The sequence below is a fragment of the Rosa chinensis genome, chromosome 5 (assembly GCF_002994745.2).
Source record: "Rosa chinensis cultivar Old Blush chromosome 5, RchiOBHm-V2, whole genome shotgun sequence".
NCBI classification, from domain to species: Eukaryota; Viridiplantae; Streptophyta; class Magnoliopsida; order Rosales; family Rosaceae; genus Rosa; species Rosa chinensis.
This window is the reverse complement of record NC_037092.1, coordinates 88,839,997-88,981,321: the sequence shown is the minus strand read 5'-3', so window position 1 is coordinate 88,981,321 and position 141,325 is coordinate 88,839,997. Positions and strand designations below refer to the sequence as shown.

General features: G+C 37.9%; 14 protein-coding genes and 1 long non-coding RNA gene across 19 annotated transcripts in view; 4 read left to right on the top strand and 11 right to left on the bottom strand.

Annotated features, from left to right (window-relative positions):
* The window catches only part of LOC112164440 (mitochondrial dicarboxylate/tricarboxylate transporter DTC), a 3,038-nt gene extending 543 nt beyond the window's left edge, over positions 1 to 2,495 (bottom strand). Inside the window, exons 1-3 of one of the 2 annotated variants that reach the window (XM_040506890.1) lie at positions 879 to 2,495; positions 683 to 744; positions 306 to 553 (exon numbers count right to left, since the gene is read on the bottom strand). In XM_040506890.1, the coding sequence (XP_040362824.1) occupies positions 306 to 553; positions 683 to 744; positions 879 to 1,109 (541 nt within the window). In that variant the 5' untranslated portion in view covers positions 1,110 to 2,495. Of the gene's footprint in view, positions 1 to 227; positions 554 to 682; positions 745 to 878 lie in introns of both variants that reach the window. The other variant, XM_024300631.2, reaches the window with a different exon arrangement.
* Positions 2,496 to 7,337: 4,842 nt separating this feature from the next.
* On the bottom strand, positions 7,338 to 8,402 carry LOC112164439 (DNA topoisomerase 6 subunit A). The gene has a single exon (XM_024300630.1). The coding sequence runs from the start codon at positions 8,400 to 8,402 to the stop codon at positions 7,338 to 7,340; it is 1,065 nt and encodes a 354-aa protein (XP_024156398.1).
* A 14,834-nt stretch (positions 8,403 to 23,236) lies between these two features.
* LOC112166192 (mitochondrial dicarboxylate/tricarboxylate transporter DTC) lies at positions 23,237 to 26,569 on the bottom strand. The gene is made up of 6 exons (XM_024302965.2): positions 26,340 to 26,569; positions 26,039 to 26,122; positions 25,392 to 25,453; positions 24,838 to 25,199; positions 23,808 to 24,022; positions 23,237 to 23,661 (listed from the first exon to the last, which is right to left on the bottom strand). Exons 1-6 carry the CDS (start codon positions 26,454 to 26,456, stop codon positions 23,605 to 23,607), a joined length of 897 nt encoding a protein of 298 aa, XP_024158733.1. The 5' UTR covers positions 26,457 to 26,569; the 3' UTR covers positions 23,237 to 23,604.
* A 3,546-nt stretch (positions 26,570 to 30,115) lies between these two features.
* Positions 30,116 to 32,855, top strand: LOC112202421 (tubulin alpha-5 chain). Its single transcript, XM_024343435.2, has 5 exons — positions 30,116 to 30,385; positions 30,964 to 31,178; positions 31,266 to 31,465; positions 31,730 to 32,238; positions 32,339 to 32,855. The coding sequence occupies exons 1-5, from the start codon at positions 30,273 to 30,275 to the stop codon at positions 32,658 to 32,660; spliced, it is 1,359 nt and encodes a 452-aa protein (XP_024199203.1). The 5' UTR covers positions 30,116 to 30,272; the 3' UTR covers positions 32,661 to 32,855.
* A 132-nt stretch (positions 32,856 to 32,987) lies between these two features.
* Positions 32,988 to 34,565, bottom strand: LOC112202423 (ethylene-responsive transcription factor ERN1). Its single transcript, XM_024343437.2, has one exon. It carries the CDS (start codon positions 34,123 to 34,125, stop codon positions 33,277 to 33,279), a length of 849 nt encoding a protein of 282 aa, XP_024199205.1. The 5' UTR covers positions 34,126 to 34,565; the 3' UTR covers positions 32,988 to 33,276.
* Positions 34,566 to 35,200: 635 nt separating this feature from the next.
* Positions 35,201 to 42,600, bottom strand: LOC112202420 (importin-5). The gene is made up of 20 exons (XM_024343434.2): positions 41,210 to 42,600; positions 40,525 to 40,728; positions 40,003 to 40,107; positions 39,830 to 39,895; positions 39,587 to 39,751; positions 39,203 to 39,277; positions 38,958 to 39,112; positions 38,532 to 38,667; positions 38,389 to 38,458; positions 38,152 to 38,279; positions 37,973 to 38,029; positions 37,524 to 37,709; positions 37,293 to 37,385; positions 37,022 to 37,107; positions 36,877 to 36,943; positions 36,722 to 36,788; positions 36,503 to 36,639; positions 36,205 to 36,296; positions 36,023 to 36,089; positions 35,201 to 35,855 (listed from the first exon to the last, which is right to left on the bottom strand). Exons 1-20 carry the CDS (start codon positions 42,434 to 42,436, stop codon positions 35,691 to 35,693), a joined length of 3,348 nt encoding a protein of 1,115 aa, XP_024199202.1. The 5' UTR covers positions 42,437 to 42,600; the 3' UTR covers positions 35,201 to 35,690.
* Positions 42,601 to 44,147: 1,547 nt separating this feature from the next.
* Positions 44,148 to 47,352, top strand: LOC112202424 (peptidyl-tRNA hydrolase, mitochondrial). The gene is made up of 9 exons (XM_024343438.2): positions 44,148 to 44,330; positions 44,724 to 44,901; positions 44,998 to 45,082; positions 45,158 to 45,225; positions 45,544 to 45,594; positions 45,688 to 45,761; positions 46,177 to 46,235; positions 46,321 to 46,397; positions 46,730 to 47,352. The coding sequence occupies exons 2-9, from the start codon at positions 44,794 to 44,796 to the stop codon at positions 46,850 to 46,852; spliced, it is 645 nt and encodes a 214-aa protein (XP_024199206.1). The 5' UTR covers positions 44,148 to 44,330; positions 44,724 to 44,793; the 3' UTR covers positions 46,853 to 47,352.
* Positions 47,353 to 47,710: 358 nt separating this feature from the next.
* LOC112202425 lies at positions 47,711 to 55,775 on the bottom strand. Its single transcript, XR_002937351.2, has 3 exons — positions 55,521 to 55,775; positions 52,589 to 52,847; positions 47,711 to 49,320 (listed from the first exon to the last, which is right to left on the bottom strand). It is a non-coding gene; the product is annotated as an uncharacterized LOC112202425 (long non-coding RNA).
* A 3,257-nt stretch (positions 55,776 to 59,032) lies between these two features.
* Positions 59,033 to 62,907, top strand: LOC112166552 (phosphatidylinositol N-acetylglucosaminyltransferase subunit A). 2 transcript variants are annotated; one of them, XM_024303427.2, is made up of 9 exons: positions 59,033 to 59,212; positions 59,454 to 59,596; positions 59,961 to 60,533; positions 60,883 to 61,037; positions 61,577 to 61,667; positions 61,795 to 61,911; positions 61,997 to 62,100; positions 62,214 to 62,304; positions 62,397 to 62,907. In XM_024303427.2, the coding sequence occupies exons 2-9, from the start codon at positions 59,477 to 59,479 to the stop codon at positions 62,490 to 62,492; spliced, it is 1,347 nt and encodes a 448-aa protein (XP_024159195.1). In that variant the 5' UTR covers positions 59,033 to 59,212; positions 59,454 to 59,476; the 3' UTR covers positions 62,493 to 62,907. The 2 variants fall into 2 exon arrangements, with proteins under 2 accessions (XP_024159195.1, XP_024159196.1); XM_024303428.2 differs by having other exon boundaries at positions 59,033 to 59,216; positions 59,457 to 59,596.
* A 168-nt stretch (positions 62,908 to 63,075) lies between these two features.
* Positions 63,076 to 66,889, top strand: LOC112166553 (uncharacterized hydrolase YugF). The gene is made up of 8 exons (XM_024303429.2): positions 63,076 to 63,535; positions 64,058 to 64,150; positions 64,439 to 64,650; positions 64,822 to 64,966; positions 65,054 to 65,126; positions 65,791 to 65,937; positions 66,049 to 66,174; positions 66,529 to 66,889. The coding sequence occupies exons 1-8, from the start codon at positions 63,291 to 63,293 to the stop codon at positions 66,607 to 66,609; spliced, it is 1,122 nt and encodes a 373-aa protein (XP_024159197.1). The 5' UTR covers positions 63,076 to 63,290; the 3' UTR covers positions 66,610 to 66,889.
* A 3,216-nt stretch (positions 66,890 to 70,105) lies between these two features.
* On the bottom strand, positions 70,106 to 74,620 carry LOC112167245 (protochlorophyllide-dependent translocon component 52, chloroplastic). The gene is made up of 7 exons (XM_024304249.2): positions 73,842 to 74,620; positions 73,051 to 73,238; positions 72,648 to 72,733; positions 72,355 to 72,539; positions 72,025 to 72,219; positions 70,840 to 71,027; positions 70,106 to 70,492 (listed from the first exon to the last, which is right to left on the bottom strand). Exons 1-7 carry the CDS (start codon positions 74,364 to 74,366, stop codon positions 70,234 to 70,236), a joined length of 1,626 nt encoding a protein of 541 aa, XP_024160017.1. The 5' UTR covers positions 74,367 to 74,620; the 3' UTR covers positions 70,106 to 70,233.
* A 2,950-nt stretch (positions 74,621 to 77,570) lies between these two features.
* Positions 77,571 to 79,739, bottom strand: LOC112165911. The gene has a single exon (XM_024302613.2). It carries the CDS (start codon positions 79,499 to 79,501, stop codon positions 77,840 to 77,842), a length of 1,662 nt encoding a protein of 553 aa, XP_024158381.1. The 5' UTR covers positions 79,502 to 79,739; the 3' UTR covers positions 77,571 to 77,839.
* A 9,223-nt stretch (positions 79,740 to 88,962) lies between these two features.
* Positions 88,963 to 92,698, bottom strand: LOC112164971 (protochlorophyllide-dependent translocon component 52, chloroplastic). The gene is made up of 7 exons (XM_024301342.2): positions 92,016 to 92,698; positions 91,523 to 91,710; positions 91,103 to 91,188; positions 90,823 to 91,007; positions 90,487 to 90,684; positions 89,719 to 89,906; positions 88,963 to 89,396 (listed from the first exon to the last, which is right to left on the bottom strand). Exons 1-7 carry the CDS (start codon positions 92,532 to 92,534, stop codon positions 89,138 to 89,140), a joined length of 1,623 nt encoding a protein of 540 aa, XP_024157110.1. The 5' UTR covers positions 92,535 to 92,698; the 3' UTR covers positions 88,963 to 89,137.
* A 172-nt stretch (positions 92,699 to 92,870) lies between these two features.
* LOC112164970 (IQ domain-containing protein IQM2) lies at positions 92,871 to 96,660 on the bottom strand. The gene is made up of 8 exons (XM_024301341.2): positions 96,438 to 96,660; positions 95,161 to 95,715; positions 94,952 to 95,066; positions 94,798 to 94,863; positions 94,527 to 94,703; positions 94,201 to 94,440; positions 93,988 to 94,089; positions 92,871 to 93,878 (listed from the first exon to the last, which is right to left on the bottom strand). The coding sequence occupies exons 2-8, from the start codon at positions 95,670 to 95,672 to the stop codon at positions 93,063 to 93,065; spliced, it is 2,028 nt and encodes a 675-aa protein (XP_024157109.1). The 5' UTR covers positions 95,673 to 95,715; positions 96,438 to 96,660; the 3' UTR covers positions 92,871 to 93,062.
* A 28,655-nt stretch (positions 96,661 to 125,315) lies between these two features.
* On the bottom strand, positions 125,316 to 131,503 carry LOC112167766. 3 transcript variants are annotated; one of them, XM_024304842.2, is made up of 12 exons: positions 131,341 to 131,498; positions 130,976 to 131,040; positions 129,940 to 130,053; positions 129,595 to 129,860; positions 129,448 to 129,492; positions 129,202 to 129,273; positions 127,862 to 127,976; positions 127,516 to 127,781; positions 127,369 to 127,413; positions 127,123 to 127,194; positions 125,642 to 125,690; positions 125,316 to 125,500 (listed from the first exon to the last, which is right to left on the bottom strand). In XM_024304842.2, exons 3-11 carry the CDS (start codon positions 130,026 to 130,028, stop codon positions 125,656 to 125,658), a joined length of 1,005 nt encoding a protein of 334 aa, XP_024160610.1. In that variant the 5' UTR covers positions 130,029 to 130,053; positions 130,976 to 131,040; positions 131,341 to 131,498; the 3' UTR covers positions 125,316 to 125,500; positions 125,642 to 125,655. The 3 variants fall into 3 exon arrangements, with proteins under 3 accessions (XP_024160610.1, XP_040363368.1, XP_024160608.1); XM_040507434.1 differs by lacking the exons at positions 125,316 to 125,500; positions 125,642 to 125,690 and adding exons at positions 126,341 to 126,732; positions 126,975 to 127,019 and having other exon boundaries at positions 131,341 to 131,503; XM_024304840.2 differs by lacking the exons at positions 125,316 to 125,500; positions 125,642 to 125,690 and adding an exon at positions 126,341 to 126,732 and having other exon boundaries at positions 131,341 to 131,494.
* Between the last annotated feature and the right edge of the window lie 9,822 nt (positions 131,504 to 141,325).

Sequence of the window (141,325 nt, the reverse complement as noted above, 5' to 3'; positions counted from 1 at the left end):
AGCTAGATATTTGTAACTTTGTTTGTCCATGAACAATGACTTTTATGTCCTAGACTTATAGCCAGAATATTAATTTTAATAGGTGTAGAAGTGACAAAGAGAAATATTAATTAGGTGATTATATCCAGGAAATTTTGATTCTCAAGTAAGTGCTGTTTCAGATTAATTTTACTTGGCAATCAACTATTAATGCCTCGACACTCGAGTAATATGGAAAGAATTTCTACCAGATTTTGCATCCTCTTCACTAAAACCTCGAGATTCCACGAGATAATGGAGACTTGGCTTATAGGAAGCAACCATACCCATGCCTAACCCAACTCTTCTCTTCCATGAAACACTTCCATATCTGAAGATATGTGACAAATTGCTTCTTAGTCTCCACCGCCCTGCAGCATCCCCCATAGATTCAAACCGCTTCCGGTAAAGCCCTAGATACAATGGAAAGCTGACACATGTTCCAGCTGCTCCTGCAATCAACCCACAAGCAGCTTCCTGATAAAGCCTTGGCTGCATACCCTCATTTGCAGCAATTGCTCTTCGTCTCAGAATCCTATTAAAGCAAACCCAAATTTAAAAACAAGTCCTGTATACTATTGAACACAATTGATGGCCATCAATCAAGATGACACAACAACTATAGCTATGTACTTAATTATTTGGTTCTAGAACTAGTACTTACTCGTAAATTCCAAGTAGCTGACTATAAGCCAAAGCATCAATCAAAACCAGACCAGGGATTATCTGCTAACAACCAAGCTTAGTAACTTTGTGCAAAAGCTGGTTATGTTAATCTAGGCTATGTATAAATTAAATTTTCTTATAAATCAAAATTAAGAAATTGGCGAGCTAGAAACCAAAGGAAGCCTGAAATGTACCTTGACAAAGATCCAACGGGGCACATATGTGGGATGGTTTCGAAAGAGAGGGACGTTCTTCAGGATGTGGAATCCTGAGTACTCCATTGCCCCATTAATAGAGCCTGTGAGAAGCCCAGCGACTCCGCCATGCACAAAGGGCTTGAGCACTGAAGGAGGAGGAGGAAGACCCCAAAAAGGTTTCAAGCCCTCAAACTCTGTTCTGTCTTTCTTCTCTTCCATGATCTTCATTTTTTCTCACTAAAACCTCTGCACTCTCTCTGTGTTAATTGCAATGGAGAACTAGAGAGGACCTCACTTTTTACATTTAATAGTCTTGAAAGAAGGGTCTTGTCACTCTTGTGTAGTTGTTCTCTTATACTAAAAAAGAAAGTACTTTCAGAGGAACCAGAAAGAGGAGTGCTGCCACTCCATTTCAGAGTTGGAGTCTAATGTCCATCAGTCTTTGGTGAATGAAATCATGAATATGCACTATGTGACTTTTCTGTGTACCATTACAGATGCTTTCTCTTTCCATATTTACCTTGCATATATGATGCACAAACTAAAAATAACTGGACGTAGTAACTGTTAAAAGATCATGGTAAGTTGAAGGAAAATCGACTTAGTGTGTCTTATCAAACTAGGAGTAGTAATAGGAGAGAAGGTTCTAGAATTCCTAATCCTAGACGGATTAGTATTCCTTGTAACATTAGAATATATACTTTGTAATCCCTATATATAGGGCTCCTATTCTCAATAATAAGACACAATTCTCTCATCAATTCTCTCTCGAATTCCCTTTTACTTAAACACGTGATCAGCACGATTCTAGCCACAAAACAGAAAACCAAAACCTGAAACCAAGTCATTCATAGAGCAGTCCCTAGCCCGAGCTAGCCAAGCCTTCGCTGCAGCTCGCTGGCCCGTGCGTCTGCAACCTTGCACAGCAGCCCCTGCTGCTCGCCTGGGCGCCCGTGTGCCTGTGACCCTGCAAAGCTGCCTTGCTGCTGCCCCTGCAGCCTTGCAGCACTTCTCGACCAACCTGCTACTGCGCCTCTGCTGCCCCAAGTCTGCTGCCCCTGCAGCCCTGCCCCAAGTCTGTTGCTCCTGCAGCACTACTGCAAGCCTGCTGCCCCTGCAGCTCCACGTTCCAACCATCTGCCACGATTAGGATTGCAAACTGGTTACAATCCTAACTTAGGATCGAATTGCTACTGTAATCGTAACTTCGGATTGTAGCCCCATCAGCCAGCAACGCAACCTACCGGCCACACTCTCGGCCCCATCCCATTTGTGCACAAGCCTAGCACCGCCGAGCCATTAGCCACGACCAGGATTGTAAACAAGTTACAATCCCAGGTTAGGATCGAACATCCACTTCAATCCTAGCTTAGGATTGAATCAGCATATGCAATCCCGACCCAGGATCGATAGCACACCTGCAATCCTACACGCCTGCATCAATACGCGCGTGTATTGAGAATTTCAAATTCTGAAATTCATGAGTAAGTTTTCACTAGTAAGTTGTTCCCATTTTTGAAATTTAAATTTATTTTTATTTTTCCGGGGACTTACAAAATCCTTTCTTCTACATCCCACCTTTCTGTAACGTGGGTTCGATTTGCTAAAAGCGGAATCGTGGGGATTCACGCTATATACGAACTAAGAGCGTTCGTGATATTCGGACTAAGAGCATCCGTGAGCATAGATTTTTACGAACTAAGAGCGTTCGTAAGCATAAAAATTTGACCATATAAACGTCATTGGTTTCAATCCAAATCCAAAAAAATTTTTGGAAACTATCAACAAAGACAGTGGTTATAACTCTTTCTCACTAAGCGTACTCAAGAGTAATTGTGATGTCTAGGAAATGTTTGAACTGAGAGAACGGTTTAAAAATGAGCAACGCTCCACCAAAATCTCTCCTTACCTTACCTGGTCACAACCAAATTGGAATTACCAAACAGATTGAGTCACTACTACTTGTCTATGCTTGATTATCCTTTTTGGATTAAATTTAGAAACGTTGACGTAGTCATTGGCTTTCATTGAAATAAAGTGTCTATTTTGATTCGAACTTTATTCATTCAAGTATGTTTCCCGGAGAGCTAGAATGCCTCGTGGATAGTGCTACTACGCACACCATACTTCGAAATAGGCAGTTATTTCTTGAGATGACGCCTACTCAATCTTCAGTGACTACGATGGCAAGGTCATCTAAATTGATTCATGGTCGAGGACCAGCTCAATTCTTGTTGCCACATGGCACAATCATTAATGTCACTGAAGCTCTCTACGCTCTTAGGGCTGAAAGAACCCTTTTGAGCTTCAAAGATATAAGAGCCAATGGTTTTCATGTGGAAACACATTGTGAGAATGAACAAGAGTTCCTTTGCATCACCTCTAATGACTACGGACATAAACGAGTCTTAGAGAAACTTATGTGTCGCTCTAGTGGGTTGTATGCAACCACTATTCGAGTCATTGAATCCAACCATGTCATGAGAGATGATTTATGGGATTCCGACACATATAGGCTTTGGCAAAACCGTTTGGGACACCCAGGTCGTGATATGATGATCCGTATATTAAAAACTTCGCACGGACATCCATTTTTCAGAACGAAAAGAAGTAAAAATCAGTTTTTGGACACCGAAAGAGCCCTTGCGCCTCACGGCACCGTTCAACCCCAAAACCGGCCATCCTTGGCAGGCGCCGCCGTCCCCCTGCAGCCTCAGGGTGTCATTGACGCCACCAATGCTCTTTCTACTCCAAATTTTGCTTCTAAAGTCAATTGTGACTTCGTGGCTCAACCAAAATCCTCATTGGTTGTTTCTAAAGCCCATCATTCGTTCTGCAAAGCCTGCTCTTTAGCAAAATTAGGATCTAGACCATCCTATGCAAAGGACACTAAAGAAAATATACCATTCTTGCAACGAATCCAAGGTGATATTTGTGGACCTATTCAACCACCATGCGCTTTCACCCTACATGGGAAGTCTCTTCTAGCATACCACGGCAAGATCCTTATAGCTGGTTTGAATCCAGTGGAATAGGATAGTGATATGAAGTGACCCTTGTAACATCTATTTGCCTGATGGGGAATTCCTCCTCCCATTTAGTTATACAGAATCTTCTTAAAAACCTGGCATTTGCAAAGAAGCATAAAGAAATTTGTCACCAAAACAGAAATAAAAAATAAAGGACCTAATACTAGAGATAGAAAGTGCAAGACAAATTGAAATGCAAACACTTTTTATCTCATTGCTTTTCATATATACAAGAGTTGAACTATATAGAAACATGATCAAAACCCTTACAGCAAGGGATAATGCCCAGTGGCTCCAAAACATCAAAACTAAAGAAGGAAATTTACAAAGACAGAACTCTTAACACTCGGGCACTCTTTTCACAACCCTGCTACCTAAGTATCGGCAAAGAAACAAAAAAATAAAATAAAGGAGGTATTGATGTAGGACGAGAATGGACTCAGTTTAGCCGAAAAACCATAAAAGTAAAGAAGCGGTGTAGAATCAAGAAGAGTGATTGGAAAATAGGTAACTCACGCGTAATCAGGTTACTAGCCGCTGGAATATTCAAGAAGATTTGGTTTTGGACTTTTCGGGTTTCTCGTGCGAAAAGTCAGGTTTTGATTTTGAATCAGATTTGACTAACTTTTGGCCAGAATGTCCGTTTGAAACGCATGATACCTTTCCAGAATGGGAACGACGAGATCTTCAAGACTCACTTTAGTGAGATTTAGGCCAAAATGTATCGTCTTAATTATCCGATTCGTGATTTAATATTTTTAGGTTAGTTTTACATTCTTTTTATTTTAGGTTTTCTAGTTTATTTTGGATTTGTTTTGTTTTAATCCGTGGGCTTTAGGGTTTCATTGTTAGTCGCCCTAGGGTTTCTTTTTCCATATATAAGCAACCTTAAACGGCTGCAGAACTATCTTTTATCATATTATCAATCAAAATTGAGAGTTTTCTCTTTTATCTCTGATGGACTCCAGAATCTTTGTTTTAGGTTTATTGCTTGTAAACCTAGGGTTACTTCCGCCCGCGTCAGGTATGAGCAACTAAAACTCAGTGAGTAGCTAAACAAAAAAAATGAAAACGTAAAGACTAACAATCAGTACTCCAAATGAAAAGTAAACAACACCAAAATTTATCACCCAAGTCATGATCAACCCACTGGTATTAATCACAGAAAAATCTAAACTCCAACACAACCAGTTGCCACAGCAAACTCAGACATGAAAATAATCAGGCTTCCAAAGCCCCCGAGCTACCATAGCTCAATGACCGTGCCCAATAATCATGGTCACGTCGTATGTAATGTGCACATTGCCAACACCGGCCACTCTCTTGTTGACTAGAGGATTCGAAAACACAATTAATTTTAAGGTAATTCTCAAATCATGAACCATAACAATTGCAGCACAATAAAACCAACAAATTCACAATTCGAAACACATACTGAGTTGATGACTAACAGAACATATAATCAAGATCCAAAACCCAATACTCCAAAGTAAAAATAAATCAATAAGGAGATTAACAAAATAAAGAAAATAGATAGAGGATACCACAAAGTAGAAACATGAAACCCTCACCCTTGACTTAGTACCCGAGCTTCTTAATACCCAAACCAGAAACAAGCTTAGTTTGTACTCTCTTTCAAAACCAAGGTCTAAATTCTTCTCTTTCTTCTCTCTTCAATCCCCAGTCTCAAAGAAAAGAAATCTGGAACTATGTAGTACCCTCCCCAAATCAATTTCTCGATGGGAAACAAAAGCCAAAAAGAAAAGAAGACAAAGGCAAAACGGTGGAAGGGATAGAATTTAGGCTAGGTGGGCTTCTAGGTTTCTAACACGTCATCTCAACATCCACTGATGCTAAGCAAACAAACATAAAGTTAATTTAATTAACAATCTCTATCAATAACAATTAATAAAGAGAACAAGATAAAGGTTTCCCAACTGACAAGATAAAAGAACTCATTCTAAAAACAACCTTAGGTAAACAAAATAAATAAAAAAATCAGTTTCAGGATTTCACATTCTTCCCCCCTAAAAAAAAAGAGTTTAGTCCCCTAAACTCTGCTTACCAAAAAAAAACTCTGCTTACCTGTAAACACGTCAAGTGTTTTTCTCAACCTCTTTCGTAGCAAGTGCAAAAACTCTTCCAGCCATAGATCTTTGTTGTCCAGGTGTTGCTGTTGAGACTGGATTCTGTTGACTTGATCCACTTTGTTGATTTGCTTTAGATACAAATTTTTCAGGACATTCTCTTACGAAGTGATCAGTTTTCCCACATCGAAAACAGCTCCTAACAACATCAGAACATTGTCCAGTATCTCTCGGCCCACATTTGAACCAAGAATTCTGGTCAAACCTTCCATAATTTTTTTTATATTCTTCTCCTGATGAACTCTGAGTTTCTAGGGGTTTTCAGTTGTAGTGTTTGTTTTTCCTTCTGAAAAAAAAAAAAACTCTGAGACTTATTATATTCCTATCTCTTTTGACTTCCAACATACTGAGATTCACCAACCCTCAGTCTCTTGACTCTCTTCTTCAAGCGGGCACGATTAAAGTTACCTTCAATAATCAATGCTCGGTCTACCATCTCAGAATAAGTCGCCAATTTTAGGACTGAAAGACAATCACGGATGGGATCTTTCAAACTTCTTTGCCTTCCTCTCCTCAGTACGTAAGAGGTTGAGAGAAACGATACAGCTTTGTAAACAAGGCATCATGTTCAGTCACAGACTCACAGTCATAGTTTCTTGCTTTAACTGAGCGAATTCTATCTCCATGATATGCTCAAATTAGTCGAAAGTATATCGATCCAAGGTTAAAATTTTAATGTGTCTCATGTGCTCGATACCATTCCTCAAATCAAACCAGAAGTTGATTTTTCCATGAGGATCATGAAATAAAAAAATAATATAAAAAATCTTGGAAAGTAGTTGCATATCATGCATGACTTACATGGAGTTTAATGAAACTGACAGGTACAATATTTTGATTTGAGGATTTTTTTTTTTTTTTTGGAGTAATTGAATCGAGGATTTTAGCTAGCAATTGCCCATATGTGCACAGAATACAGATACATTTTGTTATTTGAACAGAAGCATTAGTTTAAACACTAATATGGCATTGCAAAGTTACAGTAAGGGGGACGAGGTCATTGTCGAGACAATTCTTAGCAAGTTGACATAACTTATCTAAAAAATAACAAAATTAAGAACACATGACGACCTGAAGTTAGCAGAATGGCTGCAAAGCCAGAAAAAACTCCCACAAAGCTTTATTAGTATTTCAAAATTATAATAAGCGGCACCAATGGTACTATTATTATAAATCATCAAATTCTACATTCTCCAAAAAAAATATAAATGCTACAAAAAACCTTGATTTAAAAAATAAAATATGAATTCCTACATAGCATGGTTAATCGATCTGTTGCTTTAGTCGGTGTCGGTTAAGAGATACTTCAACTTATATGGCAAATAGTACTCGCTCAAACAAGTGCGCCCAAACTTCTCCAAAGCTTCAAGGTTCGCCTTCTTCTTCTTCTTCTTCATAAGTTGCAGCTCCTCAAGCAATGTCGGATACTCTTTCACAAAATCTTTTTCCAAAAGAAGGTCTACTTTCTTAATCTCGTATCGAGTTAAATCCTGGCAGGGTATTTTAAGTGCATGTAGGTCACTCGGCCAAACACCCAACCACATCATATACGGGCAAGTCAAATTCACATTATCGTACGATTTATTGTACGACCCCGCAGCATAAACCGAAAAAATTTCGATGCCAGCTGGATCACAGTCGAAAAGGCCATACACTGGAATCTTAAACTTCTCCGACATTACGTTTAGAAAACTTCTGCTCCCCACCTCCGGCATTCCCATTCCGGTGATGATTATACATGGATAATCAACGTAAAACTTGTCTTGCATGAGAGTATTAAAAGCGGATTTCTTTTCCACCACCAATACGAACTTGGCTCCACGATTCTTCAAAATAATATCTGAATGCATAAAAGGCGGGATGGGTTCCCCATCATCCCTGCGTGTACACAAGGTTTTGTACTTTCCAATCTTGATCGAAAGCAGACCTCCAACAACGCCTCTTGCACTAGCATCTATGTTGAGGTTGGATCTGCTGCAGTTTATAGCGCAACAAATGTCATCAAGAGCTGAGTTCGATATTTTTTGTTGTTCGAACATAGGTCGTTTTCCTTGTTCGCAGGACTCAATAACAACATTAATTATATAACGGATGACTTCTCTTTTCTTTGCACTTGGTTTTGAGCATTTATTTATATCCTTCAGCGCATAACGTTTGACGCCATCACTACAAGCACAATAGGTCTGGTTAGACTTGTCTCGTGAAATCAAACTGAAGTTCTCATCATCTAATTTTTTCAAGAGAGCTTCACATCTCTCCACAACTTCAGAGACAGAGAGGTCTTTGACCTCATGATAATCGCCATCTTCAAGTATAGAGGAGGATGTTGGGGCGGTCTCATCCATCAGCCCGGTGTATATTGCGCTCTGTACGTTTATTAATTCGAGGACGTTTTCTCTATCCGGTACTTTCCAGCTTGGTTTGCTATGTAGACCAAAACAAGAAGCCATTATGTGTTGAACCTTGTGAGATTGTAGAGTCAAAAGTTGAGAGTTGAGGTGCTGGGGAGGCTCATTATATAGAGTCTAATCGGTTACGATTCGGGATAGTCTATTCCTACAACAAGTTGGGGACAACTCTTTCAAGCAGGTTTACTTAAAGGAATCTGCAGGAAGATTCAAAGATCACAGAATTAGGAAAGTGTGAGAACTTCCTCGATTTTAATATCTCTATGTGCCGCCTTTCATCATAATATTATATCCTATCTACACAACTTTCCTTTATTGATGAAGCCATTAAATATTATGTTACATGCAATTATTGCACTGCAATTTATCTTCGTGTTTTAACTTTTCCTTGTATCAGACGGACATACTCTTTCCTCGGTGTGTAAAGTTAGGATTCTCGGTGTTTTAATCATAATTGCACATATTACCTAATTGAGTTGCAAGCTCTACTTACCTAATTTTTAGTGAAAATTCATATCGAGTTTTTACAGTTACCAAAGTACTTGACCTAAGTGAACTCGATCAAAGTTTTCACAAAGATATTCTCAGAAAAAAAATATAAACTCAATGAAACTGTTCGCGTTGAACTAAGCTTATCTTGTAGCTTATACGTCTTTTGAAAGTTGTTTCAAGGATCCTGTTAAACAGCGACAAGCGTGTCCCGTGGCCCACCATTGTACCGATATTGTCCCAACTTAACCACCCAATAGGTGTTGGGTTTTAATCACAAAAGGCCTCGGTACAATTGGGTGAGATCCATCCACTTATAAGTTATATTTTATTTGTCACTTTTCCAATGTGGGATCTTTCCTCTCCAACACGCCCCCTCACGTGCAACCTAGCTCTAGGTCTGCACGTGAAATTCATTCATCAAATTCCCATATTGGAAATTGGGACACAAGTCTCATATTGGAGACTTGGTCAATACAATCCAAGGCCCACATTCATTGGACACTTGGTAATTTCAATGGCAATACAGGGAACCCCAATTTGGACTCATGATACGTGCCTACGTAGAGACGCAATTGTAGAGGGACCCGCTCTGATACCATGTTAAACAGCGACAAGCGTGTCCCGTGGCCCACCATTGTACCGATATTGTCCCAACTTAACCACCCAATAGGTGTTGGGTTTTAATCACAAAAGGCCTCGGTACAATTGGGTGAGATCCACCCACTTATAAGTTATATTTTATTTGTCACTTTTCCAATGTGGGATCTTTCCTCTCCAACAGATCCAACAAATAATAGCACTAGGCGGTAAAACATCACTCTATTGAAGCCCTAATTGTTGTAGACAAATCCGCTTGTAAAAAAGCCCAAAGTCTTGGAGCACCAAATTCGGCCCAAGTCGTGAGAATATAATAGTTAAAACTAAGCGAAACAAACCATGCAGATTAAGACAGAAGTTACAGAGAACCAGAGAGGCAATGGAGATTGCTAGTGATACGACGGCGTCTGGGGGTCTATGTCAGGAGGAAGGCGCCGGAGGCAAATTGAGGAGGCCAAGGTCACGAAATGGACCGATGACGCCGTACTTCTATCCTGCTGCAATAGAAAAGCGACTGTGGTTAAGGTGTGTGGTTTATTGGGCGTATCGATTTCTTCTCCTTCTTCCATGGAGTTGGTGATACGACGTTGTCTGGGGGTCTATACCGGGGGAAAGGAGCCGGAGGCAAACTGAGGAGGCCAAGGTCACAAAATAAGCCGATGACGCCGTACTCTTGTCCTGCTGCAAACGAAAAGCTATAGAGGTTAAGGTGTGTGGTTTATCGGGCGTATCGATTTCTTTCTACAGTCGCCACTCTACTCCTCCCTTCTTCAAATTATAGTAAGTCCTAATTCTCCTGCGTAACGGATTTTGAAGTCCAAAACTCCTTTTTTTAGGGAGAAAAAAATGCAAACAGTATCCGACATTTGGCCCATCAGTAACTTTAGTACCTGACAAAAAAAAATAATCACTTTGGTACTTGAAGTTAGGTCGGGGTATTAGCACCTAGAACACTATTAGCCGTTACGGCGTTAGCCAGGTGGCAAACTTTGAAGGGTGTTCTCGTCTCTTCACTCAATCTCTTCTTCTTCCTCTCGCTTTCTTCGTCTTCTTCTTCCTCCCAACTCTCCTTATTTCTCTCAATCTCTTCTTCTTCCTCGAAGCTCAGATTTCCAATCCATAGGTGGCAAACTCTCATCTACAACGAGTACATAGCTGGAATATTTCTCTGCTACTGTCCATGCAGACCATTTAGATATTTTATGGTGTTGGTTGATGCGTCGACACGCTGGTCACATGTCATGCTATTGTCCACAAGGAACGCTGCATTTGCTAAACTCCTAGCACAAATATTAAGTTAAGGGCTCACCACCCTGATCATCCTATTAAGTCTATAAGATTAGACAATGCTGGGGAGTTTACATCAAAAACTTTTGATGATTATTGCATGTCCATTGGGATAGAAGTTGAACATCCAGTTCCTCATGTTCACACCCAAAATGGTCTCGCAGAAGCCGTCATTAAACGACTACAAATGGTCACTAGGGCAATGGTAATGCGCACCAATCTCCCTATTTCTGCTTGGGGCTATGCAATATTGCATGCAGCTGTGCTTATTCGTCTGAGCCCCACTGCCACTCAACCCTTTTCTACATCCCAGATGGTGATTGGGTATGAGCCTAATGTCTCACATTTACGCATATTTGGGTGTGCAATTAATGTGCCTATTGCGCCGCCACAGCGCACTAAAATAGGTCCTCAACGACGATTAGGCATTTATGTTGGATATGATTCTCCAACGATTATCCGCTACATAGCACCCTTGATAGGCGATCTCTTTACCGCTAGATTTGCTGATTGTCACTTCGATGAGACAGTCTTCCCGTCGTTAGGGGGAGATAAGAACATCAATGTTCAACAGGAATGATAGGAATTGTCGTGGTCTGTCCCCACTCTGTCTCATCTTGATCCCCGAACCGCACAGTCCGAAATTGAAGTGCGGAGAATTCTCGATATTCAGAACGTAGTAGAATCGATGCCTGATGCGTTTTCTGATATCGCAAAAGTGACGAGATCACATATACCTGCTGCAAACGTGCCTGCAAGGATTGATGTCCCTAAAATTAGAGGACATGATGCCACCTCAAGAGTACATGAGTATGGCGCCAACGTCCCCTCTCACAGTGATGGTGACTGATAGGAGCATTTTAATGCGACGTTTTAACTGCATTTCCCTACATTTCTTACGTTATTTCCTTATTAAAACCCTGTTTAGGAAAGTTTCCATTCTTTGATTGGGAAAGTTCCTATTTGTAGAAAGTTTATATTTTTGTAGTTTCTATTTATCATTTTTAGTAAGTTTCCATTTTCAGTTTAGGAAAGTTGCCATTTTTCATTTTAGGAAAGTTTCTATTTTTCTTATTAGTTTCTATTTTTAGGACCTCCAAGCAAGTGGAAAATCTTGAGGAGGAAAATCAAAGTTGCAACCAAGTGGAAAATCTTGAGGAGGAAAATCAAAGTTGCAAGCAAGTGGAAAATCTTGAGGAGGAAAATCAATTCAAGTTGAACAAGTGATAAACAAGTGGGAAGATATTTTTTACAAATTTGTCTAACATATCTAGCCCTTCATTTATGTTCATCTCCACCCTCCATTCATCATTTTTTGGGCTATAAATACACTTCTCCTCTCACTCTCAAAATACCAATTCCTTCATCCATCTCATCTTCTTTGTCTCACCATTTCCTTTCCATTTTCCTAGACCAATTCCTTCATCCATCTCATCTTCTTTGTCTCACCATTTCCTTTCCATTTTCCTAGACCAATTCCTTCATCCATTTCATCTTCTTTGTCTCTCCATTTCCTTTCCATTTTCCTTCTCCATTCTCTAGTTGCAAAGTTCTGCGTTTTCAAGCAAGGAGAGGAAGAAGAAGAAGGAGCCGTGAAGATCATATCCTCCATCATCCACCTTGAAGGCTTGCTTCCAAGATTCAAGATTCAACCATCTAGCTCTCCATCTCCATCTCCACTCACGGTGTAATTCGTTCCTTTTCCTTGTAACCTTTTTGGTTTCCTTGTTTGATTTCGTATGAACTTGTTTCTAGTTAACAATAATGTTTAGGGCAAAGTTTAAGCCCAATTTCTATGTTTAAATAGAGAATTTCGATTCTTATGTTGTGATTCCAAAGTTGCTTATGTGAGTTTGTTCGATTAAATTTGCTTTACAGAAAACTTTTATATGTTTATCTTATTTGGATCGACACTTATAGGATTTGCATGTAATTGGTGCTAGGTTTAAGAACATGAAATCGACTTTTCGTTTTGTGTAACTTGAATCAAAAGTAGTAAAGGTTCTGGACAAGAATCGAATTTAATTGAAGAGGATTGCAATTAGGTGGACTTTTCCATAACTAAGTTGTACACTTGAGTTGATAGCTTTTCTCTATGTCTAATGCGTTGAACATGTCATGATTGACTAGCTTTCTAGGGCTTGATTACATGTTTGATAGGATTAATCTAGGTGCTTTCGCTTAGGTTAATTTGCATTGAAAAGTAAAATATGGGAAATCATTTGCTTTCGAATGTTTCACATGATCAACTCCTCTCTCATGACTTGGAAGAACAATTATAGGGTTTGAATCGAATTTGATTACATGGAATTGATTTTGATCTTTGTTCCTTGCGTTCCACCCTTGTATATATGTTTTTACATTTTCTTTATTTTATTTATTTTAATTTTAATTTTAAGAATCCTAAACCCCCCCTTATTTTTGTTCACTTGTATATATTCTATTCTTTATTTTATTTTTGTAAATAATACTTTATTATTTTAATTCTTTATTTGTTTATACAATTGTATATATTTTTATTCTTTATTTTATTTTTGTAAATAATAATTTTCTTTATTTGTTTCACAATTACATGTGTACCCTCAATCCCCGGAATAGAACGATCCCTATTTGCTTATACTACTAACGATATTTCAGGGTTAAATTGTGCGCTTGCTTTGAGCGCATCAATTTTTGGCGCCGTTGCCGGGGATTGAAAAATCACTTGCTAAATTGTGTCATTTATTGTATATATTTGTTGTATATAAATTGTTTAAAACTTAGTTTAAATTTTTATTTATATTATTGAACACGAATTTTAATTGTAGGTTGTAAATTAAGAGGAATAGGTGAAGTCTCTTTTGTTAATATTGGCCTAAACCCCTTATTGGTACCTAGCTTAGGTCCCTTAAGGTTGAGGGCGGCCTTTATTAACACTTGTTGAACTGTCTTCACACTTATGAACTTTTTCATCTTAGTAAGAAAGCCTATGTGAAATGGTGTCTAGGAAGGGGACAACGTTCATGACGGGTTTTTGAATCCAGAAGTGCTTGCAAATGGGCCTAAACCACTATGTGGGAGTAGCTCATGCCAAAATGGATTTTTCCTCTCATGTTCGTCCTCCCCCACCTGGCCATTTCAGTAAGGTTGCCCAAACGATTTGAAAGGGAGTTTGTGTCTAGGCGACTATACTTGGGCCGCACGTTCACTTGATTTACCGCTTGGAATTTGATTCGATATCAATAATGTTTATAATAAAAGAAATACTTGTGAATACTCTATACGTGTAAATTATTTTGTTGTTTCACACTTTAAACTTGTAAAAATACTTTTCACGTTTTATACTCACTTGTATACTTAACTTGTGTCTTATGTACAATATACTTGTTAATTATACTTGTAGTTTGTAATTAATAGTTATACTTGTTTTTATTTTGTATTTCTTTGTTAATTATAGTTACTAACTTTATTTAATGTAGGTACCGTCTGGCTGCAAGACGTAAAATACAAGCGCTACTTGGGAGGCAACCCAATTCAGAATATAATCAGATTTGCTTTCTCTTTCCCTATTTCTTTTTATTTTTCATTTTTTCTCTATTGTTTTTATTTTAGGATTTGTTTTCGTAAATGTCTTCTATCTATGCTTACTTATTTCATTGCATGCTTTTAATTGATTACATTGAAGATAATGCAATATTTAAGTGTGGGGGAAGAGATTTATATTTTTGTCTTTCATTTTGAGTCCTATATTTATATTTGTCTTTTATTTTTGAGTCCTTTATAAAAAATAAAAAATAAAGATTAAAAAAAAAAAAAAAAACTGCATTCATTCAGTCTTATTAAATTCAGCTATTTACAAACAAAAAAATTAAAAATAATAATAATAATAATAAATATAAAATAAAAAAAATTTATACACTATACTAAACCATGTCTGCATCTCCGTAGGAGTTGAGGCTGAGCTCAAGGGAAATGCGAGAGTCACCGCCATAGCCGCTACCTCCCTCGGAAGTAGTCTTCATGTTGCCAAAGATGTCCTCACCATGCATGGGGAATAGTGGAAGGGTTTCAATCTCCTGGTGATCTCCTCCTCGTTGTTCCATGAAAGATTGTCCTCCTGTTGTGCCAAAGGAGGTAGTACTGGTATTAGTGTTGAAGGGTGAGGAGGAATATGGGTCAACACCATAGCCGACACGTGACCCAAAGTTTAGATCAATGGATCTACCATCATCAGTAGAACTAGTGGATCCAAAATTGAGATCGAGAGATCCACCAACCGGAACGTTCCGAAATTCCTTCAACTTCTGCCTCTCACGAGCCTTGAGGTTCTGGAACCAAAAGAAGACGTTCTTGTCCTCGATCTGCCCATACTGTTTCAAATGAAGGCAGATCTCTTGAATCTGCTCTGGAGTTGGGTACTTAAAACCCTTATCATAGTAAAGGCCCTTGAGGATTCTTAGTTGAGGCGGTGTGGGAGCCCACCGGTTACTACTCCTGGCTGCTTGGATGCTTCCTCCCTCCTCGGTTGGTTACTGGGCTTGTAATTCCATTTGTTGCTGGGTTTGTAACTCCATTAGTTGCAGAGTTCGTGGTTCCATGTTGATGAAGAAAGGATTTGAGTTTCGAAAGAAAGGCTGAAGGGTTGAGAGAGAAAGGCTGGAACTCGGAAGAATTTTCTTTTGGAGTGAACAGTCGCTCAAAATGCACCTATTTATAGAACGAGTGAGCAGATCTCCACCGTTGGATCGACGATCTCTGAGATTAAATCTACGTGTTGGATTAAAGTCACCCGAAAACACAGAAAAGCTGTTGGCGCGTGGAGGAGACGTGGGGGAACCAAACGAATCTCGAGGAGCTGTGACAGACAAGCTACAGCCGAAAGCAGGTTTAATTGCCGTGAATCAAGGAAAAGAAAGGACGGGTGGGGGAATCAAACGAATCTCGAGGAGCTGTGACAGACAAGCTATAGCCGAAAGCATGCCATAAATCCAGGAAAAGAAAGGAATATTTACACGTGAGGGAGTTTCTTGGGCCGTGAACTGTCATAACTCTTCTCCTTCCCGGAGAAGCTTTGTTAAAACCGTGTGCTTGTTGAGATTTCTACCCTATTTTGTGCTTTACATATACATCCTTTTTTGTCTCCTCCAGATTTTACTAAGGTTTGTCTAAGCGTGCAGTTTCAAATTCCTTCTACTTCCTCATGGCTCGAACCAAGGTTACCCCTCGCAGGGGCGTAAATCAACGCCGTGTTCTCTCTTTAGAAGAAGAAGGTCGTCAAGCGGCCACTAGAGCTGGGCTTACTGATCCAGGGGACCATCGTCCTATCCGTGAGCGTACCCGCAGTCCCCCTCCTCTGCCTCGTCGCTCTCCCAGACTGCATCCTGGAGAGTCCTCTTCCTCACCAGCTGCTCGTGCTCCTCGACCTATGGCCACCCTGGAAAGCTTGTCGGATTCGATTGATGATTTGCGTTCCTCTCTCCGCGATGGTATTATGGTGACAGATTGGAGAGTCAATTGCATGATCGATTACATCTCTGAGATGAACTGCTCTTTGATCCGCTGTCACACTGCAATAAACAAGCTTGCTCAGGAAGTCAATAACTTGCAGAGTTATCCTCCTGGGTTTCCTCGCAAGGACGCTACTGCATCACAACATGAGGACCCGCCTCCGAAGGCTGAAACCAGCAAGAGGGCTGCCACTCGCCCGCATACCGCTCCTCCAAAGGAGTAAATGGAGGTACAAGTCTAGGCTGAAAGACTTTAAACATTAAGCGATGCATGGGAGGCAACCCATTTCAACTGTAGCTGTGGAGGAGACATCAAACGCAGATTTGCTTTCTTGAACTCTTCCTTCTATTTTATTTTCATGAATTTTAAGTTGTTTTAGGTTTCGTTGTGTTAACTTTCTCTTCTATGCTTGATTTATGCTTTGCATGATTTATATTTGTTTATACATTGAGGACAATGCATGAATTAAGTATGGGGGAAGGATTATTGCTTTATTGTGTTTTTAGTAGTTAGTATATAAAAAAAAAAATATGAAAAATAGTTGATGTTGGATTGTGTTTTTAATTGATGTTGTGATACACTAAGGTATATTGGATTAAACATAGTCTTGAAAAAGGGTAGCTGTTTCAGTCCCATTGCACATCGAGACTCCCTGTTCCCGTACCTAAGTGTTGAAATTAAATTAAATTGTTGAAAAAGAAAAAAAAGAAGAAAAAAAAACAAAAATTTGTTACTTTTGTTTTTGTTTTTGAGTCTTAGGATGCCCTTTCAACTGTCTAGGATGATTCTATATCTCTGAAATCATGATTAAAAGAGGATCACAAAATTGAGATGATTTTTAAAATGGTATTCTTTGGTTAATTGAGATATATGAAAAATGCATGCATGTGTAGTGGATATGGATTTCGTAACCTTGGTACAGAATATGAGCATGTTAGGATGAGTTTTGATTCATAAAAGCCCATGTGAGATATTTGAGCCATGTCCCTTTTTCTTGGAGTGATAAATGAAAAACATATTCTTCATTTCTTAGCGATGTTTTGATGATCTCATTATTCTTTCATCTTGATTGATTGCTTGCCATAGATTAAGTTTAATGGACTAGAGAATGCTAGAATTCACTCTTGTGCTTGTTGAAACGTTATATCAATACATGGCCCTGATTCTGGAAAGGATAGAGGCAACCTAGGAATTACCACCATTGCCAAATAAGCATGTGTCCCTATTTGTGCCCGTCGTGGGACTCCCTTAGATAAACCCCTTTGAGCTTACATTAAGCCTTTTCTTTCATCACCCTTAAATCCTTAACCCTGAACCTTAGTATAGCTACACTCCTACCCTTTGTTCTAAAAACTTAGCGGAGCTATATTTTGGGACTTTACTTGAGGATTTGGCATTGAGAAAGAAGATTGAGAAGAGGTGAAAGTTCAAGTGTGGGGGTAGACTTGTCCATAAAGAAAAAAATATGTGAAAGCCGTGAAAAATGAAAAGAAAAAATTGTGTACGGCTAGAAAAGAAAAGAAAGAAAAATGTTTATGGATTTTAGTCCCCCATACTTAGTGATTTTGGAGTTTACTTTGAACTGAAGGCCCACTACAGAAAAATTTGGCCTTTGTCCATTCCACTATAGTTCTAGGGAAGTTTACAATGAAGATTTGGGCCTAACATGAAGACATTTGGCCCTTTCATAAAACCTCTATGGGATGTGACGTTTTGATATATCTTGGTGGATTTCTAGAAGTCTCTACATCTACATGAGCTCTGCTAGGTTTTTAGGACACTTTGTGAAATTCGTTTCTTAAAACCTTGAGCCTTGGCCCCATTACAACCCTTAATAAGACCTTCTTGATCCTTAAGATGGGACAGCCTTTGATTTGTGGAGATGAGTTACAAGAGTTGAACCTATGGCTTGGGTCCATCCGTGCAAGTAGTTGATATCCTTCATGAAATCTTTTCAAAAAAAATTATATTCACAAAGTGCTTTTCGTTTCTTATATATGTGAGCTATTTGATTGCCTCAAAATATTTTCTCTCACATATAATTGAGTGATTATAAGCTTTTAAGCATTGTCTTGAATTCTGAGAGAAGAAAGAGTGGATATACCTTGTGAGGATATGAATCATACTTGTTCGAAGCATGCTTAACAGAAACCATCACCATTATTACAACCAAGTCCTACTTGTGTATGTGTGGATTATATGTTTTAATTAACTCTTGAATATCTACATATTGATTCTTGGTTGAGTGCTAATCTTGATGTTGTGAAAGTAGGAGATTTCTGAGACAAAAAGTTGAAGGGCAATAGAGTCATTGTTTTTGTAGAGTCTTTAATTTTCGTTGAGTCTTAGTGTGTGTCTTAGTGTGATTTTGCTAAGGGACTAGCAAAAGCTAAGTGTGGGGGAATTTGATAGGAGCATTTTAATGCGACATTTTAACTGCATTTCCCTACATTTCTTACGTTATTTCCTTATTAAAACCCTATGTAGGAAAGTTTCCATTCTTTGATTGGGAAAGTTCCTATTTGTAGAAAGTTTATATTTTTGTAGTTTCTATTTATCATTTTTAGTAAGTTTCCATTTTCAGTTTAGGAAAGTTGCCATTTTTCATTTTAGGAAAGTTTCTATTTTTCTTATTAGTTTCTATTTTTAGGACCTCCAAGCAAGTGGAAAATCTTGAGGAGGAAAATCAAAGTTGCAAGCAAGTGGAAAATCTTGAGGAGGAAAATCAATTCAAGTTGAACAAGTGATAAACAAGTGGGAAGATATTTTTTACAAATTTGTCTAACATATCTAGCCCTTCATTTATGTTCATCTCCACCCTCCATTCATCATTTTTTGGGCTATAAATACACTTCTCCTCTCACTCTCAAAATACCAATTCCTTCATCCATCTCATCTTCTTTGTCTCACCATTTCCTTTCCATTTTCCTAGACCAATTCCTTCATCCATCTCATCTTCTTTGTCTCACCATTTCCTTTCCATTTTCCTAGACCAATTCCTTCATCCATTTCATCTTCTTTGTCTCTCCATTTCCTTTCCATTTTCCTTCTCCATTCTCTAGTTGCAAAGTTCTGCGTTTTCAAGCAAGGAGAGGAAGAAGGAGAAGGAGCCGTGAAGATCATATCCTCCATCATCCACCTTGAAGGCTTGCTTCCAAGATTCAAGATTCAACCATCTAGCTCTCCATCTCCATCTCCACTCACGGTGTAATTCGTTCCTTTTCCTTGTAACCTTTTTGGTTTCCTTGTTTGATTTCGTATGAACTTGTTTCTAGTTAACAATAATGTTTAGGGCAAAGTTTAAGCCCAATTTCTATGTTTAAATAAAGAATTTTGATTCTTATGTTGTGATTCCAAAGTTGCTTATGTGAGTTTGTTCGATTAAATTTGCTTTACAGAAAACTTTTATATGTTTATCTTATTTGGGTCGACACTTATAGGATTTGCATGTAATTGGTGCTAGGTTTAAGAACATGAAATCGACTTTTCGTTTTGTGTAACTTGAATCAAAAGTAGTAAAGGTTCTGGACAAGAATCGAATTTAATTGAAGAGGATTGCAATTAGGTGGACTTTTCCATAACTAAGTTGTACACTTGAGTTGATAGCCTTTCTCTATGTCTAATGCGTTGAACATGTCATGATTGACTAGCTTTCTAGGGCTTGATTACATGTTTGATAGGATTAATCTAGGTGCTTTCGCTTAGGTTAATTTGCATTGAAAAGTAAAATATGGGAAATCATTTGCTTTCGAATGTTTCACATGATCAACTCCTCTCTCATGACTTGGAAGAACAATTATAGGGTTTGAATCGAATTTGATTACATGGAATTGATTTTGATCTTTGTTCCTTGCGTTCCACCCTTGTATATATGTTTTTACATTTTCTTTATTTTATTTATTTTAATTTTAATTTTAAGAATCCTAAACCCCCCTTATTTTTGTTCACTTGTATATATTCTATTCTTTATTTTATTTTTGTAAATAATACTTTATTATTTTAATTCTTTATTTGTTTATACAATTGTATATATCTTTATTCTTTATTTTATTTTTGTAAATAATAATTTTCTTTATTTGTTTCACAATTACATGTGTACCCTCAATCCCCGGAATAGAACGATCCCTATTTGCTTATACTACTAACGATATTTCAGGGTTAAATTGTGCGCTTGCTTTGAGCGCATCAGTGACGTTGTGGCTAGGCCCATGGCTCCTGCCAGGAAGCGCGGGAGGCCCATAAGTTCGATGGATTCTCGCCCAAGAAAGAAAGCGAGTTTGGCACAGAATAATCCATTAATCATCGATGTAAATAATCCACCTCATGAGAATATTCCGGATTATGGTTATGTCCAAGAGACATCATTGGGGGACGCTCCAATGTCAGAACCAACTCTAGAGAATAGAGAGATCTCCATGAATTACACTAGTGTACATGATGATGGATAGAAATTCTATGGCAATTAATGATGCATTTGCATATCATATTGCAAAAGGAATTATAGAATATGATGATATCGAACCTCGCTCTGTCGAAGAATGTCAACGAAAAGCGGATTGGCCTAAATGGAAAGATGCAATCCAGGCTGAATTGGATTCACTAGCAAAGAGACAGATATTTGGGCCTATAACGCAGACACTCCCAAATGTAAAACCTGTTGGCGATAAATGGGTGTTTGTTAGAAAGCGTAATGAGAAAAATGAGGTGGTTAGATATAAAGCCCACCTCGTGGCGCAAGGTTTCTCACAACGCCCTGGAATCGACTACGAGGAGACATATTCTCCCGTAATGGACATTATAACATTCCGCTACCTTGTCAGTTTGGTAGTTTCCGAAAAACTTGACATACAGCTTATGGATGTGGTTACAGCATATCTCTATGGGGATCTAGATTCAGAGATATATATGAAGGTTCCAGATGGACTTCAATTACCCAAATCAAGTGGTTCTAAACCACGGAGCGCGTTTTCAATAAGATTAAAACGCTCACTATATGGATTAAAACAATCCGGACGAATGTGGTATAACCGTCTAAGTGACTACTTGATTGGGAAGGGATATATTAATAATGAAATATGCCCATGCGTGTTCATTAAAAGAACAAGTTCCGGATTTGCAATTGTAGCAGTTTATGTCGATGACATGAACCTAATTGGAACTCTAGATGAGTTAAAGGAAACTGCTAAATACTTGAAATCCGAAATTTGAGATGAAAGATCTTGGGAAGACACGGTTTTGTCTCGGTTTATAACTCGAGCACCGTAGTGATGGAATTTTGATCCATCAGTCTGCATACACTCAAAAAATCCTAAGGCGCTTTAATGAAGATAAAGCAAAGCCTGTGAGTACTCCCATGATTGGTCGTAGTCTTGAGCCTGGAAAAGATCCGTTTCGTCCAAAGGATGAGGACAAAGAATCGTTAGAGGCCGAAGTGCCCTATTTAAGTGCAATAGGCGCATTATTGTACTTAGCTCAATGCACAAGACCGGATATCTCATTCGCAGTGAACTTGTTAGCTAGACATAGCTCTGCGCCAACACGCCGCCATTGGATTGGTGTAAAGACAATCTTTCGATACCTAAGAGGTACGATTGATATGGGCCTATTTTATCCCAACAGAGAAGATGAATGACGGAAGAATGGAATCGGACCCAATTAGGCATAGAGCCACCGTCCACCATGATAAAGTGGCTGGCCATATTGCCGCCAACGCCGCCACCACCACCAAGGGTGGCCGGCCTCACCCTATCCCCTTCCATCAAAACGACAATGATGTTTTGATGGGTTTTGCTGATGCAGGGTACCTCTTTGACCCTCACAAAGGTCGCTCCCAAACAGGTTATGTCTTTACCATGGGAAGCACAGCGATATCTTGGAGGTCTACAAAACAGACCCTTGTTGCTATTTCCTCAAATCATGCAGAGATTATTGCTCTACATGAAGCTGTGCATGAATGCATATGGCTAAGGTCTGTAATTAGACATATTCAAGGAAGTTGTGGTTTGAAGTCTACCACGGATGAACCTACATGCATTTATGAGGATAATGCAGCTTGTATTGAACAAATGAAGTTAGGTTTCATCATGGGCGACAACACCAAGCATATATCGCCTAAGTTCTTTTATAATCAGCAACAACAATCACTTCTAAAGATTGAAGTGAATCAAATCCGATCAGAGGATAATGTAGCGGACTTATTCACTAAGTCGTTACCTAAATCCACCTTCGAGAAACATGTGAAGAGCATCGGATTGAGAAAATTATCCGAACTCCCACGATTGTCGCAATCAGGGGGAGATATCAACATCAGGGGGAGTTATGATGTCTACATGTTCAATCTCGAAAAGTGAAGGACGTGTTGTGCTCTTTTTGTCCTTCGACCAGGGTTATTTTTGTCTCACAGGGTTTTTGTTACCTGGCAGGGTTTTTAGCGAGGCAACGGATGAAGCGTCACCACCAAGTTTGAGCGGCACAAGGGGGAGTGTTGAAGGAAAATCGACTTAGTGTGCCTTATCAAACTAGGAGTAGTAATAGGAGAGAAGGTTCTAGAATTTCTAATCCTAGACGGATTAGTATTCCTTGTAACACTAGAATATGTACTTTGTAATCCCTATATATAGGGCTCCTATTCTCAATAATAAAACACAATTCTCTCATCAATTCTCTCTCGAATTCCCTTTTACTTAAACATCATGGTAATAGCCGTAATAGTGAAATGATAATCAAATGTGCTGTAAAACATTCATAGATTTAACACCACAAAACCCACTTGTTTCAATTTATCTTCTGAAAGGGTTAAGAGTGTGTGTATTGATGGAATGGAGATCCTCAATTATAAAGAATTCAACAAGCTGTTTTCAAATCCACATTTCATAGTCAATTTGATGCCAAAAATAACACATCATGCAGAACTCTAACAATTGTAAGCGTTTGAAAACAAACTGCAAAACTTGTTTCTCAAAATGTCAAACCCCTGTTTATGGTTTGTACAAAACTTATTTCACTTCAACGTTCCTTGTGCACGTGCCTAATGAGAACATCTCTCAACTTCAGAATCAGCAGGGGTTGTAATATCCTATTCCAAACACGCCCCAAGAATTACTAGTACAAATATTTTAACTCCAGTAAATCCTACTCCAATCCCGCTATAAAAATTCCAATAATTGTTTGAGTTTGTGGGCGTGAAACAGCCAACAAGGGGACTACAACATAACTAAAGATTATTGTTTGCAATTTGAACTCAAACACCGGTTGAAATAGCATCCATCCAGCAAAACTACAACCCAGCTTTAGCTTCCAACTTCTGGATCTGGTTGAGGAAGATCCATGTCATCTGCATAATCAAGCATCAAACAATCAGAATAGCATCAAGCAAAACATGTAGGCAGTGAAAAATAAAACAAAACACCCATCGTTCCCCCAGCAAATCCAAACTGTGTGTGCATGTGAGTGAATGAGTGAAACAGAGAAAGAAAGTACCATGACATGGGGGGCAATTCTAACACAATATACCGGAAACCCAGTGTAAAATTTCAATGGTCCTCCTGCTTTCAGGGTTTTCACGGCACAATCAAAAGACCCAGTGTATGGATACTTCCCCTCAGCATCAGGTTGCATTTTCTGAATCTGGGTTTTCACATAATCAAAGGGCAAACTGCAGGCTGCAGCAAAAAAACCTGAAACAGTACTTGCACCTACACAGAGAAAAGGTAGTGTCAATTCAACCAAACAGACCTTAGTAGACACATGAGTATATGAAACAAAAAGGCATCCACAAGTATAATTTGGCATCCACAAGTGCAAGTGACCTGATATCTGAAATGCATTGACATTACTCAGAGCAGTGTAATTTGGTGTTCTAATGTTATACAAGATGTTTAAACAAAAAGGAATTATTCACCAACTAGATGAGAATTTCATCTCCAAAAACATTTCATTCATCTGTTGTCTGAAGTGAGTTGTCACTTTCAGAAGGATAGTGTAGGATGGAATACAATGCAACTTATTTCAATGGGGATCAGTACAGACGGAAAATATACTTTCAAATTACTGCAACATATGATGATGATGCAGAGAGAGAAGTATATATTTAAACATCATAATTGGAAAAGAAATCTACCGCTTAACTATAGAATTTCACAATTATACAAAAGAATAATCATGTGACATTATTCAAAAGAATGTTGGTCAATAATATATGTAGAATTATTATAAAAACATAAAGTGAAGTTTGACGATATAGAAGAACTTTTCATATTGAACATTTTGTAGCAAACTCCAAAACCTGCCATTGCATAGTAAGGAAATTACTCTTCATGCCGTGTTAACAATACTGTATACTTGCAATCCTCGCATGCACAATTAGAAATTTAAAAAAAAAAAAAAAAGGCTATATTTATTAAAGTTCTGAAATCAGTAATATCAACTAAATAGAACCTAATTGCCGGTAAAGCCCAAAATATCAAAGAGTCAAATCTGTCAGATATATACTACTAGGAAAAAACCTTACCCAATACTGTAGTAGCTTCACCACAACCAAGGGAATCCTTGAAAAACTCAACACTTTGATCATAAGAGGCAAGCATTCCCATGTTCAATGCCATTGCTCTTACCACAGTAGGGCCTGCACCTTTCCAAAGTGACAAAACCCCTTCATCTGCAACAATGCGACCAAGAGCATGGAAAGCATTTTTATAGTGGCGGCGCTGAGCAAGGGGTAAAGTGGCATCTGCCTGCATACGAATGAGAGCTAAATCTGCTGGACTTCCAACAGATGCTCCAATAGCACCAGCAGTTAGCCCACACAAGGCTTTCTGGTATAGAGGTAGGGGCTTCCCATCATTGGCCGCAATTGCTTTGTTTGTCAGAATCCTAAAAAAAGGTTTTAGAATAATAATGTTACAATGTAATTAACACGCTACATATAATACCACAGGATAAACTTACTTAACAAGATTCAGAAAATGGGACTGACCATGACAAAGCTTTAAATAAACAAATCTAAATTCTATAAAGTAGCAGGATGCAATCTGACTCGAGTACTAAATGCTGCAAAACACTTACCTGAATGATCCAAGACGAGCTGTGGTATATGTAGCTTGTCTTAGTAGTCCAGCAGAGAGACCCTGCACATAAAAACCCCAATCAGAGAATATAATCTGACAAGCTCTATGTAACTAAAGTTCAACCAAAAACATTCTTCCACATTTTGAGCCTCAAATCTGAGGTGCATTGGAAGGCAGCCATCATGGATGTGGCTAAACTTGGCAGATGATGAATTTTAAAAAACATGGTAAATAACACATTTTAATAAACATGTAATAAGCGATACTGTTGAAGCCTTTCTTCCCATACAAAAGTCCATCATGGTAAAACTAGTAATAAAAACCTTTAATTTTTCAAATATCATGTTCCAAATGCAATATATATTAATGTCTCAGCCTGTTATATATTAACCTGTACCAATCTAACAGTCCCCATTTTATTGGAAAGGAATACATCCCTGATTGGCATGAAGAATCTAAATCATTCCCAGTTCCTACAAGTAACTTCACAGCTACAAATTCAAAGCTAAATTAAGATCGTTACTTTAAGCACACCTAGATGCAAGACCTCAAACAGATAAAAATTCCTCATCAAACACATCCAGCACTAGATCAAGTAAATTATGAATCAAAAACTCAAACTCTATTCACACCGAATAAGCTTACCTTATACAATGAACCAAAACCCTCCTCCTTGATCATGGTCCTGGCAACTTGTCCAGCTGAGCCCTGACCCAATTGAATTCTCACCTACACCAAAACCAACACAACATAAACCCATTAAACCATCAATCCCATTCAACCACATTACACCACTAAACCAAATCAAAATCCAAAACAGACCCACAAATCACAGATCTGAAACCCATCAAAAGAAACCAACTTTAAGCTCAAAGACCCGAGTTGGAATCATGGGTCCAATCCAAATCTCACGAAAGTTACAAACTTGATGAGGTTCAACACTCACCTTGATCATATCGATGGGTTGGATGACGCAGGTAGCGAGCATACCAGAGGCTCCGCCATTGATGAAGGGCTTAACGGTTGGCCAGACGCCAGTCTTGAGCTTATCCTTGTCTCCCATATTTTGGATTTGAACTCAGAAAGGTGAGAGCTCAAAGAATGAAAGATGAGAGACTCAAAAGGAGGCTGCTTTAGAGTTGCAGAGAGAAGAGGAGGAGAACACAAAGGGCAGCACTAATATACCAACACTGCACTCCTTTGCTTTCCTCACAATATTATTTTTAATTTTAAAACAAATAAATAAAAATAAAAATGGCCTAGTTGTATGACCTCAGATTTCTATGGAATTACAGTGTTACACCTATTTGGCTATTTTAGCTGACTGATTGTGTGACTGAATTTGATATTTTAAGTCCCAGTATTTCCTTCTTCTTTTTTTATGGTAATAACCCTAATTTTATACTTTGGAAAATAGATTTTCATTCCAAAAAGAATAGCAACAACCTTCTTCTCCATAGCCTCCTTGTTCAATTCCATGATGGTTGGCAGCAGCACTTTCTCTACTTCAAAGCTTAAAATAATTATGTTACTTGGAAATTTTGATTCAATCAAATCACTATCATAATCTTGCAAGGTATGTTTTTGCTGACTAATCTATATATTTGATTAATAATTTTAAAGTCTTTCTTGTCAAAGCAAAAAATAATAAGATACATATTACATTTTTTTTTTTTACAAAATGTTTGGAGAAATGAAGGCTATCGTACAACACTTCTACGCTAGGGCAGACCTATAATGTCGACATAAATAACTGACATAGGACACATACCTGTCTCCACAGTTTCTAGATATGGATTTCTGCAGGAGATTTACAGATCGCGCGATCCTACCCAGGACTGCTAATAGTTTAGATTGAATTTAAATTGAGGGTTAACCACAAGCACGCTCATATCAATTGAACCAATCTAAGTTGGTATATTACATTTTCTAATATGAAACCAGACAATAATTGTAACACTACTGTGAATGATAATTTTAAATTAAAATGTGACTTTTAGAAATTTCACCTAAAATAAAAGAAATAGAAACTTGTGATCTTTTTTCTCAATTAAATTATGTAAAACCTTACTATTTGAGTCATGCAAGTAGGACACACATTTTACTTACAAATTCAAGTAAGTAAGGAGTCAAAAAACCAGAAAAGCTGCTAAATAAAGGGGGGAGGAATTGAATGGGTAGGTGCTGTGGTTTGTTGTAGCAACTTTGACTTTCTGTTAAAACTGTGACTGCTGACCAAAGAAATTCATTCAATGCTAAATGCTTGCCTTCTACTTGTGTACGAGATTCACTTTACAGCCTATAACTCTAAACTATATATTAAAAATTGTCCCCAAAAAAATAATAAAATCAAAAAGGGCAAGTCCGTAATTTAGTCAATGCAAATATTGGACCAACCTCTTTTCCTATTTGGGCGTGAAATATACCATATCACACTTGGACTGTGGGAATGACGCTAAGAATCTTTTGTGTACAAAAAGATCGATATTTCTCAAGGAATCCATGTCTTGTCGAAAAATAAATGAATGGAGCTGTGTGTTACTTGTTGGGTTGGGGTAGGAGGGCATTTTGGGGAATTCAATGACAAAGATTCATGTTGCCAACTTGCTCATTGCCCGCCTCACGAGGCTCTCAGCTTATCGGCTTATCCCAACCGGCGAGAGGGTCATGCATCCACACACCTTCAATTTACAACTTTGTCCCCCTCTGCACTTGACTCCAATATTTTATATAATCAAATTTATTTCTCTAATTTATTGTATTGGCTTTGTACAATATAAACAAACAATTAAAACGTGTTGGCATGTGCCATGCTAACTGCAGCTCCATTTGTATTAAGCAATGGTTTCCAAAATAGTTTTGTTTATTAAAATCAACAGTATAACCGTACATGCGTATAAAAATTGACTTGGTTGAAATATTAACAGAAGAAATTCAAAAGCTGAAACTAATCGTCTTGATCTAAACTCGGAAGACAAAGTTTGGTGAAAAAGAAAAAAAATCACATTCACAAATGGGGGAATATTATTATGATGATGGCATGGGATGGGCTGGTGGTTCATTTCAATTTATGGATCGGCCCAACCTCCGACTTGTGTGTGGTCCTTTATCCTTTTCAGATATTCTCGGCAGATAATTGGAAGAAGAAGCCCATTTAACGACCCAAAAGAATAAAGAACATGAAAGAAGCCCAACTTTGATGGATGTGGAGTATAACAATAGAATTAGGAGGTGAAACAAGCACGTTGATCCAATAGCCGGCAAACAAAGGATTAATATAAAACCAACAAGAAGAAAAAAAGTGGACTAATTTGGAGCTACTTAGGTCCACTAGTAGTTGCGATTTTTTGCATTTTTTCATTTTTCATTTTTATACACTAATTAATTAGCATGTCATACAATCATAGCCTGCTAGAATTATTGGCATGACCAAACAAAAAAGACACAACTATTAACATTTTCTGATTTTTCTTCAAATTGATATAGCATATCCATACTTCAATTATACAAGAATTTGGTGAACAGACAGCCTAGCCTTCAACATATCTCCATTATATAATGTCATAGAAATTACAATAATTAAGAAACTTCATATATAGAGTTCAACTTCAATTGCACCAAAATGTTCATTATTAATCACTAGTGATGATTGAAATGGGCGCACTCATATTTCACCAACATTTCTGGGGTTGGTGTTATATGCTGTGTATTGAGTATCAGCTACACCATTTGAAACTCATACATCTGAAAACAGAGGTGTTCATTTTTCTTTTTGTGAATTATATTGAAAGGGATGGAACCTTTAATTAACTCTAACTCAATTCTTGAATATTCCACCGTTAATTAACAAGACGAATAGAAAGCATTATTGATTATGTAAGATAAGTAATTACACAAAACTGAACAAGTGTCGGTTTTAAGAACCACTTAATTTGTAATAACAAATTTATTATTTTCGGGTTTGTTTTATAAACAAAAAATTTGAAAGATGAGTAATGTTATCAGTGAGCAACAGCTAATCCAACTCGAGTGACACTTGGCTTGCTTCACATGGCCAAGCTGGTCCGCCAAATTTTCATCTTTCCTATATTACCCTCACCAAATCAAACTTCTGTCTCCCTCCATTTCCAGGTCTTAATTTGTCTTATTATCCTCTTACAGAATTTTAGTATTACCAACTCCACTACTCTCTCATGCACAATTGAGTTTTCAAATAGTCGACTAAGGGCGGTTGGCAAGATTTGCAAGGTCTAGATTTAAGTGGAACTCGTACTTAAAGTTTAAATCTCAACAATTTCAAAAGTCTCAAGTAATCAGATTAAAATTTGTGCAGGTATAGTTGGAGAACACAGTGAGATTTATGGATCCACCAGTACGTTGACGAATATACCGATTCAAAAGCGGCTATCGGGCGATGTGGAAAACCTCGAGACCAAAGAGATATATATCCACACTCACAACTTACTTGCAGTCAGCTGCTGGATTTGGAAGTTGAACTCTTTACATCAACGGATATAGATGGTGGTTAAAAAAAAACAAAAGCAAGAACAAAGAGGTAGTCGACTAAGGGCAAAAGTGACAAAAGAGAATGGCCGCAGGGACCCAAGGCAAGGTAGCTAGGCTGGCGCCAAGTGGCAAGGAAGGGCAAGCTGTCACATTTTTCCCTTCTTTAGCAGCGGACTTGAAATATTTGTCCATTCCCATTTTATCGAAAAAGAGTTAATATCACACACACACAGCCCTATCATACGTTGATACACACACCCAAGGAAACAGTCAAGACCTGCTTTTATAGTCTCTCTGAATCCCAGTTTCTTCTTCTTCATCAAGTTTCGATTTTTATCAGACACAAAAAAAGGAAAGAGTGAGAGTGAGAAAGATGAGAGAGATCATAAGCATTCATATTGGGCAGGCAGGTATTCAGGTGGGAAATTCATGCTGGGAGCTCTATTGTCTTGAGCATGGAATTCAGCCTGATGGTCAGATGCCTAGGTTTGGTTTCTATATATACATATTTTTCTTCCATGTTTTTACGTACCCTTTTGTTGTTTGTATATAAATTATGGGTCTTTGTTGTTTATCTTTTGGTGGGTTTTTGTATGGTGACGGTTGATGAACATGGGTTTTTATGTGTGTTAGGTCTTGTTGTGTTTTTTTTTCATGGATGTTTGAGATCTTGATATTTGTGGACTGAGATTTCATGTTTTATGGTTGTCTAGGAATCTGTCTATGTGTAGTTGTTTATTGCATTTGGTTTTGGGGTTGTTTTTGAATTCACTTTCGTTGGACTTTTTAATGGATCTGATGAATGGATTTTATGGATATTCCTAATAAATGATAAAACTGAAACCACATTAAAAGAAGTTCGGATGGAGTTAGATTCAATACGGTTGAGGGTGTGTATTTGCTTCCTCTGTAAGGTACTGAGCTTGTTGTAATCGAAATCTCTTGATGTATTCTTTGTTTGTTTTCTGTAAATTTTTCGGATTCCATCCGAAGTTCTGTAAATCTATATCTGTGAGTAATGTGAGTGCTTAATGGAGTGTTCTGTTTTTTGTTTGTCTTCACAGTGACAACACTATAGGTGTTGGAAGGGATGCTTTCAATACCTTCTTCAGTGAGACTGGATCAGGCAAGCATGTCCCTAGGGCCATATTTGTTGATCTGGAACCAACTGTTATTGATGAAGTTAGGACAGGCTCTTACCGCCAACTATTCCACCCCGAGCAGCTCATTTCTGGTAAAGAAGATGCCGCTAATAACTTTGCAAGAGGACATTATACAGGTAAGATATGTTGCTTCTAAGTTGCATTGATGAGCTCTTTTATTATGCTAATCTTGTCGATTTAACCCTTCGGTTTTTCCTTTACAGTTGGAAAGGAAATTGTGGATCTCTGCCTTGATCGAGTGAGGAAATTGGCCGACAATTGCACTGGTTTACAAGGGTTTTTGGTGTTCAATGCTGTTGGTGGTGGTACCGGTTCTGGTCTGGGGTCCTTGTTGTTAGAACGTTTGTCTGTGGATTATGGGAAAAAGTCAAAGCTTGGATTCACCATCTATCCTTCTCCCCAGGTACTTGCAGCTACAAATATTATTAGTTTCTACTTTCCTGTAATAGCTTATGTAATTTACTGTACAAACTTAGTATATGAGACATCATCTGGAAATCATTATCCTTAAGAATTTATAAACTGTTCTGTCATAGATGGATGTTTCTATATTAACAAAATGACAAAAAAATATGTTACTCTTTAGAATAAAAGAAGAGGAAAATTATAAAACTCGGTAGTATATAACACTGAAACTCATATATGGCTTAATTCTTTTGCATTTCAGGTTTCAACAGCAGTTGTCGAGCCTTACAACAGCGTTCTTTCTACTCATGCCCTCCTTGAACACACAGATGTATCTGTGCTCTTGGACAATGAAGCTATCTACGACATTTGCAGGAGATCCCTAGACATTGAGAGACCAACTTATACCAATTTGAACAGATTGATTTCACAAGTCATTTCATCCTTGACAACATCATTGAGATTTGATGGAGCCATCAATGTAGATATCACAGAGTTCCAGACTAACCTTGTCCCGTATCCACGTATCCATTTCATGCTCTCCTCATATGCTCCTGTCATCTCAGCTGCAAAGGCATACCATGAGCAGATCTCTGTTCCTGAGATCACCAATGCAGTTTTTGAGCCCTCAAGCATGATGGCGAAGTGTGATCCCAGGCATGGCAAGTACATGGCGTGCTGCTTAATGTACAGGGGAGATGTTGTTCCCAAGGACGTTAACGCTGCTGTTGCAACTATCAAAACAAAAAGGACTGTACAATTTGTTGACTGGTAAGAAGACTGCCCAAGAAGGAAAAGCAAAGAATGGAAGTAAATAATTTGTTTTGTCTCTTTAGAAGTTATTCATCTAATGATTTTGTGGTTGGAACAGGTGCCCAACTGGCTTCAAGTGCGGTATTAACTATGAACCTCCAACAGTTGTACCTGGGGGTGATCTGGCCAAGGTGCAGCGAGCAGTTTGCATGATCAGCAACAACACAGCAGTGGCTGAGGTGTTCTCACGCATTGACCACAAGTTTGATCTCATGTACTCAAAGAGGGCTTTCGTCCACTGGTATGTTGGTGAAGGCATGGAAGAAGGAGAGTTCTCAGAAGCCCGTGAAGATCTGGCTGCACTTGAGAAAGATTACGAGGAAGTTGGTGCTGAAGGTGTGGATGATGAAGAGGGGGGAAGTGAGGATTACGAGAATTGATATGCAAGAGTGTTCATCCATCTCCCACTATCTCGGTTGTTCTGTTTGTTTTGTGTAGTGCAATGATGCAACATCTGCTGAGATATTTTTACAAGAACTATGTCATTATGTCCTCTAATTATGTGTTTATATTTTGTGGTATCCATGAACAAGAAGCAACATTTTAAGAAATGTGAATGGTTCGCTCAAGTTTCCGTAATTTGGTGCATTCTATCTCTCTATGACCTTTCACAATGGTTGCACGAAAATGGTTGATGTTCCTCACAAAAATGATTGATGTTTCTCACAGCGATGACATGTACTGAAGTCACATTTTGTTGAACTAAGGTTGAAGGTAAAAGTTGGGTTCAATTTACTAGATGCGTACAGAGAACCCAATCTCCTCCTTAAACCTTAGAGGACCTGCGTCATTTTGTTCCCCTTTCATGTTACCAATATCAAATGATTCAAATCAATCGTTAATCAAACCCAGAGAATAGCCGAGACAAACATTTCAGTGACTATTAATATGCATGGATTCTCCAAGAGTTCCGTACAAAATTACACTTTCACTAAATTCACTCATACAACACTATAGTAGTAGGCGAGAGAAGAAGACTAGCCAATTCAGGCATCATCAGCCAAGGCAGAACAACTGAGACAGACTAGGAAGATCCCACAGAGCATCACTTGCATCATCATATGCATTCTCCAAGTACTCGTTGACTTCGTTCATTGCATAAAATGAAGCAGAAGTTATCTGTCTTTCTACCTCTGCGTGTTCGAATTCTGTCAGCTGATTTGGCTCTGCTGCACTACGTGACACTCCAGTGGCAATGCCTTTTGTTAAATACAGCCCTTCATGGTTATGCGGAAGCTGATCAAACCCGCTTAAGAATTGCCATGGTTGATCGAAGTGGAACATAGCCGGTACTTGAAGATCCCCAATGCAGTTGCTGAGGTCTGGTCTGTATGCATCACCAGAGACCTCAATGCTCTGGGATTTGAAACTAGGCAGAGAGCTGCAATTAGCATTGTAGTAACTAGAACTATGAATATTGTTATCAGTAATAGTACTACTAATTCTAGTACTAGCTTTAGGGGTGGTTTTTATGGTGTTGGGGGTTGAAGGGCTTTGTTGTTTCAAGCTCTTTTTGTGGTTGAGGAGGTTCTTGATTTTCAAAGAGAGTGGAGAATTTGAAGGAACATGACTACTGGTAAAGTTGGTTCTGGTATTCGAACCACGAAGAAGGCACGCAGCTTCATCATAAGCTCGAGCAGCTTCCTCGGCAGTTTCAAATGTTCCAAGCCACATTCTAATCTTCTTTGTTGTGTCCTTGATCTCTGCCACCCATTTCCCTGACGGCCTCTGTCTCACCCCAACAAACTTGCTTTTGGTTTTGTTGTTGCTGCTGCTGCTCTGCTTGAACTTGCTTTCTTTCTCGGCCAAGACCCTCTTTTCGTGCTTCTGTGATTGAAGTCCCATACCAGAAGGTGAAAGAGAAGAGAGATTTCAATGGGAATGAAAGAGGAAAATGAGTTGCATTGTTATATATAAGGCTATAAGCCAAGAGTTGAGACAACAAGGACTTCAGGCTCTAGTTAGTGGTGGGCAGCTCGTTTTCTTCTTCCTGTCAGCACGTCAAACTTAACTTTGTTCCTTACCTAGGATGGACTGCATTCCCAATGTTAACCATGACCAAATCATACTTTTGTCTGTAACTATTTGTTTACTTGCATTTGGTCTCTTTTCTCATGACAATGTCTCTGTCTTTGGGAGACATGCAATCCATTCCTACATAACGTTTTGCCCCCCAAATGAAGTAACCCAAGCAGAAACCCACAATGTTAAAACCATAAAGAAGACTAGGATCAATAAACAAGGAAGAAATAAGTGACAAAAGTCAAAGAGTGTGGTTAGAAGTAGGAGGCCTGTAGTAGTAGTAGTCGTCACTACTCACTCCTCCACCGCAGCAAGGTCAACGGCGACAACCAGCAATATTCGTGAGAGCACGAACGCATGACACATGGAGTAATAAGCCCCTAATAATACAACAAAACAATACAAATTTGAACAATTTGAAAAGAAAACGACAGCTCGCTTTGGGATTGTATACAAAGAATTTTCTGGGGAATCTCATGCTGCACGCTGCGTTTGGTAGAATATTTCATTGCATCATAGAAGATGCCATTGCTTCCTAGAAGTTAAAGATGACAATCATACAGGATAAAGAGGAAAAACAAAGGGATAAACACACGGTAAACAGCCTTTTTTTTGCTCCGCCTTTGTAACGGTTAAACCAGACTAAACAACCCCAAGATACATTGCAGGTTGGAATATGATCTCATAGGGTCTTACTGATGAACATAATGAACCAAAGCTACAACGCAACAACTGACGGCACTTTGCTCATTCTAGACTATACCATTTTGAGCATGCTTTCCCGGGGCCGGACATAGGATCAAGATTTCTACTTACAAATTATTATCTGAGAATTAAGTTCTTAGAAGCAGCACAAAAAAAAATTTCTAATAATATCTCATTTGCATTCACAATGGTGTGCAAAACCAAAATACTATAAGCCATTTTATTTCCTTTTGGGATCAAAATTGCAAATACAAAGAATCACCATTAATAATTCAGTCGAGAAGCTGACAAATGTATGCGCAGAAAACGTCAAAACACAACGAGACCAAAACTGCTACAAGAATCCTCACCAACAAACCCTCCAAACTCAGGCACCAACCAAAGGAACTGAGAAAAGAAAAGGCTCACATATCACAATCACCTATCCTTCTTTTCTTTTAGACTCAAAATTGCACTATAAATTGACACTTGGGGGTATACACATTCCTACCAAAAAAGGTTTGATCAAATTGTAATGATGACCCCTTCCACACTTCATCAAATGCTGGGTCACTGTAACACTCCATGCAAAACTGACTGATGACGACCATCACATGGAAAAGAATTGGAGGCAAATACTAGTAACACACAAGACAGATACAGTGTATCTGAAAGAAGCAATATGGCCACTCCACGCCAAGATACTATGAGGAAAGGATAGACTGCAGTGCAAGCTGTTGCTGGGGTTGCAAGGAAGACCAAGTTGAGGCCAAGGTCTGGGGTGGCAAAGTCTGCTGAAGCTGTCTTAATAGATTTATCATCCGACTTGCTGTTTGTTCTGTTGCCAACTCCTTACCGGCACATAAAACCTGCAGGGAACAATTACACCCCTCAATAAAAATATTCAGGCAAGCGTGAAAATGCAACAAAGAAATCTGCAGTTAATGAATCAGCTTATTGCTCATTGTGCATGTTACAATTTTCAGCGCAACAAAAAAGCGATAGGGTCAATCTGATTAGTTTATATTTCACAAACCTCTGCAAACACTTGAACAATTTTGGAAAGATTCTGATTGTTGGGTCCTAGAAGATCACTGTCAGACCTACAGAAGAAATGCAAACGTGCACACCTCTATTAATGGTAATCCGACGCTAAAATATATCAAATGACAAAAAGTGGCAGGAGAGGGCACAAATTAAAACAAATTGAAGCTCTACCTCTCAACCATAGAGCAGAGCTGATCATGAACAACTTTGGCTTCAATCACGTCACCTTTTATCGGTAAACAGTTCAGCCATGCAGGGATGACCTGCAAAACACAAGAAGATTGACATTTCAGCGTGCATAGAAACAAAAATATTGGAACACAGCAAAGAAAGATAACAATAAATCTTGAAAAGAGAAGAGAACACCCCGTAGTGTTTTCATATCATTGTCATATGTTCCATACTTTCAAGTTTCATCAGAGCAACAATAATAAATCCATATGAACACAAAACAAACAAATGGAGGTACCTGAGGTGCATCTATACTATCACGATGATATTGGCAAATCTTTCCTAGAGCAGAAACCGCATTATCATATGCCATTATGTTGTCAGGTTGCAGGGCATTGGGATGCTGAATCACAACATTTAGCCTCGAAAGAGCCACTGGACAAAGCCACTTCAAAGTGTTAGTAGCATAAACACGTCAGGAAAATTACTAACAATTTAACACATGCACAAAAATTACCGCGAATAAGAGGTTTAATTACAGATCCACCAAACTCTGCACAGACACCAAGTCCATATACAGCTGCCTGAAAAGGAAAGGAAAATGACAAGAATCATAAAACATGAATGAGAATATATAACCTCGTACACAAAAACAGTTTGACAAGATCAGACCTGTCGAACATCAGGGCTCTCATCATTACAAGCCTCCAATAGAAAGGGAAGAAATGTGTCATAATATCTGATCCAACACATCAGAACAAAATGAGTTCACAAAATAAGAATTACTGCACCTCGACATTTAATAGAACAAACTTACTTTAGAGCTGCTTCACGACACTGCTCTGCAACATCATCAAAGATGCATATTGCAATCCTTCTCTCTTCAGGTGTTTTATCCTTACCCTGTGCCAAAACATAATTCAGAAAACAAAGAAATTACCCAAATAATAAAGGCCATAAACAAAATCAAAAGTTAAGTACTTATTTTTTGAGAATAATAACTCAAGTAACTATATACAAAAGTAAATTCCTAATCTTGGAACCTCAGAAAAAGCTGCTTCCTTCAGGCAACGAAAAAAGCTACTTACCCACATAGGTGTTAGATATGTTGATAGCTCATCAAAGAAAGGCAAGAAAGAGGCTTTGAATGTTTTAATCAGAGTTCCCAAAATTTCTCCGACCTGGAACCAGGAAAAAGAAGTGGTTCAGCAAAACAAACAGAAGAAGAAATATCCACATTATATAAATGCGACCCCACAAAACAAAAGGTCAGCAATATTAATGATGTGCTGCTAAGAGATTGTATTTGAATAACTTACTTGATCAAAAACTTCTTCCTCTTGTTCATTTTCCTCTTTAATCAGTTCCCTTTCCTCATCATCAAAATCTTCTGCTTGGGTCCTTTCTGCTCTCTCTCTTTTCCTACTTGAACTGGCAGTGATCACCTGCTTTATCTCCTCAACAATGGATCTGACCTGGCTTTCATCTAAAAGTGGTCCAGAGATCTGAAAGAAAATACAAGCATCCACTACAGTCATACAGAAGAAATAAAGTGGCATGTAGAGATGGAAACACCAAAACTTTTTGGTACTTTGCTCTGTTCATGATATAACTGAAATAACACTTCATTTCAAGGTGCAACGTGCCTCTTTTCTCCCAAACTAAATAGACAGATTCTGTGCCGAAGAAAAAGATATAGCAATGCCATACTTTTCTGGATAAAAGCTAGAAAATAAGTATATTAATTTGTTTTAATATATGACCACACCTGTATGCATTCATTTATCGCATCCAATATATTTGCGCAGATTTCTGTATCAGGTTCCTGCACACATATTGCATTCTTAGCAGTCCACCATAAAAATAATAATAAAGAATCAGGAGAGCATTTAGGTCATTGTTCAGGATCAGGGAGTCATAATTCATAATTAACAAACAATAAACAACCTTATGCAATGCTTCCACCAGAGCTGGAACAATGTAGTCAGACAATTGCTTTATATAGGTTTCATTACGACCTTGAGCTAACCCTTTCTCTATAGCTAACTTTGCAGAAAGCAGTAGCTCCGGCATTGCTAGAAACAAAGCAGAGATAATTCTTTATCAAGTTATGGATATAACGTCCAATGACATATAAAGAGGAAAGAGCAAATAAAGACATCTAGTATTAACAGTGAATAATACCTGAAACAGCTGCCTTCCTCACTTCTTCATGGAAATAAAATTTAAGTAGTGGAACTAAAGTTGGGGCAACCTGCAACAAAATGACCTTTTAAGTATCATATCACTTAAGCTCTGGAAAGAAAATAATTATGACACTGACAAACCTGATCAATCCAAGGAAAGAAACCTTCTTTCAGTTCATCTGCATAGCAACACAGCATATTGCAAGCTGTAGCTTTTTCTTCCAATACACTAGTCTTGATTCCAATCCTTTTATCTCCAAGAGTAATTGTTTCCATACTGCATTGCAAAGAAATATTTAGCATGACATACGCATAACACTATCCCCACATCTATATATTACATCTTACACATTTATATTCGTAATTTGGGCAGAGAACATCAAGGGTCTACAAACATAACTTGTTCTTTTAAGGATGATTTTTAATCTAGTTAGTTCATTGTCTGTGCAAGCATGTGTGTGTGTGTGTGTGTGTGTGTGTGTGTGTGTGTGTGTGAGAGAGAGAGAGAGAGAGAGCAATAAAAAAAAGATGCCCAAGTGAAAGGGAACAAAATAAACAAATTCAAACCTTTCATCATCAGATTCATCGATATCACTATTGTCATCTGCGGAGGTAATAGTTACATCTGGCTTAAGTTGAGCAGACTGAAGCAAAGGAGGCATTACAACGCTCATGTACGGGAGGAAATCTTGTCCTAAACACTTGCAGAGTCTAGCCCATGCCTACAACATTGTAAAAAAATTGTTATTGCAAAAAATAAAGTTGGTACTATTGCACTTTCTGAGAAGGGCACTATGAAGGTAAAAACATACTTGTAGCATGTAACTTGTAGTTGGGTCATCTGCCTCCATTTGAGACCCTTGCAATGACATCAGCACTTCCATGACCTTAAGGAAAACAATAAACATTAGCTGGTACATTTGTAGATTAACTTCCTAACCAACCCAAGAAATCAAAATGGCTACAGGTTTCTGACAGATTCTTGGATAAGTAAAGTGGTGGTGGTCAAGCTTATATTTATCAAAGAGAAAATCTATATGCAATCAAATCTACATAGGAACATATAAAATATGCATGCACAAGCAGAATAAAATATTTATCCGTCTTCTGTCCTACCAATAGCCATCATATATCTCAAGTAGAAATTCCGAAGGAGAAAAACACCAATGCAATGAGTGGTTTCATATATGTATTACCTGCTTAGCATCATCCCTGAATTTCTCTTTTCCAACAGCCATACCAACCAAGCTAATACATTCCATGGATTTAGCCCGAAGCATGCGATTAGATTTATCAGTTGCATTCACCAAGATAGTTTTCAGGTAAGGCATAACGGCATCATAGTATTTTTGGAAATGCTCCTACAGATCCCATCACAGTTAATTGATTCATCCTCAAGACAAACATTCACATAGAATAACAAACTATAAAGAAAATACCTGAGATGAATCAGCAACTGATGCCAACGCAGTCAATGCCCCCTCTTGCACCATTTGTTTCCCATTCTGCAGAAGATATAAATGTCGACATACTTGTAAAATAGTATTTCAAAAGAGTATAATCATGTCAGTTCTGCATCAGGAATGTGGTATAGTTTTATATAAAAGATTACCTGCAGAAGTACAAGCAATTTGCTCACTATTCCATCCAAATAAGGTGTCAAAATATCCGGTGTACAGTTCTCACTGAAGTTGAGCACTGCTGAAGCAGCATGTGCCTGCAGATATCAAGTTACAAGAAGTAGATTATTTAATAGGCATATATATTCTATAAAAATGTAAAAAATAAATAAATAAACAAGGGTTCCTTATTTAATAACATGATCTTGAGAATGAGCAGTCTAGTGAAACACAACTGACCAAAATAAAAAGCATGCTGGCATGTTTACTATCATCACCTTTATTCTTTTTTCTTTTCTTTTTTTTTTTTACAAATTTTCAAGTACATAAACTAATAGTGTCTAAACAAATTTTCAATTTTTTGCTACTCTACAGTGTACTTTAATGATTTTTCATATTGGAAATCCTTCTTCTCAATGAAACTAGCATGGTAACAAAGAAATCCTTGACCTGTCAAATATAGCCAGTTAATTCGATCAATGTCGTCGGAAATAAAACCACTAATATCAATGTACCTGCACACGAGGGTTCTGAAAATCATCCATGGCAGCAGCTAATGCCGGAAGCACCCGTTGATGATATTGAACTTGCAGGTCTGGGCCCAAATCAGTAGACAACTGCCCAATTGCATTAATAGCTGCCCACCTTACACGAGGATGAGGATCTTGAAACGAATTCAAGACCATTGCCACCACTTGCTCCAAATTTTTTATCATTACCTGGAGCAAAATTAAAAGGAATAAACTAAGAATAAGGTAACTTGAATCCATTTGACTATAAGAAGAGGTATATGCACAAAAATTTTGCTGGTGAACTTGTTGTTGATATAAAGTCATAATCTGTCAGTTTGTGTGCGCACATCATACATATAGAACAATCAACTCGAATTCAAATGAAAATGTTTCATATATGTCCAGCGTGTTAATACAAGTAGAGAAGATTACTGTTCCCATTATAATTCTACCTAGTTGTCATCATGTTGACAGAATAACATCCTATATGAAAAACAATGGGGCTCTTATCACCAAGCCATATTATACAGAAAACAAGCATTGCATTCAAAAAGTGAAATATGCAAACATCTAAAAGCTGATGAGCTAACAACGATTCCTAGCTTGATCCACTAAGTAGCTATGGGGAGTGACAATTAGTTTCCAGACAGTGCAGGATTCAATAACAAAATAAGGGCAAAAGTGATACCTTAGAACAACCCTCAGCAATCTGTGCAAGGGCAATCAATGCTGCATGGTGTTTCTGCCACTCGGGGGCAGCCAAATAAGCAGGCAACTGCTCAGACGCGACGGGAACAATGGTATTCCCACCCAAGGAAATGGCAAGCCTATCCAAACACTCCTGCCCAACACTGTAATTACCACTCTCACCAGCATCCTCATCTTCAGTCTCGGCAGTATGCCATGAGGGATCATCCTCGATATCCAAAACCATCTTCATCAAAATAGCAAACAACCTACTAATAAACTGCGGCAACTTCCTCATCATCCCCGGGGCTCGCTCCCTGGCCTCGGCTAGAGTGATTACAAACTCTATGGCCAAGTGCCTGGTCCCTTCTTCCAAGGACTCAGCTTCAGCAACCTGCAGCATAGACCCAACCACCTCCACAATCTGCCTCCTGAGGAACCTGGGCTCGGTCCCAGCCAATTCGATGAACAACTCGAGAGCCTCCTGCGCTGTGGCCTCGTTCCCGTTGTTCAAAGCCTCCATCAATGTCCTCATCATCGCCGGCAGGAGGTCCTGAAACCTATCCCTATCTCCAGAGCTGGTCAAACACTGAATGAAATTAATCACGGCATTCAAGGCGGCGATCTTAACGTCAGAGTTGGTGGAGGAGCTCAAGCAGTGCAAGAAAACGGCGTGCAATTCCTTGATGAACGGAACCAAGGAGTCGCCGATGTACTGAGAAAGCTGCGCAAATATCAAGAACGCCGATTCTTGCAGCTTGGGCGAATCGGAGGAGACGCATTGGAACATGAAGGGGAGGAGCTCCGGCCAGCCGTTGTCCGGCAAGATTCCGGAGGCGAGCTCGGAGATGGTGTCGCAGAGCTTCTTGGAAATCGATTTGACCTCCTCGCGTTGAATACAGGACAGGAGAATCGATTTGAGGCTGGACTGCGTCGTCGGGGAGAGCCTGGGCCAGAGATAGGAGTCGTCGCGGGTGAGCTGCTTGCGGAGGAGAATGGCGGACATGGCCCGGGCCTCCTGCGCCGGCGAGAATTGGAGGAGGTGAGCGAGTTTGAGTGAGAGCGAGTCAGGATCGGTCTGCTTGCAGAGATTGAAGAGGAGCTCGGCCTGGGATCGCTGCTCGTTGGCGGAGGCCATCAGGTGGGAGATTAGGGTTTCGAAAGGGGCCGGGTCGGGGCCGAGAATCGTCGCGAGTTGCGCCTGCTGCAGCTGAGTCGACTCGGCCATTGCGAGTTAACAGGCTTCGCGGTTTCGGCGGCGGCGGTGGTGAGTGTGAGAGAGAGGGGCTCAACAGTTTCGGGGGCGGTGAGAGGGTGGCCTTTGAGTTTTTGGGACTGCGCGAAGAGATGGGGGCGTGGGTGTTTAAAGTAGACGCGGGAGTAGAGGAGTGGGGCTTGTTTTTTTGCTAATTAGGGCAAACGCAGCGCAAAATATATGTGGATAATTAGCTGTATTGTCCATATGTGTGGGTCATCTCAATAATCATCATTATTTTCTTCAATTTTTAATGTATTAATTATGGAGGGAATTTACCTTTCATGCAAGGATTACAACATATTTTTGTGTATTTTATTGTGTTTTATAAAATATTTGTGTCCGCAACTTTTTCGCAAAGATGCTTTATTGGACGCTCCTAATAATTATTTCCTTCCTAATTGTTATGCATATTTATTGTGACCGTATTGATTTTCTTAATGCGTTCGTTTTAAAATACACAATACTGATATTAGTCAGAATATATCGATTTATATTGTTGTATGGTGATGGTTGAGTTGTCAAAAATTTTATCTTTTTGTGCTCTGAGACCTTAAATTGTCCATTTGAATCTCGTTTGTAATTTTCCTTTTAAAATCAAATAACGTTAATTATTTTTTTTAGTTAATTTTTCTGCTTATTTAAGACTATGGATGTTACCTGAATTGTATGTTTTTCTCCTTAATAATAATGTCCAAAGACCCACCATCAACATAATTCTCCTAGCAAGGAAGAGAACCCTATGACATGACCTAGGGTTTGCAATGATCATGTATCCGGCACACTTCCCTAATTTCGGTCAAAAATTATTTATATTTGTGTAAAATTATGAATCTGTTAATAGTTCAATTGTAATGGTCGAAAACTATCACTTTTTTTTTTCAATTAATTGTTTCCTGCTTAATTGTTCTGCTATTTATCATGACAGTGACTGTTTTCTTAATGCATTCATCTTGAAAATGCACACTGCTAACACTAGTCAGAATATATCGATATGCATTGTTGTATGGTAATGGTTGGGTAGTCAAAATTCTATCCTTTTGTGCTCTGAGGTCTTAAATCATCCATTTGAATCTCGTTTGTAATTTTCCAATCAAATAACGTTAACTATTCGTTTAGCTAATTTTTCTACTTATTTGGAACTATAGAAGATGTTTTGTTTTTCAACCAGAAAACACGGACTGCATGTTTTTCTCCTTATAATGTCCAAAGACCCACCATCAACATAATTCTCCAAACAAGGGAGAGAACCCTATGACATGACCTAGGGTTTGCAATCATCATACATGACCATCTAGCATATTTCCCTAATTTGGGTCGAAACTTATTTACTTTTTGTGTAAAACTACCCCCAACACTTACTAGTTTCTCAAAAAAAAAAAAAAAACAATGATTCAAATGTAAAGGTCCGTTGAATTTCATTCCATAAAACACATTCATCGGGAGCAAAATATGGTAGCTGATGGATTAACTAAAAGAAGTACTGATCGAGAGCTTGGATTTTGCAGGTGTCCTTCAGGTCCTTCCTTTATTTGTCAAGCCATGCTGTTAGTTTTTTTGTTTTTTTTTTCCTGTTCTGGGTCTTGGACCCCCATTGTACCAAAAAAATAAAAATAAGTCCATTTGGGTCTGTTTTCGGTTACGAATTTTTAAATGGGCCGCTAGTAGAATGGGCTTGTGGGCTTGCTTCGATCCTACAAATCCGAATATGAAAGAGTTGGCCTAAACCAGAAGACCCGCCTTTTTCAGTTCTCACCGGCGGGAAGACTTCCGTGTTCAAAATGTGTCGTTGTGACTTGTCTGATTCTCGGGGCATACCTGAGATTGGCTCAGTTTTAGTTTGAATCCGCGTTATAGAACAGAAATGGTGAGAGCTTTTCTTTATTCGACTTGTTTTTTCTGTGTTTCCGGATTTGTCTTGAAACCGAAGATTCAGCCAGTCTTGCGGGATTTTCGATAGATTGAGGAAGGAATGGGGCAGGAAATTTTGGTTGCTACTTTATCTACAACTTTTGTTTTCTTGTTTGTGCTTCTCTGATTCTCATTTTGCGAAGCGGAAGAAATGCCCACCATGTGTTTGAAGAAATGCCTGTGTTGCCTCTTCGATTGTTTCCCAGTCTTTATTGGTCCTCATTCGGACATGTCACTCGATCAATTTTGAAATCTCAGCTTACAGTTTTTTTTTTTCGTCGCAGACAGTTTGAAAGTATACACATTTCGGAAGGCATTCTAATTGTTGCTGAAATGGTTTGAATGGCAGGTGAGGTGGAGACTTGGGAGTTCATTCTGAAGCTTAGAGGAAGGCAGAGAGGACAAGAGAGGAGAAGAAGATGATTAGTAGGTTAAGTAGGCGTTACTTTTGCTCTGATGCTCCGCGGCCGTGGCTGTTTGTGGGTTTGGGAAATCCCGGCAATAAGTACAAGGCAACCAGACACAATGTACTATCCCAATTATGCATTGGAACTGTACTTTCAAGGTTTTTATTGAAATTTTCTTGTATAACAAGTTTTGAGTGTTCGTTTGGAATGGAACAGGTGGGGTTTGAGATGATTGATGTTTTCGCTCAATCGCAAGGGATAGCCATGAATAGAGTCCATTGCAAAGCTATATTCGGGCAAGGCATGTTAAATCTTGGAATAGTTTTCTTTGGTTTTTAATCTTGTCTCTGGTGTTCATGAAAGTTTGGTATGGCAGGTTTTGTAGATGAAGTCCCTGTTTTCCTAGCAAAGCCTCAAACGTACATGAACCTGAGTGGTGAATCGGTAAGTGATTGACATAGTTTCACTTAACATCTGATGGAATCATACTATTGCACTTTCTACTGCAACCGTATCTTATGTTGAATTAGGAGTCGCTGTTAATCTATAATTGCATATGAGCAAAAAAGTGATTATTACTCTGTATTCATTCCTCGATTACACTTATAGAAGTCATTGTAATTCTTTCATGGTGATTAACTTCTTCAGTATTGTAGGCCTATTGAAGCTACTGCTTATGTTAGAGAGTTTTCCTTTTAATAAAATTCTAACCAATAATATTAGTGCATAATATAACTTATACCTCTATTCATTCAACTACAGACAGGACCGCTTGCTGCTTATTATAAGCTACCTCTCAATCGTGTGCTAGTGGTACTTCTCTGCTTCCATTTTGATGTTTCGTTACTTGAGCGCATATCTCTTTTGTTTTATATCTTTCATCTGTTTATTTGTCCTTGTATGTAGTTCCATGATGACATGAACTTACCGTGTGGGGTACTCCGTCTTAACCCAAATGGAGGTCATGGAAGCCACAGTGGGTATGATAAAAGTATTCTACTTTTACTTTCTTAGCATATTTACTTCTGAATGACTAAGTAATGATTATAATCTTTTGGCAAAAAATGTTAGAACCTACCTCTAGTTTGACACAGTGGTGATTAATACAGCTATAACTTAATGAATTCTAATTCTGTTATCATTGGGATATAGGAGTTGCTTATTGATATTCTGTTATTGCTAGAAAATCACTAATTCATTGTGTTGATTCTTTTCTGAAGAAGAGAAGAGTGAGGCCAAAATATTGTTAATAGAGTTCTTCTGGTCGAGTTTATCTTTTGTTTTACTATCAACTGTGAAAGCGCATGTCTGACCACTGTCTAGTACTTTGTGATTGTCTTTTTCGAACGGACCAGATGTGAGATATCAGTAATTATCAATTTTCTTATTGTTCAGGCTGAAGAGTGTGTTCTATAATTTTCGAGGGAACAGAGAATTTCCTCGTCTAAGAATTGGTTGGTTCAAATTTCCAAATTTTGTGCTTTGGTCACTGTTAGTATATCCTTTGCACTGTTATAAATATATTGAATTTCTTTTCAGGTATTGGAAGGCCTCCTGGTCAAATGGATCCAAAAGCATATCTGCTCCAAAAATTTAATGCAACAGCTCAAGGACGAGTAAGTAAATGACTGTTTTGAACTGTCTAATACTTTTAATTTACTGATTCTTTTGTGGATAGGATGGTAAGGAGATGTATTAATAGATGGTTGAAATCGTATCTTTGTTGCATATGGATTGGATCAGATGTTTGATTGAAATTGTATGATGAATCCTGCATTGATCTCTTGAAGTCCAATCTCTCTTTCGTTTAATTCATAACTATCATAATGGAAGACTGGTAATTACTTTGAGCTTGTTCATAAGAGTAATCCGGTCAAGCTCCTTGTTGACCAAGTACAAGGGCGTTGCATTTTCCATCTGTTAGTAATGCTATTGCTCTTTGGTCTAGATCGACGCTGCTTTGCAAGAGGGAGTCGATGTACTGAAGTTCCTGCTGTCCAAAGGGCTGAACGAGAGTGCAATACGCTTCAACACAGAGCAAAAGTACAAGCACTTGACCACGGCAACATGAACATAACATTTCTGAAGGAGACCAAATATAAGTAAGCCCCTGTAAATTGCCTGAGAATGTGTACAAACAGAGGTAGGCATTGAATCATTTCTGAGTGGGAAGTAACACAGTTCTGCAGCCTGGACTGTATTAAACAAATGCTTTCTTATTAAAATGTAAACCCCTCAGCTGACCTAAGAAATAAATTTGACTCAGAATTCTCATATCCGATCGGATCTCTCATATATTTGTATATTATCCCAATTTATATCTGAATCATTTGAAAGCTTGAAGTAATGGAGGTGATGACTCTGGTGGGTTGGTCTCTCCTGTGCGAGTGGTGCATGGGAGCTATCATGAAACAGCAAAAATCCAAATCCTAAACCTAAAAAGAGAGTGGCGTAGTGCTCTGTGGATCCCATCCTCGCTGTCTCTTTACTGCTTCGCTTTTTCAAGACAGTGCTTACGCGCGGGCAACCAAAGTAGACTCTAACTCTCCCACACGCACACTCAAGGAATCTAGCATGCTACACAAATTTTGTAAATAAAATCAAAATGATCAGACAAGTGAGAAGTTACTTTTACCCATTAACCCAACTACTGTATTTAACCGGAGAGAAAATTTACTATTCTGATGATGGTGAACAAATCAATTCAAAATAAAATAAGAAATTTGGCATGAAGGAATAATGATGTTAAATGAATTTAGTAAAAATATTGTCACACAGTATCATTTGATTTACTGACATAAGTCTTTATTTTGTAAATGAGAGGTTATGAATTTGACTCGTGAAGTACTAATTGTAATTATGAGGAATTGTTGTGATAAAAAAATATAAAAATTTATCGAGTTCATCAGTTAAATTGAAAGAATTCTAATTGATTGATTTTGATATTGATATTAATATTTGATATTGATACTGTATATATAGTTAAATACATAATGAAAGCATCCTTAATTCCTTCCCATACAAGACAAGTGTGCTAATGGAAATTATCCACACAAATGGGGAGCATATCCACTATGAGAGTAAAGCAAAACGAAGACTAATAGTCTCATACTACTACCCAATAAAGCAGAAATTGACTGCTGCTCTGCGCGTGATATCACCGGGTCGACAGGCGCGTGAGGAAACCATATCCCCCGATCGCTATATCCTGTCCATCTAAGAAACAAACAAAAACATAGAAGCAAAACCAGAAACCCTGAATTATCAACACCCCCCATCTCCCCAATTCCGTCGCCAGAAACAACGAACAGAAACAAATCTTCATCTCATCCAGAATAGTCACAACGAAACCCAGCTCGATTCGATTCACTATCTTCATCAAAAAATGAGGAACCCATCTTCGACCTCATCTTCCTCCAAAGGAAAATCATCATCATCAGCAGCTGCACCCAAAACAGCAGCAGTATCGTCTTCCTCGAGCAAGACGCCGTGCTGCGTCAAGGTGGGTCTGAAGAGAGGTCCCTGGACTCCCGAGGAAGATGAGCTCTTAGCTAATTACATCAAGAAAGAAGGCGAGGGCCGGTGGAGAACCCTCCCGAAGCGCGCCGGCCTCCTCCGCTGCGGCAAGAGCTGCCGTCTCCGCTGGATGAACTACCTCCGACCTTCCGTCAAGCGGGGCCAGATCGCCGCAGATGAAGAAGATCTCATCCTCCGCCTCCACCGCCTCCTCGGCAATAGGTATGTCTATCTATTCCGGGTGTTAGGGTTTCTAATGTTTTCCAATTGAATGAGATGATCGATGAATATATCCAACCGTCGTAACTGTAGATGGTCTCTGATAGCTGGGAGGATTCCGGGGCGTACAGACAATGAGATAAAGAACTACTGGAACACTCACCTGAGCAAGAAGCTGATCAGTCAGGGCATAGATCCAAGAACCCACAAGCCACTCAATCCAGATACCTCTTCTGCTGACCATGCTGCTGTCAACAATAATGGAGCAGCTGCTTCTTCATCCAAGACCAATCAGCATCGGGGAGGCACGAGCTCAAACCCTAGCCCTAAAAGTCCAATTACTTCTTCATCACCTGAGGAAGCAGCTCCCAGTGCGAGGGAAAATGGGTACCATGTTACCAATGATGATGATCTGGGAGCTATAGTCCACGGAGCCAACGGCTACGGTAATGTTATGACCTCCAATGACTCTAATGGGTCTGCAGCAGGAATGGGAGGTCTGAGAAGCAACCTACTAATTGGAAATGAGGAGGATGAAGACATGAACTGTTGCACCGACGACGTCTTCTCTTCGTTTCTGAACTCTCTGATCAATGAGGATCCGTTTGCTGCTGCTGCAGCAGGCCAGCACCATTCGCAGCCATTACAAGGAATGCAACATCCTAATGGGATTGCACCACCTGCTGATTCTTCTGCTCAGGCTTTCGGTGGCTGGGAATCTGCGGTGCTCATGTCTTCCTCTTTCATCCAGAATGATTCTCACAGGGTTAATGTCGATCAAACACAATAGTGATCTACCAGTACCTGTTAGCACAAAGCTGCAAATTATCAAAAAGCAGTTGTTGCTTAATTAGTTGATTTATGGAAAGGCTAGGGTTGATTTGAATTCATATTATTGTTTGTGTATTTGTAATCTGAATTTGTTCATCTACCACTTGATCATTGTATATGATCATTTTATAATGTATGTTGTTCCGTTTGTTACTAGTATTGTAAACAAACATAAGATTTCGGGATGTTTGTATTGATATAGAGTGTGCTTATGTATGTGTGGATTTATCTTCGTTTTGTGTATACAACTATTTGCAGTTGATTTTGGAAGTGTTTGTAACTTAGATGCACTGAATTGTACATCAAGTATCTAAATTTTTTCATGGATATACATGTTTAATGAACAAGAAGGTGCAATCCAAAAGCTCTTACACACACAGGCATGATCAACGTTTTTAGTATTCATACTGCATGTTAGAATCTCAGATATTCAAGTTAATTTCATACCCTAATATTTCAATCGACCATATGCTGGTTGACATCTTGTTGAATTCTTATTATGGCCATTGATATAATGATGCATTTCCAAGATTAAACACACCAATTTTATAAATATCAATGAATAAATGAAGATATATCACAGCTAATCGATGGATGTGTGTTCAACATATATATAGAGGCATGTATGAAGGACCAAAATCCATGAATTTCAAACTATATATGATCACAATATATACATATCACGTCAAACAATTAGAAGTTACTATTAATTTGAGACAAAAACAGAAAACTTATTTGTCAGTACTGCCTCCTGTAAAAAAACTTGGAAAACCTATATTATTCATGTTTTAGCAATAAACATCTTTATGATTAGTGATCAATGCCTGGAAGTACTTAAAAATCTCTTTTGGCAAGTAGGTACTCAATCAAAACTAAATATGGGAAATGAGTATCCATAATTCTCAAGTTTCACCAACAATTCTCTATATTTCTCTTCTTTAGCTACAAGGAAGAGAGGAAAGGCTGGGAGAGAAGCAAATGAATGAGTCTTACGTAGTACCTATCGGTATCCATTGATTTGCCATCAATTCCTAATGGAATTTTGTACTTTGGAACTTATATGAGATTCTGTTGGGTGCTTGAAGCAATAGCCATGCATAAATTTCAAGTTAATGAACAGAAAATACAGCTACTTCGTGCATACTCTGGCCATTGTATGATCAGTACTTTTAGTCAGATATGCATTTTCTCTCTAGCTCTTTGCTTTTATGTAATTAATGATTCACTGCATGCATTATGTTTCTTAATTTTATTTAATATATACATTTCATAAGTTTCATGTAATTGGTGGTAACTAACTTTGTTATCTTCGATTTTGGAATAAGTTATCATGAGTATAATATTTACATTTCTTGTTATTCAAATAATAGTGCATGGATTCGTACGTCTAGCTAGTTTTATAGACATAAGCGCATAGGCTATATACTGGTAGCTCGATCAGAGTGTAAGAACTGCAATTAACACCACCCTATATATGTTTTAGCAAAACTCTAACTAAAAACACTAGAATAGCATTCTACATATAGATTCAGTTCTTGATGGTGATCCAGTTTAATTATATGCATATGCTTCTAGTTTAGGAGTGATGAGCTTTTCTATAAAGAACTAAAAGGTTACTAGAGGAGTTTTTATAATATTGTGGTGTCAAAGCAATACTCAAAATTGATAATTAATCACTAGGTGGCATGGCATAGCGAGTTACAGTCAGGTTGCTCTTTCTTATATAGGTCAAGTCTTTTCTAAGAATGGGATGGGGAACATGGTTGGAGCAAACTTATTTCTCCATCTGATAAATGGTAGCCAATGGATAGAAATTAAATTTGCAAGGGTGAGATACTTATAAAATATAAATTATGTAAAGCAATAAAAAGTAGGGTTGCAGTTTACTAGTCCAATACCAATATGCATAGAAGTAGTGCTAGCTGATGATCAACACTCAATACATCATCCTGTAAAAAACTTGGAAGAACTATATCACTCATGTTTTGGCAATAAACATCTTATGATTAGTGATAATGCATGCCTGGAAGTACTTCAAAATCTCCTTTGGCAGGTAGGTACTCGATCAAAACTAAAGATGGCAAATGATCATGAGTATCCATGATTCTTAACTGTTACCAACAATTCTCTATATATATTTCTCGATCTTCTTTAGCTACAAGGAAGAGAGGAAAGGCTGGGAGAGAAGCAAATGAATGAGTTGTACGTAGTACCTATCGGTATCCATTGATACCCATTTGCCATCGATTCCTAATGGAATTTTATACTTTGGAACTTATATGAGATGCTGTTGGGTGCTTATTGAAGCAATAGCCATGCATAAATTTCAAGTAAATGGACAGAAAATACAGTTACTTTGTGCATACTCTGGCCATTGTATGATCAGTACTCTTAGTCAGATATGCATTTTCTCTGTAGTTCTTTGCTTTTAGTGTAATTAATGAGTCACTCATGCATTATGTTTCTTGAATTTTATGTAATATATACATTATATAAGTTTCATGTAATTGGAGCTAACTAACTTTGTTATCTTCGATTTTGGAATAAGTACGTTAATTATCATGAATATAATATTTACAATTGTTCTTAATTATTCAAAAAATATAATGCATGTATTCGTACGTGTAGCTAGTTTTATAGACATAAGCGCATAGGTTGTATACTAATAGCTCAGTGTGTAAGAACTGCCACTAACACCCTATGTTTTAGCAAAACTCTAACTAAAAACACTAGAATATATAGCATTCTACATTTAGAATAAATTATTGATGAAGATGCAGTCATTTAACTATGTGCTTCTAGTTTAGGAGTGATGAGCTTTTTGATAAAGAACTAAAAGGTTACTGGAGGAGCTTTTTATATATTGTGGTGTCGAAGCATTACTCAAAATTGATAATTAATCACTATAGTTATTTAAGAATGGCATTTAGGTGGCATAGCGAGTCACAGTCAGGTTGCTCCTCCTTATATAGGTTAGGTCTTTTGTAAGAATTGGATGGGGAACATGGTTGGAGCAAACTTAATTTTCTATCTCATAAATGGTAACCAATGGATAGAAAAATTATAAGGCTGAGATGCTTATGTAAATAAAGCAATAAACGGTAGGGGTTGCAAATTACTAGTCCAATTACCAATTTGCATGCATGCATAGAACTAGCTAGCAGATGATCAACACTCAGTATTGCATATATATCACCATTGCATGCATGTTGAAGGTTTTAAGGTAAAGCTGGGAGCTAACCTGAACTTGTATATGCATGCATAATCTGAATTCCGAAGCAGGATCATTCACTTGTATGAAAGCCGCTTGTTAGAATGCAGCAACTTAGACCAATCTGCTGGATCGATCGAGTTGGTACATGTTGAAAGACAGGATCGATATAACGATCTGCGCTAAAAGCTAGGTTGTGTTGAGCATGAAATGATCATTTTTAATCATCAAAATATGCATGCCAGATCGATCTGAGAGTCGCCATGTACGTGTACTTTTCTGGAGATTCCTGCAGAACAACGAATTTGTAATGTATGGGTATATGGACTTCATAATTATTCTGATAAATAAATGCATGCAAATGCTAATGCTGTTCACAACATGAAATCGATGTATATATGAATCAAGCTAGGGTTACTAAATACATTACGCTTCTTTTTTTTTTTTTTTTTTTTTGAGAATGACATTACGCTTCAATCCTGCTTACGCAAAATTATTATATTTCTTCAAAAGTAGAACAATGGAGCCATAAGTTACAAGAGGTTCTCTTTCTCTTTCTTTTTTATTTTCTTTTTTGTTCTAAAATAAAAGGGCTGAAATTGTCGAGTTAGAAAGGTAGACACTCATGCATTTGATCAGGGAAGACTTTAAGAACATATTGGGAACATCAAAAAACTAAAATCCATAGGTAAATTAATTATGCTGAACACCATCCATGAGTCAAAAAACCTAAGTATCTCCAATAATGATAGCAATCCGTACCGGCTAGATAAGCAAAATATGAAATATGACGATTGTTTCTAAACTTGTGCTCTATTAGCCTATTGTAAGTGAAATAGGAAAAAGAATGAGTGTAAATTGTAAAATGGGGAGTGTGGATTTCACTCTCCTTTTGTAATAGTGAATACGAAATGTTGATACAGTATTGTTATACCTCTTTGAAGAATTATTTTCCATTTCATTCCTAGCTAAATAGATGAGGTTTGGTTTAAGTGAAATTTCACTTTGTTTTGCAACTGCTTCAAAAATCGAGTGTCGGTAGAATATGGGCCAAAGAATATGTGTATTGTTAATGTCTAATTAGGCCTCTGATCTTTGAGCACCCAGCCCAAGATAAGTAGTTGACATTTATCTGGCCCACTAAATGTTGGGCTCTACAGGCATTTTGTTTCTTTCATTGGTAAATCAAATTTTGTTCTTCCTGTTTTTGGCCAAACACTGTTTTGTGTTTTTTATTGGTGCCTGCTTAGAATGTTGTTGGCTCCTACTTTGTGATTTTGACCAAAATCCAAAGACCCACATCCAACCGTCCACTCAAACTACCAGTCTTCTCAATCCACCAAGGAGATTGGTAGATATGGTTGACCCGTTGACCAGTTGCAAACACAGATTCTCCAACTTTGCACTACAACTATTGTTTTGACTCTGTCTCCCACCCACATTTATGCACTTTTTAATTTTTCTCATAATCTATTTATAATTATTTTTCTTAGATTCCAATATTCTTTTTGCATTATTTCATACAAATCTAACACTCCAAATCATGTCTATCAGTCTTCTTCGAATATCTAATTACTTAGATACAAACACATGCAAAGCTATAAGTAAGAACTACCATACCAACCTATAACTATTTCTTGTTCATGTTCGTGCTAGGCTTTTGGCTCCTATTAATAGTCAAATGTCACAAAAATGAAATGATTCCTTTTTTTAAATACTATTGCTAATGGGTACTAATTCAACTATATGGTTATGCAGTTAGCAAATTGTTGTTTTTGTGGCTACTAAGAGAATAAAATATTTCTGGGTTTTATTTATATTTGCTGTAGTATTTCTTGGATAGGACCAAGAGTTCTTTGGATTCAGGTCAAAATCCATTTCCTGTAAATGAAAAAGTTTTGTCTTGTTTTTTTTTTTTTTTGATACAAAGTTTTGTCTTGTTTAAAAAAAAATGTAAAGGCTGGATTTGGGCCAAACAAGATTGGGAGTTTGTCTTCTAGTGGGTCGGATTTTGATACTTATAGTTCTCCGATTATGCGTTTCTTATGCCTTATAGCTATATCTCGTTGTGTTTCCGATTTCTTCGTCTAAGTACATGCATGTTGGCGGTACACAATCGGTGCACCGTTAAATTAGAAGAAGGGTTTAAAGGCTGAAAAGGAACATATTTATACAAAAAAAAAAAAAAAATTCTCAAATTTTATGTACATATCAAGAGATAAAAAAGAACAAGCTATAAAGTAAGAAATAATGCATGCTAATATGAGTGTATATGTTGAAAATGGACCTTTTAAAGTATGGCAAATGTTAAGTACCTAGCTACCTGACTAAATTAATCAAAATCTTGCTTCCACGTGTAATCAAAAACAGAAAAAGCTGATAGACAATATGATTTTCATGTAAGAATTCATTCATTTTGAGTTATTTGGTTCCTATATTTTGTACCTACCTCTAACTGGTAAGATGAGTTTAAATATTGGTGCATTTTCATATTCCAACCACGCTTAATCGAACAGATATCATGGTGTTAACTCAGTGGTTAGAGCACCCACTACCTATGTACGAAGTCATGGGTTCGAGTCTCCATGAGGCAGGAGTGAAACTTTTGGATCATCTTTAAAAAAGTAAGGAAAAAAAAAATAAAAAACTACTCTTAATCGAACAGATATCATACCTAATTAAACTTGTGCGTACTAACATGAAAAACAGAGAAGACATTTGGAGCGCGCCTCATTAAGAGCCAACAACAGCAATGAACATACACAACCATGTACTGCCATGAAGGAGCAAAGGAACTCATACACTACCATGAATGAGAAGCAAAAACTACCAATGCATATAAAATTCTGCTACAAAATCTCCAACTTCCACAAACTTGAAGAACCAGGTTTCACAGAACAGCAAGGAAGAAAAACTATGTAAATATATAAAGAAAGAATTCAAATGATGAGACGATACTCACCGAATGATGCATATATATCCTCGAGAAGCTGCTTTTCCTTTGTTGCAGAACTCCATTCGAGCCCTTTCACCAAGTGCATTGCTTTATGATCGCGTAATGATAAACCAAATGGGGTCATGGAAATCTCACTGCCTTAAAAAGCTTAAAAATAAGCTAGAAAGAAACTCGAAAAGTTGAAAACGGAGAAACTTGAGGCTGCAGAGAAAGCTAGCTCCCTAATATTTTTTTGGGTTTCTTCGTTCATTATCTCAGATGCTAGCTGCTATTATAAGCACCCAGTTAATTTTTTTCCCTAGGGATGCACACGTGTCAGCCGAGGGTTGGTAGTTCAGTGTTGTATGTCCCAATGATGGGGCTTATAGTTGGAGGGTTTGTTTGGATTTGACCGGTAGATTTTGTATTACCGGCCTGAGAACGTATAAAACCGAACCAAACGTTCTTACCCAAAAAGAGAAAGTCTGACTCTGAATCTGTTAGACAGACCAAACTTTCTAATCTCATTATTTTGGCTTCCAAACGCTGCCCCCTTCCAGTCCACAACCGCCTATCAAGCTCAGATTTTCACCTGCAATTTATAAACAACATGACCTAATTGGTTCCTTTGTATCGTGTACTAGGTTGGGAGATTCTGACTTGGGCTGTGTTTGCGGTCGGCATGGTACTACTACATTTGAGCTTCTGGACCAATAATTTAAGACACAGAAATTAAGAAGACCCCGCAAATTTCATCAAACTCTTAAGATACCCTTGAGGATCATTGATGTGATGTTAGTTAATTAAATGTTACTTTAGAGTTTGGATTGCTTATGTAACCTAACTTTCAAGGCACATTTGTTTCTTTCAAACATTTCAGTTCTAATCGGAACGACTTCAAAGTAAGCAATTAGCAGGGCCGTCCCGTGACAAAGTGAGGCCTAAGGCAAAAGTTAGAGAGGCTTTCCTTCAAAAAAAAAAAAAAAAAAAACTAAAAGGTAACAATGTCGACAAAGACAAGAAGAGAAATTTTCATTTGAAGATCACTCTTCTTACTTTTTGGGATGCAAAATGTTGATTAAGTTAGTGAATTTAAACTTTTTGAACAATTTTCTTTCAATAGATAATATGGCTAGTCCATTCAATCTTTTTTGTGACATGGTTGATCGTAAATATGATTTTATTAGTTTCAATTTTGAAATCTTCTTTTAGCAAAAGCAACTGTAACAGGAATAGTTAATAGTATTCCATAAGCAATTATGGTATTTGAGAAACAATCACATCTTTGAACAAAGTGTAGAACTTCAATTGGTGTTTCTACTTTTCGATCTAAATCTTTGTTTAGCATTTCAGTTAACAATCTTAATTCTAAATGCAGCTCTGAACCATCTATATCAGAAACATTATCATGAGTAAGAAACTCTTCAAGTTTGAGACACTTTACTTTCAAATCCGTATCAACTAATGACTTTAATTGTTTCACATCACATAAAAAATCAAAAACACTTTCATATAATTGAAATTGTTCAAATCTACTCTGAAGGGAAGATATGGCTTGATCTACTATATATAAAAAATAATCAGTCCTAAAAGTATCTTCAACAGAAAATGTTGGTTCATCATTTGCATTCTCATCAAACTGTTTTTTTTCTACAAGTCCTACGTTTTTCACGAAATATAGGTTCTATTTCCATTTCAAGTGCAATCTCTCTAGCTAAAATCATAGCATATGTAAATCCATATTCTCTATACTTTATAAAAAAAAGAAACCAAGCCTTCTAACAATTTAATAGCATCACCAATATCCATGTCTTTAGATTGTAGCTGTTTACTAACCAAGTCAACAACATATAGAATATCATACCAGATAATCATGCCTAATAAAAATTCAAAGTTTGCAAAAGCATAGTCCGCTAACATTTCAGCTTCACATTTTAGTGCACCATCTAAGTCATCTACATTTGCTAATTGTTGTAAAGCAGCTCTAATTTGTGGAGCTTGATATCTAATAGCCTTGACACTTTCTACCTGACTTTCCCACCGTGTTGTAGCCAATGCTTTGATAGTTAAATCACTTACATTATCGTCTAAAATTTTCCACCTCTTTGTTGAAGAAGAAAATAATACATATATTTTCTGTACAATTCCAAAAAAAGTTTTAGCTTTAGGACAAGAGTTAGCCATGTCAGAAAGCAGTCAATGCACAAGGTTTAAATTATGAGAGCCACATGGTGTGTAGAATGCTCTTGGATTAATTTCTAACAACCTTTTCTGGACAGCTTGATATTTTCTCTTCAAGTTAGAACCATTATCATACCCCTGCCCTCTAGCATCATTAATATCAAGTTCTAGTTTGGCTATAACACTTATAAGTTCATCAAAAAGTCCTTTTCCTGTGGTGTCATCTACTCTTAAAAACTCTAAGAACTATTCTTCTAATTTTGCTGGGGTTTTTGATATATTCACATATCTCAAAATCAAAGTCATTTATTCTCTTTTACTAATGTCAGGAGTACAATCAAGAATGATAGAAAAATACTTTGCCAATTAGCATCGAGAACAAAAATATTAACTCACAAGCGTATACACATTTTCTAACGATAAGCGATCGGATGCTACTCATGTGAATAAAGGTTTGAATGATCATATATATATCGTACTAACCAAGTAACCAGGTCATTTTTCTTTCGAAGAGACGAAGATCTTCTACCACTTTCATTTACAGTAGTCGAAAGCTCGTCCAGTAAGAGCTAGACTGTACCATGGAATCAATAGAGCATGAATAAGGGACGGGAAGTAACATTTGTGGAGCATGTATGTATCTAAGCTCCAAAATTTGGCTTTACCTATACAAAATGTTTAATGTAGTTCCACAAAATGTAAAACTCAAACAACAAGAGCATCAAGATGAATGAAACGTACGGATATCGTAAGACAAGGAAATTGGATGACAGAAGGGTGAGGCTAATGTATATCTTCAAGTTAACAACCCACAGTCAGATTGCTCTCTGAAGTAGTCAAGCAATAATACAGATGAAGGTAGAATTATTATAACCTACCATTCTACAACTTAACAACATACAATTCCCACTCAGATATCAGATATCAAAGTGGAGGGAATGTTCAACATTCTTGTGATTATACAGGCCTCATTCCATGTACCAACTATGACTATGCATGTGCTACAACGAATTACGAATACACAATTTCAAAAATAGCTAGTGTGGTTGTGTACTACTTCTTACATGTTGACCAATTCTATACGGAATGTAATACAAGTACACGATACATATTGCGGGTCAATCAGGTTTAATTAGTCGTGTTAAAACAATTATATGTAAAACAAAACATAAAATAACACGACACGAACACAATCTGCTATTGCGACTCTAAAACGTCACAAAACCTACACATTCTTCACATTTAATATAATTCACAACAGTGATGTACAGATTAAGAACGACCGACTTCAGCTAAGTATAGTACTTGCCTAGACTCCCTAACATGATTTTTCATGCTCTAATTTCTCATAACTAGCTTCATTTCAGAAATAAACCTTTTTCTCAAGTGAAAAATAGACTCTACATGAACTTCCACAACTGCCCCTGCCACTTCTGGCGCTTTTCTCTCTCTCCTCTTCTCACTCAGCCTCTCAAATTTGATATGCGATTTCTCAGATCACCCCAAGCCTCCGATCCGATCAAGTTGCTCTGCAATTTTGACGTAAATCTTCACTTCTCTTTTCTCAAGATTTCATTTTTGGTATCAAATTTTTAAGCTTCAATCACAGCTCAGATTGTTACATACTTAAAGTTTGATTCTTTTGCAGCGTAGTTTGTTATATATCTCATTTGGTTTCGACCCATTTCGATTTTTTGTTGATTCAGCCTCATTGTAGTTCATAATCGAAAAAGCTGGTGCCTTTGTCTCATAAAGATTGGATTTTTGTTGAACTAATTGCAGGCCCAATTGAAAATACAGGAATGGGGGAGCGGAAAAGGCATAGAATTCTCATGGTTTCTGATTTTTTCTACCCCAACTTTGGTGGTGTGGAGAATCACATCTACTATCTTTCACAATGCCTTCTCAAGCTTGGTCACAAGGTCAGACACCATAGTCTCTTAAGCCTTCTGGGTTCTTTGTGTGCATACTTGTATCTTTAATCGTTTAATTGCACTGAAAACGAAAGCTCAAACTAAATTGCGGGTTTATTTACTTGCTTACATAATGGTCTTCAACTAATCACATGAATGCTGAAGCTTTGTGTATATGTAATTGGGCATTAGATAGCATGGTATGGTTATCATTGTTTATGTATTGAATGGTGTTGCGACGCTTTGTTTTAATAACTTTGGAGCATCTCATCTTCCAAGTCATTTGAGCTACTCAGAATAACGTATCTTTAGTTGCGTATTTTCTTTGTTTCTTAGTTGTTGAGTAGATGAACCATCAGTTTTGATTGTTCAGGTGGTGGTAATGACTCATGCATACCAGAATCGTTCTGGAGTGAGATATATGACAGGCGGCCTGAAAGTGTATTATGTACCATGGCGGCCGTTTCTTATGCAGAATACTTTTCCAACATTTTACGGGACACTTCCAATTGTGAGGACTATCCTTATTCGAGAGAATATATCGTTGGTACATGGGCATCAAGCCTTCTCAACTCTTTGCCACGAGGCTTTGATGCACGCACGCACAATGGGTTATAAGGTTGTGTTTACAGATCATTCACTCTATGGTTTCGCTGATGCGGGAAGCATACACATGAACAAGGTCTTGCAGTTTACTTTAGCGGAAGTGAGTCAGGCCATTTGTGTTTCTCATACAAGCAAGGAGAACACTGTGCTACGGTCAGGTTTGCCACCAGAAAAGGTGTTTGTAATACCTAATGCTGTTGACACAGCTATGTTCAAGCCGGCACCAACGCGACTGAGTCGTCATGAAATTGTTATTGTTGTTATAAGTAGGTTGGTTTACCGAAAAGGTGCAGATCTGCTTGTTGAAGTTATTCCAGAAGTTTGCCGTTTATATCCCAATGTGAGTTATTTTAAGATTTTAATTAATGAAAATATTACATTTCTCATATATTGATTCTATGAAATGAAGTTTGGTATCAACAAGGACATTCAATGTGTATACTCAATATTTATCTGATGGTTTGAGACAATCATATACTAATCACTTATCAGCATTACATTTAAAATCTTTTATGCGCTTCAAGGCCTTACTATAGCCTAAGGGGGATATTATTTTCTCTCTCTCTCTCTCAAATTTTTTTCTTCCAATCAAGAAAATCTTGAGGGTGGTTGAATCATGACATAATTGGATGTAATTATAGGCATAGTTAATTAGCACTCAATCATCTCATTCAAAAATATGTGGTAAGGTTCGTTTCATTGTTGGAGGAGATGGACCTAAACGTGTGCGGTTGGAAGAGATGAGGGAAAAACATTCCCTACAAGATCGAGTCGAAATGTTAGGTGCCGTTCAACACTCTCAAGTACGATCTGTTCTTATTACTGGCCATATATTCTTAAACAGGTATCCATTAATTTCTTCTTTCATTGTAACTGTTAATTATTTGGAGAATTGGTTCTGTAAGTAATTCAGTAGCGACACCGAAAACTTGCATTTTTGGAATCTGGTAGTTTAGTTTAGCCAGTGGTCAGTTTGGCTTTATCTACCATTTATAGAGATATTGCAATAGTTAGAAATAAAGTGCCAGTTTTCTCTGAGTTGAACTGAACAGATCAACACTACTAAGAGAGTAGCTACTATTAATTGAATTTTGTATTAGCATTGTTTATGTATTAGGCCACTCAAGATTATTGTTTCAGTTGGCTCTACACGATTATGAGACTCTATGGATAGTTTATCTATTCCCTTGTTGGTATCAATTACATTTTTGCATTGTGAAACAATTGTGTAGAAGCATACACCTACAAGCATCACGCCTTCAGTTTTATATAGATGTGAATGAACTTGTATCAACATAAACTTATCCTATGGCGTTCAAACAGATTTGCCTTTTAAGTCCCTTTTTCCCTTCTCCCTAATGCAATTTTCTACCCTTCTGGCAGTTCATTAACAGAAGCTTTTTGCATAGCCATCTTAGAGGCTGCTAGTTGCGGGTTATTAACAGTCAGTACACGAGTAGGAGGTGTCCCAGAGGTATGAACTTTGAAATCTTTGACTGTATGTTTTCATCTCGTATAAGTTTTTCTCTTAGGGTAGAATTTATGGAATCATTGCATCCAATTTGGCTTAGCTAACAGCCTAACACCAATTCTTTATATAGGTTCTACCAGATGACATGGTTGTACTTGCAAAACCAGATCCTAGTGACATGGTTCAAGCAATAGAGAAGGCAATATCAATACTTCCCAACATTGACCCAGAACAAATGCACAATCGTGTGAGTGTACTCTTTTAAATACGGTGGTCAATTACTATTTGTACAGTGATTAAATGTGCTTGTTTTTCTTTTTATCTCTTTCTAGATGAAGGAACTTTACAATTGGCATGATGTTGCAAAACGGACAGAGATTGTTTATGACCGTGCTTTGAAATGCTCAAAGCAAAATCTCTTAAAACGACTCTCACGGTGTGCTTTCATCTTGATGTTTTGAGATTGCAGAAACATGTTAGGGAATATTCAAGATTTGCTAATCACTTGATTTTTGGTTCATTTTTTTTTTCTTCTTAATTTTATCATAGATACCTCTCATGTGGAGCTTGGGCAGGAAAGCTTTTTTGCTTGGTTATGATCATTGATTTTATATTTTGGCATCTGTTGCAACGGTGGCAGGTTTGTAAAGCTTTTCCACTTGTTCTTAAGAGTTCCATTCCATATTTATTTGTTTTCCATTTAGTAATCATCTTCCTTTCATTGTACATCAGCCTGCAGAGGATATTGAAGAGGTGCCTGATTTTGTTTTATCCCATGATCAAGATGATGGCATACCACGGGACAATAAGAACCAAAGCTTTGGATGACTGCAGTTAAAGTTCAAAGTGCCTTCATGATATGGATTGACCTTTTTATTTTATAGGAATGGAATGAACAGACCTAACTACAGATGGTGTTCTTTTCTCTATTACACCGATGCTAGTACCTAGGACCTAGACCCTCAATACCACTTTGCCACTTGAACTAAAGATCTTGGGCCGCTATATTCAATCTAGTATAAGTTGGAATACACTTCCTCCCATTTGTATTCCTCCTAGTCTGAGTTCTCTTCAAGCAACATACTGTATTGCCAATTTTGAACAAATTTTGGCCTGAGCTCGACTTTCTGTCAAGTTTTAGGATTAACAAAGTATTGACGAAATGTGACTCATCTCTTCGGTACTGGTTGTATTTTGTAATATGTTTATTCTTGGAATATATTGATCCTTCCCTGTTCATTCAGCACCCGAAGTAATGCATCCAATTTCATATATTTGGTTACGACTTATTTGCCTAATTGTAGTTCAAGTACTTTTTTTTTCTTTGCCTGATTGTCAAGTTCAAGTACATGCTGTCCCACTAAAGTTGCAGTGATTTTCTGTGGTGCATTGTTTATATCCAGAAGGTCAGAATGACGTCGTTTAGCTCTTTAACTAGAGGATGGGCCAATTGGCAAGTTGTGTACGTGGAGCTAGCCTAAACATGAAACAAAGCACACACCTCTAACGCTTGGTTGAACTGAACCTCTTCACAACTAAACACAAACCACTTGAGTTCATCATCCATGGCCGTATTGTGAGCATTCTATATCACACTCCATTAGCCTCTCTGATTGTATCAGAGCCATGGCAACTACTAGTGCTCCTGCTCTGTCTTTGTCAAAACTGGATTTTCCATTTGTGTCCTCTCAAAGAAGCATGAGGATAGCTCCACTTTCACTCACTTTCAGCAAAGGAAACCTCCATCAATTTCAGATGCCTGGTCGCATTTCTAAGTTTAGTGGGTCGAAATCAAGTGGGTTTGTCCTATTTTCTTCCTTAAATGGTCAAATTGAAGCCAACAATGCTCCTGAGGTCCAAGTTCAAAGCAGGTACCTTTCTTTCGGTTTATCTTGTTGTATAATCTTCTGAATTGGTTTAGAGTTGGCATTTGGATTTAGGGTCTATTTGGTTGTAGTGAATAGGAATAATAGAAGAAACTGGGAATAACAACTGAACCAAAATTAAAGACTAAGATGAGTGAGGATTAAAACTAAGAGGGAAAAAAAATTTGAACTGGAAAGAGTCGCAAGTTGAAAGTCTCACAAAATTAAAGCTACATCTTTCTGTGTTTCTGCAACACTCTGAAATCTCCACTTTAATTGCTCATGTGGTTTTATAGAGGTTTTAGGCTTTTGATATACTGATCAGCTTTGAAGATATTCAATGCACATGCTGGTTTTTAGCTTAAAAAGTTCTTTAGTTTTGGTTTCTATTGTTTATTACCTTGCATTTGTCCTTTGTTTTCTTTTTAATTGTAATTGATGGGTATTTACATTTTCCTTTTCTGATGGTGGAGTTTGATGATTCTCTTGCCTAATTCGTAATGTCATTTTTACTTTGTTTTGTTGTAGTTTTTGGAACTGGAAGGGTTATTCTATCCGCTATCAACATGCTGGCAACAGTGGCCCGGCTTTAGTATTAGTTCATGGGTTTGGAGCAAACAGGTCTACACATTACTTCTCATTAGCAGACAACTAATTGCTATAGGTATTTCATGCACAAATTACTAAATACATCCATGACTTCGCGCACACACATCCATTTTTTGTTTGTCTGTTTGTTTCCCCCACAATTTGGTAATCATCTATTTTAGGAGTTTCTTGCTTCAAATACTTGCAATCCTGAGTTATTGCTGAGTCTCAGTGTATGCTATACGTTTTAAGAGTTTTGTTTAATGATCTCTTTCATTTCGTGATTAATTTATCAGGGTCAGTACTTGTTATTCTTTGCAGTGACCACTGGAGAAAAAATATTCCAGTTCTAGCAAGAAGACATAGGGTGTACTCTATTGATCTCATTGGTTATGGGTACTCTGACAAACCAAATCCTCGTCAATTTGGTGAAAGTCCCTTTTACACATTTGATACATGGGCCACTCAGATAAATGAATTTTGTGTTGATGTTATCAAGGATGAAGCATTCTTCATATGCAACTCTATTGGAGGTATCAATGTTTCTCATGCTTTATGAGTCCTTATGCATATCTATTCTCTTTAATATTTACTGGATCCTGTGATCTTTAATAATATATATATATATATATATATATATTTTGTATTATTAATAACAATGATTAACCTATCTAGCCTTATAAATTTTTGTGGCCTTCACATAGGTCTTGTTGGTCTTCAGGCAGCATTTATGGAGCCACAGATATGCAAGGGTCTAATGCTTATAAATATTTCTCTTCGTATGCTTCATATTAAAAAGCAGCCTTGGTATGGGAAACCATTGATAAAATCATTTCAGAACTTACTGAGGTAAAGCTAGATTATATAGCTGTTGTTTCTTATGTTAAGTTCCTTTGTTCACACTTAAAGTTCATGGTAGTTATGCTGTTGTGGCAGAAATACTGATGTTGGCAAATACTTTTTCAAAACTGTTGCGACACCAGAGTCTGTGAAGAATATCCTTCGCCAGGTAATTTCTGATATCCTTTGCCATGTATTCTGATATATATGTACCTATATTATTTTTTGATAAGCTGCAAGTACATAAACCAAGGTGATCGGATTGGCCAACAAAGTTTCTTTACAATTTAATGACTTGTTTATCATCACAGTTGTTGAGAAGTGCTTAGCCCTGATGATGAAGAAGTCATTAAGTTGTGATGATGATAAGTGCTCCAACAAAATTAGTGCATACAGAAGTAGCAGCTCATTATTAGGTCACAGAATTGTAATGCATATAACTCTTTTGCGTCTTTACTGCAACAACAGAGTTTTCAGCTATGATAAGCTCTATTTAGTTTGGTATGAGTCAATGGCCTTGATGTGCTGATAAGGCCTGGCAACCTCATTGCAAACTGAATCACGTAGCTAAATATAGCTTCTTCACTCTGAGGCAACACGTAGCTAAGCAGATATGTCTCAACATGAAACAAGCCTATTACTACTTCATTCTTACCACAACAAGCATTTCTTGTTTCTTCCATCAACACACTTTCTGCTACATTAATTTTTGAGTTGTGCAGTGAATTCCTTCCATCATCTGTGCTATTAGCAACTAAAGAATCACGAAAACTTGCAGCCTTGCTTTTTTGCGTTTTGGTTCATGTTTACTGATACCAATGATTGCATTTCAGTGCTACCATGATACCTCCCAAGTGACAGATGAACTAGTTGAAAAAATCCTTCTTCCAGGACTTGAGCCTGGTGCCGTAGACGTGTTTTTGGAGTTCATTTGTTATTCAGATGGTCCTCTACCTGAGGAACTATTACCTAAAGTGAAGGTTAGTGTCCTAAACTGATTCTGGTATGATGACTAATTCCCAGCAGTCAAAGGTTACTAATACTAATATTTAAAAATGCTGCTTGTTGTTTTGCTCTTCTTCTCTTTACAGTGTCCTGTTTTGATAGCATGGGGTGACAAGGATCCATGGGAACCTATTGAACTTGGACGTGCCTATGGGAATTTTGAATCTGTAGAAGACTTTGTTGTTCTTCCTAATGTTGGCCACTGCCCTCAGGTCTCTCTCTCTCTCTCTCTCCAGTGCACGCACATGCAGGGGTTATAATTTGTTTCCATAAACGATATATGTTGAACTAGTGTAGATTCTTATAAGCTTCTTTTGAGTGGACTCTTCATAATATAGCTTAGTAGATTAGATTAAATTGTTGAGGAAAGGCATGACTATATATTAAATGTAGATTATGGTTTAGTATCATACTCTAAAATCTGGGTTATGAGAAACTGGTGCCTAGCTCCAAACCATAAGTAGATTTATTTAGTCACTGATAGCTGAGTTTAATTTGTACAAATGCTCATCATATTCTTGATGGCAACGAATATCGATTCTTACTTTGTTATAATGTACCTGAAGGATGAAGCACCTGATCTTGTAAATCCACTGGTCGAGTCATTTGTGGCACGCCATGCTGCACTCTCATCCAGTATTTCATAAACTAGCTGATCCATATTGCAGTTTCTTTGTTTTGTGCTGCAAAGTAAAGATGCTGATTTCTTGGGAGGCCATTACTAGTAGTCAAGGCTCAATCCTCTCACACCAGAATGGGTATTGCTGTATTGCAGATACATATCTACACTCTCAAATATTATACAAACTCCTTTTGTTTTGTCCATACCAAGTTGTAGGTTCTCTTCTTCCTACTGTCTTTAATTACACATTTACAATTTGTTTAGTGATATATATATCAGCTTCACACTGAGCAACGTTATATGCATACAATCACATGAGCAGACCTTAGCTGTTCGGCAGAAGGGGCTTCATGCTCTCCTGCACGAATACAATTGTATGATTTTCTATAGTATGATTCAACTTATACATCATTTGAGAATATAAGATTGTGCATCATCAAATAATTGATGGACTAGTATCACTTAATATTCCAATTAATAAGGAAAACAACAAACAGAAAAGGGATTAGGAAGGAGGAGCAGTGTAATTACAATTTCAATTTTCCTTTACTTGTCCAGAAAGAAAGCAGGCACTATACATGATTCTTTGATATTTTATATGCGTAAAACTACAACTGTCCAAGCATTTTTGCAATGCTAAGAATGGCTTTCGGGAACTGTACTATATTGAATGTAAAACTAGGTATTATTACATGTAAAAGTCGGAGATCATAAGAAGCAAGGAATTCATCTTCAGAAGATAGACCTTAACAGCAGGCTTGTTAGATGCTATACTAATGTAGCGGCAGCAAATCTTGGCATAGTCACTTCCTAGAGGCTGATCCGACGGTTAACTGTACCTCTGATAAAAGGTCGGATAGCAAAAGTCGTGACTGTAGTGTCCTAGGTGAGCTTCAGTTTGAGAAGTTGGATAAGCTGGTCCGGCCTGAACAGGAGCATACCCGAGTGTTGATACCCAATTTCCCATGTGTCCAACAATAGCTTGAGGATGAGAATTTGGATATGGTCCGGTCTGAGAAGGATACTGATACTGATCCACATACCGAACTGTCTTTGTCGGCGCTACCATTTGTCCAACAGTTGGTTGTTGTAAAAACTGAGAACCCTTGTTGCCGCCATGAATTCCAAATCCGAGCGTTGGTTCCCAGCTTCCCATGTGTCGAAAAACAGCCTGAGAATGAGAATTTGGATATGTTCCGGTCTGAAAAGGATACGGATACTGATACTGATGAGCATATCCAAGTGTACTCGTCGGTGCAACCATACGTCCAACGCTAGGTAGCTGTAAAATCTGAGAACCATCCATTCCTGTTTCGGTTATGTAATGATTGTATGTGGCAATGTTACTATTAAAAGCAGATGGAGAGAATGATTTTGCTGCTGGATTGAGATGAGATTTCTTGTGAGGAGCAGCAGCGGCTTTTGTGGGTGATGTAACAAATAATGTACCAACACCATCAGCTTTATGATTCTGTGGGAGCAATTCTGGCACTGGCTCAGGAGGAGGTACCACAAAGGCACCAAGCATAGCTGCGCGAATGCCTTGATAAGGTTCTTCCAGCCCATTATCGAATTCAATGAGCCGAGTAGCCAGGAAATTGAATTGGCCCATTGAATCGGATTGTGGTTCTTCCCATTTCTTGTTCTTGTTGTTCTTCTTCTTCTTGTCCGCCATTGCATATTCAAACATTACCACAACAATAGTTAACCTTTGTTCTGCCTGGTACCAATCATTATTGGCCAAAACAAGGCAGACTTGTCGACCACCTAGATGGACAAAACTATAGCTATGACAGCTATCCCGTGTTGGAGAAAATTAATCATGATTCGGCATCTAGTGAGATTCGATGTGCCTCAAATGTTCATACTCCTTTGACATCTGGTAGACGTGTTCATATTTTCTTGATTTTCACGCTCCATAATTCTCTCTTGGTATTTCACTGCAAAACACATAAATCCTCCAAAAATATCTCTTTGTGCGTCAAAAACCCTAAATCAATTGGGCTTTTATCCATTTTGCCAAAACCCACATTACTCTAGAAGGATCTTGGGCCTCCATGTGTCATCTTCAAGCTATGATGTCTCCTAGTGCCCCCAGGACTCTTCTCTCAACGTCATTTTCCTTCATTATTTCGATCATGCTTCCTGGTTGACTCAGGAGTCTTGCTTGACAAAGTTTCATCTTCTGAACAGGATTTCCTGGTTGGACCAGGAAAACTTCATTTCTTTGCTTCAACTCATTTATGCAGCCCTTTTGCCTTGTCTCAGCTCCCTTCAACGTTTTCTAGCTCCTCTTTCCTCTTTTGAGCTCATTTCAGCTTTATTTGCTCTCAGAACCTGGAAATAGAAACTATTACTAAAAATAGAAACTTTTATTGAAAATAGAAACTTTCTAAAAGTAGAAACTTTCCTAAACAAAAATGATTTATTTAAGGAAATAACTAAGTAAATATGAGGAAATAACAATTAAAACGTCGCATTAAAATGCCCCTATAAAAAAAAAAAAGAGGAAAAAAAAAAAAAACTAACCGCATAATCATTATTTCTTTTTTAAATGCCAATTGACTCACACTCACGCGTGTGGTTAGACTAGTAGAAATGTGATGGAAGTTTGAGCACATTTTGAATTATCCTAATGAAAATGATATAGTGATGGAATCGCCTACTGATGAAGCTATGGAGGGATATTGAATACAATGTACTAAAAATGATTAAGATCCAAATGACAGTTTTGCTCTACCTTTTCTCCAAAAGATGCATTTTAAGGAATAGTAACCTTGAATAACTAATTACTACAAAATGAAAAAAGAGATACTAAATTATGTGCATGCAGTGTAAAAAATTAAGGATGAAGTTCAATTTAGTTTAAATACAAAGAAAAAACATAGGACTGTAGAAGCATATTTTGTGAAATAACTAAAGACTGAGAAAATAGAAGTTGCTAGAAGTTCCTTAATGTGTATTCTGAATGTTTAAGCTAAAAATCTTTCCAGTTGATTCAAATATTCAATTACTAAAAGAATCTCAATTTGCTCTCTGACCTAATCGCTCTGCTAAGGTTACTCGCTGGCCTCCAGTCTTTGACATAACTCCCAAACTTTATGGTTGTCGCTATAGCTGTCCTTGGCCTGCTCTTCCTAGCTTACTGTCTGTGTCGCCCTCGGTGATGGCGGCAGTGTGATCTTGGTCTCGGATTAGGGGTTGGGGCAACGAGCCATTGCGGCTATGGTGGTGGAGGCCATCTGTTTTTTTCTACAGCCGGTGGACGCGGTGGTTTGTCTACTCTATTGCATCTGGATGGCGTTGTTGATAGAGCGGACTGACTGGAGTCAGACGTCCTCTAGCGGAGTGTGTTCGATGGTGTTGTTGACTTAGAGTGCCATGCTGGTGCCCTCTTGTATATTCACATTCATATTCTCATTGTGATGCAATATTATTTAGGGAAGGGATTAATTTGTTGTGTCACAACGTGTTCCTTTTTCTTTCAAATGGCAATAGAAGAAGGAATGTAAGAGGCCGAATTCCGCATTTACACAATAATTCTCTTGCGTACTGTTGCACAAACTTATTTTCTAACAATTTTTGGTTCCAAGCGTTCAGTATATCATACAGTAATTACATTACGTCGTATGCTAATAAACAGTCAATCTTACACAAGGGCATGGTTGTAGTCGTGAAAGTGAAAAGTTTTGTAGATAAAATGAGCCAACCATTTTGAAGCCGCCAAGCAGAGTAGAGCTGTTGCAACTAGCGCAGTTCTCGCAACCACTGATGATAGCACTCCTTGCTTGATTGCAGCGACAATTCCGAGTAAAGAAAATGAGACGACCTGCAATACAACTTCAAGCATGCACAGAGCTTTGTGGGCAGCATTGCAACTGCTGCAGTTCACCACATGAGACCAGTACCTAAAAAAGTTGTGCAAATTCTCCTGAGTGAATCAAAGACTGACAATACTCTGCAACCTTAGTTCTAAGGATCACAACACAACCAGCTGGTAAGACAAATGCTTGTATTTTAATGGCATTTGTATCGCCATAACAGAAGTATTCTATACACAAACTTCTACCAAACTTTAGCATGAAGTATTCTATACACAAATTTTCACCAAACTCTAGCATTTCCAAGACTCATGTGACGATCTACTTTGCTGTCTCGAAATTTTACAGATAACAGTAAAATGGCACCAATTTTCTGAACTAAGTAGTTAATTAAACTAGAGTTTATTGCATCTTTGGTGTTGCATGAAGGTTACCTGTCCAACAACTGTTCTTTAGGAGGAGTAGGGGGAAGAGCCCCTGTGAACTTGCCTCTCCAATCTACTTGACCCCCTGCATACTTGTTTAACCACTTTCGGAAACCAATGACAACGGCATCTGACTTTGTTGGCACAAAACAGGCATTCTGCCACTGGGTAAGACCAGCATCCATTATCCTACGTTCCTGTACAATAAGAACCCGAAAGCATGTCTAAAAATGTAACTTCATTTCATGATCGTGTGCTGCACACATAATTCAATATCTATTTCTCTTATAAAAAAGTTCAGGAGAAGCGTCCTGCAATTTCTAGGACTTGATTCCAACTATTTAACAGTAGCGGGTAGCCAGTGCCGCGAATACTAACTTACCAGTTAGGCAGTTACCATAAAGGAATGGGGAAAGAAAAAACAGTTCTTTCTCTCTGTGAAAGAAAGCTCAAACTTTTAAAACATTCATCAAGGGCTTGGACATTAAATAAGTGTTCAGAGTTCAGACTAGGTATTACAAAATGAAAATTTGTGACCACTACTACCATGGTTACGTCTAGAAATTCAAGCATCACTACACGAAATTAGAAGGAAAAAAAGAAGAAGATGAATTTATTGAAATAACTCCAAAAATGAATGCACTGAATCCTAATTTTTTTTTTTGGTTACAAGGTAGCCAAAAGGCCCAAAACAGAAAAGAAAGAAAACAGCTAACTAAGTATTAGGATCATTTCCAGTTCTCCTGACTCTGTGACAACTATTGATCTATCAGCAACTGAAAGTTTCCTCATAAGCATGCAGAGAAACATGGTGCCCACATTCAAGAATTTGTAAACAACTTTTGAGCCCAATTTTTGAAGTTATCCAAGAAAATGAAATTAACAGTCTGACAAGTTGAAAGAATAACACATTATTGAGTCATTCTCTTCCGCGTTGTTGTTTTTTCTGCAAATTTGCAGAACCAAAGTTTCCTATGGGTTTCCTTTTCCATTCCTCTGCTGCTGCATTCTAGTAACTTTATATATCACAATTATCATTAATTACTAGAATCTGGGAGCAAGTCTTATCCAATTATCATAACGTATGTGAACTTTATCATAATTATTTCGAGTGGAAAAGTAAATTGTTACATATTATATGAGTGAGATGCAAGTTAATGTTAAACTTAATATATACAAAGAGTAAGGAGTCACCTCAATATGAAGCAAATATAAATCTGAGTCCACAACCAGGTTTTGTCCAATGTGATATATCCATCGGGGAAGAATCTTAATCCAAACACCAAAGTTTTCTGGGAAGGTCGATATCAATCTGCTATTACCTGGACTTACTGGAACGCATATAAAAACTAAAAGAGCTCTCTTTTGGCTGTTTTGGGCTAATGAGACCTACAAAAAATAAAAATAAAAACATATAAGTAAATGAAAAAAATACAAAGATAAAGGATATGAGAAAATTATAACAGAAGATCTACCTGCCCGAATCAGCTTTATTTAAATAAATCAATCAACATAATGCAGTACCTTTTCAGTTCCAGGTGAGGATGCAGCCCCATTACTATTGTCAATTGGATCAAAGAGAGAAACATAAAACACACATGGTGGCACAAATTTACTCTGACCCGGATTCTGTTCTGCGATGAAACCATTTATGTCTAACTTAGGAACATACATGTCTAATGGTCTGCCCCCTTCTCTATCAGCCTTCTCTGTAAAGGAAAGATACAGTAAGTTATGTAGATGTCCTGCATAAGAGTCCTACATAAGTGGCTAACATAAAGACATCCAACAAAGATGATTCAGAAATAATTATCTACCTTTTGGTTGTTGAGTTTGCATTATTCCATAATGTGCATATGGAAGATGAGCAGGATCCATAAGATTTTCAATCAAGACCTCATACCTGGAAGATCAAGTAAAAAATGAAGCAAAGTTATATGATTTTTTCGGAAACAGGAAAACAAAAATTTTAGATTCCAAAGTTTTAGTTACACTTGTGCAAAAAGACACACTTTTCTTTTCTATGTGACTAGGAGCCACTTCTGCCGTTGAATGGAAATTAATACTTCATGTGGATAGAGCTACAAGTTCTTTGACATCACAGAAAATCAGACCCAGTATATCCATAAGGTTTCTTACATATAAAAGTGTTATTTCTCTCTGTAGAACACTAGAACATGATTTTAGACCAAATTAGTTGAAAACTATAATTTTACCTACCCGTAAGGGATCTCTCTATTTCCCATCAAGCAAGTATACGAGGGATCATCCAGTTCCGGTATGTAGGGAGGTGTTTTCTCTGTAAGAATATCTTTGTATTCAGGATCGGAACTTGGCCAGAACCACACTATTCCATTCTGCACAGTACTTGGATAAGGAGCTACACATGCTTTCTTGGATGTGTGAATCTGCAAAACATTGTTGGAGATTCATCCCCACTAATATTCATGCATTGCATAGATTATTATCATCAAATAAAACAACTTCTACAGTTCTACAAAAGGAAGAACGTTAAACGAAATTCACACTATAGCTTCATAATAATTCTGTAAGGCTTCTGCATACCATACCCTTCTCCTTAAGTTCATCAAAATGATACAGTAGTGTGGTCTAGCAACTTGAATGAAAGTTGTATGAAGGGTCATCCCCAGCTACTAACTTGCCAAAACCATAAATTCAAGGACTGCATAGATTATGTTCATACTTCATAGAACGTACTAATAGAAAAACTACAAGAACAATCGACGAATTTGCTTCTATATACTATTAACTATGGTATTGTGTGACATCTTCTAGTTACTCGCATGAAAATTAACGTGCATAAGCATATAACTAGCAATCTGCCATTACAGTTTTGTTTAAAACTTTTTTTTTTTTTTTTGGGCAATCAATGTGAAGTTTTGTCTAAAGTTGATTACTGGTATTGAACTTACTCTATTATATTTTTTCATACCGTACAAAGGTTAGCACAATTAGCAATCTCTCAAGGTTGTCATTGAAAAGTTAATTACCGGAGGGCCATCGGTAGGTGCCTGAGGGATGAACTTGCAGTCACCGGAGCCATTAAAACACCAGCCATGATAAACACACTGCAACCTTCCCCACCGATCAATCCTCCCTTCAGATAATGGAGCCAATCTGTGAGGACATGCATCATCAAACACCTTCCATGCACTCTCATTTCTATCCCACCACACCACCACATCAATACCCATAACTTTCTTTGCATGTGGTACCCTTTTGTCAAGGTCACAAACTGGCATCAATGGGTACCAGTGGGCATACCAGTCAAATTTATCATCTGGGGTCTGATTTTCAACTTGTGCTGCAGATGGGTTTTCAGTCTCAGTTGTAATATTAGAAGATGATATGTTGGTGAATGTCTTAAATGTGGGTCTGTGTCTTTGAACTAATGAGAGCGATGGAGCGGGTACTTGCTTAAACCCCAAGAAAGTGAGTTTTTTGGATTGGGTTTTGTCAAATATTTTGGCTGGAACTTGTGGTGATGGGATAGAGGAAGTTCTCAATATTTCCATGGCTGCCACTTACTTTCAGAACTCCACAACAGAAATGGGAAAATGAAAGTTAAGAACTTGACCTCGAAGTGTTAATCTTGGAGTTGCAACGCAGTCAAAGAAACCTGAGGCTCTAATAATCACAGTATGCATGTACTCAAGCATAGAATTTTAATGATTTAAATGATCATCAAAGAACAATAGAACCTGGCTACGTTTGTGTTTTTTTTTTTTTTCCCAACTTGAAACTTCTAATCTCAAGTTTAATCAACAATCCCTGCAAGTTTATGACAGGAAAAATGTTATATTGTATTTCCATCAACTACGTACGGTTAACACTCGACACAAGTAGCACAACTTCATAAACTAAATCAAAATGAGGAAAAAATACCCTCAAACTCTACTGCAAAAACCCAACAAGAATTGATGATTGACATGCAAGTTGAGTGTTTAAGCTGATCGAGTTCCTTCAGGCCTGATCAAGTGATCTGAGCTATTGAGCTTTTGATACAGCTCTATACATTGACAAGAGAAGAAAGTACGCCAAAGCATTAATTTTCAGTGCCTAGCTCCGCATGTACAGTTTCCCCCATTCAGAACAGCACTAATCCAAGATTCTGGATTAATGCATTAATATCGATCAGCACCAGTACGTATGCATTATTCAACAACCCCAGTGACCTCACTGATCACCAATTTCAGCATTCTCGGTTGCTGTTCAGTATCCCAATTATTCAAGCCAATGTGTCGAAGAAAAAGTCAAGTGAAGTCCCTCCATTTGAATTTTTCTAGCATGAATTTTTTTGCCTTGTTTTTTATTTTTTACTTTTTAAGAAAAAATTAGTGTGAACTCACCTTAATTCTCTGCTTGAATGAGACATTTTATCGAACACGCTATATATATATTCACAAGAGCGCTACTAATAACAAACACATTCCCTCCCATTCCATGTTTTCACCACATACCCATGAATCTCTTTCCCCAAATTCAAATCTTTCAACCCAGAGCAGGCAGGTAAAAGCCACCAAACCCTGCACCACGTCCAAGAAATCACATTCTTCACCAGCCCCGTCTTGCCCCATCAACATTCCTACATTTCCCATACATATTATTTCTTTCTTTCTTCTTTCTTTTTTGGGGTTGAAAATTATTTTATGCACCGACGGTGTAAATAACTCAACACTTATAAGATGATCTCAACCCTTGATATTTATAATTAATATTTTTATTAATAACTTAAGAGTGTATTTAATATAATCTAACCATCTATTTATGTCGGTGCACTGAATCATCCCCTTTTAGAGCCGGGTACATTTCCCATATATAAGAACCATGTCAGTAATCACCATCACACTAATGGTCTAATGTCAATAATGGCTTGATGACTTGAAACTTGAGCAGACCCAGCAATCGGTAATCACCATCACACAGTTCACACTAATGTCAATGATGGGTTGATTTGATGACTTGAAAGTTGAGCAATGGGACCAAGCCTTATCAAGTAAAATTGAATATTGTTTGGTATTTAAAGGGGGCATCAAACACTCGGTTGCATTTGATTTAGTGGTATCAGTGATTATTTCGTAAGTGAAAGGTCTCAATTCGACTCACACTAGTTGCAATATTATCAATTATTTATTAACCATTCCACTAAAAAAGGGAGACATTAAACCCATCAAATATTACAATTTTTTGTCGGCGACAGGTAAATTAGTAGCTTGGTTGAATGAAATCTGTCACTTATATATTAGTATATTACCAACCTAAAATCTAATAGGAAATGGAAAAACCAAGCTCTTAGGGAAGATAAGGATTCCTAATTCTACTCTACAAACTCTTAGACTGATATTCTTTTGATCTTTGGGGGAGGGAGGAATTGAGGTTGGTTTTTCATTTATTCTTTTTGTCTGTTTTTTTGTTTTTTTTGGGGGGGGGGGGGGAGGGATTGGAAATTGGATTAGGATAGATAGGGGTTTAATTTCCTCCCAATGTAACAAAAATAAAGATCAAAAGGAAAACAAATTGTTTCGTTGTTTGTTTTCACTGCAAACCACAACTTTGTGAAGTTTGAACAACAAAGCATTTTATAACAAAAACACTCTTAATGAAGAAATGTTTGTGTACGACAGACGAAGACTTGTCTAATTGAATCTAAAACCGACATTATGCTAATCTTTCAAGCGCCCTGTATTTCAAGTTGAACAGAAATCAAACAATATAACTTGCAAGGTTCAATTTTCGTACAATAATTTATGGATTCAATTATGTAGACCCTCAAAACTCAAACTGCAGCAGCTTGAACAACAAAGAATTCTAGATACATTAGCCCAAATACCTATTCCTTTCCTCCTATTTTCTCCTCTCACTTAAAAGCCCAAATACATTCACTGCAAAACAATTAGTTGTATGTACAAATAAAATTACAAAATCTGCTGAAAGCCCTCTTCCCTCTTTGATACTGCAGAAGTAAAGAATTTGTCTAGGGAGTCTCTAGTTTTCTTTCACAAGCACCAGCTCACATCACATCATGACATTTGATTGTAATAAACTACCTATTGCAACTGAGGCAAGGATTCCTCATATAATGCTACAAACTCTTTAAGTATATTTAGAATTAATTCAATGAAAAACAAACATGAACACATTGCTAGTAAAATTATTAAAAAAAAAAAAAAAAGCCATGAAAAGGGAGACGAACTAGTTGTTGGAAGATGTCATTTCTATATGCCTTTTCAAAAAAGAAAAGAAAAGATAGCTTTCAAATCTCCAAAAGGATTTCCAAGGCTGTCTCCATATAATTGGCAATAGGTATATAGACCTAAGCCCTTATAATTGGCAAGGACTAACAAAGTTTCTATAGTTAAATTTACCCAGAGGCTCAAAACAATACAAGGATTCTATCACTAGAGTTTATTCCTCTCCAGCAACAGGGGCATCATTATAAAGCCATCAACATAGACTGGTAAAATGCCCCTTTAGCATTCTGCAAACTAGAGTATGAGTACATATATAGGATGATGAGCCCTTTAAGCCTTTTGCAAAACTAGGACTAGTAGCAATAATGACTTAAGGAAGCAACACAGCATGTGTTGAAGAGAAACAGAGCATTATAAAGCTATCTTAGGCATCTCTCGTGCAAAATTTTCAAAAGTGTCATTCGCACAACTAATTTCGGTGGGTCCCAGGTAAATGTAAATGTAAATGCTCAAGGACCTCAACCTCACTTTCAAATCATATTCTGCTTATCTTGCTCACATGTGAAATAGATGTAAGCATTGCACAAACAGCTTATAAGTTGTAAGAAATAATATTGATGTGTAGGTGACTCAAAATGAGTTGAATCTATATATCGTACAGCATATAGGCTTACTGTGACCAACTGGAATAGCCAACCATCAATATAATGAAGCAAGAAGCAAAAACAACAATAAGCCTGACACAAGCTGAATAGCATCATTTCAAAAGTGAATCAAACAATGGAAAAAAAACCTGGTCAGCATGTAAAGACTCCATCCTTGCAATCCTTTGTCAAATTATAGAACGTTTCCACTCGCGTCTTTGCCCTGTAAAGAACCTCAGTATCCACTTCTACCCTCATGTACCCATCAAACTCAACCGGATTCCCATTGTTCAGAGTCGTAGTCTCATTGTACCACTCGCTTGTATTACTCCACAACTCCTTGTAATCATCAAGCAAATGAACCTTGTACTGAGACCTCAGTTTGTCAAAGTAATTATAAAAAGGTTCATTGGTGGCTATATACAGATTCCTCCAAGGCTGAACCATACCCTTAACCTTCTCAAGTAGCTGGTCGGGGGATGTATCATAATCCAGATGAGGCCAGAGCTGCGTATTCTTCGCCTTCTCCCCTCGCACCACATGAACAGCATCGAAATCCCAATCCATTCGCCCACTGATCTCTGAAACAATGTTCATCAATCTCTTTGACTTCCACAAAGCATGCCACGGCCTCTGAATGTTCTTGGCAGCTTGTCCTTCGCACACCCTGTACCAGTAATTCTCTGGCTCCGGCGCATCAAACTGCCTCCATAGAACCGTGTTCCTATCTTTCTTGAGTTGCATTGGCGTAATCTTGTGGCTCACAACCTTCTTAACAGGCAGCTTCCTCTTATGGCTTCGATCCCACTTCTTCCAATCCCTCAAAAACTCACCCTCCTCCACAATTGATGCAACCTCCTTCAAATGCTCGAAATCAAAATAATACCGAAAATCCTTCCCTTCCTCATCCTTATTACTCGGATTATAGCTCCCCGACAAGCACAAACTCAAATCCACCACAAATGTCCTGTTCAAATACATTGCCTCACCTAAACCACACAAGAAACTCCACATGTACTGATTCATTCCCTTGCAATAATCCCCTCCCCGCGAGTAGTACAAGTACTTCCCCCTCCTGAAATTCCTCTCCCCCAAGCTCGGTATGGTATCATTAATCTCCTCATCACGAGCCGGTGGGACAATCCTGCTACCATTTCCACCACCCCCCTTACCAACCCTACTCCTCTGTGAACGCCGTGCATTCACACCGGAATGCCACCCTCCGGCGTGCACCACCTTGTAGGTACAATTCACTCCAAACCCAAACTTAAACCTCCTAAAATCCCTATACCTCCTCCAAGACTTCTCCTTCCTGTTCCTAAACCTCCACAGCACATCACACTCATCAGCTTTCGACCCATTAACCGGACTCTGATACTCCAAAAACACAATCGTCTTAAACAGCCTCAAATTAAACCTCTCAACCGCAATGAGAACTCTAGGGTCTGAACAATTCACTGTCTCCAGATCCCCACAGCCCGAATCGGATTCGGGCTGTGGGGAACTGGTGAGGTTGGCCTCGGTGGTCTGAATGACGGCCTCGGTGATCCGGCTATCGGGAGGGGCAGCCGGGGCAATGAAATCCTCGCCGGTCTTAAGGATGGAATTGTCATTTTTGAAAGTAGCGTTCTGGGATTCAGTGAAGAGTTTTGTCAAGGCCGGAGCAGACTGGAGCCATGGATCTGGGGGTTGGTAGGTGATGGCAATCACGGTGATGATAAGGACTGAGAAGACGAACGCTGAGAAGCAGAGATTGCTTATCAGCTTTATGATGTTCTGCCCAATGGGCTCACTGCTGGGACTTGATTCTTTCATTTTGGGACGAAAAGTGAAAACCCAGATTGGGAAAAGCAATCAGATCTTGAAACAGAGATGGGCACTTACATGAAATGTGAGATTTGGATCTGCAAGACTTGAGCTTTACTCTCTCTCTGTTTTGTGGAAGGGTGGTTCGGGAGTTGGTGTCTCAAATGTTGTTGTTGTTGTGGTGGACAGGACCGTAGTTTGAGTTTTAGAAGCGACTGGTTTTGATTGGATTGTCTTTTGACTCTTTGAGAGCGTCACTCGCTTCTACTTCACTGCTGTCTGCTGGGAGATGCCCCATCAATTCGGCAGTTTGTTCTTTTTTTTTTTTGGAGGAGAAAAATCTTAAAAATAAAATTACAAAGAAAGGTTGTGGTCGATAGAAGTGACCGCATCGGTAACAAAATTAGCTTCGCGAGGGATGTGGTTGAATGAAATGTCCTCAAACTTTATAGCTAATTGTTTGGCATCACAAATAAGGGATTTATAAGGCGCCATGGGATTTCACATGTGTTGTTTTGCAGTTGATAATAAGCTTAGACTTCCCTTCCACACAAATTCGGATATACTTATTTTGGAGAGCATGCAAAAGGCAATCCTTGAGGGCACTATACTCAACAACAGAAACATTAACCATGCTGAGATTACAAGCGCCAGCAAGGAGATGATAACCAATAGTCTCTTATGACAAATCTCGCAATAGTGTTTCGATTACTAATGACAGAACCATCAAAATTGAGCTTGACATAGTAATATGGAGGAGGATTTCTTTGTTTACGTCAATTTATCAGTTACTAAAAAAAATTGAACTTTTCATCAAATTCTCTAAATTCGCCTCCGTGTGCATTAATCTTTTTGACATAATGGTATGATGGTAAAAACAATGTGATGTTATCATTGTTATGAATATGACCGAAACTGTTGTAGGAGAATAGAATCCGATTACAATTGAATACCTAAAACACATTCCTATTACAACTCTAAACCCTAGTTTGTAGAGGCACACATTATGTCGATATCCTTCAACACTCCCCCTTGTGCCGCTCAAATTGGGTGATGACGCTTTGATTGTTGCCTCGTTAAAAACCTTGCCAGGTAACAAAAACCCTGTGGGACAAAAATAACCCTGGTCGAAGGACAAAAAGAGCACAACACGTCCTTCACTCTTCGAGATCGAACATGTAGACATCATGCCTCTCCCTGATGTCAATATCTCCCCCTGATTGCTACAATCATGGGAGTTCAGATAACTTTCTCAATCCGATGCTCTTCACATGTTTCTCGAAAGTGGATTTTGGTAACGACTTAGTAAATAAGTCCGCTACATTATCCTCTGATCGGATTTGGTTCATTTCAATATTTAGAAATGCTTGTTGTCATTTCGATGGAGGGGAGGAGGAGCACGGAAGTTGGCATTTTGCCTTGTGGGGTCCGATCCCACACTTCCGTCATCTCTTTTCTCTGTAGGGATAGAACAAGCCCATATCAATCGTACCTCTCAAATATCGAAAGATTGTCTTTATACCAATCTAATGGCGTTGCGTTGGCGCGAGGCTATATCTAGCCAACAAGTTCATAATAATTGAGGTGTCCGGTCTTGTATTGTGCTAAGTACAATAATGCGCCTATTGTACATAAATAAGCACTTCTGCTATTAACACGTCTTCGTCATCATCCCTGGGACGAAACGGATCCCTTTTAGGGCCAAGACTACGGACGACCATGGGAGTGCATTTTTGACTTTATCAAAATGCCTAAGCATCTATTGACACGGTATACAAGTTCTGAATCTAGACAAAACCGTGTTCTCCCAAGGTCATTCCTCTCAAACTCGGATTTCAGGTGTTCAGCGGTTTCCCTTAACTCTCAAGGGTTCCAATTATAAACCGCGACAATTGCAAATCCGGAACTTGTCATGGAAACGCGTGGGCATAGTTCATCATATCCCTTCCCAATCAAGTAGTCATTTTAGTGAGCATTTCAACTTCATTGCAAATGCGCTCCGTGGTCTAGAGCCACTTGACTTGGGTAAATAAAGTCCACAAGAACCTTTATTATATTCCGTATCTAGATCCCTATAGAGATACGTAGTGACCACATTTGTAAGCTGCATGTTCAGTTATTTGGAAACTACCAAACTGACAAGGTAGTGGAGTGCAATGACATCCATTACGAGAGAATATGTCTTCTCGTAGTCGATTCCAGGGTGTTGTGAGAAACCTTGCGCCATAAGGTGAGATTGCCATCTCTTTTTCTCATCACGCTATCTAACGAAGACCTATTAATGTCAAGAGGTTTTATGTTAGGAGATGTTGGCATCTCAGGCCCGAAATCATTCCTCTTCGTTAGTGAATCCAATTCAACCTGGATCGCATCTTTCCATTTAGGCCAATTTTCTCTACGTTGGCTTTCTTCAACGGAGTAAGGTTCGATGTCATTGGTCTCAATAATTCCACGTCCTCATGTACACTAGTGTAGTTGGTAGAGATCTCTATATTTTCAGGAATTGGTTCTAACATTGAGGCGTCCCCCAACGATGTCTCTTGGACATAACCACAATCCAAAATATTCTCATGAGACGGATTATGAGTATCAATGATTAATGGATCAAGTTGTGCCAAACTCGCACTCTTCTTAGGGCGAGAATCCATCGAACCTATGGGTCTCCTACTCTCTCTAGCGGAACCCATGGCCTATGACGCCATTATGCCACCTTTGTGGCGTCACCATACTACCATCCATGGTAGTGGTGCAGTACCCATCTTCTCTGGGTGGCACCATGTCCTCTTGTGGGGACATCAATCATTGCAGGCATGTTTGCAGCAGGTATATGTGATCTCGTCACTTTTAGGGGATCAAGATGAGACATAGTGGGGACAGACACGACAATTCCTGTCGTTCCTGTTGAACATTAATGTTCTAATCTCCCCCTAACGACGGGAAGACTGTCTCATCAAAGTGACAATTCGCAAATCCAGCGAAATAGAGATCGCCTGTCAAGGGTTCTACATAGCGGACTTATAGTTGGAGACTCATGTCCAACAAATATATATATGCATTCGTTGCAATGACTCATGTTGATGCGCTGTGGCGACGCAATTGGCACATGAACCGCACACTCACATATGCATAAATACGAGATATTAAACTCGAACCCAGTCACTAGCTGTAACGCAAATAAAAGTTGAGTGGCTGCTATGAGTCGTAGACGAATTAGCATAGCTGCATGCGTTATTGCATAACCCAAGCGGAAATATTGGTGCGCATTACCAATGTCCGGGCTACCATTGTAGTCGTTTAATGGTGGCTTTTCCGCGAGACCAATTGGGTGTGTACATGGGAATATGATACTTGATATCAATACCCAATGATATGCAATAGTCATCGAAAACTGTCGATGTAAACTCTCTAGCATTATCAAGTCAAATTGACTTAGTGGGATGATCTGGGTAGTGAGCCCGTAGCCATATGTTATGTGCTAGGAATGTAGTATAAGCAGCATTACGAGTGGATAATGGCACAACACGTGACCAGCGTGTTTGCGTATCAACCAACACCATAAAACATCTATATGGTCCGCAAGTTGGTTGATCAAATCCATAGAATTACTTTAGATTCTTTGTGAGAATGAAATTATTTCCTCATCTCCTTTGCATAGGATGGTCTCAATCCTAAATAACAGGCTTTACAGAACGAAACATGGGCTTTATAATCAACCAATAAAGGTTTTGGTGAAACCATAGTGTCACAATAGACTTGAGAAGTAGATAGAGGAGTTTATGGCGTCAATGCCATGTATTTACCGCAGGGGGTAGGCGGCACGGGCCATGTATGGCCTATCTTTGCACAATCATGGTGCCATGAGGCGCATGTGCAGCTCCTCGAACCAATTCTTGGTTCTTACTTTTCTTCGTTCTGAAAATGGATGTCCGTGTAAAGTCTTTAATACACGGATCATCATGTCAAAGCCTATATGTGCCAAAATCCCATAAGTCGTCTCTCATGACATAGTTGGATTCAATAACTCAAATAGTGGTTGCATACAACCCACTAGAGCGACACATAAGTTTCTCTAATACTCGTTTATGTTCGTAGTCATTAGAGGTGATGCAAAGGAACTCTGTCCATTCTCATAATGTGTTTCCACATGAAAATCATTGGCTCTTATATAATAAAGTTCGAATTAAGGTATGTCCAAGACATTAAAGAATAGACACTTTATTAATAGCCAATGATTACATCAAAGTTTCTTGATCAAATCTAATCCAAATAAAATGAAATGTAGACAAATTGTAGTCACTCAATCTTTTTGGTAATTCCAATCAAATATGACCAGGGAAGTAGAGAGAGATGTCGGTGGAGCGAGGCTCTCTCAAGTACCACTAATCTCAATTACTTTCCTAGACATCATATTCTAGTGAGAAAGAGTTCAAACCAAATGTCATTTATTCATTAAGGCACAATTGCCATTACATAATTCTTGGAAAATGAAAGACTATTTAATTAAAATCTGCGGCATCAACATTGTTGTTTTCCTCGCCAGATTTGAAGTCCGTAATGATGAGATTGACATCATTGTCATCTCCATCATCTCCCTCGGCTGCGAGATGAGCCTCATGCTTTCTCATATCTTTTATACACTTTGTATTATGCAGCTTTTGTTTTGTCACTCGCATTTTAGTGCTTAAACCAATGCTCTGAAGATCCATATCTATAGCATTACCTCACCCATTAATTGAGATGCACCTTGTGCATTTGGACATCCTCCATGGATCCCACGTTGGCCAATGTTGCCACGTGTCCAATTCTTGGTTCTTACTTTTCTTCGTTCTGAAAATGGATGTCCGTGTAAAGTCTTTAATACACGGATCATCATGTCAAAGCCTATATGTGTCAAAATCCCATAAGTCGTCTCTCATGACATAGTTGGATTCAATAACTCAAATAGTGGTTGCATACAACCCACTAGAGCGACACATAAGTTTCTCTAATACTCGTTTATGTTCGTAGTCATTAGAGGTGATGCAAAGGAACTCTGTCCATTCTCATAATGTGTTTCCACATGAAAACCATTGGCTCTTATATAATAAAGTTCGAATTAAGGTATGTCCAAGACATTAAGTAAAAGAATTGACACTTTATTAATAGCCAATGATTACATCAAAGTTTCCAAAGTCTAATCCAAAATAAAATCAAAGTAAGACACATTGTAGTCACTCTATCCGTTTGGTAACTCCGATCAAATATGACCAGGAAAGTAGAGAGAGATGTTGGTGGAGCGAGGCTCTCTTAAGTACCAAGAATCTCAATGACTTTCCTAGACATCACATTTTATTGGATCCGCCACATAAGAAAGAGTTAATACAATTGTCATTTATTGACTAAGGCAAATTTCCATTACAAAAGTTCTTGGAAAAATAAAAAGGACTAATCTAATCAAAGTCTGTTGCATCCATGTGCACTTCATCTTCAGCTTTGAAGTCCTCTATGGTGAGATTGACATCTCCACCATCTTCTTCTTCTTCTGCAAGGTACACTTCTTGCTCTCTCAGGTCCCTATATGCCCTGTAGCTTGCAGCTAGTTCCTCACTTGCCTTGCATTGCTTGAACCAATGCTCAATTGATCCACATCGATGACACTCATCATTGCGGTTGCCTCCCTTTAATTGAGGTGCACGTTGTGCATGTTGCGGGCGTTCCCTAGGAGGGTTGGTGCCACCACCACGACCCATTGAGCCATCATTACAGCTAGGGATACCACGACCCCCTCTCCCACGTGTGGCATTACCACCACGTGTATCCACACCAAACTTGCGGTTTCCTTCCTGGTTAGGGCTGTTATATGGGCCCAAACGTCCCTCATGTCCCCCATTCTTAGGGTACCGCTCCTTGCGCCCTCCTTTGGGGTGCATTATAATTCGCCTCATGAACGCTCTTAGTTCCAATGGGCCTTGAATTATAATTCCTCACGAGTATGTTATCATGTTTCTCAGCTACAGATATAATATTAATAAGCTGATGGAACCTCGTGATCCGTCCAGCATTGACTTCAGTACGGTATTGCTTTGATACCACAATGGCTGAAACGGGGAAGGTGGAGAGAGTTTTCTCAATTAGCTCTTGCTCTGTGACAGGTTGTCCACAAAACCTCAACATGGACTGTATGCGAAGAGCTTCTGAATTATATTCAGCAACAGACTTGAAGTCAGCAAAGCGCAGATTGTTCCATTGAACCATCAAGTCAGGGAGGAGGGAATCTTGGACATTGCCAAAGCGCTCTTCTAGCGCTACCCATAGCTCTCTTGCATCCTTGATCGACATATACTCCAATCTGAGTGCCTTGTCCATATGGCGTCGCATTAAGATAACTGCTTGAGCATGCTTTGTAGATGTTCGGTTGAACATAAGATCCGGGTTAGGTGCCTGGATTATGGGTAATATTCCCTTTGAAGTGAGATGGTTCTCAACATCGGTTACCCAACTGTGGTAATCCGAGCCTGTTGAGTCAAGCATGGGAAAGTCGAGTCTAGGTTCATTCGACATCCTGAAAATAAGAAGAGAAGATAAATTAGTTTCGGAGCTAAACTTCCACGAAAACTAAAAATAATAAGATTTCCGAGCTATGCTACCAAGAAATCAATTTCCAAGAATCTCTTTTGGATTAGACCAACAATGATGTTTTAATATGGTCACAATTTGATGCTTACGGACGCTCTTAGTCCAAGCATTGTGAACGCTCGTAGTTCACACGAACACTCTTAGTTCGTTTAATTATGAACACTCTTAGTTCATACGAACACTCTTAGTTCGTTAAGCGTGAATCCCCACAATTCCGCTTTGTTAAATACTCAAAAATCATTTGGCAACATATATTCCAATATTATGGAGAAAATAAAAGGAATTTAAATACAAGAAAGCAGGAACTTTAATCGTAAAAACTTACTTGATAATTTGAAGTTTTGCTTCACGATTCTTTATACACGCGCGTGTTGATGCAGGCGTGTAGCTAAATTAGAATTGCTGTAATTTGGTTGAAAATTGCAATTGGTGGGCTGCCCTTCTCCCTTCCTCCTTTTTTCTTTTTCTTCCTCCTTTTTTTTTCTTTTTTTTTCTTCCTCCTTTTTTTTTCTTTCCGGGCCCAGCCCTTCTCCCTTCCCCCTTTTTTTTTTTCTTCTTTTTTTTTCGGGCCCAGCGGGGTCCCCTCTTCTTTTTCTTCCTTCTTCTTCTTTCTTTTCCTCTGTTCTTCTTCTTCTTCTTTCTTCTGGTTTTCCTTCTTCTGCTGTTCTTCCTCTCTTCTGGTCTGCAGGTGGCGGTGGGCAGAAAAACTGCAGGTGGCGGGGGCGCTGCGGCGGCGGTGGCGTCCGGGCTGGGCTAATAGGCTGGGCTGATACGCAGGCGGGTTGCAGGGACGCGAAAGCAGCAGCGGGTGGCTGCAGGGAGCGAGCAGGTGTGCTGGTGCGCGGGGGAGCGTCGCCGGCCGGGCTGGGCTGCTGGGTTTGCAGGTTCGGCCGGTGAGATGAGATGGGGTGAGGCTGAGGTCGGCCGGTAGAGAAGAAGTTTGTTTTTTTTTTTTTTTTGTTTTGGGTTTGCAGGTCTGCCGGTAGGGATGAGATGGGTTTGGAGTTTTTTTTTTGTTTTTTTTTGTTTTTTGTTTTGTTTTGGGTTGGCGGCAGAGAAGAAGTTCTAGGGGTTTTTTTCTGAAGCTAGGGTTAGAACTCGTGCTGATAACGTGTTGTAGGAGAATAGAATTGTGTTTATTATTGATAATAGGAGCCCTTTATATAGGGAGTTTACAGAGTACACAAAAGGTAACAGAATCGGAATACAATTAGTATACCTAGGGTACTTTCCTATTACAACTCTAAACCCTAGTTTGTAGAGGCACACATTATGTCGATATCCTTCAACAGAAACGTTTATGTAAGATAGGTAGGTGGTAGTCCTAACAACAAGAATTGTGGTAAGAACATAACTAGTTTTTTTTTTTCAATGCTATTTTGATTAATGATGTATCTCGTTAGTTTTAGGGGTATGAAATTCTTTTTTACTTATTTAGATCAACTAGCACAGTTCTCTCAACCACAGGGATTTGCAATAAAATAAAATAAAAACCCCAGCAACCGTGTCTCAATTCTCTCTGAATCCCTAAAATCATCTCTCAACCTCTCGCAACTACATATTGTTTTGATCTGTTCTACTAGTAGATCTCTTTCTCAACCTCCATTAATTTGATCTACCCTTTTTTTTTTACTAAGAATAATTACCCTTAATCATGCAATTTTCAATAATTTAATTTCGTTTATGTTTTATGCATGCGCACTTGTTTTTCTTTCACGTCAAATTGAATCTGTAAGATGAATATTTATATATCAGAGATTAATTTTATTGCGTTGATCTTGAGAATAAGATTAGTGTCTGGTGACTTGACTCTAGTCGTGTGCAATTAATGTAATAGATTTGAAAGAGGAAAGTAGATATATATCTGAAATGAGAGAGTTCGGCGATGAAGATTTGGAGGAGCAAATCCTAACAGTTCTGCCACCCAAAACTCTAATGCGACTCAAGTGCGTCTCTAAAAAGTGGTATGTTCTTAGAGCATCTCCAACAGTGATAGCTATCTGGATAGCTAAAAGTAGCTAAAATTGAAATATAGCTGGTTGAATATTGAGTTATGCTCCAGCAAATACCTAAAACTCAAGTTAAATTTAACTTTTAGTTAAATTCTCTCTCCTCTCTAGCTAAATATAGCTAGGTCTTTTAGCAAAAGCTAAATTTAGCTTTTGTTTAGCTAGTCTGCTGGAGATCAAACTTAGCCTAAAACTAGTTAAATTTTAAATTTTTTTTGAAATAAGTATTCTGTTGGAGATGCTCTTATCACCCGTCCCACGTTCGTAGCCAAGCACCTCTACAACTCCATCCACAACAATTTCTCTACTACTACTAGTGTTGTTTTGAAAAGGTGTTATCATTGCTTAATTTTCACACTGATAACGATCACGATGATGAAGTTGAGCATAGCTTTCTCTCTAGTGTCCAGGACATCCATGTTCCTCTTTGTAACGGGGGTGAATCAACTATTATTAAAGGCCATTGTAATGGGATCAATTGTGTAACTCTACCCATTTCTGGTGAGGTGATTTTTTGCAATCCGGCAATTAAGGAATTCAAGCTTCTTCCCTCCTCTCCAAACCTTTCAGATTTCGAGCGGCCATGTTGCCTCTTATTCCACTTCAGCGAGGCTTTGGGATTTGGATATGATCCGGACTGGAAAGAATATGAAGTTATTAACATTGGATTTCCTGGTTACGATTACAATGAATTTGAAATTTATGATCCTCCCAAAGCAGCTGTCCACACCCTGGTACTGGTTCTTGGAGAAAGATCAAGACTGATTCTTTAGAAACAGAAACTACTATTCTTTGGCCCGTATTTTTTCAGATGCACTTCATGAATATGTGTTATTGATTGGGATATGAGCAACATAAGTAATTATATTGCGATGATGCATGAGAAGAAGAATTTATTAGGCGCATTATCGTTTTGTTTGATACTGGGGATGAGCTATTTTATGATATGATGTTTCCTATTTTACATTACACCTTGTATGGGAGGTTTTCTTATGCTAAACAGTGAGCAGGAGCATCAATCTTACACCAGGGCATGGTTGTAGTCGTGAAAGTGAAAGTTTTTGTAGATAAAATGAGCCAACCATTTTGAACCTGCAAAGCATAGTAGAGCTGTTGCAACTAGCGCAGTTCTCGCAGCCAGTGATGATAATACTCCTTGCTTAATTGCAGCGACAATTCCAAGTAAAGAAAACGAGAAGACCTGCAATACGACTTCAAGCACGCCTAGAGCTTTGTAGGCAGAATTGCAACTGCTGCAGTTTACCACATGAGACTGGTACCTGAAAAGGTGTGCAAAAACTCCTCAATGACTCCAGTATAATGCACTCCAACTTAGTTCTAAACTTCACGACACTAACAGGTAACACAAATGCTTGTACTTTAACGGCATTGGTATTGTGGTGTGCCTAGACTTTCGAGGTATTTTAACTGATAAAAGTATTCTATCCGATAAAAGTATTCTATACACATAAGCTTCCACCAATTTTAGCATTTCCAAGACTACCGTAATGATCTACTTTGCTGTCTATGAAATTTAACAGATAACAATAAAATGGTTCCAATTAAGAGTTGAATTCACCTTTGGTTTTGCATGAAAGTTACCTGTCCAACAACTGTTCTTTAGGAGGAGTGGGCGGTAGAGCCCCAGTGAACTTGCCTCTCCAATCTACCTGACCACCCGCATACTTGTTTAACCACTTTCGGAAACCAACAACAAGGGCATCTGACTTTGTTGGCACAAAACAAGCTTTCTGCCACTGGGTAGGGCCAGCATCCATTATCCTACGTTCCTGTACAATAACCCGAGAGCACATTAGACTAGAGTAAGTGCAATGAAATTTACCTGAGATTCTATTTCATGATCATGTGCTGCTCACATCATAAGCATGCCGACGGGAATTCTCTACAGCTGTTGATCTATCAACAACTGAAAGTTCCCATGTAAACATGCAAAAAAACTTGTGATCATCATGAATATGTAAACAACTTGACCCATTATGATCCCAATGTTGAAGTTATTCAAGAAATTTGATATCAAAATAGTCCCCAAGTTGTTTCTGCAATACCAATATACTGTTTTTTTGAAAGAATATCATGTTATTGAGTCATTCTCTTGTACGCCGTTCTCTTTTATGACAACTTTCAGAACCAAAGTTTCCTAAGGGTTTCCTTTAGCATCCCTCTGCTGCATGGAAGTAACCTTATAGATCATAATTATCATTTACTTCACCAGAATCTGGGAGTAAGGGTTATCCAATAATCGTGATGTATATGGACTTTATCGTTATCATTTTGACTGAAAAGGTAATTGCATATAAACCAGTGTGATCCAAGTTAGTTCAAAACTTAATACAAAGAGTAAGGAGTCACCTCAATATGAAGCAAATATAAATCCGAGTCCAGAATCAGGTTTTGCCCAATATGAAATATCCATCGTGGAACAATCCTGTCAATCCAAACGCCAAAGTTTCTTGGGAAAGTCCATATCAATCTGCTATTACCTGGACTAACTGGAACGCAGATAAAAACTAAAAGAGCTTGCTTTTGTCCCGTTTGGGGTGATAATACCTACAACCAAAATAAAAAACATCACGCAAGTATATGGACAAGAATAGAAATGATAAAAGGATATGAACAAATAATAACAGAAACTCTAGCTGCCAGAATCAGCTTTATGTAAACAAATCATTCAAAATAATGTCCTACCTTTTCAGTTCCAGGTGAGGATGCAGCCCCACTAATATGGTCAACTGGACTAAAGATAGAAACACAAAACACACATGGCGGCAGAAATATACTGTGACCTGGATTCTGCTCTGCGATGAAACCATTTATGTCTAACTTAGGAATATAAAAGTCCAATGGTCTGCCCCCTTCTCTATCAGCTTTCTCTGTGAAGGAAAGATACAGTAAGTAATGTAAACGCCCTACATAAGGAGCGACTGACATAGTGATACCCAATAAAGAGAATCCATAAATGATTAACCTTTGGGTTGTCGAGTTTGCATTATTCCATAATGTGCATATGGAACATGAGCAGGGTCCATAAGATTTTCAATCAAGACCTCGTACCTGGAATTGCAATTCAAAAATCAAGCAAAGTTATATGCTATGTTCTGGAAGAGGAAAAAGAAATTTCATATTCCAAAGTTTTAGTCAGACAATTTGTGACACTGATCTAGAAATAACACACTTCTCTTTCCTTTGTGGAATTGTGGCTAGGAGCCACTTCTGCCATTAAATGACAATTAATAATTCATGTGGATATAACTAGCTACAAGTTCTTTGACATTAGAGAAAATCAGACCTGATAGATCCACAAGGTTTTTTTTTATATGTGTGTGTAATTTCCCTCTGCAGACCATGTTTTATATCCAAGTAGTAAAAATATAAATTCTTCACATACCCGTAAGGTATCTCCCTATTTCCCATCAAGCTAGCATATGATGGATCATCTATTTCCGGTATGTAGGGAGGCTTTTTCTCTGCAAGAATATCTTTGTATTGAGGATCAGAACTTGGCCAGAACCACACGATTCCATTCTGCACGGTACTTGGATAAGCACCTACACATGCTTTCTTTGAAGTGTGAATCTGCATTTTTGGTTGAAGGATCATTTATTTAAGCATTGCAAAGATTACTGTCATACAAAAAAACAAAAACAAAAAGAACTTCCACAGGAGGAAGAAAAATAGAATATACTTACTTTTATGCTTAAGTTCATCAAAATGATACAAAACCATGTTATGATATGACATCTTCTAGCTACAGTCTTGCTTCAAAGTTCATTACAGTTACTGTTTTATTTTAGTTCATAAAAATAATAGTTACTATATGAAATAAGCAGGCAGTTTGAAACTTGTACTGTATAAATCTCTCTAGGTTGTCATTGAATTACCGGAGGGCCATCCTTGGGTGCTTGAGGAATGAACTTGCATTCACCAGAGCCATTAAAACACCAGCCATGATAAACACACTGCAACCTTCCCCACTGATCAATCCTCCCTTCAGATAATGGAGCCAATCTGTGAGGACAAGCATCATCAAACACCTTCCATGTACTTTCATTTTTGTCCCACCACACCACGACATCAATACCCAGAACTTTCTTTGCATGTGGGACTCTCTTGTCAAGGTCACAGACTGGCATCAATGGGTACCAATGGGCATACCAATCAAATTTGCCATCTTGGGTTTGAGTTTCAACTTGTGGTCCAGATGGGTTTTCAGTCTTAGTTGCAATAGAGGATGATATGGTGGTGAATGTCTTGAATGTTGGTTTGTTTCTTTGAAACAATGAGAATGATGAACTGGATGTTTGATTAAAACCCAAGAAAGTGAGTTTCTTTGATTGGGTTTTATCAAATTTAGATGGAAGTTGTAATGATGGAATAGATGAAACTCTCAGAGTTTCCATGGCTGCCACTTTCAGAGCTCACAACAGAAATGGGAGAATAAAGGTGACAACTTGATCTCAAAGCGTTTAATCTTTGGACTTTGGACTTGCAATTCAGTTAAAGAAACTTGAGGCTCTGATTTAATGGAGTGGAGGATAACATTAAATGAAAATTGGTAATAAGTCAAAACTATTGACTAATGAGAGATTGAATGGCTCTACAAGTGTTTGGAGCTCAACCAAGCAATCACTAGTTACCATCACACTAACGTTTTCAGGATTAGTAACTTAAATTTGGGGATGATGGGTTGAAGACTTGATGTTGAGAAATGGGCCCTTGAAGTGGGCCTCATCAAGTAAAATTGAATCTTCTTTTGTATTAAAAGGGTTTCAAAACCTACCAAAATTCTACAATTTTTCATCTCAATTTGATGAACTAATGAAAGAATGTGTGTATACATGATTTGGGTTGAAAAGAATGACAAAGAATTCCTATATCATCTTTTCTATTCACACCAAAGAATAAATCAGTAAGGGCTCTAGTTTCAGTCATGAAACATTAGTGATTTTGGTTACTCTACTTCCTACAAACAATGGGGAGGACTGTGTTCTAGCAGGCTTAAAGCTTCTGGATAACAAGCTCGCTCTATCAAATGCGGCTGGACTTAAGATTGTCGCCACCTCCCCGCCACATGTTGTGGGTGACAGCAGTGTTGGACTCGATACATTAGTGATCCGAGGAGAGAAGTATGATCTAGGACGGTTAGCCTTTCTTGGAGACAAGTTGACATGCTCCAGAGCTCGAAACTGAAGCTCTGAAGGGTAGTCCCTCACGCAACCTATGCGAGGTCCAGCTCCTGTTGTCCATTTGCAGGATAACTGCTTTCCCAATTGATATGATTTCATTCCTTTGAGGGAGTTAATCCTTTTGAGAATCGATTCTTCTGGAATGGTTTCTTCCTCAGTCTCTTCATGGTTTTCATCGAACAAGTTCTGCTTTGGAACCATGTATTCCTGTTCTGATGGTTGATGTACTTCTGTTGATACTGAAGATTCTACAGGGAAACTGTTGCAACTTGAAGCAGCTGCTTGACTTTCACTCTCAAGCAAACTTTCTCTTTTTGGTATTTCAAGATTAGATAATTTTCGGCTAAGCCTGTGGAGCCGGCTTGCTATCTTTGATTCCATTGCAACAGCTTGCTCCATTGAATCAGTCTCCTTCCTACTAGAGTCTCGAACAATGGTATTTTCAGTTTTTAAGTCACATAGATCTGGGATTAACTCCTCTTCAGCTGAGTAGCTTCTCAGATGAGCACTGCTTCTTTTCTTGCTAAGTGAACCTTCTTCTTCATCAACTGGACTCATCTGAATATAACAACAAAGTAGGCTTTATTAGTACGCATGTCTTCACTAATTCTCTCACGATAGATAACAAATCATCCAAAATAGTGAAATATGTTCTTTTTCTTTATACCTTAACATCAGTGAGATCCACATTGTTCTCTTCAAGGAATGAAACAAAGTCTCTGAAATTCTCTTCTGTTGGTCTATAATGACCACTGTGAGGCCAAACTGCCTGTAGAAAAGTAACAAGAAATATGTTAGAGACGATAATCAATATCAAGAACAAAGGGCACTATGGAAACAGTAATCAAAATCTGCAAGTTTTTTGGTGTTGTACACATACCTTGATAATGCCATTCTCAATAACTAATCTCCCAGCAGCAGATGTGGCTCCTCCAGCCAAAAAACTGGAATGCTGAAATGTGCCCTTCTGTTTCTTGCCAACATATAAGATTTTCGAAGTGCTGAGAACAAAAATCCATTTGGCATCCTTGTCTTCTCCAGATGTATGGAGGAGCTCCCCTGATTGCTTGTAGAATAATTTTCCATCCTCCACAACAACTTCATAGGCCATTCTTTCCATCTGTATTGAGAAGAATTGTTATCACCAAACGAAATGGATGTAAAAAGATACAGATAGAAGTTATCAACAAGGGCATAAAGGCTCACCGGACCAAGATACTTGATACACTGCTGTTGAAGTTTGGATCGAGGGCATTTTTCAAGATTCACTTCCTTCCCTTCTCCTATATCTAGCCAGTAGAAGAATGGTTCTCTACTCTGACAATGAAGCCACTTAACGTAATAAAAGTGTAGATTGTGTCCATATCGGTGCCTTGGATCAATCTGTTTTCAATCACATATGAAAGATTGAAATCAGTAAACGCCAATAAAAGCCTGAAGAAAAGAAAAACAGGATACTTAAATGCAATTAACTTACCGCTTCAAGCCAGTGCTGCAAAGCAAGTTTTTGTGCTTTACTATTCTTTGATAAACCCTTTCCAACCTGCAATTCGAAAAAAAATGTTTAAGTATTTAAACAAATTATATGTAAACTTAAAAGTGAAGCAGATGGCAATCTGTTAAAAGATTACCTTGGCAGCTCTGGTCCTTGCTCTAGACCAACGTGAAATGGCAGTTTCATGTTTCTCAATTTCAAAGAATGATATAGAACTCCGCTTAAGCTCAGCGAAATCTAACAGCTTCCACCTATATTGTTAAAAACAATTAGACTGAGTAAGATTGAAGCACAATAAACATTTTAGTAAAAAGGCAAGAATAACACAAAGAAAGAAATACATACCAGCTCTGCTCAACTAGAACTGCACAATCTGCTAGCTTTCTTCTGGTCCGAAAGCTTTTGTACACTTTCTGCAACTTAATTGCCGCCATGTGTTTGGGGTTGGTGAAATCTGTTTGCACGGGTCGGATCATCCCCACCGAATTATCTGATCTCGGGGATTGAATGTCCATTTCTTTGCTAACGGCACTGATTGATCCAATGTCCACTTCTTTGCAAAGGGGGCTAACTGATGTAATGGCAATACTCTTTTCTTTATCTAATGAAGGAAACTTAAGCAAGCCCATTTTCTCCAACTCATCCCCTTTAAAGCTAACAGAAGTTTCTAATGTCATCTTTCCAGAACCTAAGGCTCTCATTATCAAAGGTTCTGCATCACCGCGGTTGAAACTAACTGATCTAACTGGAGTTTTTACTTCATCATCTCCAAAACTGATAGATTTTACAGTTACTGATTCTAACGCACTTTCCAAATCACAGTCCTCAGAAAATGGGCAAGAAAAGGAAATTCCCATATGATAGCAAAGTGGGGTTTAGCAACCCAGACAATTCGGATTCCTGCAAAGAACAAAAGAGAAAAAGTTAATATTCCACATCTAACACTGCCTTACATAACAGGAAATCTCTACAAATTCGAGCTTTTATGAAGGTAAACATTACAGTTAAATATCCCAGACACGAGTCAGAACCTATTACATTTAAGACAATAAATAGCTTTGGATCTACAAAACCTACTAGAATAACACATCCAGATGCAAATGCAATTTGGATTCAACTAAGAAAATCCATTAACATCCTTTTTCTCCTAATAGCATTATCTAATTGGAAATTTATATGAATGTAACCATTTGAAGCATATCATCAAACAATAAGAGGTCACATTTTATGCTGCTGCTGTAGAATCCATTGAAAAAGACCAAGAATCTACAAACACATTACCAGAAGTTTAATTCTTCAAATAAAGCAAACCATTATAGAGAAACCCATTCCATTTGAATACCATTTCCATATGAACTGAACTGGCGTACAAACCCATCAAGCAAAGAGCAGGATCCACAAAACCCATTACCAAAAAGACTAAAACTAAAACCATCACCATTCCCATGAAACCAAGATCAAAACCCAGAACACCCATTTCATCAAACTGCCATAAAGACCAACATTCACCCAAGAAAGAAGGAACTTTTGCCATTTTATGTAAAAACCAAACACCAAACAAACAACAAGGAGAAGAAGAAGCAAGAAATGGATCATTTATAGAACTAAAGAGGCATTTTTACCTGAAATGGAGGATTTCAAAGGAGTAGAAAGCGATTGCTGTGTATTAAAAGCAGAGAAAGCTTCGAACTTGAAGGGTGGGTTAGAGATAGAATTGGATTTGTTTGAAGGTTTGGTTTGGGTAGTAATGGCAACAAACAATGAGTTTGTTGTCTCTCTCTCTCTCTCTCTCTTCCTTTGCTATGCTATACAAAGCTCTTGGTGTTTTTCAAACTAGACATGTCATTGAAGCTCGTTATATAGGGCAATGAAAAGTGAGAAGAGAGTTGAGAGACAGAGGCTCTCTGTTTTCCAACCACGTGGGCATGGGGTTTTACTGGGAAAAAAAGAACAGAAATTTGAAAATGTGAAAACCTATTTTTTCTCTCAAATTAATAAATAATATGGCTCCTTCTTAGAAATTGTTTGACATGATATTATGAGCAGTAATGTTGATTCTTGACCAGGTAGGCAAATCTTGTATATATTTTTGGCAATACTAGCAATTATACTTAATCATAATCGCCAAATTTATAAGTTTTATTGTCATATATTGCATGTTAATTTACACTCTTTTGTTAGTGAAATTCCAAGTAGAAAAAGATGACTAACTGTGATCCAATAATCCCTTTATAATCTGTGTCATGGAAAAGTGGTCTCCATAAGGGAAAATAACTTAATTGGTTTCTATTTAGTTGTTTACGTGTATCTCGATTAGAGAGTTGCACAAAATTTACGTTTCTCCGTAAACAGGACTTTAATAAACTTTATATGATATTAGTTTGTAGGCTTGTTTTCTTTAATTCCAATAGAAAAGTTTATATTTGTTTGAATTGAGCTTTACTTAATCTCTAAGAGAATATAAATTCAACTTGAAAATTAGTTTTTTTTTTTTTCTTTAATGACTGGATCCCTATTTTTTTCAAGAACCAAAAAAACTCTATATATAATTTCACTAGTATTTCTTTCCTCAATATTGAACAAGATTCTAAGTTGCAATCCCGACTCCTTCAAATCAAGAAAACAAAACACATTTAACACGGTCCTCCCACGGATTGTGCATGGTTAGTACTGACCTTAGTTGTTGTTTATTACTCAGAAAGTTTATATCGATGTCAATTAATTTAAGTTCCATGTTAAACAATTAAGTCAATCTGGAAATACTGTTCACATTTTTTTTTTTTTTTTTTTTTTTTTTTTTTTTTTTTTTTTTTAAAACAAGTACTGTTCACATTTACTTGCACTCTTCTGTTATAACTAGTAAATATTAAACAAAGTGTGTATGTATATATATACACAAGTAAGCACAAATTTCATGGAAGCTAGCTATCGTAATGTATAGTCTCAATCTGTCATTTTCACTCGAAACTTGGAAATGATCTTAGTCAAGTTCAGAAACTGAGGTTGACTTGTACTCATGATCGCCAGCACTTGTGTCATAAAATTCTCCTGCCTCCAAGTAATGAGCAACGTAGCTTAACTCGCAAGTTTCAATTTATATACTCATTTGGATCATATATAGGAATTATACACACATACACATACACCTAGCTATATAATTAAATATACTAATTGACTAATTGTGAAGGTGATTAATGGTTGGTTTGGTGATGATGTATGTGAAGATGTGGATTATTTTGGATGGACGTGAGACGAGTTGTTAAGGATAAATTTGAATTGTCTTGTTCATTATACTGGTCTCTGTAATTGAATATATTCGAAAGTGAAAGCTCAAAGTCTTGGAAACTTCCATGCATACGCTTCTAGCAAAAGCTCCCATGACCCACAAGTTGACTTGAATATTCCTAAATACAAAAAGGCTAGCTTAGGAGGTGTTTGATGATGGGTAAATAACAACAAAATTCCCTTAAAAAGTCTAAAGCTTGTCCTTAGTTTAATAGCCTAAAGAAACAGTCAAGCTGATTATTTAAACTTGGCTAGCTCCTCATATACATATTTATCCATACAAGAAAGTAAGAAACTAATATATAAAGGCAATATACGAGTATTGTACATGCATTTTGGTACGTACAAGTCATTAAGTTTTTCAAATAATCTTATACCCCACTAATAATTGGTGTGACATGTATACGTATGCGTGCTAATTGATTGTTTGTTGTTGTTGTTTCTTATTTTTTGGTGAGAAAATAATTTGTTTACCATTAATTAAGCTTAGCTTAATATAGGTGTCAAGTGACTCATTCGCTAGCCAACATGTACACCGATGAAAGCTTACTTCAAAATGCTAGATTAATAAAAATGAGCTATTAATAGTATCTTGCAGTAAATAAGTGAAAAATCAGTCTACAAACGGACCTTAACAAACTCGAGCCAACACTGTTAATTTAAGTTGTGAAAATAGCAAGTGTGTACAGTTAATTATGTACAACAAAAGTAATATATGAAATCTAAAGTTGTGTGCTACTTTTGCTAATTGGCGGATTAAATAGAAGTACTTTTTGAACCAAGCTACTCTCTAATGGCCGGCCAAGAAAAGCATACACTTTTATTTCAAGCTAGGCAGATTGAACTACTTTCTAGTTTTGACCGGAGCAATTAAGTATTGCCTAATGGATTGCATGTGATTTAAAGTTTGAATTAAAATGCAAAATTTTATTGGGTTGCATACGTAGATTTACATTGTAAAGTGCATATACGCGTAGCCGAAAAAACCAAAACAAATACATTGTTTAATTCCTAATAAGCCTGTGTCGGAAAGTAGTATACAACTAAAAAATATATGATCGAATTGTTTACATACGTCCTACGTATACCAGTATCAACAACAATATATATTAGCTAGATTTTGGGTAACTTGACAGCTGGGTATACGCAGCTTGTTCATGCACTCATTTCTATGCAAAGGGTTCCGTACAGAAACCCTAGCCTTAAACAAGTGTTGTTTTAGATGAGAAGATTATATCAGTACGTGTATGATTGTTCATAATTAATCTACCCTTGTCCAAAGCACCTTTAGCATGATGCTTATTAATTCTACTAGCACCGATCATCAAAATATTGTTTAAGAACAAGAAAAGATCGTAAAAACATATACACTAATTAGCTAAAGATAGAACCGTAGAAGGATATTTTTGAATGTGTCCAGACTTAAGGGTTTTGAGTTAGGCCGCTATCAGTAACAGTAAGCATCACATATGTGATATATGTACATAGTCGAAGGAATGTACATTGCCTTCTCGATCTCTCGATCTTACAAATTACTAGAATGTGGAAGGGCTACATATGTCTTCTTATCAAAATGTACTTTTTTGTGGTAGTGAAATACGTATAATATTGGTTGTTTCAGTTTTTTGGTTACTTAGATGCTAAAATTAAAAATGTTATGATTCCATTGAAATAAGTCTAAATTTGTATTTCAAAACTAATTTCATTAATCAGTATATCACGTATATCATATTTAATTATTAATATCAGATCAACTAAAAACATATGAATTGTAAATAATGTATTCATGCATCAATGTATAAGAGCACTCAATTTGTTTAAACAATCATTGATCGGTTTTTGGGACCAATTTCGATCGATATTCCCTGAACAAAAGGAGAGGTCACCAAAGAACCTAGGGTTAACGGATTGAAGCATAAGATCCATGAAAGATCCGAGTGTAATCTAAACGCAAAACAGATCTAGATTTGCTTCCCACTTCTTTTCTGATACGAAGGTGTTAAAATATGACCAAGTTTGGCACGTATTACCTGTAAAACCCACTTTTTGGGAATTGGCAACGTGTTTGTCTGAACAAGAACAAAACCTTGTCCTCTTCTCACTTATATAGTACGAACTGCTCGATCTTCTCTAGCTACTGCTGCGGGCACTACTTAGTTTTTAAGTTGTTTTTCACAACCAGTCAAACCTACAATTCCAAGTGCTTCCATTTTCCCAATACACGTAAAACTCAAAGCTCTGTTTAGGCTTTTCATGTTTATGTTCTACGTAATGCTATATATTCAATTGATAATTTTCAGACATAACATGATCACTTCCAACTGTCATGACAAATAAATTTTTTGTTAATTTGGGATCTCGTCGAATTTGAATACAGGGTACTTTGCGCCGTACCGTACAGAGCCTTGGAGTCTCCATCGCCGACTACGGTGCATTAAATCCACGTGTCAGTTGTTTAATGAGCCCACGTCGGTTTGCCTGGTATGAGTGGTACATACATACCTAATAACCCAGACAGCTAAATCCCATGACAGTCGCCCTGGTGGTACTATTGTGCTACTAGTATTATATAATCTTCATTTGATCTAGCTAGGGTTTATTATTCCACTAGCTCGATCACTCGTTTTTGTAATTTTCTTTTTGGGTAATCATTTCCCATATAAAGTATCATATCTCATTGATTATGACTTAGAGAGATGTATGGATCACATTGATTGGTTAACACATTCCAATCCTTGATTTTCTTGTTGAAATGTTTGATGAAGTAAGACACAAGTTACTAGAGGCCGGTGTAGAACTTAGAACCAGAATTTTCATCGGAAATTTTCATTTGAGTACCATAGAATATTTGCCTCGTTTAAGTATAATTATGTTCCAAAAAAAAAAAAGAGTTTGCAAGATTTTTTAAATAACAATAAAGAAGGCATTTAAACTTGAAACATTATTTGATGATAAATAGACAGTTTCAATAATGAAGGCTTGGAGGCAGTCGCACCACCTTTTATTAAAAAAAAACAGACATGGTTTCGTTATCAATGTACGTAAACTGAAAACGAAACGGTGTGTAATAAATTAGAATGGTTAGCTAGGTTTTTGGTACCGAATACAGATCCGAAAATGATCTCGACGGTAACAACCGTCATAGTTAGCATAATTAAGCATATATAAGCATGCAACGCTAGCTGGAGAACACGCGGGAGCTGCTATTAAATATATTGACAGCTAGCGGTGAGGTGCTTGCTACCTCCATCATCTTTATTCGTAATAATTCCAAGAGTGGTATCGAATTGACTGCTCAGTTGTCTCTGCTCTATCTATCTTTTTGCACTACTGCTACGACTAGTTTGTACTTTGTAGCACCACTACTGCAACCTCCCTCAGACTTTGAGACTTCTCGACAGTCTCAGTAAACCCTACAAAACAAAGAAGTCGGAGAAAACGCGCTTCTAAGTTGTAAGCACTGGTTCTACTTGTCAGCACCGACTTAATCCCAAGCTTCATATAGAAAATCAATAGGAATGGTCTCCGCTGTGACTAAAAAAATATGGTAAAAGTCAACTCAACTTGAAACTCACTCTGTTTTGCTTTGCATCATCGGCAGCTAATATATCAAAGTCGGTCTTCTACGGACACTTACCCTACCATGAATTATATTAATTGTGTTCTGTTGACGGATGCTGGATTTTCCTTGTTGAGATTGTGAGAGTGTGTGAGATCCACCCGGGCGGTTCGAACCGGTCCAGAAATGCACAGGCAACTTTGACCTTTAACCAGATTCGATAGAGATATTGATGGATTACTGACCATGGTCCATGACCTACCATGCATCATATTGATCATAATATAGAGCTACAAGACTGGAATGGACGGTGACTGAAGCATTGGTCTATGTAGGGCCACTACGTAGTCTGATCGGAGATCGATTTCGATGTCTTATCTACGGGGTTAGAGACAACTCAGAGACAGAGACAGTAAATCGGGTACGTAGGCGGGCGTGGGTTGATTTCTTATCCATCTACAATTCTAATTAGTCGGTTAGGGGGCTCTAGCACTCCAATGTCACACAGTCATAGGCTCAGATCGATTGAGCTTCCATTGATGCGGTCCATATAATTAATCTAGTTAGGGTTTATTATTTAAAACCCTGGAACACATCATCAGTCAGATTTGCGTGATAAATTTAATTATCGTTAAATTGATCTATATATGTATCAAAGAGTGCTCGTAATTTTCTCTCAAATGAAGAATATGTATGTGCGTTTATGTTTTCAAATGGAAATTTTAAAGAAACTTACTGACTCAAAAATCCTTCAATAGTCTAATTGTATTTGTATCAAAGAAATGGATGTATCATCATGAGATATTGAACATGCATTTGAGTTACAGAGCAATGTCGGAGACGCGCGGTTGAATTTATGCACAAATAAGCTTTAAGCAACAATCCATATATATATCTTAAGTAAATAATTTTGACTAATAACTAAAAAAAATAGTGAAACTAGTTTCTTTTTCCTCTTGTTTGCAAGAGAATGATGAGAGAAGTTGAAAAAGGAGAAAGTGAAAGAGAGACTTGATGATATAAACATTATTAGGAATTCTGGCTTCCTCGTCAATTTCTTTAAAGGTGACCCATTAGTCTAATCCGTTAATTACCACTAGACTAAAATTTTCAATGTTTGCTTCTATCACTATCACACTAGCTTTAAAATTTTAATCCAACTCTATTTCTTCCTAAACTTATCCATAACTTATCCTGCAAGTTTAGATATATACATAGAAGTTTGTCTCGCACGCATACGTACCCAATCGAAGACCTTGTCAAACAAGAAACGAGTAGCTAGGTACGGAGATGCAGTCAGTCAATTTTCGAAACATCTATAGTTCTATACTTAACACACGTACATTAAAGAGTGAGAAAGGGTTCGTTTTACTTGAAAATTTCAAACACATGTATATGAGTTACGAAAATGTCAACCAGGCATGGTCTTTCTGATTCTATATATATCCAAATCGATGAACGTACGAATTAAGGAAAAGCAAACTGAGCAACCTTACTGCTCTATATATGTAACAATCATCAAACTACTAGTTGATTTCTATTCTTGAGATAATTACATATAAGTGCATCTTTAGATGTTTTTTTAGCCATAAGACCACCAACTAATTTTTTCCCTCATAAGGCCACTAGATTAAAAATAGTATTATATTTTGGATATAAAAATTAATATATTTACATAAATGCCACTAGAGTAAAAAGTCAACACCATTCTCTCTCTCATCTCCAGTCAACTCCGGCGAGGTCTCCGGCCAACTCCGGCGAGGTCTCCGGCCAACTTCCGGCAAACTCCAGCTACCACAAAAGCTACTGTTACTAACAATAAAAGCTATTGTGGCTAGTAACAAAAGCTACTATGATGAGATTTCCAGCTACCTCCGACGAGATCACAAAAGCTACTATCACTAGCAATTAAAGCTACTGTCACTAGAAACAAAAGCTATGCTGGTGAGATTTCCGGCGAGGTCACAAAAGCTACTATCACCAGCAACAAAAGATATTGTCACAAACAAAAACTACGCTGGTGAGATTTTCAACGAGGTCAGAAAAGCTACTGTCACCCACAACAAAAACTACTGTTACCACAAAAAAAGCTACTGTCTCTAGCAACAAAAGCTACTGCTACCTACAAAAACTAGTGTTACTAGCAACAAAAGCTACTCTCATGAGATTTCCGGCAACCTCCGGCGAGGTCACAAAAAGCCACTGTTACCAGCAATAAAAGCTACACTCCTCAGAACCAAAATCTACTATCCCCACCAACAAAAGCTACTGTCACAAATACCAAAAGCTACTGTCATCAACAATAATAACTACTGTCATCAACACCAGAAAACTACTCTCACCAGTAACAAAAACTATTGTTACAAATACCAAAAGCTACTGTCAGACTGTATATTCCTTTGAAACATGCAGAAACTATATGGTCTCAACACACAAATCTACCAACAGAGAACACTAATCAGTACATGTCCATAAATGAACCACAAAATTTAGTGACAAAAGCCAACAATGCATCAAATCAGGCACAGGGAACAAATGAGTTTCTACCTTTTCCAAAAATAGTAACAATACAAAATTCAAACCACAATCTATACCAAAATCAAAAACTCAGCAAAATGAATGGCATTGAGGACAACTCGTCACCAGAAAGAAGCCGAACGAAATCGTGCTCCAGCGGAAATCAGGGACCGGTGCTGGAATCTCATTTTCAGATGCGAAGGACGGCGGCGTCAGCTACAATGCTCCCAGCTACGCGCTCAATTTGAGGACGACACCACATGCGTTGACGACATCCTCCTCCGATCGCAACTGTCGGGCTTCGCCCCCTGGAGTCTGACCCCGCCGGAGAAGTCGACCACGAGCTGGCGTATTCTGGACGACGTTCTAGAGGAAGATGAGGAAAACCGGAGCTGGAGGTCACCGACGAGGAAAAAAGCTGGAGGTCACCGATGGCGAACTATCTGGAGGAGAAGCATCACCGGTCTATGCGTCGCCAGATCTCCCGAGCTAAGATCTGCTTCGAATCGGCGTTGAGATCAGAGAAAACGTGGGAGAAAGAGGAGGAGGTGGTGAAACGATGTCGTCTCGTTTCTCTCCGATCAGCAACAAGGCAACAAGGCTTCTCTCCGTCGAGATTGTCCGACCAACGCTGAGCTTCTCTGCGCAATCATCAATTGCTGCTGAGGAAGAGCTTCCGACGTCAGAGAGGTTATTCGTCGGCTACGCCATGTATGACAACCACGACGAGAAGTGAACAAGCTCGTCGGAGAAAGAGAATATTGAATCACCGGCGAGAGAGAGAGAGAAGTGAGAGATGGATCTGATTTCTTTTTTTTTTTTTTTTTTTTTGTGTGGAAGAGAATGGATATGATATCCTATTTAGTTGGCTTTAACGTTTTGTTAAGTGGAAGGGTATTCTTGTCAAAGACCAAATAATTTAAAGGTGAAAGTGGCCTTATGTATACAAAAAAAATTAGGTGGCCTTATAGCTAATTTAAGTTTCAAAATGACACTTAAGAGTAATTTTCTATTCTTTTATATATGGTTAATCGTACTCAGAGATATTAATTGGTTCGTAGTTCACATTTTATATATCTTTAATTTCCTACCCAATTATGGTCAAAAATCAAAATCAATTAACTTAATTACTCACCAGTTCATGAGCATATTCACGAGCTAGTTTATATGTATTTGGCAGGGTTACATGACACTCACGAGTACCTCAAGGCCACTTGCAGCTTCCTAATTTTGTCGTCGATAGTGTTTATAAAATTTCATGATATACGTCGCTAGTTCATCCCTTCAGACAAGGTGAAGTTGTTGGTTGACATTATTGTCTAATTAGTGAAGGTCTACGATTACCATTGCACAAATTATATACACCTTTACGATTGACTTCGGATAGCAAGTCATCGATTATATAGTAAAAGGGGTTCATACTCATAATTATATATAGCAACCCAAGTTAGATGCATAAGGTCAACCATTTAGCTAGACCGGCCAAAGCTCAATGCAAGTACGAAGAAATTAAACTAGAGAATACATATGTATTAATTACATTGCAATCCTCCTGTAAGTACTTGTGGCATGCATGAAGCATAGTTGAAATTTCTGAGAATGTTGATTATATATGCTTGTAAATGAGTTAGGGTACATAAGATAGTGCAAATAAGGAGACACACAAGAACAAGAAACAAATAGAAAAACGAAACTTGTGTGATCATGCTTAGTGGTTGAACTATTTGTAAACATGCATCACCCCTAATTATGCTTTTATGACGTAATTCGAGTTTAATTATCGAGACAGTGTACTAACTAAGAACATCAATGGAATCATATGCAGCATGCACGCTTAAATAATATGTTGTATGAGCAAAAGTGGCATGCATATACTGATATACACACATTGTGGGGGAACACCCACAAAATACAGCTAATTAAGCAAACAAAACATGTTTAGTAGTTGAACTGAACGAATTATACATTCTAGTTAAGTATATATGTCTTCTAATAATTTCAAAATTGAATTTTATATTGCATGATAACTGGGAGTTAAATAAATATAAACGAAAAATAAAAGCGTAGAGAATTGGAAGAAAATGAAGCTGATGAATGACAAAATCGATTGATCTACTGCCTATTTATATGTAACGAACTAACTAGCTCAATTATTTTGATCACTTATATATAGGTGTACGTGTCTGTATCCATCAGTGTTGCACATGATAATGATCCATCTATATAATATATGATTTTCATAGTCGAATTAAGTTGTAATACTTGATGGTCGCTCATGAACCGTCGGTAACCTAATCAAATTTTGCATGGGAATATATATATATATATATATATATATATATATATATATAAGTTAAAGCTAGCCTGCTTGTTTGAAACTCGATCATAATATTTCAGAATTAGGTCTATGGGGGGTACGGTGGTATTGGGGTCAAACACAGCTTGTGTAGATCTTACCTACTGCATACTCGAGCTAACACAAGCTGGCATCACTGTGTATATTCATTCATAAACACCACCAATCATATATGAACCATATTGCAATTTGGCTGCATTCAGATTTGGATAACATCCACCTTGAATTCCAGCAATCATATACAGTTTACTACATGAATATAAAGTCTATGCATGTCCTCAAGTTTAGTCTATGCATCACGAGCTCGATTATGGTGTTAAGGATATGCATAAACCCAGGGGGTTGGTGCATGCCCCGGTGGAGTCTTAATTGTTAAACATTACTAACTTCGTGATTAGTTTTTCTTAATTGATTTATAGGCCTTCATGTGCTTATTCTATCTCATCCGAAAGATGGCCGCAGAAAAAGAAGAAGAAGAAGGGGAAAAAAATGACGAATAGGAATACGAGTGAAGGTGACTAATGCTCATTACTCATCATAACAGGATGTCTTTGTTCATTTTTTAATGTGGGATGTATAGGAATGAGTGACTGACCGTTGCTACTAAAGAATCCGAGGTTTCACATAATGGGAGTAGTACTACGGAAAAACAGATCTGAAAAGGGAAATAATCAATTTGTTTAAGCAGCGTAGCTTAGCTAACTAGGCTCATGGTCCATGGATCACATGGAAAATTAGAACTATGTTTAAGTCTTCAAGACAAGTTATAGGATTTTCCGCCATGATCGATCCTCACAACATTAGCTGGCTCTCTGCTGCAACACTCTTTCTTATATCAATGCATCTCATGGCTCATGCAGGAATTACAATTTAATTTCGAATTGGTTTGCACATTTAATTTCATGGTATGATGGGAAATTTTATTATTTAGGAAAATTAGTATACCGGAATAAGGTTAGGGGTCATCTTGAACTCAAGAACAAAAAAAGGTGAAGCATGTGAACGTGTGGAGTTGTATTGTTGATTTCCAGATACTCGATGTCAAACCAAGTTAGTCTATTGCGCATAGACTCACTCAGAATTAATTTTGCTGCTTTTGCAGACTTACAAAGATTAGAGAACAAGAGCATTCAGTAGAAAGAAAAGGATGCATGTTCAGCCCAATAGGAAGGAGTAGACGGTAACTTATAGTGGATATGGGTAGCCCAAACATTCAAGCAACACTTCAAAAAGACACTACCACAGCCTATAAATGCCTTTGGAACGAAGAAATGAAACTTGGCATAGCTTTGCAAAAGTACAAACTTGTAGACTAGTTTTCCACTATATACTACCAAATTATACAAGTTCTTTGAGAATCCCGAGGATATTCAGAACTGGCAAACCGACTAGGAGGAGATAAAAAATAATGTTAGTATACATGTTAATGTTATCAAACACAACATAAATTTATGCTATCATTCAGAAAGCAAGCTTTCATCCCTGTTCTTTTCGATATGCACATCTTTACTTCATCAAGAAGCTTGACGGGGAAACGATATCAGCACAAGGGCTTGCATCAAATTGAATCGTCAGATTCATCCGAATCACTTCTATCAGGCTCTCCATCAGGCTCCCCTGTGTTTGTAGCAGCCTCAGGAATATCAGTTTTTGATTCAGGTGCTGGTGCGGGGTTTTTACTTGTATTATCTGTTGGCGTGAGTCACTCTCCATAATTGTAGGAATTGTAGTATAATTAAGATTGTATAGTTAAGGAGAATATTATGTAGTTAAGGGGGAGAATATCACGGTGTAATTAGTTTCATATTAGGAATGTGTATACTTTGTATATGTACTCCATCTTTGGAGAAGATCAATACATCAGAAATTCTCAAACTTTCTCTTTGCCTTTGTTCTGTTTGACTTGGTATCAGAGTAGAGATCCTTCCTTTGGACTCTGTCTCATTTGTTTCCGCTGCAAATTTATCTTTGTACTCCTTGAGAGTTTGTCCCTTGTCTTTGTCCTCTTTTCCTTTCGCCCTAAAACCCTAAAATTCTCATACCTCGCCGTCAACCTCTCCTCCCTTTTTTGTTTGTCTAAATTTGCTGGTTGAAGAAGGAAAAATGGAAGGAGAATTGACCCTTAATTCGTTGTTCAATGAAGAAGGAAACGGAGGCTCCTCTTCTACTCCTCGTGATGTCGTTGTTGTTCAAAACGTGACTGATAACTCCAGCTTTGGTGTTAAACTTGATGTCACCAATTATCAGCTATGGCAGAGGCTTATGAAGATCCATATTCAAGGGATTGGCAAGTGGGGATATGTTACTGGTAGCATCACAAAGCCATTAGAAGGACCAAAAGCAGAAGCATGAGATACGACAAACACCAATGTGATGGGGATTCTTCTCAAAGCTGACTCCAGAAGTGATGCAATTGTTTGCACATTATGATTCTCCCAAGGCTATATGGGAGTCTGCTGCTCTACTTATTATGATAGGAGTGATTTTGCCCGTATTCATGAATTAAACTACAAAGCCTTCAAGATGACTCAGAGTGGACAATATGTTGCAACTTTCTATGCAAGCTTGAAGACCATTTGGCAAGAATTTGATCAGAGACACCCTAATCCTATGACGTGTGAAGCTGATATTAAAACATACCAAGCAGAGCAAGATAAGATGCGTGTCCACATCTTCCTTGGTGGTTTGGATTCACACTTGGAGGGCGCAAAGAATGAGTTGCTGCGCCTTACCACTCCACCAACTTTGGAGCAAGCCTTTGCCTACATACGAAAATATGAATCCAACAAGGCAGCCACAAAGAATCTACACACTGAAATTTCTAGTTTGACAGTTCAGGCGACACCTTCCCCACTCATGACTTTGTCTCCTCAGGGTGGATTTCCTTAGTATCAGTCCAACAAACAAGGTTACCAACCGGGTCAGAACTATAATAGGGGAGCAGCTCCATTCAACAATCAGGTGATTTGCAACTATTGTAAAAATCCTGGTCACTACAAGAGTCAATGTCTCCAGCTTATGAGACGCAACTCCAATAACTCTATGTGGAAAAGTGGTAATAATGGTCAGAGGGGCAAGGTTGCAATTCAATTGGTGCCAGAGCAAGAACCGGACTTCTATGGTGTGGAGGGCCAGGTTCTCACCAAGGGTAATATTTCCTTAACTCAGGAAAAACGAGGTAAAATTGGTGTTGCTTTACATGTTTCTGGCTTTACTGGTAGTAATACATGGATAATTGATTCTAGTGCGTCTGATCATATGACATATGATAAGTCTTTCTTTGTTAAGTTGTCATCCCCATCCATAACACATGTATCTAATGCCAATGGTGAGTCTTTCCCGGTCTTAGGAATTGTGACTGTCCAGGTTACACCTTCCATTACACTTCATAATGTTCTCTTTGCATCATCTTTGTCTCATCATCTCTTATCTGTGTCTCAGTTGAATACACAAAACAAATGTTATGTAACCTTCTATCCTATGTATGTCATCTTTCAGGATCTATGCACTCGGGTGATAATTGGCAAGGGAGACCTAAGGGAGAGACTGTTTCACTTGGATTGCATGTACGCAGGACAGACACAAGCACTGCCAAGTCTGCAAAATCCTGTTGCCTTGACATTGAGTTCTGATCGGTCAGATGAGTTGTGGTTGTGGCATCGCCGTTTAGGCCATCCATCCTTTGGAGTTATGAAGAAGTCTAGGCCCTCTCTGTTTTTGGGAATAAAGGAGTCTAGCTTGCATTGTGAGACTTGTGCTATAGCTAAGAGTCATAGGTCTAGCTATCCTTCCAGTTTTCATTCTAGTACAATGCCATTTGAATTGATTCATTCAGATTTATGGGGACCTTCCAAACATTCAACCCTTTCTGGAATGCATTATTTTGTTTTATTCCTTGATGATTTCACAAGATTGACTTGGGTTGTTTTACTTAAGTCAAAAGATGCAGTCTTATCTGCCTTTACAGCTTTTCATAATCTTGTCCGTACCGAATATGATGCTTGTATTAAGATATTTCGGTTCGATAATGTGTTAGCATTAAAGCCACCCTCAAGTGCAAGAGGTACAAGTTATAGAATAGGGGATTAATTAAGGATGTCGAACCCACGAGGATTGGTAAATCCTTTCCTAGCTAGGGAAAACCTAAGGAAAAACTAGAAGAATATGCAAATGTACAATCACAAACAAAGGCTCACAAGTGAACCAAAGTTCATGGTGAGTATGTGCAAGATGGTGTGTAGAGATTTGATTTTGATTTTGAGATTGGTTTCTATTCAAATTGAAACAATGAAAGCAAGTAATATAAACTAAGCTAAACAAAATAAGTTGTTATCAAATGGATAGGAGTTAGGGCATCGGGTTTCACCTTTTGCCTCCCTTGCAAGCATTAAAGCAATTGAATATGAATGATGCAAAGCTAATTGTCCAACTACCCTCTTAGCATCCGGATAGGACTACTAAGGCTTAAACCCCTTTCATTTTATTAACTCTAACTGGATAAGTCTAGAGCTAAGTACCTAGAGAAAAATTTAATTACCGGATAGGTCTCAATCCTTTGCCCCTAAATGCATAAAGTTTAGAGTTTAGGTAACCAAGCAAGCAAACCAATCCTATCTCTAGGTGATTTTAACTCACTACCCTCACATGCACACATGGTGTGCTTTCATGCTCCATTTTTGCCTAAAGGTAATCAATCTCTAGGAAAAACTTCATGTCATGGCAAACACATAACTCAAATTGATTAGGTCTAAGTAATGCATTCAACTAGCATGTGAGAATGACAACATGAATTTGCATCAATTTATAAACAAAAGCATCAATACAAGCAAGTTTGGCTAGGGCTTTCAACTCTAGCCCCAACTAGTTCACTACTCACACATAGCTAGATACACAAGCTTCAACATTCTATTAAACATCAAATACATAAAGAGATAGAGAGTAAAAGGTGACTATTGATGATGCCGGAAGAGGTGGTGGAGATGGGTCTCCAAGAACATGATGTGGTGGTAGTCACCTCCTTCTCCTTGCTCCAAGCTCTTGATATTGGTAAAAATAGTGAAATTTGGGATCTCTAAGATGAGTTGTGGTATTGAGTGGTGGAGGAAATGGAGGTTATAGTGGAGGAAAATGGAGGTTTTAGAGGTGGAGATGGTGGTTTTAGTGGTGGAAATGGTGGTCTCTTCTTTAGAGAGAAAATGGATCTTGGATAGGATGAAGATGATTGAAATGGAGTCAAGAATGCTGAATAATTGGTCTTTGGCCTCTTTTTGATCAGTTAGGTGTGTCATCTTTGGTCCCCAAGTGTGCAACAAATGCTCTTACACCATTGTCTCCCAAATGGTCCCAAATTGGCAAGGTGATAAAAGGACAAGGTGTAGGGAGATATTTGAATTTCAAGTGATTGGAGATTCTCACCACCATGGTCCTCCTTTTCTGGAGAAAAGACCCTCCATGAGTGGCGGCTCGCCGGAAAAGTTTGCCTGAAAAATCGCCGGAAAAGTCGATTTGCAATCTTCTTCCAATCTCCGTGTCTTCTTCCCCTAGCTTCAAATCTCCACATTTCAAGCCTCAAATAGTCATTTTATTCTCAATGCAAAGTTTCCTACAAATAAAAGGAAATGGATTAAAAAGGGTAAAATAGCATGGAAGACAAATCAATTTTCATAATTATGGGGCACAATTGCATAAGTAATTTGTGACTCAACAAATACCCCCAAACTTGAATATTGCTTGTCCTTAAGCAAAAGCATTAACCCAAATCCGAAACATAACAAAACTAACACAACCTAATCCTTCCAACATTATCCTCAAAGAACACAATTTGCTCAAGGCAAGAAAATCAAGTCATGTCTCAAAAGTTTATGAAGCTATGGGACAAATGGTAGAGGAAAATGTATGACATGCCATGATTGTCACTTTGATGTACCAAAACTAAGCTTGCACAACAAAACCGTGCTAACCATAAACTCACTAGATTTTCACTCTAATTTTCACACAAGTGTTTAAAGGTTAGCTACACTATCACTCAAACAATCTCATGCAAATGCCGCCATATGCTTGCTTTTCAATCTCATCTCCACGGGTCATACACAAACCATCTTGGATCAAAAAGGACTTTTATTAGGTTGTAATGAGACTGAGGGCAAGGGGTTAGAGAAATGAAGTGGATAGGAAATCACAAATTCCAAGCAACTTAGCAAGCAACTCCCTTATTGAGATTTTACGAACTTAGGACCTTAAGATGCTTCATATGATTCACTCTCTTAACCATTCTCCCAAACTTTAAACTAAAAACTATTTATCGAACAACTACAAAAATTTCTTTTTGGATTTTTTTTTTTTTTTTTTTGTGTGACTTTCTTGAAATGTAAAGACAAATTACAATTGCACAACAAACATAATATTCCCCCATACTTATTTCTTTTCAAGTACCCCCAAACTTTGTTTCTTGAAGCATCTTGACATATACAATCTCACATTGCTCACTAAGAAGACTTGGAAAGGGTAAGGTTAGTGTTTAAGCTAGAAGGTAAGACATTTGTGGTGCAAAGAAATGAAAGGCTAACAAAAGGCACAAATTGGCAATCTAAGGATAATAATCTTTTTAGGACAAGAGCTTGTTTGGCCATGGTGGAATTCATATTGCCTCAATCATTTCCGCAATGTATTCATGCTTGACAAAAGTTTTGAGAGATATAAAGCAAGTTCTAGAGATACAATTCACAAAAGATTGATCACACATGAAGAATAAAGTGCTAAGAGCTATTAGATGCACTTTCATTAGGCTCAAAACTCACATTTGTGGTGCAAATAGTTCTCACAAATCTCATCATGCCAACCATATCTCAATGCATCAACTTGACAATCAAAGGTAACAATGAAGTTAAACATAAGTCCCATAACCTTTATTTGAAAAATTGAGTTCACAAGACATAGACATGCTTTCTAGCCCTTTACAAATAGGGCTGGGCATCCGGACTCGAAAGACCGAGGACCCGACCCGAACAGAGGAAAAAAGCCCGATTTGGTTCGGTTTTAGTATAGAAATTTTCGGTTCGGTCTGAAGCCCGACCCGAATGCATATTTTCGGTTCGGTCTTGGTCTTCATATTTTCAGGGCCCGAAAGCCCGAACCGACCATTATCTTTAGCATATGCCACATGTCACTCCATAATTGGGTGTTATAATAATATGTTAAATTTTAAAAAATAAAAAATAAACAACCCTAAAAGTCTAAAACACTCACACCAGTCGTCTAAATCGACCTCAGCCTCCCTCAGTCCCTCTCTTGATGGTATCGACGATCTCAGCCCCAAATTATCAAAATCTGAAAACCCAGATTTGCAGCTGAAATCTCCCTCTCAGTCCCTCCCTCACCCCTCTCTGAGTTGTCTATCTCTCTCTCTCCGTCCATTACCGGCTCCTGCTCCAGGCTTTATGCACCAGCACCACAACTTCTTACGGGAGACGACGGAGCCTCCGCAGTCGCCAAGCCCTAGCTCCGGCAAGCCTAGGGTCCCGCGGAAGCATAAAGCCTTGAAGGAGAACGCGCCTCCGTCTTCAGATCTCAACTATACGACCTTCGATTCGAAGCCTTCGCCCGCGGCCAAGTTGAAGAGTCCGCTGCCGCCGTCGTCAAATCCTCTCAAACGGAAGCTCGAGATGCTCCCTGAGAACTCCGTCCATGGAGCCTCTGATTCTGGCGTCCGCGACCGCTTCCGCTTTTCTTTAATCCTGGGATTGCTAATTTGGGAAATCAGTTTGTTTGTGTGAAATCTTGTGGTTTTTGCTTGTGATTTGGACTTTTGTTGATGTTGATTTGGTGTTATTGATCGTGTAAATTGATTCTGTCTGCACTTCAGTTTCTTCATTCTTGACTTGCTTTTGTTTGGCTGCTGTGAAAGATCAAATAGAAAGAAATAAAGAAAATCAGTGTTTTTATTTCAATTAAGGAGTTGTTCATCTATATTAACCAGGTTTGTTACTAGTTCACAAATTCGCTGTATCTTTTGCTAATTTGTTCAATTGAGGAAGTATGTTCTCTTCTGAGATAATTTCCCAGCATTATAATTTGATGTGCATTCCAGTCTTCCAGGTACCAAAATTGGAAAAACAGGCAAAGCTGAATAGCTGAATGATGCACTGGCATTTTGGGCCCGAAAAGCCTGAAAACCGAACCGCCCGAATGGGTTCGGTTTCTGTCGGTTTTCAGTTTACAAAAAGCCCGAACAGGCCCGAACAGATAGTTTCGGGTTCGGTCTCGGTCTCACTAATTTTCGAGCCCGGCCCGACCCGAGCCCAGCCCTATTTACAAATCAAGTTCAAGTTTCATCATAAGAGTTGGAAGGAACTAAACACAAACAAAACACACAATAACTAGAAACAACTAAAAGCTAAAAACAAATTATTATTTTTTTAACAATTTGAATTTATTGAATTTAAACTAGACCATCCCCCCACACTTGAACTTAACATTGTCCTCAATGTTAAAAAGTGTTTTCTTGAAAGCTTTGCAATGAAAGAGTCAAGCATGGTAAGAAGGAGCATGCAAACTATCACGAAAACAAAGAAGTGACTGGAATTTAAACACAATGAAGTACATAAAGCAAGAAAAAGGTTTAGGAATGCTTCCCTTGTAGACCAGAAGTTCATTCAATTCACCAACAATCATCAACATGCAAGGCTTTAAGCTCTTGCTTTCCAAGCTAAACTTTAATGGTGTCATTTCTTCAAGAATGGTTCCAAGGGTTTTCTTGCTCCTTCACTTGCATTATGAGTTTGGCTACCTCCAAGTAGGGCTTTGTTTAAGGACTTCTTGCTGGTCCATTGATTCTTTATTCACTCAAGGGGGCTTCTTGAGACAACCATCTCCCTTGTTTACCTTCTTTGAACTTCCAAGGCAAGCTCTGATGTCAACAAGTGCTCCCTTAAGCAATCCTCCAATTTGTTTATTCTTCTTGATAGGGGTGAAGAGTGACTCAAAGCTTTGTGAACATGGTAAGACCGGAAGAGGTGCCCAAACTTCTTTCTTATTTTTCTAATCTCCCCTTACTCTTGCCTTTCCATAGTAACCCAAAAAGTAGCATTCATTCATGTCATCCAAAATTTGAAGGGGAGGAAAGATTTGGAACTTGATTTTGTCTCTAAGTGCCTTCATGCTCATAGTACCTTTCTTCACATTAATCTTGACGCCGACAGTGGCCATGAAAGCTCTTCCAAAGATGATAGGAAGCTCATTGTCAACCATGGGGGCTTCCTCCATGTCTAGGAATATAAAATCCACCGGTATCACAAACCTTGCAACATTGACAAGCACATTCTCCAAGATTCCTCTAGGATACCTCACGCTTCTATCCGCCAATTGGAGAGTGATTGAAGTTGGTTTCAAAGCTCCTTCAAGACCAAGCTTCTTTAAAGCCGAATAGGGCATTAAATTGATACTTGCCCCAAGATCCATCAAGCAATTGTCAAAAGTAGTTTCTCCAATCTTGCTTGGAATAGTGAAGCTTCCCGGATCTTTGAGCTTTGGTGGAAGCTTTGTTTGAATGATAGCACTCACTTCTTCACAAAGAGCCACTTGCTCATATTCTTTGAACTTTTTCTTCTTCATGCACATATCCTTCAAGAACTTAGCACAAGATGTGATTGTCTTCACGGCTTCAAGGAGTGGAATGTTTATATGAACCTTCTTGAACAAATCAATCATCTCCCTCAATTGACTCTCTTTCTTGAGTTTTTTCTGTTGTTGCCATATAGCTTGAGGGTAAGGGAGAGACACTTCTTCATCTTGCACAATATTCAAAGGAGGATTGAAGGTCATACCTCTTTTGAATGGCCTTTCCATTAGAGTAGAAGGAGAGGCTTTATTATCATAAGTTCCAACCTTGGCATTGAAATTGTCCTTCAAGGCTTCTTCTTGCTTCTCATCAGCATAAGCCTTCTTCTTATCATTCAAAACTTCTTCTTCTCCATCATTAAAGCCTAAGATAACTTCTCCATGTAACAACTCTCTTGCTTTCCCCTTTGATCTTCTTTCAAAACCGGGTGGCTCCCTTGGAGTTACATCTTCCTCATTGGTAGGCATGCACACATTGTTCTCCACTTGCCTTCCACTTCTTAAAGTGGTAATAGCTTTGGCTTCATGCCTAGGGTTATTCTCCACTTGGCTTGGGAACACACCTTGCTTCCTTTGACTCAACTCATTAGCTTGTTGCCCCATTTGTATCTCAATGGTGATGTGAACATTTTTTGCTACTTTATTCATTGTAAGATGGCTTTCATAAGTAACACCAGTAGCTGTTCTTTTCTTATCTTCTTTCTAGAGTTCTTCAGGAATTGCAAATCTCTTTGCAACTGTAAATCTTGATCCGTTGTCTACAAATGCATGTAGATGATATTTTTTATGATCAGGGAATCTGAGTCCAATCTCTATGTAGTTGCTGTATCTACTAGTAGAGACGATTTTCGATTGCTGTAGCTCATTTTCTTGAGCTTGTTCCTTAGGTGTGAATGGTTTACATTCTTCTGGAACATTTTCTGGTATTTTGAACCAGTTCAATGGTTACATCGAGTTTTTCTTCCTCGATGTTTTCTTCCTTTTCTTTTGAGGAAGATGGTTCCACAATTTCTTGGAACTTAGTTTCTAATTCTTTCTCTTTTTTCTCAGAGAAATATTCTTCATTCTCTTGTTCTACCAATTGGCTGACAAGGCCTTTTTTGGTCTTTCTTCTTGCTTCAGCTATGAAGCATTCTTTGTGATAAGTCTTTTTTAACCTTTCACAAAACATAGGAAGTCCATTCTTTTCGTGACATATGCAGTAGTCGCAAACGAATGTGCCACGGTTCACCTGGTAAGCAGACGATATTGCTTTCGTCTTACTTTCTTCCCAGTTTTTCGCGTGTAGAACGTTCATCTGTCTAGATTCCAAGTACTCTACTTCAGAATCTATTTCAGAATCAGATGAATCTTCTTCTTCAGACCAGGCAGAGTAAACTGACCTGTCATCATCTTCATCATCAGAATAGGCTATTTCATAGCCTTTCATGTTTGCTGTTTCTACTATATGCTCATATTCTTCAAATAGAGCTTTAGTAGATCTTTTGCCCTTTTCTGGGCATTCATTGGCATAGTGCCCTTCAGCTTTACATAATCAGCATCTGCAAGCTTTCTTGCCTGGTTGAGTATTCTGAGGATTGACTCTGTGATTCTTCTTTTTCCTGAAGAATTTCTTTTTAGGATCTTCATCCTGTTGTTTTTTGAAGTTGGAACTTTTCTTAAATTTCCAATCTCTTTTCCTATCCACTCTTTTTGAATTTTTTCGAGTAATATTTTTCTTTTCTGTGGACCTTGGATTCATGACACATCCCCAGTTGGTTGGCATATCCAGTATTCCGTAACAGAAATTTTCAACTCCTTTGAGTTGTTTCTTAGCCATCTTTGCTCTAAGATTGGCTTTGTGATAGGAGCACAAAGTGTGACGTTTTTAATATGTATTTTCCCTCATTTGGTTAAGTTATTCACTTAAAATTAATAATTATAACATAGTTTCTGTTTTTAGGTACTTCAAGGACGGAAATAGAGAAAACAGGCGAAAAAGAGCAGAAATGAGCGTAAATTAAGGACAAGTCATTTTAGAAACTTTCCTCTTTCATTTTAGGAAATATTTCCTATTTTGTTTGAGGGAACTTTTTTTGAACTTTCCTATTTCTGATTTTCTTGTTATAAAGGGAATAAATCAAGGAAAACTTAAAAGAAAAGAAAACTTGCATAAATCAGGAAGAATTCAAGGAGATAAAATGAAGTGTTATATTCAATATTTATTCTAATTATCTTAATTCCTATTGATTATAACACTAATTAAATTCTGATTTTTCTTGATTGTAGGAGTTCATTATGTGCACAATTGGAAGAAGATATTAGTGCAATTTAAAGGAGAGGAATAAGGGATGTATCTGGTCACTATTCAAGGAATATACAATGAGTCATTAAGGGGAAAAGAGATCAGAAAAATCAAGACTTTGTCATGATAAAATAAAGCAAATTTGGAGGAGAAATCACTTCAAGATAATTGGTCATGATTGCATCACAAGAGATGAGAATTCCACTATAAATAGCAGTCATTCTCTACTCCAAAATCATCACTTCTTCATACAAAATTCAGTTCATTAGCTTAGCTCTCTTCTCTCCAAAACCCTATCCAAATATTCAGAAAAAGCCTCTTATCGTGAAGAGCTTTAGGACTTCTCCAAGGCTGTTCGTGTTCTTGAAGGCCAAGCCTTGTGTTCTCTTGACGTTCTCCATGCTTCCTTGAAGATCAAAAAGTGTAATCCATGGCCCTTATTCTATTTTCGTACTTTTTAGTATTGAATTTCAGATTTTGATTATGAACTTTATCATTGGAATTGGATTTTTGTTGAGAATGAGTTTATGTTAGTAATTTTCAGATTTGTTTCTTTATGTTCTTGATTTGTTTATGATATCTCTATAATATGATTTTGTGCCATCCTTTATATCTTTAAGCATATGATTTTGGTTGAATAATTATGTTAATCTGCAGGTTAATAAAGCCAAATTTGTGTTCTGATTCACCTAATTGTTTTGGGGCATAAATTGAAGTGGTAAATGCTATGTACAATGGTCGAGATTATATGCTACATGTTTGTGCGTTTGTAACTTCTTATGGATGCATACATGTTTGGATTCAGAATTCTAACTGCACTTAATGATTCATATTTAATGTTTACGGATGCTCTTCAGTATTAATGTGATGTTTTATATGAAATATTTTAAGTTATAGACTTTTCCTAACTTAGGAGATTCAAAAGAAGAATTAAAGTGGTACTCGATCTCTTCAGACTTGTACTTCGAATTCATTTCTGATATTTAGTGTTGGCACGATTTTAGGTTGTTTAGATTGAAATAATTCATTGCATGTTGATATGGTTTGGAAATTCTGATTTGAGTGTGAAGAAGTCAATCACATGTATATATTTATCTTTTTGTTTTATTTCATAGGAACTTAGAAACCAAAAGTTGAATCCCCCTTTTTTATGGTTGTTTCTTGTGTAAATTTGTAGATAAATACTTGTTTTATTAATTACTAATTTAAATTGACCTTTTTGTTTAGGTGTACCCTACAATCCCCCGACTGAACGATCCCTGCTTATCCTATACTAACAACTACATTTTGCAGTTGTGTGGCTATTTCAGCTACATCACTTTGCATTGTTCCTTCAGTAATTGCCTGATTCTATCGGCAATTCCTCCAACTGAAAATTTTGCAATTGGTTTTTCAGCTATGCTTTCTCTCACAGCTGTTCTCCAAGGTTCAGGGAGTTTCCTGTGCAACAGGTTGACTAGATCAGTATTCTCTAGTTCACCAATTGTAAAGTAATATTCTTGAAATTCATTCAAGTATTCTTCAAAATATCTCATGTCACAAATTTTGAAAGCATAGATATTTGATTTGGCCGTTTCTTTAGCCTTCTCACTCAAATTTGAGAGATCTCCACAGAACTGATCGTACATGGGTACTGCAAAATCATACGGAGACTTTGAGTCTTTGATTTCTTCTAACCAGTTTTTTCCTCTGGCAGTCTCTTTGAAAGAGAAGTAATATTTTTTTGCTACTCCCGTGAGAGTAGTTTCATAGTACACCTGAAGATCTGGGGCTTCAAATTTTCCAAGGGTAGAGCAGAAGTCATCATCACGCTGTCAACCCATTGGTCAAGAGTTTTTCTCTTGTCTAGAACTTTGTCTAGATTTAGCCAAATTCCATGAGTGGAAATTGGTATTCTGGGTATATTGTCATCTGGGACAAATCTTTGAGAATTTCTTTCTCCATTTTTGCCCGTGGGGCCCTTTTGTAAAGGGCGTTTTACTTTTCCCTTTTCTCTGGTGATGAAAGTTTTAGAGCTTTCTCCTTATTCCATTTCAATATCCTGATAGGGAAGGAGTTTTCTTTCCTTTCCTGGTTTGAAAATTTTCATTTCTTTGATTAGTTTTTCTAATCGTTCAGGATCTTCGCAAGATTCTGCTTCATCATAGAGGTCATAGAGTTTTTGTGCTCTAAGCATATTTACTGGTCTGTTCAGATCAGCTTCTAATTCTTCTTCATTGATGGACTCTAATGGTTCTTCAGAGTATTTAGTACCACTAACACTAGCTTCTCTAGTGCTGTAGTTTCTTCTGAGAAGATTGTTGTTTATCCTGATATTTTTAGGACAGACGTCACTTTTTCTGTGATGGTCGAATTTTAGACTGATACCTCCAGTCTTTCTACTTTCATAAATTGCCGCTTTGGCATTTTCTGCTGGTTTTTTCGGACCAGACAATTTCCATTCAATAGGAAAAGTTACTTCATTCCAAGTAACCTTGTGAATATGTTGTGAATGGTTCTTCTGACTGGTGAGGAAACCAGTAGTAAGACCTGGGATATTTGATATCCTGATTTTAGGTTCTACCGTGATACTCATCAATTTATATTATATTCTGTATACTATAGCCAGTTCTTGCATATCTTTTTTCATTGATATGCTATCTGTCTTGGCTCTCAGTCTTAGACAATGAGCTGCATCTTTCAAGCTAGTTGAGAAATTTGGGAAGCAGTTGAAATAAGCTACTTGATTGCATAAAGATGCTTCAAGGGTTCCCAACAGACTAGCTTGAAAATCTGTCAGTCTATTGTCTTGTAAGACACATAAAACTGAACAGTTTATGCCTTCTTGGGCAAGAAGTTTTATGTGTACTTGGACTGCTCCAATATGCATAAATTGATAATTTTTTGTTGTTGCTCGGGCAACTTTTGCAGGAGTGATCATCAACAGATCTGTTTCTCCTGTTGTAGAGGGGGTTGTAAATTCAAGTAATTTGAAGTGATAGCTATCCATCAGATCAAACGTTCCCCTTTTATAGATTTGTTTGAAGTCTAACTTTGGAATTGAGGAGTTTTTTAACCTCATGTTCAATTTCATTGTATTCAAACTCTTCAGCATTTAGGAGTTGTACTCCTTTCTTTTTCCCGAAGATGCTCATCATTTTGACATCTCTTGTTTCTTTCGGGTTTTCATACCGAATAGTAGTATGACTAGTAGATGGTTCCAGATAAATCATGTTAGAAACAAGATTCTTATCTGGTTTTTCTAATGGTTTAAATCCATTAGCTTTCTTTGTTTTTACTGCAGGCACTTTCTTGTCCCTTTTTGCTGTTTTTGCTGTTCATTGATTTTTCTACTAACACTTGTTAGCTTTTCTTCTTCCGTTTTTGGAAGTTCCTTGATATAATCTATTTTGTTTTCCAATTTTTCTAATTGGTAGATTATAGCAGGTAGTTTTTCTAGATGATCTTGACATCTAGATAAATCTTTCAGGAGGATCTGATGTTTCTCATCAGAGGATTTCAGTAGAGAATTCAACTTCACTAATATTAAATCAGACATTGTCCCCATTGGGGATTTCCTTTTTGAGCTACTTTACAAGCTCTGATACCAGTGAGGTGTGGATCTAAACAATGCTTAAATAATCAAGAGGTTTTTGTTCCTCTTGAAGAGTATATAAGATATTTTCAATATCTTCTTCAACTTTATAGATTCTTGTTTGCAATCTATAGATGATATTCCAATAGTTGGGAGTTTCTCTGCTAAGATTATCTCTAAAGTTTTTCTAATTTCTCAGCTTCTCTTTTTCTTTTTTCAATTCTTTGCTAGTATTGTTACAGATAGCAACTAACTCAAGTCTGTCGACGATTGAAATTATGAATAGTAAAATTTAACTGCTTACCTTTAAGCATTGAGGATGAATTAACTGCAACATATTATAACAAACAAACTCAAATATGGGCCCACTATGTTTTCATAATAATAAATGTAAATGAGGTAAAACTACAATAGATTATGAGAGATGAAGCAAAGGAAGAGATAAAAGGGAGCCAGATCAAAAGGTATCCTATGTGTAGAGCTTTAATTGGTTATGGGCAGCCCTTGCTGACCCGGGCTGAACCTTTTTTGAGAATCTTTCGGATACTCAAATTATTTATTTATAATAGTTTTTCAAAGTTTATGGATTATACAAAATTATTTAAGGAATAGGAAATATAATGACCCAAGGCCCAGCAAGTTTTTGAATTCTAGTCACATGCTTCATCTTATACCTTACAAGTTACAACCTAGTCATCCCGCCCTCTTCCCAACACCAGCTCCGTGGTGTGGTTGCAATGGAGATCGATCTGGTCGCTGCTTGACATCGATCAAGACTCAAGAGGACAGTTCCAGTTTGTTTCGACAGAGGGCCAGTAATTTTGATGTGGTAACTTCGTTATATAACGGCGCGTGGTTTACACGGCCTGTTAGTTTTGTCAGTACAACTTTACTGACAGTGCATGGAATAAGCTCCCGGTCCCAGTCTAGGAATCATATGTTGATGATGTAAGTGACCGATTTCTAATTTCTAATATAGTCTAAAATTGTGTTTTGCTTCCCAATGCAGCTAGGTTGGCATAGGCCTTCCAACTAGGAAGAGGTTGAGGTCAAGTTCATCTTCATTTGGAAGGTAGAGTAGATATTTATGTTGCTTAATTTTGTCTCTTGTATAGATGTTAGAATGATGTTTCGAAATATATTTACACCTACCTTGCAAGGCCTCTAGAGGAATGCCGAATGGCTTCTTATGAAGAAAAACGTGCTGCTTTCAAAGCTGCAGAGCGGCTTCAAGAGAGTCCGCAATCTGAAAATCCTTCTTTTGTCAAATCGATGTTTGGGTCTCATGTCTATAGCTGTTTTTGTTTGGTGAGTTTCAATGAAGTTGCGTTCTGGTTTTTTTTTTTTACACTTATTAATGGTTGGTTTCAATTTGCAATGCCAATATTGATTCATGTTGTGGCAGAACTAGTATCATTGCTTGATCTGCTAATCTACATGTTTACTAATTCTTGTTCTGATTACAAGAGTCTTCCTTCTAAATTCTGTGAGGATCATCTCCCAAAATAATCGGACTCTGAACTGGTACTGGTGGATGACGATGGAAATGAATATGATGCTAAATACATTGCCAAGAGAACTGGTCTTAGTGGTGGTTTGGAGGGGGTTTGCATTGGAACACAAGTTGGATGATGGTGATGCACTTGTGTTTGAATTGGTTGAAAAACCACAAGATATAAAGCCACATAAAAACCTATTAACTGCATTTTTACATCTAATATTCCGTACCATGTAGCTTATTGTCTAAAATCACACATTTGGGTGAGTTCTTGATTGGAATCTGTTAGGAAAGTCGAATTGTCCTATAAGGCATGCCTTGAGCAGTTACTTGTTTGATAGCACCTGTATATACTTATAATTTATCATAACACTTTCCAGTATCATAAAACCCAAATAAGATTTCAGTATATGTATGATACTTGTAGTTGCCCGTTCATTTGCCCTTCACGTTATTTTGTTTTGGGTCTTTTGTGATTCTTCTGTGATTTTGTCCAGCTATGGTTTTCTTTATGGATGAGCAAATCTCATATATGGTTTTCTTTTAGCTTAAAAGTGATCTAAGATGACACCAATACTTCATTCAAGTACCTTGTACACCTGTTTTTACACGAGGAAAAGATTTGGGTTACCCTTCACATTTTGAATTTTTGTGTGTGTGTGTTCTAGCTTCTTTAGAAATTTGCACCTTTTGAACTTGAACAGATTTGCGTTTGGTTCTGCATATTTTATAAGGTTCCTATTCCAGGGAGCAACAACTCTGTTGAATAATACCACAGGAAATCTAAGTAGACATTTTCAATTGCATCTTTTACAACTTTTCTGCTTTAGAATCTTCTGAAGCTATGAATTTCTGTTTAATTCTCTGCTGCAAATCTTAGTATAATGATGTAGACTTCTGTTTCAGTTCTCCATTGCTCATAGTATATGCATTATTCCTTCACACTTCTATCATCAGCTTTTCAAGTTTGGTGGTAGACTGATAAGTAACAATTCCATTATTATTCAAGTCACCTGATATACATTTTTGTCATCTGTAGACCGGTTTGAATGTGGTTGAGAATCTATATCTTTTCAGATATTGATTTACATGTCAAATATTGGTTTTATTTTACGTCTGCAGATCTACACAGGTAAGGTGACAACTCAAGAACATTCCAAGGACAAGGTGCCTGGAAAGCCATCAAAGGCAGCCAAGAAGCCTGACCGAGACTTTAACCAAAAACAAAGGTCGAAGAGTCAACAGAGACTCAAACCATTCCTGAAATAATTGACTTGGAACAAAAGTCAAGCTGTACTACCATATAGACTTGGAAAGAGAGCATAGGAAAGTGAAGTTGTAACCAAGAAAGCTTCACAAGTTTTTGGCATCCCTTGAAATTCTGATTCTATGATACGGTGATATGTAACCCAAAAAAGGGAAAGTATTTCAGCGCTTTAGAGTAATTGATCAAATGTTGGTGTATTTTCACACAATATGAAAATATTTTTCCACCTACAAAATTAGGGTATGTTACGATCTTACGATCCAGGTTATATATCAGGTCAGTTAAATTACAAAAGCTGCGCTCATCAGCATGCAATGAGCATTCAATTTTTGAAAGGGAAATGTTAAAATCAAACAAATTGGTGTTACGTCATCGAAGTTATCGGCATTAGTAGAGAAACTTTGCAAGAGATTTAGATAATATTGCTGGCATTTTAATATAAGACAACCAAAAAGCTTTCGGATGACAGAAATTAGACCATCCAGAGACAGGAAGTTTAAGCAAAATACTAATTGAGATACAATTCCCAAAACTTGTGTACCAAATGAAAGACACCAAAACTTCGGTGATTAAAATACCAATGCAAATTCAAAGTACTTGAAACTTTAGAGTCAACAGAATTTAAAGCACAAAAAGAAATTGGATTGCACGAATTCAATTCCTAGACAAGATATTCTAAGCAGCCTTCACCAGGTTCACGCAGAGCGAAAGATCCGTGGCATCCCAAGAGCTGCAATGACCACATAAGAATTGTTAGTTCATATATTGAAATTCGTAGAACCTTATGAACCCAGATTCCAAACAACAACAAGTGACCACATGATTAGAAATGAGGTTCATTTGCATCGACACCATCAGGAAGAATACGTGCCTCTGACTTCAATCTTACACAGTCAACACGGTTGAACTTGGTAAATCCCCTGACAATTAACATAATTGTAACATAAGATTCAATACCACAAAACCGATGAACAAACAATACAAAGGACTACTGACCACAGCACACTGCCATGAGCTACCAAGGGAACAAAACAAAGACACACTGCATATAACACATGTTGAATTTCTGCAGAACCAAAATGAAAGCAAAGAACCAACACCAACTGCTTGGTACGAATTGCATCAACTCCCAAAACCAAAACAAATACACTCCAAGCACAAATGATCAATTTATATGTTCAATTCTACATGTTCACTCCACGTGTTATCACGAGCTTAAGTCCATTATCGAATCATCAATCAAGACAGAACATTTCACTGAATAGTTATGATTCACATTAACACAATAAATTCAATCTGCCAACACACAAACTCCACTGATAAATGTGTAGTTTATGGATGCAATTCTACATCTTCACTTCATAATTATGAATAGTTAAAGCTAAGCATCAATGAAAACTAAGATTTCATCAATCAACAGTTTGTGACTTGCCGGTGGAGTGAGGTGAATCCACTGCATAATCAGAAAGATGAGGAATATGAAAACTACCAGTGAAGCAAGCACGAACTAAAATACTGCAGATGCTAACAAAATTTAAACAACAACAACAACCAAGGATACTGCAGATTCTAACAAAAATTTAAACCACACGATTTCACCCATTGAAGAACATGATTTCTACCCTTCCACCAGAGTCGCTGTAAACCTGTCTTTACATTTCAAAATCCCTTAAAGCCTAGCCGACCATGTTGAAATGAAACCTGTCTTTACATTACAAAATCCGTTAAGAGTTACAGACTAGCTGACCATGTTGCAATGGCCTCAGCTCAGACATATTAGTAAGCGTAACTAGAATATACAAAAATAGGAATGTAGGAATGATTCTTCTTAATTGCAGCTAATGCTATGAAGGATATCCCCAACTGTTCCAAAAGTCAGGGTGTCTGAGAAAACTTCGGGAACTTTGATGTGAGCTGGGAAAGTTGTGCGGCTTGTGGGTGGACTTGAGTGAGGTAAATCCACTGCATCATTAGAAAGATGAGGAATATGAAAACTATTGATGAAGCAAGCACAAACAAGAATACCGCAGATGCTAACAAAATTTAAACCACACGACACCCCACACACACATTCCAATGATTCCATATAATTAAATGTACACTGATCACCAACAGGGAAAAAGTGACAACAAATGCTAATGACCCACTAATGAAACTTAAATCACACAACACTCCCACACAAACATATTCAAATGCTAGCATACCAAAGTATGATGAGGGAGCAAAAGTGTGTGCCAGTGCTGTGACCCCTTTTCCAAAAACATAGTAGAGCCAAATCAAAGGAACTGTTAACAAAACTGATAAATTGTACTAGGCAAAAATATTAGTAACAATGAAAAAATAGTAAAGTACCAGCTGTGGTCGAGGCAAGTGGGAGAGGAGGCAACTTAAACCTAGGAAGAGAGCTTTGCGATGGTGCGACCCCTGTTTCACAAAAAATAGTAAAGCAGAATCAAAGGAACTGTTAACAAAACTGATGAAATGTACTAGGCAGAAACATTAGTAGCAATGCAAAATTATATTCAAATGCTAATGACCCACTAATAAAACTTAAATCACACAACACTACCACAGAAACATATTCAAAGGCTAGCATACCAGAGGATGATGAGGGAGCAGAAGTGGTTGATGTTGGTGTGACCCCTGTTTCAAAAACATATTAAAGCCGAATCAAGGGAACTGTTAACAACACTGATGAAATGTACTAGGCAGATACATTTGTAGCAATGAAAAATAGTGTAGTACCAGAGTGGGATGAGGAATGATCATCTTCAAGAGCCTTTCTAGAGTCGGATGACGATCGAGGCACAAGTAGCCAATAAACTTCTTCAACACACTCTTCTTCAACACTCTTTCCAGCATCATCCGAGTGAGCATATTGCACTTTCCACTGCCATTTGCCTAGGAAGCTTTTGAAACGCATATCCACCAATGCATCTTCACTATCACTCTCCCGCTCGAACTCCACAAATGCGCAATTCATCTTCCACAGGTAAGGAATAATTTTTGTCCTGCCAACAATAACCAAAATCTCTCAAACACAGATTGATCAAAAAAGAATTCATCAAAAAGAGAGAAGATTAAACCTCACCTTTTAACGGGACCATATTTCTCAAATACCGATTTGAGCCTCTTCTCGCTCACACTTGCATGCAGCTGAGTTACAAACAGTGTCCGCATTCTTCCGCCGCAGTCTGATACAAACCCTATATGAAGATGAAGATGAAAATTGAAAATGAATTTTACGGGTTCCAGTAGGATTATGCACTTGTCATGATACTAGGACCATTATATGCATTTCAATAGCACATTCAATAATCAATATGGGCTGAACAGAAGCATAAAATCTGGAAAAAACATTCAATAAGATCTGGACAGAAGCACAAATGCTGGAATGCACATTCAATAATCGATATGGGCTGAACAGAAGCATAGAATCTGGAAAGAACATTCAATAAGATCTGGACAGAAGCATAACATCTGGAAAGAACATTCAATAAAATCTGGACAGAAGCATAAAAGCTGGAATGCACATTCAATAACATCTGGACTTATTAAAGGCACAGATAATGTAGCTATCCATATTTCTATATTATTATTCAACAAACATTTGCAACGAAGATTGTTAGATGTTCTAGCTCAAATTGCACATATATGTTCCAAAGCTGCGAACAGCTCACTTGTGCACAATCCTAATTTCAATTTTAAAAGTTAATCTTGGACAGCAAGCTGTCCCGTGACAATGATATAAATAGTAAGATTCAATTAACATAGTGAATTTGCCTAATTTGGAAAACAATAATTGACTAAAGGTAGAGAAAAAGTAATTGACAAGACCAAAAAAGAACAATAATTAAGAGGTAGAACATGCGCCAGCCTTAATCTGTGTGATTAGTGTGCACTAAACTCTACTATCAATTATTGACACAATGATGAAACTCGAGAGACAAAAACCAACGAAAAGACTTGGAAGTACAAAGAATCAGCAAGTAGGAAAGGGTGATTTGTTCAAACTATTTAGGACTAGAAAATAAACAAGAATCAGCAAGTAGGTAAGGGTAATTTGTTCAAAGTATTTAAAAGGACTAGAGAATAAACAAGAATCAGCAAGGAGTTTAATAAATCGGAAAATCACCTTGACACCCCACACACATACACATTCCATATAATTAAATGTACATTGATCACCAACAGGGAAAAAGTGGCAACAGATGCTAATGACCCACTAATAAAACTTAAATCACACAACACTACCACACAAACATAATCAAATGCTAGCATACCAGAGGATGATGAGGGAGCAACAGTGGTTGCTGTTAGTGTGACCCCAGTTTCAAAAACATAGTAAAGCCGAATTAAAGGAACTGTTAACAAAACTGATAACATGTACTTGGCAAAAACATTAGTAACAATGAAAAAATAGTAAAGTACCAGCAGAAATCGAGGCAAATGGGCGAGGAGGCCACTTAAACGTATCAAAAGTGCTTGGCAATGGTGTGACCCCTGTTTCACAAAAATAGTAAAACAGAATCAAAGGAACTGCTAACAAAACTGATGAAATGTACTCGGCCGAAACATTAGTAGCAATGAAAGAATATATTCAAATGCTAATGACCCACAAATAAAACTTGAACCACACAACACTACCACACAAAACATATTCAAATGCTAGCATACCAGAGGATGATGAGGGAGCAGAAGTGGTTGATGTTGGTGTGACCCCTGTTTCAAAAACATATTAAAGCTGAATCAAAGGAACTGTTAACAACACTGATGAAATGTACCAGGTAGATACATTAGTAACAATGAAAAAATAGTGAGTACCAGAGTACGATGAGGAATGATCTTCTTCAAGAGCCTTTCTTGAGTCGGATGACGATTGAGGCACTAGTTGCCAATCAACTTCTTCAACATTCTCTTCTACAACACTCTTTCCAGGATCATCCGAGTGAGCATAGCACACTTTCCATTGCCATTTGTCCGGGAAGAATTTGAAACGCATATCCACCAACGCATCTTGACTATCACTCTCCTGCTCAAACTCCACAAAAGCACAATTCTTCTTCCACGGGTAAGGAATAATTTTCGTCCTGCCAACAATAACCAAAATCTCTCAAACACAGATTGATCAAAAAAGAATTTGTCAATAAAAGAGAAGATCAAAACCACCTTTTAACGGGACCATATTTCTCAAATACTGATTTGAGCCTCTTCTCGCTCACACTTGCATGCAGCTGAGTTACAAACAGTGTCCGCATTCTTCGCCTCGGTCTGATACAAACCCTATATGAATTTGAAGATGAAAATCGAAAATGAATTTTACGGGTTCCAGTAGGATTGTGCACTTGTCATGATACTAGGACCATTATATGCATTTCAATAGCACATTCAATAATCAATATGGGCTGAACAGAAGCATAAAATTTGGAAAGAACATTCAATAAGATCTGGACAGAAGCATAAAAGCTGAAATGCACATTCAATAATCAATATGGGCTGAACAGAAGCATAGAATCTGGAAAGAGCATTCAATAAGAACTGGACAGAAGCATAAAATCTGGAAAGAACAGTTACTAAGATCTGGACAGAAGCATAAAAGCTGGAATTCACATTCAATAACATCTGGACAGCAAAAGGAAAAATAAAGGTTCATACTTATTAAAGGCACAGCTAATGTAGCTATCCATATTTCTATATTATTATTCAAGTAACAAACATTTGCAACGAAGATTGTTAGATGTTCTAGCTCAAATTGCACATTGTATATGTTCCAAAGTTGCGAACAGCTCACTTGTGCGCAATCCTAATTTCAATTTTAAAAGTTAATCTTGGACAGCAAGTTGTCCCGTGACAATGATATAATAGTAAGATTCAATTAACACAGTGAATTTGCCTAAAATTTGGAAAACAACAATTGACCAAAGGTAAAGAAAAAGTAATTGACAAGACCAAAAAAGTACAATGATTAAGAAGTAGAACATGCGTCAGCCTTAATCTGTGTGATTAGTGTGCACTAAACTCTACCATCAATTATTGACACAATGATGAAACTGGAGAGACATAAACCAAAGAAAAGACTTGGAAGTATTTAGGACTAGAAAGAAACAAGAATCAGCAAGTTGGTAAGGGTAATTTGTTCAAAGTATTTAAAAGGACTAGAGAATAAACAAGAATCAGCAAGGACTTTAATAAATCTGAAAATCACCTTGAGTCTCTCCAAACACAGCAAGATTGGAATCAGAAGAGTTTAAATGCGTCCAGCCACAGCCACTGCATCACGTAATATCCATGTGAAAATTGAAAAGGCAAAAGTCAGGAACGGAATAAGATGCAGAAGACATGGTTACCATAACTATTAAATTTATGACATGAGCATGCAAATCTAACCAACTCAAGCACTTGTGATTCTAAAAGCTATTTCATTACAGAAACCACTCAAATCACATTCACATTCACACTGAATCAAATTAGCTAAGCCGCGGGTTGCTTGATTGAGGCTTCTATATATCAGTAAAATTGACTATACCGTTGAACCGGATAAAGGAGAATAAGAATTCGAATTCTTCTTACCCGGAAACATAAACCGTCTTTGATCTCCGAGAGGGAAGGGTTTTGTTCGGTCTTTCACGAATGGAAGAGCGGCGTAGGGTTTTCACGTATTTACGTCTACTCCAAGACTTGCCACGTGGCGTGAACTAGCAATCGCATGCGAGCGGGGCCTGGGCTCCGCTCAATCGGGTAGCATGGAGATGACCCGGATTCCTTCTTTATTAATGTCCAATTATTATTTGGGAAAACCATAAGGTGATGTTTGTTACATGGGATTGGATGGGATTGGATGGGCTTATCTAATATAACAAGGATTATCCCTTGTTTGGTGTGACCCAGGACTCATTTAAATGAGACTATAGAGTCCCAAAAACGGAGTCAACCCCTTCTTCCAGAGTGACACCAAAACTCATCGGACTGTGGAAGCTTCCTTCTTCGCTTCAACCTCGCCTCGTCATTCTCACCTCTTTACTTGCAATTCTTCTCCATCTGAGCATCTGGATCTTTTGGGTTTTCAATTTCTTGTCATCAATTCTTTATTTCTTATCATTGTCTGGGTTTCTGGTTCTTCGATGGTGCTCTCTCTCTCTCTCTCTCTCTCTCTCTCTCTCTCTCTCTCTCTCTCTCTCTCTCTCTCTATCTGCAATTTCATGGAGGTACCAATGCTTTGTTGGTTTCCAGCAAAGGACGAGTTGCTGAAACACTAGAAATTGACCTCCGTCTTGCGATTCAGATTTCCAGCAAAGGACGAGTTCCAGCAAAGGCCGTCTTGCGAATTTGATTAGGAATTGGAATGGTTAGATGGTTTCAAGAGAAATTGAGAATGCCCAGAACGTTTGAAGAGGGTTTTGCAACCGGAGGAAGAATTGAAGAGTTTTGCCCAGAAATTGGCTGCAAGAATTGAAGAGTTTGAGATAGAACCAATTCAATTCCAGGTATGGAAGAGGGTTTTGCAATTTGTGTTTGATTTGCTTGCTTCTATTGTTGAAACAAACCCAATTTTGTTGTGAATTGTGAGGATTGTGCATATGATTCATGGATGATTGTGCATATGATTCATTAGTTGCTTCTGTGTTCTTTCTTGCTGCTCCTTAGTCCTAGACAGTGCCAAACATGATTCATGGCTTATTATAGCATAACCCAAGTTAAAGGAGTCCAGGACTCTTGTAGAAATTAAGGTCGGGAGTGATAGTCCGGTGAAACAAACACAGCTTAACTCTACTGTACTCCCATTTGTTACAATTAATAAATTTCATCCACGACTGATTAATCATGATGACTAGAACTATTCTTATATTCTTATATAAGAGCGCCGGCCCTAAGAGCTCTAGGCGAACAAAATAAATGGGACTCCTGACCTTCATACATGTTAATTTGTAAGTTTTTTCTTTTTTCTTCAAAAAGTGTAATATAATAATATACGTTGGAGTCACAATATAGTTTAACAAAATACTATAAATATAAACCTGAAATTTACGTAAATCTGTAAATTGTTACCAACTAATTGCAGCTAGTGTGATGAGAATGACAGTCAAATTACTTAAATCCTAAATTACCTATCTATGGAGATTGAAGAATAAAATACTTGATAATAATTGGGAGAAGCTTGAATAATAGTTGAAAGATTTTCATCATAATCTCTCATGGAAAATACGACAGTTGCTTTGTTAAGGAGAAAAAAAAAAAACCGCTGCAGTCACCTAGTTCATTTTTTTTTCTCTTTTGAACAATAATGAATGATTTTAAAACCAAATTAGGAAAACCTTTTGACAAAAAAAAAAGAAAAAAAGAAAAGAACAAAGCAAAAAAAAAAAGCCCACAACTTGGGACAATAGATGGGACAAGCCCAATCAGAAGCAACTGAGACCCACTACTAAACATTAGTCTATTAATTAAGCAAAGCTACCGAGACCCATTAATACTGAACATAATCAATTTTTTTCTTTTAACATATATATGACAATAGGCTTAGATTTTTGGGGTCCATACACATAGACTTGCTAGGCCTATGCCTTGCGCCTTACCCCTTGCCCCTGACCCCTCGACGGCTCGACCTTAACCCCTCAACGCCTCGACCCTCGACCCTGCTGGCTGCTGCCTCATCGACCCTTAACTCTTGCCCCAGACCCATGACCATGACCCCTCGACCCCTGACCCTTGCACTGCCCTCAACCCTATCCATTCTTATTTTCATTCCCTTTGCTGCATAAGTTCACGATCTTGGGCAAATATATCTACTAGTTTCAATACCTTTGTTTTCATTTTAGTGTCCATTCCTATATTAAAAGAAATTCATAAAAGTAGCAATTGAATAAAAGAGGAATAAAGAGAGACTTTTTTTTTTTGAATAAAATAAAGAAAGACTCTTGGATCAAAATAAAGGGGAAAAGAATAATTGCGGTTATTGTAATTTGAACTCAAGACCATGTTGCTATGCAAGACTGCAAAAATTCATTATGCTGAAACTTACATAACAAATTATAAAACCCGTAAAATATATTTATAACAATAATAAAAATCGAATAGTTTACTGTTTTGATGTCATGCACACTTCATTTTTATGTGTTATGAAATAAATTATAGGGCCATGCACACTTCAGTCTATGTCTTATGACATTAATTACAGTGTCCTGCAGTGAAAAGTGAAATCACATTTCAAATCAGAAAGATAATGCGCCTACAAAATTGCTTATCATTGTGCTTAAAACATATAACTTCAATTTCATATCATTAAAAAGTTTTTTTTTTTTTTGGCATAAAAACTCACAGGACTCCTTCCGCCATCCTATAGATCTCGACGAGCTACATTAAATCAAAAAAAAAAAATTGTCCTAAACGGACACTCAAGCACAAAGTTACGGCCCTGTAAAGTTTTTGGCGACTTGTGACAGCAATTTCAAAGGTAAATTTCTTTTTATATTTTCATTCGGACCCATTTTTTCAACTTGTACAGTAATATTCTTGAAATTCATTCAAGTAATCTTCAAAATATCTCATGTCACAAATTTTGACAGCATAGATATTTGATTTGGCCATTTCTTTAACCTTCTCACTCAAATTTGAGAGATCTCCACAGAATTGATCGTACATGGGTACTGCAAAATCATAAGGAGACTTTGAGTCTTTGATTTCTTCTAACCAGTTTTTTCCTCAGTAATATTTTTTTGCTACTCTCGTGAGAGTAGTTTCATAGTACACCTGAAGATCTTGTGCTTCAAATTTTCCAAGGGTTAGAGCAGAAGCCATCATCAGGCTGTCAACCCATTGGTCAAGAGTTTTTCTCTTGTCTAGAGCTTTGTCTAGATTTAGCCAAATTCCATGAGTGGAAATTGGTATTCTGGGTATATTGTCATCTAGGACAAATCTTTGAGAATTTCTTTCTCCATTTTTGCCCGTGGGGGCCTTTTGTAAAGGGTGTTTTACTTTTCCCTTTTCTCTGGTGATGAAAGTTATGGAGCTTTCTCCTTCTTCCATTTCAATATCCTGATAGGGAAAGAGTTTTCTTTCCTTTCCTGGTTTGAAAATTTTCACCAATTGTACGGTAATATTCTTGAAATTCATTCAAGTAATCTTTCAGGTTTCAAGTAATTTTCCAATTTTTCTAATTGGTAGATTATAGCAGGTAGTTTTTCTAGATGATCTTGACATCTAGATAAATCTTTCAGGAGGATCTGATGTTTCTCATCAGAGGATTTCAGTAGAGAATTCAACTTCTCTAATATTAAATCAGACATTGTCCCCATTGGGGGTTCCCTTTTTGAGCTACTTTACAAGCTCTGATACCAGTGAGGTGCGGATCTAACCAATTCATTCAAGTAATATTCTTGAAATTCATTCAAGTTGTTTGGCTCCAAAACCAGTTGGTATGCAAACTCTCTTTTGAGCGAGTGATTGCGTAGGCGTGCCAGCACCGCGGGGTGCAGTCGTTGGGGTAGTCCCTTGACCTGACTTCTTCTTCAAGCGCTGTGGACGAGGAGAGCACCAACCTCGTCACAGGGTTCTTCTCTAGCCTTTCGGAAAAGGACTTCTGCCTTACGGATAAGGACTTCGGTTGTGATCTCTTTGGTCACCAAAATTGATACTCAACGTTGAAGGCTGAGCAGAGCAATCACTGGGAAGTTGGAAAAAGCAAGGGTTTTGCTAAAGCGTGACTTTAGCTTCGCTGGGTTGCGAGGGCGTTACCCTTGCTTCGCTGGTTGTATCAGTGGCAGTAGTACTGGCAGTCGGCTCGCAAGGAGACTAGGACTGGAAGCACGGTCGCCGGGTTGATCTGGTGATGCTGACAGTCGGCTCGCGAGGAGACTAGGACTGGCGGGCGGTCACCGGGTTTCAACGAGGTTGAAGGTTTGCTCCGGGGAGGCTTTGTAATCACTGGGATTGATTGATTTTCGAGAGGTCTTTGATCTCGCCGCTTAACCCTGTATTTATACCCTAGGGCTTCGACTGCCCCTTGCCTCAGAAGGATTCTTAATTGAAGTTTCCTGTTTAGTCTCTGCTACTCGATCTCAATAAGGTTTCGTCTCCTTATGAAACACGGAATGGGCGAAGTTATAACCCAAACCCGAATGGTTTTATTTTTTGGGCCGCAGGTATCGGCCCGCTGACTTGAACCCACTAAAGGATTCTGCCAAAATTGCTTTTAGGCTCAAACACAAGTAATATTATTGACCATGTTGCAATGAAACCTGTCTTTACATTACAAAATCCCTCAAAAGTTACAGACTAGCTGACCATGTTGCAATGGCCTCAGCTCAGACATATTAGTAAGCGTAACTAGAATATACAAAATTAGGAATGATTCTTAATTGCTGCTAATGCTATGAAGGATATCCCCAACTGTTCCAAAAGTCAGGGTGTCTTTGAAAAATCCGGGAACTTTGATGTGAGCTGGGAAAGTTGTGCGGCTTGTGGGTGGACTTGAGTGAGGTAAATCAACTGCATCATTAGAAAGATGAGGAATATGAAAACTACCGGTGAAGCAAGCGCGAACTAAAATACTGCAGATGCTAAAAAAATTTAAACAACAACAACAACCAAGGATACTGCAGATTCTAACAAAAATTTAAACCACACGACACGCCACACACATATATTCCATTTGCAACGAAGGTTGTTAGATGTTCTAGCTCAAATTGCACATTATATATGTTCCAAAGCTGCGAACAGCTCACTTGTGCATAATCCTAATTTCCATTTTAAAAGTTAATCTTGGACAGCAAGCTGTCCCGTGACAATGATCCAAATAGTAAGATTCAATTAACATAGTGACTTTGCCTAATTTGGAAAAGAATAATTGACCAAAGGTAAAGAAAAAGTAATTGACAAGACCACAAAAGAACAATAATTAAGAAGTAGAACATGTGCCAGCCTTAATGTGTGTGATTAGTGTGCACTAACCTCTACCATCAATTATTGACACAATGATGAAACTCGAGAGACAAAAACCAAAGGAAAGACTTGGAAGTATAAAGAATCAGCAAGTAGGAAAGGGTAATTTGTTCAAACTATTTAGGACTAGAAAATAAACAAGAATCAGCAAGTAGGTAAGGGTAATTTGTTCAAAGTCATTAAAAGGACTAGAGAACTCTTGTTTACAAGGAGTTTAATAAATCTGAAAATCACCTTGACACCCCCCACACGCACATTCCATATAATTAAATGTACACTGATCACCAACAGGGAAAAAGTGGCAACAGATGCTAATGACCCACTAATAGAACTTAAATCACACAACATTACCACACAAACATAATCAAATGCTAGCATACCAGAGGATGGTGGTGGTGTGACCCCTGTTTCACAAAAATAGTAAAGCAGAATCAAAGGAACTGTTAACAAAACTGATGAAATGAAGTAGACAGATACATTAGTAGCAATGATAAATATTGAAGTACCTGGACCAAGGTTAAGCTGAAGTCGAGTCGGTGCCATTCTCTGCAGCCAAGGCAAACCCAACACATAAATCCCATAGATTTAATAAATCTTTCAAATTTGATGAGCTATTGGGAAATTTACCTGTGCAATGAGGCCATTCAAGTTCTCTGGCAAGTCAGTGGCTTGGATAGTGGGTCGAGTTAATGGAGGAACAAGCTCTTTCTTCTCGACCAAATCAGCCAACTGCCGCGGGTTGTACAACCACGGCGGCAGTCGGTTCTTATCCTTATTTGTGAGCTTAAACAGAAGAGGCCTCGAATCTAGATCATACCTCACCACCCAGTCATTTACTCCTACACATAAAATTAATTTATTTTTATTTTTATTTTTATTTTTCTTTCAAGAAAAACCCAGAGGGTTTTAAGGAATCTCCTCTGTTAAAAAAAAATAAAAAAATAAAAGGGTTTAAGGGACAAACCATCTGCGCCTTGTAATGCATTCTTGGCCTCGGTGGAGTTTGAAAACTTCACCATTGCAGCAAACTTGTATGGCACATGCGGCTTGGTAGTGCTCGGATTCGTGACAATAATATGTACGATGAAACATAGATTTTACGAACCGTAAATACATTTAATAAATATTTCAAAAAAAAAAAAACAGAAAAAATAATTACATGGTCAGTTACGTGACCAGTTACAGTTACTTGGTCAGTGACATGGTCAGTTATATGGTCAGTTACGTGATCAGTTACATAACCAGTTACAGTTACTTGGTCAGTGACATGGTCAGTTACAGTTACTTGGTCAGTGACATGGTCAGTTACGTGACCAGTTACAGTTACTGGTCAGTTACGTGACCAGTTCCATCTTGGGCTTTACAAGTATATAGCTGATTGGACTCGGGTCGGGTACGCGGCACTTTCAGATATTAGAGGAAACAAGAGGAAGTCAATTTAAATGAGCTACTTAAATTGACTATTGTGCTGTCTTGTACCGGGTGGAAGAGGAAACAAGAGTAAGGAAAGAGCACGTGGCACTTTCAGATACTAGTCCTAGGAGTCCCAGGTTTCAACGTACGAGTAATGGAGGAACATGCTCTTTCTTCTCGACCAAATCGGCCAACTGCCGTGGGTTGTACAACCACGGCGACAGTCGGTTCTTATGCTTATTCGTGAGCTGGAACGGAAGAGGCATCGAATCTGGATCATACCTCACCATCCAGCCACGTATGCCTACACATATAATTAATTTATTTTTATTTTTATTTTTCTTTCAAGAAAAACCCACAGGATTTAAGGAATTTCTTCTGTTCAAAAAAAGAAAAAAGAAAAAAGAAAAAAAAAGGTTTAATTTAAGGGATGAAAAAAGAAAAAAGAAAAAAAAAGGTTTAAGGGACAAACCATCTGCGCCTTGTAATGCATTCTTGGCCTCGGTGGAGCTTGAAAACTTCACCAGTGCAGCAAAGCTGTGCGCGTCCGGATTCGGGAGAAAAACCTGTACGCTGAAACATAGATTTTACGTAAATACATTTAATAAAGATTTCAAAGAAAGAAAAGGAAAAAAAAAAAAAAAACAGAAAAAACAATTACCTCTCCAAAGACCCAAACTTTTCAAACACCACCCCCCCCCCCGGAGTGACCCGGACAAGATTCTCGTCCTCGGAGGTGATCTTGTTACCCCAGCAACTTATATTTTCGACTAGTAGAGTAGTACTAGTCTGTTTTGATTTACACTCCCTGGAATGAAAATAAGAAGATCTTTTGCCATATTTGTTTGTCCACTTTCTCCCGAGATGAAAACAAGAAGAAGAAGAAATGAAGGGGGGACAGGATCTTGCCCAGTGAAGGGCTAGTTGGCTACGACCCAACCCATTCTTCCACTCTTTTAAATCTTACCAAGGCTCTGACTTTGGTTGGGTTGGTAAAGTGACAAGCTAATAAGCTCTTTCAAAAATTCTGACCTGGGTTCGAGTCCCCTAGGCTGTTTTCTCTGTTATTAACCCTTATCTTTTTTCATTTTCTTTCTTTAGTTTCTGTTCTTATCTATTACTCTCTCTTTTTTTTGTCTCAGGCTACAACAAACCCAGTATTCCTGCTTCGTCTTCTTCATCAAGCTCAAAACCCAAGCTTTTTTAACCCCTCCCTTCATCTAAAATCCTGGTCATTCTTGCATTTGTTTTTCTTTCTTGTTATTATTTGATGTTGTTAATCGTTGTTTATTAAATTTGCATCCTCTCCAGTCTTGAATTACAACAGAAATGCAGCAGTATAGAAAGGAGAGAGAGGGGTAAAGAGAAATGAATTTGATTTGATATTCCAAGTTGAAGCAAATAGTTGTGAGTGATTTCATTTTCATTCCTTGTGTAAATTTCGTTCATAAAGTAATGAATTCTTGTCTTGGGGCCAGGGTTGACTTTGGTCAAATTGTGGTTGAGTAGTATTTATGAGATTTCTTATGGGATGATGACTTGGTAAAAAGGAATAAAGTTTTGCTTTGGAAATGGTTGTGGAGAAGAGGGATCAATTTTGGCACAGAGCCTGCAAGTGCCTCTAGTTGTGTTCCACGAGATCAGAATTATGCAACCGATATCACTGTGACTGGAGGAGATCCCAAGTTCCATGATCCACATGAGCCTCAAGTGTGCACTGCAAGCTTGTTGCTTGAGAGTTTGGTGCAGTAAACCGGAATAAGCCGAGGACATTATGCTCAAGTTTATGTCACGGCAAGTACTGGGTCACAGGATATGCTTAGTATGGAAAAATTAGCAACAAATGCCATGTCCAAGATATCTAGTCACAGAACTAACCAGTTAAGTTTTACCTTGACTAAAAAGTCTCACGATGTGCAGACAATCTTCTGGAGCTTTGTTTCTGCTCAAAAGGATCTAGGCCGACGTGTAGTGAATTCAACAAATTCACACCATTTAAGGCTATGAAAGTCTCAGGAATTTTTTTTTTCTGTGCCGGGAGAATCATGCAAGAAGCTGAGATATTTTGATCTGGGAGGACCCAGCAAATTTTCAGAATTGTCACGTGGTGGCTCCACATGTTAATTCCTTGGATTTGATAGGTACTGAGGAGACAATGCCTGTACTTGTGAGGTTTGATATTAACACAGATGATGAACTATGAAGCATTGCTGAAGAGGAGATTAGCTTTGACAAGCGGTACTTTCCAAACTTTCCAAACATTAGTAGAATGTGTCATCATTCCTGCAGCAGCTTTGCAAATCATGTTGCTTGTCCGTAGCCTGTTCTTCCAATTCCTATAAGTTGCATAAAGTTCCAAATCTATGTCAATCTGTTCCCTGCAGGCTGAGCTTTTGAAGCGTGTAAATCTGAGGACACACTTCCTATTAATGATACCGTCAAGCAATTGAAGGATGATTGAGTGAGGAAGTTGGCCGGGCTTTTTGTGGAAGGTCCTACTCTGATACCTTACCAAATGCTAGTGTTCCATCTGGTTTGGATATTGTGAAAACCTTATACCTATCATCTTGGAAAACTTTGGGATATAATTTCTTCAAAACTTTAGCCATTCGGGGAAGCTTGTGAGCTCAATGCCAGAGCTTACCTGCATTTAGTGAAGATGATGTTAGTATAGTATTGGCATTCCTTCTTCACAAAACTCTATTCATTAAGAAGCCCAAGATTGCAGTCCAAGCCCATACTTGTTTAAATACAATTGTTGTGGTTGACTTGGTTGTTTTGCTGTCAAAGACCCTCGTGAAGAATGGAAAATCAGTTGCTAGCAGCTTTCCCATCTTAGCATAATTGATCAATTGCAAATTGCTTCTTTTTCTCTTTGGGGGCTGCCTTGCTGTCGAAGACCAAGACCAAGTTTGAAGACTAGTTCAATTAGAACTTGCTACCTCATCAATTTGCTGCTTTGCTGCCTTGTTGACGTGCTTCCCCATCCCATCTCATCTTGCTGTCTTGTCCAAGATCAAGCTTCAAACTTGAAGTTCAAAAGAAGACCCCTCTTCCTATGGCTCAAGTAAGCTCATGCATGTCATCTCTTTCTTAAAGCCAATGGTTTTTCATGGGTTCCATTCCTATGTCAGTTTTGATTATGGAGCTTGAGTGTTTTGGCTTCTTGAATTGGTATTCCCAATTGAAATTAGGAGCTTGGATT

Coding starts and splice junctions, on each gene's coding strand:
- LOC112164439 (XM_024300630.1), bottom strand. CDS start 8,402: ATGGATGAGACCGCCCCAACATCCTCCTCTATACTTGAAGATGGCGAT.
- LOC112166192 (XM_024302965.2), bottom strand. CDS start 26,456: ATGGGAGACAAGGATAAGCTCAAGACTGGCGTCTGGCCAACCGTTAAG. Junction 26,123..26,339: donor AACCCATCGATATGATCAAG/GTGAGTGTTGAA, acceptor GTTTTGGTGTAG/GTGAGAATTCAATTGGGTCA. Junction 24,023..24,837: donor TGAAGCTACTACAGTATTGG/GTAAGGTTTTTT, acceptor TTCTCTGTGTAG/GTGCAAGTACTGTTTCAGGT.
- LOC112202421 (XM_024343435.2), top strand. CDS start 30,273: ATGAGAGAGATCATAAGCATTCATATTGGGCAGGCAGGTATTCAGGTG. Junction 30,386..30,963: donor CCTGATGGTCAGATGCCTAG/GTTTGGTTTCTA, acceptor TTGTCTTCACAG/TGACAACACTATAGGTGTTG. Junction 32,239..32,338: donor ACTGTACAATTTGTTGACTG/GTAAGAAGACTG, acceptor TGGTTGGAACAG/GTGCCCAACTGGCTTCAAGT.
- LOC112202423 (XM_024343437.2), bottom strand. CDS start 34,125: ATGGGACTTCAATCACAGAAGCACGAAAAGAGGGTCTTGGCCGAGAAA.
- LOC112202420 (XM_024343434.2), bottom strand. CDS start 42,436: ATGGCCGAGTCGACTCAGCTGCAGCAGGCGCAACTCGCGACGATTCTC. Junction 39,278..39,586: donor TCAGGGATGATGCTAAGCAG/GTAATACATATA, acceptor GTTTTCCTTAAG/GTCATGGAAGTGCTGATGTC. Junction 36,944..37,021: donor TGTCGTGAAGCAGCTCTAAA/GTAAGTTTGTTC, acceptor GTGTTGGATCAG/ATATTATGACACATTTCTTC.
- LOC112202424 (XM_024343438.2), top strand. CDS start 44,794: ATGATTAGTAGGTTAAGTAGGCGTTACTTTTGCTCTGATGCTCCGCGG. Junction 45,762..46,176: donor GGTCATGGAAGCCACAGTGG/GTATGATAAAAG, acceptor CTTATTGTTCAG/GCTGAAGAGTGTGTTCTATA. Junction 46,398..46,729: donor ATGCAACAGCTCAAGGACGA/GTAAGTAAATGA, acceptor TCTTTGGTCTAG/ATCGACGCTGCTTTGCAAGA.
- LOC112166552 (XM_024303427.2), top strand. CDS start 59,477: ATGGGGGAGCGGAAAAGGCATAGAATTCTCATGGTTTCTGATTTTTTC. Junction 59,597..59,960: donor TTCTCAAGCTTGGTCACAAG/GTCAGACACCAT, acceptor TTGATTGTTCAG/GTGGTGGTAATGACTCATGC. Junction 61,912..61,996: donor CAGAACAAATGCACAATCGT/GTGAGTGTACTC, acceptor ATCTCTTTCTAG/ATGAAGGAACTTTACAATTG.
- LOC112166553 (XM_024303429.2), top strand. CDS start 63,291: ATGGCAACTACTAGTGCTCCTGCTCTGTCTTTGTCAAAACTGGATTTT. Junction 63,536..64,057: donor GAGGTCCAAGTTCAAAGCAG/GTACCTTTCTTT, acceptor GTTTTGTTGTAG/TTTTTGGAACTGGAAGGGTT. Junction 65,127..65,790: donor TGAAGAATATCCTTCGCCAG/GTAATTTCTGAT, acceptor ATTGCATTTCAG/TGCTACCATGATACCTCCCA.
- LOC112167245 (XM_024304249.2), bottom strand. CDS start 74,366: ATGGAAATATTGAGAACTTCCTCTATCCCATCACCACAAGTTCCAGCC. Junction 73,239..73,841: donor CACCTACCGATGGCCCTCCG/GTAATTAACTTT, acceptor AATGTTTTGCAG/ATTCACACATCCAAGAAAGC. Junction 71,028..72,024: donor TATATTTGCTTCATATTGAG/GTGACTCCTTAC, acceptor CTTATTGTACAG/GAACGTAGGATAATGGATGC.
- LOC112165911 (XM_024302613.2), bottom strand. CDS start 79,501: ATGAAAGAATCAAGTCCCAGCAGTGAGCCCATTGGGCAGAACATCATA.
- LOC112164971 (XM_024301342.2), bottom strand. CDS start 92,534: ATGGAAACTCTGAGAGTTTCATCTATTCCATCATTACAACTTCCATCT. Junction 90,685..90,822: donor CCTCACCTGGAACTGAAAAG/GTAGGACATTAT, acceptor TTTTGGTTGTAG/GTATTATCACCCCAAACGGG. Junction 89,397..89,718: donor AAAGAACAGTTGTTGGACAG/GTAACTTTCATG, acceptor ACACCTTTTCAG/GTACCAGTCTCATGTGGTAA.
- LOC112164970 (XM_024301341.2), bottom strand. CDS start 95,672: ATGGGAATTTCCTTTTCTTGCCCATTTTCTGAGGACTGTGATTTGGAA. Junction 94,864..94,951: donor CAAGGACCAGAGCTGCCAAG/GTAATCTTTTAA, acceptor TTCGAATTGCAG/GTTGGAAAGGGTTTATCAAA. Junction 93,879..93,987: donor TGGATCTCACTGATGTTAAG/GTATAAAGAAAA, acceptor TGTTATATTCAG/ATGAGTCCAGTTGATGAAGA.
- LOC112167766 (XM_040507434.1), bottom strand. CDS start 130,028: ATGCGGACACTGTTTGTAACTCAGCTGCATGCAAGTGTGAGCGAGAAG. Junction 127,414..127,515: donor TCATTCCTCATCCCACTCTG/GTACTACACTAT, acceptor TTTTTGAAACAG/GGGTCACACCAACATCAACC. Junction 127,020..127,122: donor ACTTGCCTCGACCACAGCTG/GTACTTTACTAT, acceptor TTTTTGGAAAAG/GGGTCACAGCACTGGCACAC.